This window comes from Gouania willdenowi, chromosome 6 (assembly GCF_900634775.1).
Source record: "Gouania willdenowi chromosome 6, fGouWil2.1, whole genome shotgun sequence".
Taxonomy (NCBI): domain Eukaryota; kingdom Metazoa; phylum Chordata; class Actinopteri; order Blenniiformes; family Gobiesocidae; genus Gouania; species Gouania willdenowi.
Window position 1 is genome coordinate 51138699 of NC_041049.1, and position 144179 is coordinate 51282877.

Consider the following 144179-nt stretch of genomic DNA (forward strand, 5'->3'; position numbering starts at 1 on the left):
TTGTCACTTTTTTCATGCCTTACTGCATTTTCACCCCAGTTTTAGTGTGCACAATATGTTTGCACTAGTTTTTAGGGTCTTGTATAGTTGTAAGAAAGTAAATAATTTATTTATAAAGTGCTTTTTGCAGATAAAATCACAAAGTGCTCAACAGAGCAGTAGAGAAATTAATACAACAGGTGCAAAATCATAAAAGAATAATAAAACATGGGTTCATTTACATCATAGGAGCAACATCATCAATGGATAATAAAAGATAAAATAAAATAGCCTAATCTTAGAGAAAAAAAAATCCGATGTTTATGCCTGACCTAATTTTCCACTTTTTTCTCATTTTCATGCCATACTGCATTTTTACCCCAGTTTAAGTGTGCACATCATATTTGCACTAGTTTTTAGGGTCTTGTGATAGCCTTATTTCAGAATTTTTTCCCCCAAAGTTTTTCTGTTTTTATGCCTTACTATATATAGCGTAACCTCTGATTTTGGGTGTTTGTCACTTTTTTCTCATTCCTCCATCCCTCCCGTCATGTTATTATGTGTCTGGCACTTGTGAACAGTGACCTAATACCACCACAGACTTCTCCACTACACCATTAGTACTTGACTTACTAAGATCGGTGCTCTTGGCATATTTGACTTTTACTTTTAGAGTATTTGACTTGAGAAATGTTACTGATTTAAAACGTTCACGTGTGTTGTTGATAATGGTAAGAATGGGATTTGAACCCCTGCGCTGCTGTGCCAGAGTCACAGTTTGATGCACAGCGCTACAGCTCCTCTTACTGCTAACACTTCTCATAGCGTATTTTACTTTTAATTTAGAGCATGAAACCCTAAAACTGTGTCTAAATGTTTGTTGCTGAGTGAGCCATCAGGAATTGAACCACAATCCTTCCTGATGAATGAATATTGTTGCTACTGCTTATAATAATAATAATAATACATTTCATTTAAAGGTGCCTTTCAGGGTACCCAAGGTGGTTAAAAAACAGTAGAGAACAGCAAAAAATACAAAGACAACAGTGGAATCATGTCGATCAGAGGGAGAAGGCACGTTTAAACAAATGAGATTTGAAAGTGGTGAGTGAAACTGTGTTTCGGAGGGAGCGACTTCCAGAACCACTGAAAGCTCTGCTCCCCATGGTGATGAGGCGCACACAAGGGACACTGAGGTAGATGGAAGAGGGAGATCTGAGGGAGCTTATCCACCACACTAAGTCCTCACACTACCTTCATATGACTAGTGGGGTATTTGACTTTAGCAAACACATCATCTGTTTCCACAGCAAGTACTGAACCCATGTTTTGTTAGTCACATGGCAGTGTTGCGCGTCTGGTCCTTGCTCAATGGAAACGTTCTACAAAAACAGAATCGGGTCCTGATGGTGGAGCCGAGCCAAGTAGAGCCGATACCGCCAGTGGAAACACGCCATTAGGCGCAGTTCTCACGGGGTGAACAAAACTCTGCTGCACTCTCTGATCACAATGATTCATGGTTATGATTCAAAAATAGTTTTCTGGAGTCCAGGTTGAGAAAGACAGGGCCAGACATGGCCAGCTGACTCAGTGTTCACACGTTTATTTAGAAAAGAGAATTTTCACATTCTTCCTTTTTTTTTTGCCTTACTGCAGCGTTATCTCCGATTTGAGGGGTTTGTCTGATTTTCATCAATTTTATAAACCTTAATACAGTCTTTAACCCATTTAAGTGTGTTTGTCCTATTTGCACTGGTTTTTAGGTTCCTTTAATAGCCATTTCTAAAAAAAAAGTTTAAACTTTTATGCTTTTATACAATTTTTCTCATTTTTCATGCCTTACTGCATTTTCACCCCAGTTTAGAAAAAACTAGTGCACATCAGATTTGCACTAGTTTTTAGAATCTTGTGATAGCCTTATCTCAGAAAAAGAATTACAGTGTTTCAGTTTTTATACCTTACTTCTGATTTGGGGTGTTTGTCACTTTAATAACATCAACTGCTACATTACAATAATAAACAATAAAACAAAGTCCAGTTAATGTCTCTGATTGGTGGATTGCTTTCACATGTCTGTGCAGCTTGTTTATGGAGCCTGTGTGATATGAAAGGGAACTGTCCATGACGATAAAATGTGTCCAAACTTTGCTTGGTTTTCTGTTACTCATTTCCCTCACCACCTGGTGTCTTTCTCCCTCCTCCGTGTGCATCGCTTTGGGTCTGTAGCCCCGCCTTCCTTTCTCCAAGACACAGGTGACTGAAAAACTAAAAACAAATTGGCTCCCAAATAGTTGCCAACTCCTGTTGTTGACTTCGTTTAGTCCCAGAATCGTATCTGTGCAAATGGGCTTTACAGTGTTTGATTAAGTGTGCATTGGTTGTTTTAGTCACACATATCTGGGCACTGCTTACTGTATGTGCTCCCAGAGTTTTTTGTTTCTATCTGTTACTCAGGAAAGCATTGATGTGTAGCTTGAATCTTAGGCATCATTAAAGCTGATATCCAGAGTTTCTGAGAAACGTCTCAATGTCCCGCCCTCAACAGCTCTACTTCCTCCCACTGCCTCTGCCAATCTACCAGAAGCCACGCCTCTACTTTTCTGCACGTGCATCACGGAACATAACAAGGTTGCATCTGATCATATTGATATAGGTCTATGGGTCAGGTAAGAGCCAAAATCATATTTACCTGTTTGCTGTTGTGACGCGCGGCCTTGTTTCCGTGCACAGTTTCACATTGACTTTGATTGACAGTCTCAAAAACAGGAAGTCGATGCCTATTGGCAATTAGTATAGGAATCTATGGGACAAAGGAGGGACTTATTTACATTAAAGGGGACATATCATGCTAAATCCACTTTTTTAGCCCTTAAATGCATTTTTTTTTGTATATTTAGAGTGTTTAGTACAGAAAAGTTTAGTACAGAAAAGTTCAAAGTTCAAAGTTGTTGGATGTAGTAACCCACACGCTTCATTACACCGTCTCCCAGCATCAGAACCTTTTCAAAGTGCCTGGTTGAGTTTTATTTTTCACAGAAATGTACCCACATCTGTGGGTAAGGTCATTTTTGTGCGCGCGAAGCACTTCAGTGATGACTGCTTCTGCAACCTCTGCCAGTATAAAGAAGGATTTGCTGAAAGACTTTGTCTGTAAATAATGCTAAAAAGTGTGATGATAAGATGTCCCTGTCATTGTTTTGTTAGCATTAGCAGTTGCACCGTCTTCAGACTTCATATGTTAGCGCTGTGTGCTCGTTTTAGATCCTTGATGATATGGCCTACGTGATTTCATTTAAGTCTAAAGTTTTCATTAGTCATTTCATTTTGCCGTTTTTGTCTTTGAAAAGACTGTATTGAAATGCATTTCGTGACGTTAGCTTGGCGCTAGCGTTAGCTCGGTGCTTGTGTTAGCTCACTTGTTAGGGTTCTGCAGGTTCATCATCTTCATTTTCATCTCGCTCCGCTGGGTCAGACTCTGGCTTTAACATGTAAGGCTGGATGGACAAGTCTTCTGTTGTTGACATTTTGTAAATAACGTGTGAATAAAAAGTTTATGCGCCGCTACATAGCCGTATCTCTTCTATCAAACTACAAAAATGGCCAAACAGGTGGAGTTGAACCGAGTGTCACCTTTGCAACCTGGAGAAGGGGCGGAGTATGAAAGTGTCTTATTTGCATTTAAAGAGACCGCACCAAAACGAGTTGCTCTCAGAAGCACATCAGAAAAGGGGTAGAAAAGGGGTGGAGCTATAATAATGAGGAATTCAGACCCAAGCATTGCAGTTCAGCTTTATATAAACCACAACTGTATGATTTATATGTAAAAAGGAAGGATTTAAAAGCATGATATGTCTCCTTTAATGTATATGAATGACCACCCACAATAGACCATAGTAAAAGACTAGTAAGGTGTTTTTTCACATTTCAAAAGAATGATACATAAAGATAGATTTCTCAGAAACTCCAGATATCAGCTTTAACTGGTCATTTCTGACATCACTTACTGTAATGAGCAGGAAAAGCTTTGTCATTTGTCATTAGGGCCAACTTTATTATTTATTTTTTCCTGATTTGACTTTTTGTTATAAAGCAACAGAGTAACATGAGATTGGATCAATTGATCCCTGACAGATGAACCTTGTTTGGGTTGATTGAAGCACAGCTGAAGAAGGAGATTCAAGAGGAAATGGTTTTCTTGACCTGATCATGTTGTACAATGTTATGATGCTGGTTGGGTAAATTGAAGGTTGCAGTGACAGCTGCACGTCTTCAACAGCCACAAAATAGACATTGATTCTTCACAATGACATGAGAAATAAAAAAAAAAGGTGTCTGTGTGTGTGTGTGTGTGTGTGTGTGTGTCTGGATTAAATCCATGTTTACTTGTGTCAGATATTTAGATATTAAGTCTTGAAAATTTTAATTCTGGACTAAGTTATTGGCTAGTATATATTTAATGTTTGGAGATCTTCCCACTGTTGAGTTTGACATCTTTATTTGTCTCATAGCTATAATGAGAGTAAAATGTGCATAGTTGATGCAGAAACTAGCAAATGTTACTGTTTATATGAATGGAGTCTTTTGGATTAGGTTTCATGACAAAGTGAACTTTAGTTATTGTGTATTATTTAGTTGTTGATGTTTTATTTTCTAGCATTTTGAGACTCCTGTGTGTTTGGAATGAAGCATAAACCAGAGGATGGGTTTAAAGGGTGTTCCTGAAAAGTAACACGAGTGAGTCATTGTTACGTCTTGGGCTACGAGCATGCTGTCAATAAAGTTCAACACATCAAAAAAAAAAAAACCACTTTCAGCGTGACGACAAAGATCTCCTGTGTGATTTGTTTCATTTATTGAGTGAGAGGAGGGATATGTCTGGAAGGACAACTCGTGTCTATTTCAACACAACCGTCTGTCTGATTACAGCACCCACAGCATGTGGGACTTCCAGGTTAGGCAGAGCATCAACATGTCTGTGATATCAGCCCTGGTTTACAGGTGACTGAAACTAGATTTCAAGCTTTCATTGGCCACAGTTACATGATGTTTTTGACTTCGGAATTAGTTATTCTGAATTAAATAATTCTGAATGAAAGTGCTCTTTTTCGTGTTTACATGGAAATAGTAACTCAGAACTGAGGTTTACATGAAAAACCGGTTTATTCGGCTTCATTCAATTCCACTTTAGGTCTGGGGGTTGGGAAGGCTCTGATTGGACAGGGGGTGAACGTGACGTATCACGTCTATCAGGAAAAACACACGGTTAGGGTTAGTTAGTCCGTAATGTAGTTTAGGGTCAGGGTTAGTTAGTCCATAACGTAGTTTAGGGGTTAGGGTTAGTTAGTCCGTAACGTAGTTTAGGATTTGGGTTAGTTAGTCCATAAACGTAGTTTAGGGTTAGGGTTAGTTTGTCCGTAATGTAGTTTAAGATTAGGGTTAGTTAGTCCGTAACGTAATTTAGGGTTAGTTAGTCCATAAACGTAGTTTAGGGTTAGTTAGTCCATAAACGTAGTTTAGGGTTAGTTAGTCCATAAACGTAGTTTAGGGTTAGGGTTAGTTAGTCCATAAACGTAGTTTAGGGTTAGGGTTAGTTAGTCCATAAACATAGTTTAGGGTTAGTTAGTCCATAAACGTAGTTTAGGGTTAGGGTTAGTTAGTCCATAAACGTAGTTTAGGGTTAGGGTTAGTTAGTCCATAAACGTAGTTTAGGGTTAGGGTTAGTTAGTCCATAAACATAGTTTAGGGTTAGTTAGTCCATAAACGTAGTTTAGGGTTAGGGTTAGTTAGTCCATAAACATAGTTTAGGGTTAGGGTTAGTTAGTCCATAAACATAGTTTAGGGTTAGTTAGTCCATAAACGTAGTTTAGGGTTAGGGTTAGTTAGTCCATAAACATAGTTTCGGGTTAGTTAGTCCATAAACGTAGTTTAGGGTTTGGGTTTGTTAGTCCATAAAAATAGTTTAGGGTTAGGGTTAGTTAGTCCATAAACATAGTTTAGGGTTAGTTAGTCCATAAACATAGTTTAGGGTTAGTTAGTCCATAAACGTAGTTTAGGGTTAGTTAGTCCATAAACGTAGTTTAGGGTTAGTTAGTCCGTAACGTAGTTTAGGGTTAGGGTTAGTTAGTCCATGAACATAGTTTAGGGTTAGTTAGTCCATAAACATAGTTTAGGGTTAGTTAGTCCATAAACATAGTTTAGGGTTAGTTAGTCCATAAACATAGTCTAGGGTTAGTTAGTCCATAAACATAGTTTAGGGTTAGGGTTAGTTAGTCCATAAACATAGTTTCGGGTTAGTTAGTCCATAAACGTAGTTTAGGGTTTGGGTTTGTTAGTCCATAAAAATAGTTTAGGGTTAGGGTTAGTTAGTCCATAAACATAGTTTAGGGTTAGTTAGTCCATAAACATAGTTTAGGCTTAGTTAGTCCATAAACATAGTTTAGGGTTAGTTAGTCCATAAACATAGTTTAGGGTTAGTTAGTCCATAAACATAGTTTAGGGTTAGGGTTAGTTAGTCCATAAACGTAGTTTAGGGGTTAGGGTTAGTTAGTCCATAAACGTAGTTTAGGGTTAGGGTTAGTTAGTCCGTAACGTAGTTTAGGGTTAGGGTTAGTTAGTCCGTAATGTAGTTTAGGGTCAGGGTTACGGTTAGGGTTAGTTTGTACGTAACAGAGTTTAGGGTTAGGATTAGTTAGTCCGTAACGTAGTTTCGGGTTACGGTTAGGGTTAGTTAGTTCGTGACGTAGTTTAGGGTTAGAGTTAGTTTGTCCATAACAGAGTTTATGGTTACGGTCAGGGTTAGGGTTAGTTAGTCCGTAACGTAGTTTAGGAATCTATATTAATAGCAAACAGAAGTACAAGTACGTAGCTTCTTAATCACGTGACCTAAACTGGCCAATGAGGGGTGTTATGTACAGATAAAATGTAGGTATATTGATAAGGGCTTACGTGAGGATAGCTACTGCTAATAAAATAAGAACAAACACTCATCCTGGCCAAGACCAAACAATAATCATCGTGGAGCCGTTTGGTACTGAGGTTGTGGACACAGCCACTCACAAAAAAGTAATATTCCTCCATACTTTTATAGGGTTAGGGTCTGCTGTTTGGTGTAGTAGGATATCTGAAGAACCAGATAGTTTTTATCGTACAGCGGTGGGGATGAATGACCTGTGGTAGTGCTCAATCCTGCTCTGTGGGTGTTTCAGTCTGCCACTGAAGGAGCTGCTCAGAGCCTGGTCAAATCTCTAGATTCTGTCAAAAACTGACTCATCTTCATGAGATACGGGTCAAGCCCAACATATTTGTTAATCAATTGTTTGTATCTTTGTCTTGAAACTGGATCTAAATCAGTACAATACAGACTCTCTGCACCGGTTTCCTCCATAGACGTATTCTCCGTCTTCCCCTCTCCCATCATCAGAATCACGTGACTGACCCCACATAACTCAGTCAAATTTAATAAAGATCCATCAATTACAAACTGAGATGTGAATTTCTGAAATGTTACCAGTTATAAGAAATTGAGAGGTATTTTAGATCTTTGAAACTGATCCAGAATCAGTGGCCTATATTGATTTGGATCCCCTCCGAAATTTTATGGAATCTTCAAAGCTGTAAGGCAGGGGTCTTCAACCTTTCTGAAACTGTGAGCTACTCCATAGGTACTGAATACTCTGATGGGCTACCAGTTAGAAAAGCACTTTTTAAATCCTAAATGTTTACGGTTTCACTTTATTTAGAGGCTACGATAAAAAAGTTAGACTAGTAATAACTTAAAAAGGTAGGCTGGAATCCTGTTCTTCTTCCCATCTGACCACCTCCTACCCAAGTGCCTTGTCTCGTGTTCTTTGACTGTGTCCTGCTTAAATTTATGTTTGCGGAGGCGTTTTTTTCCCTGGTTTTACACTGCCTTCTCTGTTTAGGGAAATCAGTCTCATTGGACGTTTTTCCCCTCTCCTCTCCTCCCGTTGTTTATCCCATTTTCACCTAAATATGTGGGCGCTGGTGTGTTGTGTGTATCTTTCGCTACAACTACCAAGTCAAATTCCTAGTATCGTTCTAAACTGTACCTGGCCAATTAAGCTGATTCTGATTCTGAAACACTTTATTTCTCCTCATTTACGCAATTGTTTCATTATCAATGCATTTACTAGACAATTATCATCTTCCTATTTTACGAGCTACTAACAAACAACTTTTAACTGTAAAACATGTGACAAGTTTAAACAATTTAACAATTTTATAATTTTTAACAAAAAACAACTTTGCGGTTATTGTATTTAAAAAACAAAAAAACAAAGAACAACACATTTGATCACACCAACACCAAATCTACAACATCTTAAAAATCATTTCTGCAATCGCTGAACATTTTTGACTAAATGTTGTATTTACTAACCAAAGAATTTGGACAAGACAGCAGTATTTAACTCTACTGAGTCTCTGACTCCATCTGCCATATGTATTTATCTTTGGGAGTTTGAATCCTAGAAAGTAAATCAGATTTTAGACGTAGAGATAATTGGTGACTGGAGCTCCTGAGCGTACCTCATATGGTCCATGCGGGCTACCTGGTGCCCATGGGAACCGTGTTGGTGACCCCTGACGTAAGGTCTATCTTTGGTTAAAACTTTGTGAAAATATGTTAACAGACAAACAAATAGTGAACATATTAACTGCTTGGTGGCAGTAATAAATATTCATCAAATAGATAAAACAATAAAATAACACGCTTCAGTAATCAAGGGAAAGATATCTATGTTTAATTCTGTTCACTTTATTTCAGTACATGTTACTCATACAAAATAATCTGTACAAAGGCTAAAATAGGTCATATTTTTTGCATAGAAGGAACAGTGATGTAAAACCAAAAGCCAGGGTGGAATGGCACAATAAAGTCCATTCACTGTCACACACAGATCAAAAGTGGATCAAACGCCATACAAAAATATTGTGCTGCTCACTCCGCACTGTAGTCGCACAAGACAAATTGGCGATGGTTTCCACTTTCATCATCTCCCTTTTGTTCTTGAGGAAATAACTCTGGGCTCGACTGGCTGACTACTATTAGCTCATCCCAGCCTCTTTCAGGAAACAGTCCCTCAGGTTTTATTATATTTTCTAAAGAAAAAATAAATAAAATGAAGAAGGCCGTTTTAGAGCACACTTTTTTTTCCATTGAACTCACCGTGGGAGCTGCTGTGACACCACTTTCCTTTGCTCTTCACGCCAAGTCTTTCAATCCCCCCACAAAAGAAAAATGCATCCAAATCAAACACTGCCTAAATGCTGCCAGTGTAATTGACAGCAACATTAAAAGAGAACAGGAGAATCAAGTCATTAAACATGAAAGGCAATGAGTGCACGATACGGTGGAATTTTTGTGACACTGTTTCCAATGTAAAAAAAAAAAAGGGAATAATAATGATATTCAGAGTGCTCTAACATGATGCAAAAAAATCTCCAAAGGAAACGCTGGCAGGTTTCAGATCAGAAAAAACACAACATCAAAAGCACTGATACGTGCATTGCTCAGATATTCAGCGTTAGCAACGTGGGAACGATTAGTAGGCGATAACACAGATGATAATGCAACATCTTAGCCAAATAAAACAAATAGGAGGATTTCAAAACACTGTTTAGGTTGAAACTACCTACCAAGAGACAAAGCCCAATTACTGCAGTTGCATTTGTTTTTTATCTCTGTGGCTCACTGGGGACACTTCAGTAGATGTAAGGGAATATTTTATGTTTCCAAAAATAAAAAAATAAAAAACTCTTTGGGGGAGGTGGGGGACGTGTTTTACTATCAGATTAAAAAACCTGAAAGTTAAACAGACAAATACACAAATTTACATTACGTTTACATTGGCTTTGCACTTAAAAGGGGTAAAGCTGGCGTTAAAAAAAAACAAAAAAACAAACCACAAATAAGAAAATCAAACAAGAGATAAATAAAAAGAAATGATGTGTAAATGTTTAAAATGTGTGTGCGACAGTTTACCAGTCGTCACATCTGAGATGAAATGCGTATATTTGCATCGACGAGTGGAACTGATGTGGGCTTTGTTGTGCAGTTTGTCTCACTGGTTCGTGCTTTACAAACATAATGGGCTTCGCGTTCACACTTAAACTAGAATTAAATATGAGGCATGTAGCACCTACTTAATGGGCTTCACTAGATGCTGCATACTTCATTTTTCTGCCTTGATCATTACTTGACATAATAGCTTTCACAGCCTGTAGCAGTTTGAGGACAGAAAGGCATTTTCTGCAAGTTGTAGAAAACAGCAAAAAATAATCATCTTAGAAACAAATGCGGCTCTGATGTTCTCACAATGGGCAATGATGAGTTTTCCGTCATTACCACGATACAAAAAAAAAAAAAAAGCCCCTATAATATAAACACCCTAACAAATATCTTGTATAAAAAACAAACACTGAAACTGTAACAACCGAATGTACAAAAATAACATCATTAGATTGTTTTGTTGAAATGGCATTCATCCCTGCACACTTAAAAGACGAAGGAGTCGTGTTACTCTGATAAAACCATTAAAGATTCAGCGATGGTTGCAGAGTGGAAAGTGGGTTCATATGTAGAAGAAAACATCAGAAAACCAACAGAGTCAGATCAGTCTGAGGGCAAGGAAGAGCCAAACCATCTGTAAGGATGGGTTCTGGAAAAACACGTCAAATGTAAACCAACACAATCTGAACTTTTCTGCATTCCGAATGACATTTAAAGACTTCTGCACTCACTGTGACAGAATACAATGCCATATTTCAGTGAGTACACGTAGAGTGGCTTTTTTTCCTCCATTACCTCTCCAGTGTGCAGAATCTGCCTTACAGATGCTTTGATGTGTGTGTATATCTACAGTGGTGACGGCTGTACGTGTGGTGCCGAGCGAGGCTGTAAATTAGGGATGTGTCGAAGGTTTGGGGATGCAGCCAAGCAGCGGAGATGTGACCACTCGTGCCCGTGCTGTGTGTCAGCAGCTGTCATGTCCCCCCACGGACACAAGAACAAGATTCAGAACATCTGTGGCCATGAAGTGCATCACAGCCTGCAGGGTCGCTGCAAATCAGTCTGAACTGTTCCTACTGCAACACAAACACCAACACAATCTGACTTTCACACACGACCCGGAGATAGAATAATCCTTTAAGGCAAACGGCCAAAAAATCAGCAAACATTTGCTGATTATCTTTCTTCTCTTTCCATTTCTGAAGGCTCATATTTTCAAAATAAAATGCACGAGTTCCAAAGCTTCTCTTCTTCGTGTTTATGAAAACGCTGCCATGTCAAAAGGCTTGTGAAGTTTTTATCGGCAGTTGTCAACTCGTGATGCTAAAATTTCAAAACTGTTTTTGCACAGTATGGCAGTATATGGTCATCTGATGTCAGATACAGTATGTGTGAGCCTTTTTAGTGCTTTGTACAATCACTGTTTCAAATGGGATTTGTTTAAAATCTTAGAATAATAATGAAAATATTTGAAGACGCTAAAACAAAGTAAAAAGATCGAATACAATTTTTGCATTAACTTTGCAAAGGTTTGTTAAAAAAACCAAAACAAATAAAAACAAACAAAATAAGAATGATGCACAGTCTAAAGCAGCAATTCTCAACTGGTGGGTTGACACCCAAAAGTGGGCCGTGGACAGCTGGTCCAAATTAAATAAATACTTAATGTCTCTCATGTTGGACTTTTCTTTTGAAAGGCATGCTGTGAAATGCATGTTTTCACAGTATAATATGTAGATTTATGTTTACATTTTTTTTTAATAAATGTGTGTTTTCAACAGCTTATTTGAAAAACTAAATTTGGGTTGAGTTCTAAAAAAAAAAAAAAAAAGTGGATCGCGATTTAATGACATTGGCAAAATGTGGTTCCCAGGGTGAGACCAGTTGAGAACCCCTGGACTAAAGCAGGGGTGTCAAACTATTTTGGTTCAGGGGCCAAATATGGAGCCGTTTGATCTCAAGTGGACCGCGGACAATATCCAATATCTGCATTTTTTCTTTGATTTTGTGATCCACTTTTTGTGATCCACTAGCATGATTTTTGAATGTAGCTTCCCCGACGGCTCCGCCTTAATTAACGTTCATTCTCCTGTGGGCAAAATTGGATGCTCCTAAGGGCCGGATTTGGCCCCCGAGCCTTGTGTTCGACTCCTGTAGGCTAAAGTAATGAATCCGAGCTGGTTGAAACAGCACAAGCAGACAGGCAAAGCAGTGGAAAAAAAATAGAGGTTGGAGCTTGTTTCACGTCAATACTAATGGACCTTCTTTAAGATTGACTGTCAGTTTGACACGACCCTCTGGTACTCTGTGTTAGACCTGTCTCATACACTCACTGTTGAAACAAAGCTCAATGTATGCAATGGTTTGCCAAATTATGCTTTTTTAAAAAAAAATAAAAAATTCACACCTCCATACTGCAGCCTTGTCTCATGTTGTTGCAGCAAATGAACAGTCAGTCTTCAGTTTTTTAATAGAAGGCTTTAGCTCGGCCTCCTGTTGTCCATAAAAAAGCACAAACAGACGGGCCTATCAGACTCTTTGCCATACCTCTCTTTCTCAGCTTTGATCTGCCTACACTCTCACCTCCTCTTTTCTGTCTGTCTGCAAAAAAAGAAGAAATATATGTGAATTTTGAGTTGAGTTGTGTATGTGTGACGAGCACAAACCAGTGCCAACGTTCTGCACGTATAGACCTGGATTCGGAGCCCATTGCCTTCTGACATGGAGGAAGAAAATTGGGGTGAAAACAGACAGATGGGGGTAAGATGGAGCTGACAGCTACAGAGAGAACAAATGAGAAGTCCAGAGAAAATGGATGATATCTCCAGGATAGAGAGAGAGAGAGACAGAGAGAGTGGGAAGGCTGCAGCCTCTTCTTATATCGATAGTCAACATGTGTGTGATGTTTGTGCCCCCGTTGCCCTTGGTATCTGTGTTTCAACGTGTCCTGTTGTTTTCTCACTCTTGCAGCTTGTGCTGTGTGATAAATCGGCACAGCTGAGATACACAAACACACAATTTGGTGTGTATTCTCCAAGGGAAAACTTTATCACCCAGATCTCCTCAGCTGACAGTGCTGGTGGAGTCCTAATAAACAGTCATTTTAAACCATTAGTGTTGTCTCAGCCTAGGGAATGGGAATACTGCTGTCGGTGGCAGCACAAATATGTGTGTGTGTGTGTGTGTGTGGGTGTGCGTGTGCACGTTCACAAGCATATCTGCACATTACAATTTATTATTCAGAAGAGACTGCAGAATATTGTCGTAAAATAAATCCAAACACGATTCCGTGTGCTAACGCAAGCTTCCTTCATCACGCGCAGTTAACCAGCGCTCATCAGGAAAAATAAAAATGCCGCTTAAGGATTACATTAAGAACCCCCTTGACACGTCTGTGCCCTTCCACAGCAACCTCACGTCACAGCCAAAGCCAAAGCCCAGACATGCGCGCTTTCATATGTAAGAGCTCATTGCACTGATCTGTTCAACACATTCCACAAGAGTGTTGACGACTTACTGGAAAAAAATAAAATAAAACAAAACAAAGTTCAAACCAAATGGCAACATTTGACATTTCAACGACAAAGGTGAATCAGTAAAGTAGAAAACTAGCATGCCATGAGGGGCTTTTTTTTTCCATTTACAAGATAAAGACGGTTAAGCTTTAATCAAAATAGGAAAATCTCCACAAAAAGTGGAGGGAATATGTCAGTTACTGAGGGACTGTTTGCTTTCCTTATGGTCATTGATAAAGTCTTCATTGTCTCTGCAGTCATTCATCTTTCCAGCAAAAATGTTAAAAATATATCACCTAATGAAAAAATAAAACCCAAAATATAAATGAAGTGTACTCGAGGGGAGTGGCATCCATTGGGCTTCTCTTCTTTGCCAAAGTAGGAGTTCCTTATATTCCAGTTGTGTTTCTCTTTGGCAAAGGCGAATAGTGATGGGAGAGAGTAGAGCAAGAGCACAGCTTCAGTCTGTACAAAAAGTTCAGGGAAGGAGAGCAAGAAATACTTTGTAGAGTGAGAGAGAAGCAGAGATGCTTGAGTCTTATCCCATTGGCTCCTCTGCACTGCGTGACTCCGCCCACGGGTTAAGCATCGTATTTCTTCCCCGTTCTGTGGATGTGGTGGAACAGCGTCATGGAGAAGGCCATGCCCAGGAGCTGCAGAGGGAACGAGAAGCATGAAGTGAATCTGTGTTTGAATGTATCATAAGTACCTACAGTACATTATATTATCATCACTTGCTGCATCATTTTTATCTGATAAAGACAAAGTATAGACCTCATAGATCAGTAAACACTTAATTTATTAAAGTATCGGAAAAGTATGTGCATGTCATTGTGGGATATGGAGTCCCATAGATGGATTAATAGAAGTGTTTTTATTTTATTATTACTGTGATTTCTCTTTCCAAAACATTTCTGGTGTTTTCACTGAAAGATGCAGCAAAACAATGGCAAATTTTGATTTTGGGGCTTACACGGAAACATCTGAATTCCAACATTCAGGGCCTGTACTACGAGGCTGGAAAAGTATAAGGATATCTCTCCGTTAGCGGGCTTCATTCTCTGTCAGAGAGCAGCTGTACTACGAAGCAGGTTATCAACACGTTCACCTAAGACAGGTGATTTGAGCCTGACTATGTGTGCGCACCAGTGGAAGGGAAAGAGATTGCAGCATAAAACCAATCACAGAGAAACTGTGCAGACTTATGTCACAATTGAGGAATAACTGTTTAAAAATATGAAAAATAAAAATCAATAATTCAGATAAAAAACAACACTAATGCTGCAGTAAAACCAGCAGAAATGAATGCAGGAATTAAAATGAGTTTTAATGCTTAATTTAGTGAGATTATACAATATTCATCGGTAAAAATAGACACTGATCAGTTTCACTTTACTAAAGCACAGACCTCGTCTCTGGCTCTGATGCAGTGTTTTTACAGCTTACATCATAAGGTGGTATTTTATATAGTCTGTATTATTATTATCACAGGACTGAGGCTCTCTACATCGCCATAAAATACATGAATTAATAAATGTATTGGTCTGAAAGCGGCCGACACACGCAGGCTTTATCATCTGACTAATGCAGGTCAGTCCATCAGATATAAATCTATATATTTCATATAGGAACTAATCGGGAAAATGAAAGGATTGCATCGATGCCTAAATATTCTCTCTCTCTGTCAGCATCACATCAGATCCACACAGCGACGTGTTCACAGATTGATCAACCTTTTAATGGGCAGGTCGTTTTCCAAGAGAACTGATTGGTCAGGAGGCGGGACTTCATAACCTGGTCCCGGCCAGATTAGGTGTTCAGCATACGTTACCATGGTGATTTAGGCCAGTAAGAAGTTAGCCAGCCTCATAATACAGGACACACAGAATAAATCCTGGGAAGTTTAGCGCGATAAGAGGAAATCCAGCTTTGTAGTACAGGCCCAGAATGTCTGGCGGTGTGATGTGATATACCGGGAACAAAGATGAGCTAAAATGGTGTCAAGTGAATCACTGCCCTCCTTGTCTGGCAAAGAAACACAAAATATAAGTAAAAAGACTTATTTGCATCCGTCTGTGTGACTCCACATCCCACAATGCAATGTGTGAAACTACATCAATAAGAGAAAGTTTACACTAAAAATTAAAACAAACTTTTGAGTGTCAATTTCATCCTTCTACATCTGATCAAATAATCTTCATTTATTGATCGATGAGGCCGTTTCTAAGTCTAGTAAACAATTATCGTCTCCAGCAGCTTTTAGTGTTTTTCCTCTTTCTATTATTCATACTGTTGAACACACTGTACTGTGACACGTTTCTCATCAGGATCAGTTTCAACTTCTCCAACAACTGGAGCTAAAGTAGATTATCTGTGGAATTGAAGCAAACAAGCCAGGCTTCATCTCCAAAATGCATCAGTCTGCGTTAGCCACTTTGATGAATATTGACCACTGAGGACTCGGATAATAACACACATATCTCCCTGCTGTTTATTTGACACTGATGCCTTTAGCCTGGTATGGGTTTGTTATTTATTAAGTATTGTGCTGAAGCAAAGCCATACTCTAAAAGCTCTCCAAATGTGAGTTAGAGGAACATTGTAATGGACAAGTAACACACTGTGTTCACCAGCATTAAATCAATGATGTAAAATGCGAGGCCACTAAATTGAAGTAGCCAGCTCTCTCTTTGAAGTTTCCATTACTTCTAACATCAAACACAGTCACAAGGCTGATGTTACAGCCATTATCCTGCAAAGTTTGAATATCATGAAAAAAGCCAGAAAAGAATAGCAGGATGCACGGTTAAAAAAAGAAGAAGCATTGTTGACCCCACAGGGATTCCAAATGCTGATTCTCTTTTAGTCTTTTGTCAAATCCTGATTCATGAGCTATTTCAGAAAACATGCCACCTTAAGCTGCTGTCAATCAAAACCTGAAGTGCAGTTTGAGGTGAACATCAAATCAAAAGAGGGATTTAGGACCTCTGAAAAAACTGCCTTAGAACCAACCTAATTATTTACTTGCTTCTCATCTGGCAGGATATAAAAAAGTTTTTGTTTTCTGAGTGAATATATACAACAGTTGCTTCTTTAAGATTTGGGAAGGTTTGATTATTCCTTCCTGTCCTGGAATATGTAAATATTGTTGCGATTTTGGGGCCAATTGAAGTTGAAGATATGCCTGTGGGTTAATTGTTGATCAAATATATTATCGATACAAAGCCGACTTGTTGGTCATTATCTCATCTTTAAATATAAGACCTTATGACGCCGTTTTTCATGTTGATGCTAAATGCAAGACCACACCCTAATTAGTGCGTCCACAAAATATTTAATAATACTGTGTTCCACGTTAAACATTTGATTTTATTGTTGCTTTTTGTGTGTTTCCGTCTGCTCACACTGACGACACATACGGAGTAAGGCAGTATCATCTTTGTTATCATTACACAAACTAGATGCTTTGACGCTGTACAGCAGCTTGTTGTAAGAAGACAGAGTTTCCTTATTTAAAACAGGGCTAGAGACTACGACGGTAGTCTTAGATTGGTGTTTTCATGATTTCTGTGGCCCAAAAATTATGATTTTAACTGGCCACGTTCACTCGTGGACAAAGTCGGCTCCAAGCACTAAAGCCGGAGCTTTTACTAACTTTAATATAAATTAAAGTTATGCTTTTTGACGGAAGTGAAAATTACGTTTAATAAAAAATTACAGACAAACCGAGCAGCCTAAAACATAATTCATAAACACATTCCTTGTTTAAATAAGAGTAAAAGTATTTATACATATACATAAAGGGATATAGGGGTCTATTTTCTCGTCTGGACTTAAGCACTTTTTTTGTGTGCCTGCAGTTACGCACTTCTCTCCTACGCGTATTCAGGCTCCTGACACGCCCACCGTGTGTAAGGAGCCAAAAAGAACGTAGTCTGTGAATGAAGGCGGGTTGAAATGTCTAGAAATCACGGAACATGGAGTTTCCCCAACACTTGAAAACCGTGAAAATGATAAAGTTCACTTTTAATTTGAAACGCCTTTGTTGATAAACAATGTAACAGGTTGATTTGACCAGATCATTGATCAGATTACTGCACTGTGAGGATCACAGACACACACACACACACACACACACACACACACACACACACACACACACACACACACACACACACACACACACACACACACACACACACACACACACACACACACACACACACACACACACACACACACACACACACACACAGCTGATAATGAGTAAAATATAATTAAATGTAACACATTTTGTCCCATCTACCGTAGAACTGGTAAATGTGAACATATTAGTAACACTGATGGTCAATTGTTTGGCATGCTTGTATGACTCCTCCCACCACCCCTGTAACAGCGTGTCAGTGTCGCTTTGGATCGATTCTTTTTGGGAGTCTCTTCTGCATTATTATGAGTCCGTGTGGCTTAAAATGTAACTAAGTCCATACTTCGAGTGCAATAATGTTTCACCTTATCGGGGGGCTGCACTTATTCCAGGGTTAGAGGAGTATACGAGGAAAAAGGACTTACCCACACCGGAGAATGCGCGTAATGCTAGATTTGAATGGGAACACCCACATTTCAAGGCTGCTCCACCCACAGTGTGTAACTGGGATGAAGGCGCACAGAGGGAGAATAGCACACGCAGCCAAAAACAGCACTGCTGCATGGCTTTTTGGACTTGTGCACATGGGAGAATAGAGCCAATAATGCACAGCTAATGCATAGATAATTATTCTATATTGCAGACAGAAATTATTTTCAAATTCACAGTTAACCGATAAGACATTTCATTGAGAAGTAAATTAGCTTTGAAAAAAATGTGAGTGTTTAAGGTTTTAGTAGACAGCACTCAAGGTGAGCTGATAAAATAAAACAAAGTGTACCACGAGAGAAGAGAAGCACTAGCAGTATTCGTTGTGAGAGTTGACCTGAGAACTGTGAGCGGCTCTTGGACACAGGTAGTGTGGTGAATTTAAACAAGTTGGAGAGTGTGAAACATGCATTTCTGAAGTCACACAATAAGGCAGACAGCCCTGGCCTTGGGTGACAGAGCTGCAATGGATTTACAATTATCCATTTATCCATCATCTGATCCATAAATTAAGGCAGGAAATGGCAGGGCAAAGGCAAAGTAATACACACAGCTACGGCTCATTTTGGGTTGCTTTATTAATGTCTTCAAAAGAAGAAGAAGAAAATCCTTGTCCCATTATCCTAACACTGACTGCTGTTCAGTGAAATAAAAACAAGTAAGAATTTCTTATAGCTTTATTATCTTTGGACGCACAGGAAGGTCACTGACACATTGCACATTGGTCCTGTGAAGCCTGAGCTGTTCTTCTGTGTGTTTCACTGCCTGCTGAACACAGATAACCCAATGAATGGACACTTTGTATATGTGTTAGCTGTGAGGAAACGAAGGTTTTGGAGGGAGAAATGAGACCCTGCTGAGTGCTTAGATCAGTCAGTGTCACACCACAGCAGCACAGACAGTCACTCTGTTGGGCTGTGATCAACTACAGTGCCAGCACCAAGCCCATCAGGTTGGCTCGTCTAAAACTGTCCAATTATACTCTGGGAACACTGGGTACACACAGCTTTTCTTGTACTGGCGTATTGGGGCAAACATGGTCATTATAGATCAGCCATGCAGACAGCAGTGCGCTCTGTGAGTGAATTTTTTCTAGCTAGGCACCACATGTGTCCAGTGAAATGGCTGTCGGTGGCAGAACTGCGTACTGAGCGGAAATTGCGATTGACTGCAGATGACATATATCTATCTATTGGTTTTCATTCAATATTCCTAAAACACGGTGAACGGTTAAATAATAACCAAATAACCGGTATTAAATTGAAGTTTTTGGACCGGGGAGGGGAGCGAGCTCTTAAGAGGGTAAATTTAAAGGCGCAATAAGGTTTGAAATGTAAGATATCTCCAATTTGTAAGAGTAGGAAATAAATGGTATAAAGTTGGTAAATCTCCACATTAGGTTTATCAGGAGTGATCGTTCCCTCTGAAGATGTTCTTTGGGTGGTAAAAAAAGTTTTTCTAATTCATGACTGCTGATCTGAGTCAATCAGAACACCAAGGTTTCAGACTTGGTCTTTAGCTTTTAAAGATCGAGACTCAAGGTACTCGCTGACAGCAGTCCTCTTTGACCTGTTAACAAAGACAATCACCTCCATCTTGTCATGATTTAGTTGAAGGAAGTTTTAACTCATCCAGCAGTTTACTTTTTCTAAGCCGTCACACAACACCTCAATAGGACCAAAGTCATCTGGGTTCAGTGATATAGTTGTGTGTCATCTGCGTAGCTCTGATAATCAACATTACAGTTCTATAAAATTTGTCCTAAAGGAAGCATATAAAGGCTAAACAGAAGAGGTCCAAGAACAGAGCCCTGAGGAACCCCACAGGACATTGGTAATCTGTCAGATTCAAAGTTTCCAATGCTTACAAAATAGCTTCGCTCCTTCAAGTAGGACTTAAACCATTGCATTACTTTTCCATTTAGTCCAACCCATGTTTGCAATCTGTGCAACAAAATTGTATGATCTACAGTGTCAAATGCAGCACTTAGATCCAACAGAATGAGAACAGATACTTTTCCTGAATCAGTGTTCAACCGTATGTCATTGATCACTTTGATAAGAGCAGTTTCAGTGCTGTGATGAGAATGAAAGAATGACTGAAATTTATGAAATATTTTGTTGAAGGTTAAGAATTAACTTAGTTGGTTGAAGACCACCTTCTCAATGATCTTTGCTATGAATGGAAGGTTGCTGATTGGTCTATAGTTAGCCAGTATAGAGGCATCCAGTGTTCTCTTTTTTAACAGAGGTTTTACAGCAGCTACTTTCAGGGATTTTGGTACGGTGCCTGATTGGAATGAGCAGTTAATTATCTGACACAAATCAGTGACAATTGACTTTCATCAAGACAGCAAGTTGATGGATTCAGCTGCTGAACAGTCTCCTCTATTGTTTTTGGGTTCACTGTAATAAACTCTAACATTGTAGTCGACTCATCCCTCAGTGGTTGAAGCTGTTCAAGCTTTTTGTTATTTTGCTGATTTGTTCTAATGTTTGACCTTCTTGATTGTATTTTTTCATTGAAAGATATAGCAAATTCATTGCATTTATCAGTTGACAGTATTTCAGGAGATATCTTTTCAATAACAGAAAAACTATGTGTGAGGGCCACTAAATTGGACCTTTGTTCTTTCCTGTATTGATGCTCAGATTGGTCATTATTCTGAATAATAATGTGTCCCTCAGATCAGACAATCACATTTTGTAGCTCTGCTGTGATAATGCCCACCCCCGATACAGATGATCCATCTGTCATATTCATTCATGCACAATACAAGTGTAATGTTTTCATTTATTCATTCTCAAGCTGCTGAAAAAGGCAGCTTTTGCCTCAGAGGCAAACCCTGCGAAATGCAGGCACGACTCCAACAGGGCAGAGAAATAAATGTAAGAAGTTTAGAACCACTACAGGAATATCTATCACTGATCCCTGCAGAGGTTTTAATCTGCAACCGGCTCCTTTTCTTTCTCTATCTCTTGTTTCCAATCTTCTGATGGTTTCTCATTCAAGAATACAGTCTTCTTGGCACAGGCAATGGCTTTGATTCTACTCGACCGTGTCCAAGTGCATGAGACAAGGACTTCAATATTTATGTGGATATAGAGTATGTGGGTGCCTTGACACCCACTAAACAAACCTGAAGAGTGTCTCAGTATATTCTGATGGCATCAGGGCTGTGTGGCTATAGCAGGAAATCAGAAACAAGCAGAAAAACAAGACAAGGACACTAAAATATTTCAAATAAAGCCACTAACCTGTACTACCAATATCACCATACCAATGGTTCCCAGCAGATGTTTGTTGTCATCCAACCACTCTTCGACCTTCTCATAGCACCCCTGGAATAGAACAAAAGCTCATAACTGAAAAGTGCATTTTACTTTAGCGTCAACTTTTTCTCACCTACTTCGCACTTTATCTTCAAATTTGTAAAGTTTCCATAACTTAGAATGGGTGAGTCATAGGTGTGATGTTAAAAGAAGAAGTGAAATACTCATGAGAGATGGCTCATGTATATAAACTGGGAGCATATTAAAAATATATATATGTTTCAGGTGGGTTCATCTGGAGGCTATTCACTCGCAAAGCAAAAAGGTGAAAAAGTCAATGGTGTTTTCAGTTCTAAAGTGGTAGCTCAACTACATACTGTGGTGTGTGTGTGTGTGTGTGTGTGTGTGTGTGTGTGTGTGTGTGTGTGTGGCAGTATCCTTTGGTCAGGATTACACACACGTGCTCAGTGATGAGCTTCCCCAATGCACCAGCTCAATGTCTGACTCCTTTCATTTTGGCAGCTTTTTAATCTGTTCCTAACAAAATCCACGCCAGACCAAAAGCAGATTAGAGTTGTAATGGGGCGTAAGACTGGTGAGCATTATGCTGCAAGGCTGAGAGAAAAAAATGAAGCTGTTGTGTAAAACATAAACAAATAAGAGAAGCCTCATCGTGACCAAAAGTGAGCATTCTTTGCTGATTAAAATTCCTATAAAGGGTCGTAAAAGAATCCGTCAAACAGATGGACGGAAGATGTGAAATGTAGAACGGATGAGAATGACTGACACATACGGGTTAGGATGAATCAAAGCAACATAATTACAATTTAAAGCCTTGTATGTTTAAGCACTTCAAAGGGCTGCATGAAACAACACACGACTGTGACTGATAATGGCTGATAAACCCACAAACCCACAGACAGATTATGGGATAATGAGCACAACATATTAATGGAGTTACTTTTTACGTTGTCAGGATTGACACACACACTGAAAACACAATAGTTGCTCTTTTTTATTCTGGATTTGTATCTATACTGGTCCTGGCACTTTCAATTTTGTTGTAAATGTTTTACAATGACAGTAAAGATGTTCCATTCTATTGCATTTTATTCTATGTCCCTTTTTTGCTTTCACCTGAGCCCTATTTTGCCTGCTTTAAAGTGTAAATAAACTCAGAGGTTTTGGCTGAAGTGAAATATTGATTATGCGCAGGGCTCCTGCAGCAGTGTTATGCTTTCCTAACTATCTACTCAATACTCACTCTACCTCTATATTCACAATTCTTTCAATCCAACCTACACTCCACAGTTTGCAGAGTCCACAGGTAACAGTTTTTATAGAAGGGGCGGGGCAAAAACAGGTGGTTCGTGACGTAAGAAGCAACAAACATGTCACAAACCCCCATTAATTCTCAGCCAATAGCAAAATCTGATTGCAATAGCCTGCTTTCAACCCATAGAGGGCAGTCACTCTTACATTTTTACCATAAAATATGGCAAATCAAAATTCTTTGAATAAAATGTCAAGAACTGGACAAGAATCTAACAAAAACACTATTTCATAACCAAATACATTTGTTTTCAGCAGTTTTGGAGATTAGTTACTCTTTCTCTGTTCGGATAGTTGTGAAAGTGCCCTCTAATTCTTTAAAGTTGACTTTTCCTGTTCAATTGAACAAGGTCGACTTGCAAATAAACTAAAGAGTGTTTTAAGCAATCAAGAAATCATCCAGAGAGTGTTTTTAGTAACCTTGTAAGACATTTTTTCCCCTTCAACATTCTCAACAACTATGTTACATTTAGAGTTTTTTTTTTTTTTTTAAAAAAAGTAGAATTATCATCTACTTAAAATCCATTGTGTACAGTTTGAATTATGTAAGATTGTATCTACAATGAATGTTGACTCACCCGGTTCCAGAACATGTTGGTGGAGTTTCGCCCACAGTTCTGGTAATGCTCCTGACAGCAGCGATCAGGGACTACCTTCTCCTTCAAGGCCTCGTGCCAATCTGTGTATGCTATCACACCGCAGCACTTCCACTGGGAACACACACACACACACACACACTTTAATACCACTTCTCAGTCCTAGGAGACTCAGAACAGCCTTTATTGTATAAAGTGGTATATTTAGTTCCTTTGCCTTAGAGTCTGAGTGTCTGTGATGTATTGTGAGGTGTTCATACCTCAGCCTGGATGATGTTCCAGGCGTTTCGCAGGCCTATGTTGTTTTCTGAGTTGTAGAGAGCAAGCCCATCCTTGAGATCCTTCTTAGCGTTCTCACTCACCTACAGACACACAAAGAAAGAGTTGGCACAGGAACAATATTCTTCCAAATGATTTTGACAATCTTCCTTCAGTCTTTGTGTCGGAGTAGATTTTTATTATTATTGCTTTTTTATGGAAAGGTAATGTTGTTACAATATAGAAAACTACAGAAAAACAGAGGTAAGTAAAATAATGAAATATATGCAGAATGCTCACATGATAAAATGAAAATAATAAAGTGATAAATAGTTAATAATCTTCCATTGAAAATTATTTGTGCTTTAATATAATACAAAATCCCTTTCCCCACCTTTTAAAGTAATTAGACAAACAACAAAAAGACAATCAATTTATGTAAAACACATTGTACTAGGGCTGGGCAATCGATTTATCAAATTTGTAGATACAAACTATTTTTTATTTTGCAAATTAGAGTTAAACATTTTTTTTCCCACCACAGTTTTTTTTGGACTTTTTCGCATTCCGTACTTGTGGGTTACCGTAGCGTGATGTGAGCCCGCCCTCCCCATGTGTTTACCCTTTGAGTAGACTATATGTGTGCCACAGGCATGTTTAATATTTTTTCACACTATGCAGAGATGCTAAGGGAAAAGTATATTATTTTTTTAATTGTAATGTTTTGTCATAAAATATGTAGTTATTTGATTTCTTAATCATAAAATTGAAGCTACTGTGAAGTAGCTGTTACACTTTTGCTTAAACCTGGGTTAAAGCTTGAAATTGTTGAATGACAGAACCTCATTTACTTTTTATTTTGGGATTGTTTTATGTATTTTAACTAATGAGGACAATCACAGCAATAAAGTTGAACTTTTGACAATATATCTGATGTCTGCAGTCAATTTTAAGTGCATTGAAAAAAAATTCAAAAATCAAATTGAAACTCAAATTTTTCTTTAAAAAATCTGAGATTTTTTTTTTTTTTAGGCAAAATCGCCCAGCCCTACATTGTACACATTATAATATACTATAAACTCTATTACAAAAAACCTACTAAGAATATTGCTGATGTTCCAGGTCATGAGGAGACTTTATAACACTATAAGCTATAATTTACCATTTTAGATCTGTTTGAGTCGTGGGTAATAATACAATAAATCAGCTTTTTAAAAGATATTAGGATAAGTAGTTATGTTATCATTTAAAGGAAGAATATCATGTTGAAGCTTGGTGCCCCCCGCTGGAACGTATGCTTCTGGTCACATTTAATGAGTGCGATGTCTACCAATCGGGCATAATGTGCGTTGCTTTTCTTGACACACTTTGAACCGCAACATGCCTGTTGACGGTGCTAGCGTATCATTTTCTTCCTGAATGCACCAAAACGATGCGCTCAAGGTTGTGCCATATCTGATGGAGATTAATATTGTACTGGATGTGTTAATGAGATACAAAAGCCAAGCTTATGCTCTCCTGCAGCTTGCTGAGCCTGTGGGAATTTGCTAACTGCCAGGACAGATTGAGGAGCACTTCAGATTTGAGGTAATTATGACTGGAAAAATGATGTGCCGACCAGAGTCAGGCGGTACATCGTCAAAGGGAGTGAATCACCATGAAAGGACTGGAAGCTACTTCTGATAATAGATAAGGCTCGAGGCCTTTAGCAATACAGAGGGATAATAATAATAATAATAATGCCTTGAGTCCTTGAACTTTCTGACAAAGTGCTTTCAGCGATTCTTCACTGTTTTTACATGCCAACAAAATAACCCCAACAGAAAATATAATTGATCTCTTTTGTCTTCTAACAGCACAGACAATGGTGTCAGGTGGTGCCAGACTTTTCTTTTTTCTCTTTTATTTGACTGCCACTTGATAAAAAACATGTACAGCTCAGCAACTTCTCCCTCCACTAAACAAAATGAGAGAGAATAATATAAAACCATCTTTAACCACATATACACTCGGGCTGCAAATTAAGTGTTTCAGCAGTTTATTGGGAGAAAAAAAAGCATCTAATCCTTGTTTTCACTGCTGCAAGGCTTTTTAAATCTATTTGCTGAATTAGACATCAAAGTCAAACTAAATTTTCACCGAGTAATTAAGTTTCACTGGTAATAAAACGCTTTAGTAATCATTAATCAGGCAAAAACCCATTTAAAGCATCCTTTAAAACCTTAAAAACAAGCCTATTATGAAGGAGAACACTTTGCAGAGGAGAGTCCGTGTATTACACCTCATGCTGGTTTCATCGGATCTCATGCAGGCAAATGAGATAAAGAAGCATCATCATCCATCTCTGCCTGCTACATTGTTTCAAAGCTCAACTCTTCCATCTCGGCTGCACGTGGCGTTCACTCATTACTGACTCCTCATTCTAAGACAGTCACTAGAGAGCAGCAACCCCCAAGCCTAAACCTCCCACCCCCCCACACAATAAAAACCATCATCTGAATCTCCAATAAGTCTCTGCACATTTCTGTTTCATGTGAGGAAGTCTTTGTTACAGCCTGAAATGAAACTTAATGATCCTGATTTACTGCTAACGAGAGGCAGACAAACGAGTTCAGAACAAACAGGAATGTGATCATCATGCAACACGCTGACCTATTTTTTTTCTTGCAAAAGAAGCAGATATAAAAAAAAAAAAAAACAGCACGTCTTTGTTGCTTTAGACTATTTTATTACCAGATAAATAAAACTAACGTTTTGACTGTAGCTGTAGTTGTGCCACTACAGCAGAGTGCTCGCAGATAACAAGCCACCCACTGATCACACCTGACTCCTGTCACCAAGCATCAATGCAATATTTCATGTGTGACTGTGTGACAAAGCCTTGACAAGCACCTCATATTTTCTGCTACAAAGGAAAGCTTGAGGTTTCCTCTGGGCAGATAAACATCCATCTTCAGCAACACCGAGCAACACATTCATCACAGAAATCTAAAGGGTTCAGCTTGGCCAGTGGAGAAAAACTTTCAAAGAGACAAAACAGGAGGCCGATGACAGGCGGAGGAAAATGTGGGCTTTCAATCCAAACTGGATTTGTCTTCTGACACTAGCCACAAAAAGCGCTCGTCAATTCCACAGACTCGAAGGATACAAAATGCACATTACAAATGTACAAAATCATTAAAGCTGTCAAAAAACATAGAGTCCTTTTGTTAAAACTGTACCAGGCACATCCCAGCCGTGGGACTGCACACTCATAGTGTACATATAGGGCAAGAACGCCCACCGTCTAAAGTGAGCCTCAGATGCAGCAGCCTCTTAGAGAGCAGGTACACTGAGCTTTGACTGTAAGCAGCTTTGAGCACAAGCAATATATGCAGCTGTAGCAGCGCACACTGCTCCAATTTCAGTGAACACTGTGAATGTTGAAAAGGCTTTGAAGCGTTCAAAAAACAAAGGTCACCTCTTCTGTGTAGGTGACAAATTCTTCACGTCGTGTTCTTGAGGACAACTGGTTAACAGCTGGTGTCTCAGAAAGAGAACGGATGAAGGATGTCTGTGACCATCTAACGCTGACAAGCTGCACACCATCCTACCAGTATTACATACTTTACATCAGATACATATCATTAGCTTTTCTGACAAAACAACTTAAGAAGAAAAAAAACAAAACACATGCAGGCTGTTTTTGACAATGGTTGTCTTGCAGTTGGTTTTTCTACTTACTCATCTTACTTAAATATAAATTTGAACCATCTGCAAAAGGGTCTCACAGATGGTTTATGGATGTATGTATGAGGAGGTTTTTAATTGTCTGGATGATTCCAAGCACTTCAGCCTCTGGATTCAAATCTGTGTGGGAAATTCTTCCTGGGACTTTTCTATGTGGAGTTTGCATGTTCTCTTTGTCTCAGGCTACTCCAGTTTCCTTCTAAAATCCCCACAAACCTCACATGCTACTTAGAGACTCTACATTGCCTAAAGGAAAGTGAAAATGTGTGTGAATGTTTTTTTGTCTCCATGTCAGCCTGTGACAGACCGGTCTGTCGCAGACTGACAGGGTGTCAGTCACGTCTTGTACAGACTGTTTGTCGTCTTGTGATTAATGTGAGCAGAAGACAGGCACAGGCAGACCTCACGATCCTAAGTGCAGGAATTAGCAGGTGTAAAAGATGGATGAATCGATAGATTTAATAGCTAAGGAAAAGGCAAAATGTGCTACGGGTGTGTGCGTGTGTGTGATTCTGGGAATTCTGACCTTTAATTTCATTTTGCTCTACAAAACCAGAAGTTGGCAATATTATTAGCACACAGATATTATCGGCCGATATTTTCCATAAAATGTAATATCAGGGGACATCGGTATATATCGATATATGTGTTGCTCTGCCCCAAGCTTTGTGCTACTGCATTTATTGTGGAGTGTTTCAGTGCTAACTTGTGGTAGAAAATAAAATTGTCTGTCTTTCCCGACCTGATCTTTCAATACAGGAAATTTTTTGTCAAATCCGGCAGTACCCAAAAACGTATTCCTGTGATACACTCATACCTTTCAGAAATGGCTCGTTAACTGCCATTCTGTAAGCTGAAGTAATGTGTTTTTTCAGTTGGTAGACTTATGATGTTTTATGATGTGTTTCAGTCATTTTACGTGGTAAAATAGATAGTTGTTCCCATTTTGTACATGTTTAACTATCTCACTGGCACTGATGATCTAATGCTAACTCATTAGCTATGTTCATCTACTTGTGCCACATTTGGCCAAAAAAATGTTTAAAAATGTGATGGGTTATTTCAATAGAGATACATATAATGTGACTTCAAATGAGACCAGGGGGCTGTGTACATATCTGCTACAATAATCTACTGTGGTAGTCAGTGACGTGCAGTCATGGTAGGCAAGGAAGGCAGTGCCTACCCAAGGGTGAATTGATATTTTGATTATTTGTTTTAATTACAATATAATTATAAATTATTTATTTTTCCATTTCCAATAGCCTACAGTACCTATAAGTGTGAGCTATTTCCTGGTACGGCATAGACGCTGGACATGCTGTGAGGCAGGAGGAGGAGCCAGGAGGAGGCCACACTCTCTTCCAAAAGCACATTGCTACTCTGCCTCTGTTCCCATAGTGTGTTTTTATGTGTTTGCTCATGCACAGTCAGTTTCCCAAGATGAAAACCATTTACGTCCAAAGGCAGCTCTCTACGCTCTCTTTGGACGTAACCGTGCTATGCTAAATGCTATACGTACCTTCACAGTGCATTAGTGAATTGATACAGGGTGGCTGCTGCTACGTTCTCTAGCTAGTGGGCGGGGATTATAACACTACAGGCAGGATGACAGCGCTAGAGACGATAAAGAAAGTTTCTTTTCAGGAAAAACGACAGCTTTTAGAAGATGGGAGACAACACCTAAGTTACCCAACCTTCAGCAAAGTTAAGGTCAGAAAATTGTTTGTATTTTCCACAGTGAATGGTACAAAAGGAAGGATTAGCTTTGTGGATGCGCCTCACTGAGGCTGTTCCGAGTTGTTGTTGTTGTTGTTATTTTCTCTGTGTTTCTGTGTTTCCTACACAAACAACGGATGTGCTGCCGTGTCATGAGATATATCTTGTTGGGAGAGTATGGAGGCTATATAAATAATTGTTTGTTTCTTTAATGGTGTTTTACATTGTTGATTTTGTTAGATTAACACTTGCCAGCAGAAACATATGAAATTGTCATTGGTGTTGATATTGGTGGTCTCAATTTTCTACGCCCTGCCTACCCAACCCTAGTGCTCACAGCACGTCACTGGTGGTAGTACCTTTTTTTTCTATCAGTGAGATTTTAACATTGGTCTGCATGCAGAAAAACACAGCCCTGCCAGGTTCATCTGAGGCGATGTATTCGGAAAATATGTTTTGGTTGATTCCCTTTGTTATTCACCGTGGATGTTTGACTCCCATAGACAAAATATATTATTTGCTTGGAAAGAGGTGTCAAAATACAGCTGGATCTAGTTGACACTTTGCCTGTGACTGAGGAAAACTGTGATCATAGCTGCATACCTGTGCCAAAAAATGCCAAAAACAAAACCAAAAAAAATGTACCAAACAAAAATGAGGGCTGCTTCTCATCATGTGAATTTCTTTGAACTAAACCAGTCTCTATCACTATGTAAGATTAAAGTTATTTATAGACACCAGCCATGACAGGTAGTAAGTATGAAAAGTCAAATCATTCTATGATGCTTAATTTAAACCTCTTGGACAATGAGTCATTCATAACTGCATGAATAAGAACAAATCTGTTCTTGTTTCTGTGAATGACGTAAAGCCTCTCCTTCCTGTGCTGTCAGACCATTGCTGGTGTGGCTTCAGTCAGATGATGAAATGTTGCCTCATAGGTAAACACCCATCAGAAAGTTACACATTTAGTCATATGCTGCGCACGCCTCGAGGTGTCTCATCTACGTTTGCATGACGGCTATTTGATTATATATGATCAGGGCAACTTGGCTTTAAGAGTTGAATCTGTGGACTCCTGGGAAACGATCAAACAAACAACATACTGCTCACATGGCACGTGGGTTTTTATTTATATAGAATGATGTGCAGACATGCAGTAGAAAGGGAGATTCGCAATAGCCCATCATTAAACATCTCTTAGTCTGCTAAGGTTAGCCGCAGGCTGGGTCATTGTACAGAGCCAGGGGATGAGCCCACTATAATTGGTCTGAATAAAAATAATTCATGTGAAGGGATTGAACATTTTCCTGCCTTCATATGAATGCAAGACATGGAAAAAATGTGCCTTCCAGGGCATGAACTGGGATGTGGTAAATATTAATCTATGACACGCTACTCTATTAATCATTCTCCGTCAATGGCATAGTGTTGCCCTCAGGCAACAAACCATTATTGTGGCCCCCACACAGCCTCTTTGATTTTTTAAAAGTAAAACATCACTTTGAAAGTTAGATGAGTCTATGACCAAATTGAATGAAATTTGATGTGGGTGTGTGGGATTGATCTTTCCATGGGGGGGTGAAACAGTCGTTTTTGAACTAATGACTACTGTTACTTGAAGGTAACATTCACTTTTAAGGTGTTTAAATGTATACCTTTGTTTACATAATATCTGTGATGTGCATAAACATGCGGAAAGATTGAGTTGATTGATTAAGGACATTATTTGTCTATATATCTATGTTAAAATTGTACGTGTCCATTCTTCCACATTGTGCAGGTCGGCCAATTTTGTTCGAACAATAACATACTTCTTGATGCAAATGTAGATGTGCAGAGATACATAATTATTGGCTTTTTTTCTATCTATTTATTTTCTGTACCATCTACTGTTACTCAGAGATTTTACGATTCATGTATACAACTCCACGCTCCCAAAAACTAGGGTGAAATATTTAAATTTTTAAATTCTTCTACCATAGAGGGTTGACTCATTTTGACAAGGCATATTTCCCCTTTACTTCCCTATAGCATTATTGCTCATCATCAGCTTTTAAATTACTGTTGTGACACTCTGTCTCACTTTTGGATTTTTCCCCATCTCAAATTCTCACTTTACAAAAGTTTTTTGGGCAGCCCAGAACCCAACATAACAACCAACCTTTTCTTTTCCTTTCACTTCTTTCCAGCAATTGTCCTCTACCTATACGCTCCTTCCTGTATTTTCCTTCTCATTCTTATTCGAATGCTGTAGAGCTTTCTCTCTTTGCCCACGATTTTCTTCTTCCTCATTCGCAGCTAATAAACCTCCATTGGAGTACGGTTCAGTGTGTTGGGTTGACAATAAGGTCAGAGAGTTAAAGACGGATGGATGTAATCTGGTTTGTGGCCCAGCCATCTGCTGTAGTCAGCTGGTTGCTAACTGCTGGGCGAGCCTTTATTATACTACGGCCTCTACATGGCATTTAATCAGGGAGCTTTTACGCCACTGGGCTCTGGAAGGAAAAAGGAAGTCCCCACTCATAAGCCCTACCTGAAGGCAGAAGTGTTTGGCTACAGAAGACGAGAAAGATATTTTCCATTAAGTAGAAAGTACACAAGCATTTCAGTAGGATTAAACTAGTGGAAATACAGAGTAAAATGTGAGGAACAGGACAGCTAAAAGGGAACAGGAAAAATATCTGCCCTGCTGAAATCTTCTGTTCACATCTTCTTCATATCGTGCAAACAGCACGTTCATCTGCAAGAAGGATTGCAGTTCACACGAGGTATGAGCTATGACTTAAAGATGACCTGTTTGAAAGGGTAAAATATCTAGTTTGTGGGCCACATTTAAAAAGCCGCCACCGTATGTCTTCCAGACTTGTTAATAAATGCCTTGTGATTAGAAGATCAAATGGGAGAAGTGAATTAGTGATTCCTCTGATCACAGGCTCGAGCAGAGCATGGGGAGCCCCTCGCAGAGCGTACTCAATCTCAACGGACAGATAGAGGCTGCAAGGAGAGAAATAACACAAACACCGAAAAGCAACATCATTGCGTGACAAATGATGAATGGCCATCATCACATTTGTCAAACTTCAACAGATAATAAGAAAAGCCAGTAGCAAACAGATTTTCTAGACACCAAAAGCTGCTTGTTTGGAGGCACTTTTAAAGAACGCAGTTTTCAATAGTGTGATCTTTTTTTAACTACAGGAGGAAAATTGTTTCCATTGTTAAGACATGTTTGAGCCTTGCTTAAAGTGCACTGTATTTCCGAAAAACCACATAAAGATGACAGTGTACTGAATCTTTAGTGAATTACTTTCCCTAATAGCAGACTCACTGGCTCTAACTCTGAGAGAGAGGAGATTGCCCAAATAGTCCTCCTGCCAGCCTTTCCTACTACCTTTCCTTTCGGACTCCAAAGATGTTGTGAGACTGGCAAAGTTATTTACTTCCTCCAATCTTTGGAGTCAGGTCATGGGGTAACCTCATCAGATACCAAGCCTCCTCAACTGACTCTTCTTGATGTATCTTTACTGAGTTCCAGAAATCCAGTTGACTGAGCCCAAGATTCCGTGTATAAAACCTAGCCATTTATATTTTGCTCTTTTCATCATTACCACAAAATCCTGACCACAGGTGAAGGTTGGAACGCAAATCGACATCGAGCTTTATTCCCTGGCTTCACTTCTCTCAACCACAACAGACAAGTTAAGCATACACAGGACAAATACTCCCCCGACTTTTCCCCAAACCTAAATAGGAGCCCAACAATTGAACTGATTCATTTGACTCATTTCAAGAACTCATTTGCTTTCTCATTTGGTGGTTTTGTTTCTTTTCCCCTTCATGTGTGATGTAGAGGGCACATTTGGTGCTTAAAATACAAGCAAAATGAACAAGGTTTCAAAAATTCCTTTTGCAAACACATTTAAGCTGGTAATAGATTAAGATAAAGCCACCAATGAAGTTACTTGAAGTGTACTGCTTAGAGCTGCTCTGTATCGGATCAGTATCTCTGATAGAAAATGAAATGTTTGACAGATAAATACATTTCTTTATCTTGGAAAGAAAATGTGAGTAATATCCCCGCAACAAATGGGATGCATTCTCAAAGGTCCTTGTGGTTGTGAGGCAAAGAGTATGTGTGTGACAACGTATGACATTCATTCGTCAACGTAGTGACTTTAAAAATAGACACTCGAGGTGCTTGTCCTGGAAAACGTCCTCATCAACTTAAGGTGAAACATTTGTTGTGTGATGAAAGACATACAGCAAAGAATGTTGTTAACTCATAGAGGTCAATAATATGTGGAGCTTTACATAATGTCATCAGTTGTCGCACCGTAGAAAATCACCTGGTCTGACCTCAGGCCCAGGTCATGGGAAATGTGCTGGGAGTATTAACAGAGAGCCAACTGGTCGGATTGGGCTACAATTCTTGGCCTAACCTTTGACTGGGGTGTTAACGGTAGAACATAGACATTCCAGCTTCTGAGAAAAAACAAGTGTGTCGCCTTGGGCATCTGATGTATGAATACGTTCATCACAGCAATACTGCGTTATTGCTTTCTGTGTTGCTGCCTGAGTGTTGGCTTTATTGCTTTAAGATGTTAACTTTCCAGGCATGTAAGATGTCAATCAGTCAAGACATGTGTGAGTAAGTTGGGGGAAGGGTTGGATATCTCTCTAATAAATTAAGGAAGTGGAGCGAATTTCTCAACGATGCTGTGTCTGTTTGACCAAACACTTTCTGAACAGCTTGCACATGGCCCCATGGTGTGCATCCATTATTTTGGACTTATTTGGTGTTGCAAAATGTTTTAATTTGAACGCGTATTAGCCCAAACTTCACAGTCATGTTTACTACAAGAATAACCGATTCATCTTTTGACCTCAGTGTGAAGGGGCACTAGCGCCCCAATCTGTTCATTTACAACCTCTAATAATCAGTATAAGAAGGCCCTCCTCTAGCCCATAGACCAGGTACATTTTTCAGCATCTTCAGACAATCAACATGTGTGGACGTACAAAGCCGTGTGTGTGTGTGTGTGTGTGTCTTGCAAGCACGAAGTGCACGGGCTATATGCTTTCTAACCAGCATAGTGGTAATGCATGTACTCTACATGTGCAGTCACTTTCCAGTTGAGTGATCATCTCCTCTGCATTATTCTGTACATCTTTTCACACACACATGCACACGCACACACACAAGATAAGCACCCCTGCACTAAGAAATGTTAAAAGCTAAATAAATAGTTTTCTTTGTACAAATGTATGTGTCTTTTATCAGATTCTACCTAAACCGCTGCATTGGTGCAAACTTTATTTATCAATTTATAATGCGCATGTTCCATAGAATTAAACCAAGGAAATTGCACACGTTATTTTACTTTGCACCCACAAATATACCCCTTTATAACACTACAGAGTATGTACACAACTTTGTACATCCAACCTTCAAACACATACTCATTTGGCCATAATTGTCAACTCTACTTAAGCCCCCACATGAATACATACTTCTGACGGACACTGTACTAGTCATTAAAACAAAACAACTTACCTTATCCGTGTACACAAAGAAGAGGATGAGCAATATCAGCTCTGCCAGGAGAATTATCAGCAGGACAATGAAGAACTGTGTGGGGAAAAAGAGAGTCTGGATTAATTATTTCAAATGTCACTTTATGATGTATAGCATACTTGTGATTTATATTTATTTGTCTCACATACAGATAAAATGTTTGAACAAAGCTTCCATTACGTTTTTATTAGTTTGACAGCCAAACAAGATGAAATCAACAACAAAAATGAAATCATTAAATCAATTACTCCTAAATTAGAATGATTAATGTCAATTGTGCACCCAAATCATAGTTGCATTTGTGGATTTTGTTTCTGTGGACACGAATATGACACAATAAATGACTGTCAAAACTGTCACAAGATCACAGGCATTATGTGTCGATTAAAGAACTGCAATGCAAACACTGCATTTCCAGATTCAACCATGGGTGGCGGTAATGCATCAAAATGCTGGAGGCACATCCCCGTTTAACACAAAGAAGATGAAGAGGAACAAAACATGTCAATTCACTTCTGTGTAAACTTTTGTACAAAAAGCATGTCACAACAAAGTAAAGAGATGATCTTTACATCGTTTTATTCGCTTGCCACATTATTTTACATTTTGGCAAATGTCCCAATTCTTCTTCTACATCTTGTGTTAAACACCGATTTGGCACATCGCATTTTGATCCATTACCACCACCACTGGTAGAAACTTGAAATGCAGGATTTGCATTGCAGCTTTTAATCAACACATAATGCCTGTAACCTTGTGATGTACTTTTGACAGTAATCTATTGTATCAGATTTGTGGCACAAAGAATGAGATTTGTATCCACAGGAATAAAAATGAATTTTATGTGTGTGCACCCAAAATGTTTGACAGTAACCTTACCCAATAGCAAGCCTCTTTGTTATCTTCATTTGTTATTTTTAATTAAAGATAAAGTTAATTACAATGCGAATGTACCAGTTCAAAGGAGGATTTGTTTACTTTATTTACTATGCATAAGTATAGGCTTTAGACCTAAATATAACCCTCCAGGTATTTCAAAGATCCAAAATCCTCTTCACAGTATGTAGTTCCAAATTAGTGTCATTTTGGGAGCCATTGCTGTTTTCTTTATGAAGACTATTTGGGGAGTGCTAGAAAGCAAACAGCTTTCACCAATTTAAACCAGAAAACAGTGGGTAGGAGTTATTTTTCTCTCTGTCTAAATATAACAGCATACATTTTTCTGTATCAGCACCTTATGAGACTCATTAATAAATGAATAGTAGGCTGATGGTTATTGCTGTACAAACACAGACATATTATCATTGGTAAAAGCCACTCGTAGATCTACAGTGGTAGTTACTACAAAACGGACAAATAAAGGATATTGATCTTCACAGGTAACTTAGTGCAAAAAAAAAAAAAAAAAAAGAAAAGAAAAAAAGATATATATTGAGGTAGCAGAAGAGACAATTAGATAAACATAAAAAAATAAAGCACGGCATATGGTTGAGGAAAGATAGAGAAAAATGAAGGTAGTAACAGGGGAAAGGATGGGAAATGTTCGTGCTGGAGGTTTTGTGAATGAATGGGAAGAAGGTTTATTATTATAAGATTAATTTCCAAAAACAGCCTTGAACCTCATCAGGTATTCCACTCTCCCTACTTGACTCTGCTCCAGCTCCTTGTTTACCAACTCTTCTTGCCCAGCATGAGAAGAGCCTAGATTTCTGAAAACCCCATTAATTCCTAATTCCTCCTCAATGGCTGTGCATTTGAAAGAAATATTATTTATGTCTAGGCCCACAAGAGGTAGTTCTGACAGACTGTGTATCTGAACTGTCAATAGAGTGAGTGTTCTGCAAACAGCTTAGATCTAAAATAGAAGTTCCTAATAGGTGATTCAGTTGTTTTTGGAAGGCTATCTATATTGACATGCATTCTCTGCTTTGTGGGCATAAAATATAATTAGACGGCGATCCCCACCTTAAAGTTTTATTCTTTATTTTGATCAGTTGTTTTCTTATGCCCGTTTTTGTCTTGTAAACAATTTTTGGCAGAAAAAGATGTGCATGGAGCAACTTCAAAGATTGTATACCAAGGTAAATGCTGAACTGTGTTTATTGTGAGACACTTGAATCTCTAATGTTTTCATATCCACCTGTAATGTGGACAAACTGTAATAGTAGGCAACAAAAAGCCTCAAACAGAATGGTTGCCAGATTTGAAACGACAGCATACAAAATAGATTCATTCATCTAAAAAAAGACTTAGCTCCAACTTTTTTAATTTTCATTGAATTTTAATTTTTTTTTGTTATTATATTCTTGTCTCCATTTATTCTTCTTCACTTTGCAGTTGTTGCACCAGTGAAGGGGAAACAAAGTCTAACAGTGAGGATTTGACTGATGCAAGCTCTCAAAAGGGATTAAACTGCTTGCATTAGTCAAGTTTTCTGAACTTTAACTCTTTTAACATGTTTTTATTTTCTTTATTGACCTTTCTGTTCTGCATCCTGATCGGCTAAGGGAGAAGCCGTGCATTGTGTTGGCTGCTGCGTTCACATGTTTATGAGAGGAGAAAAAGGAGCACAGCTCCTCGCTTCAGCAGGCAGTGAAACTCACCGAGTTGGATGTGTCGCTGGTGGGCGGGGCTTTGCTTCAAACTCGCATATGAAGCAAATAAGGAAATTTTTTGATCCTGCGGACTATGAAGTGCTGTATGTTTGCAAGTTTTTTCCCCGACAAAACCCACAATGTCGATGTCTGTCTGAGCAAAGTGAATAAAGTGTGTGGTGAGGGGTTTTACAGCCTTAAAACATGTATAATAAATGTCAAACATAAAGGTGACTACTTTGTGGATTTTACCTCTTATGAATCAGCTTTTAGCACATGTACAGTTAAAAATACACATTCCCCACTAAAGTTGTCCTGAGTGACAGTATTTCCACTGGGCTTTGACCAAAGCCATAAAAGAGACATGTGTTCATCGCTGTTAATTTGCAGTAAGAGAGAGAGAGAGAGCTCTCATCACTCAGCTCTAATTTTTCTTCCGGAGCCCCAGAGACTTGATAAAACACAGGCTGATCTCCTTCCGTCAGTCATCAACCTCCTCGGAGGGTCAGGCCAAATGCAAAAACAAACATGCTGCTAAGCCCTTGCTAGGCTATGCACATATACTTCCAGTTGTATGTAAATATTTGGGCACATCTGGGCATCAAACTGATTCTTTTTTTTTTTTTCTTTTGGTGGATTTTTAAAATCTGAATAAACAAACAATGCCTGTGCAAAGTGATGTTAAAATGAAATTTTCTCATATGATGGAGGTGTGACAATGGTTTTCCTGAGGTGAAATATTCTACGTGCATCACAAAGAGCCTGTGTGGACACCTCCAGTAGAATAACAAAAATAGTCAGTTCTGCAAAGTTTTGTCAATTGGTCGTATGTGGGAAAGTCTGGATGCCTGTGGATGTTTTATGCGGAACATGCAAGAAGAGAAGACAAATGACCAAGTTATATCATATATCTCTGTCTATTCAGGGTCACAGGGCTCTGGAGCTTATAATATGAAGGTAAACAAATTAAAATGACCAGAATCTCTAACCAGTTTCTAAGGTCACAGACTTTTGTCTGAAAAGTCTGAAAAATAAACTTATTTTCATCGGCTATTTTGGTCCTCCTGTTTTTTAATGCATTTCTGTATTTCTGCAAATCATTTCAGCCTCATAATGCATCCATAGCACAGAGAAATCATTATGTACAGTTTCCAAATGATTAAACTCAACCAAACACAGCGGGAGGTTTGAGATTTTCAGAAACATCTATCTACAAGAGAAATCTTTTTTCAAGGGTTTTTTAATAACTCTTCAGAGTGAGTATAAGGTCTAGTTAATTAGCGGAGTAAAAAGTTATCCATAATAAATGGTCGGCCATCAGATTGTGAAGAAATGTTCTGAAATGAAAGATTTTGACTACCTGAGCTTTATTTATTCCCAGGACCATTGCAGTGACCATATTGTCTATCTGTTGTTGTTGTGTCAATTCAATTTGAAATGGAGAATGTTCCTAACTTTTGCTTCCTGAAAAGCTAGTCCTTTGCAGGACTGACATAATGTAATGGGAGGTATATGGACGCCTATTTATCTACACGTGTAAGTGATGGATGACAGACATACTGTAACGCATATTCAACTCACACTTAGAAGCAGGCACTTGTTCTCCTTGATGGCACCAAGGCAGCCCAGAAAGCCTGTTACCATGACGATGGCGCCAATGGCGATGACCATGTTGGCAGCTGACAGAGAAGGGAATGAGGGCGAGAAGGTGGCAAAACTGCCCTGAGACACAGAGAGCCAGATGCCTACGCCGAGCAGCCCACACCCACATAACTGCAAGGTAGAGAATAAGACAGAAAACACAGTTAGGAATCAAACTCCATAGAAGTTTCAATTGTTCTAGGCACAGCTGCAGTAAATAAAACTAACTGCAGTCATTTCCTTAAACCATGTTGAGAGCGTCAGAGTGAAACAGTATTCTAAAAAACAAAACATGTTTTGCTCAAAAGGCTGCAGTGCAACAGTCTTAACATTTCTTTGGATGCCTGTTGTGTTGCCCACACAATCACGTTCACTAAATACTCTCTGGAAAAGCAAGACAGTTTATACTAATTACAACGATGACAAACCAAAAACAGCTCTACGAGATATTAGATGAGACATTACACTGGAATCAGGCTTGTTGAGCACATTCAGGATTACATTTAATCCCAAACAAACACTACTGCCAACCACTTATGATAAAAACCGTTAAACCACTTGCAGCAGACATCAACTTCCCTGCTCTCACCCTGTCAACTTGCCAAGTCGGCATGTAGATGTGTGTGAGGTGTGCACAGAGTCCAACATCCCTACAAGGCTTTGATTAGTGGACTGAAGTCTCCAATCTGCTGATGTGTTTGGTCGATTCATCAGAGATAAGACGCATACAACGTCCCACTACATGGTGAACTATGATACAGAAGCTTAACTGGGCCATTTTTTTGTGCCAAACTTTAATATAATAAATACAACCTAGGGCTATTTTCAGTAGGAAAAAAGGTTTAATGAGGTCAAATATGAAAGGGACAATGGGAAATTATCACCCTACCACCATCTCTTTTTATAGAGCACTCTGCCCACCTTTTCTCATCTTTGCACAGCAGCAAAAGCCTAATGCCAGTCAGCAATCTGCACAACAGACCTGCTGTGCATGTGAAGAAACACACAGCAAAGCAAAGATTCATAAGTAAAGTCTATATACAGTCATTGTCGGGCTAAGATTTTAGCTGAATAAGAATCAGCTTCAAACTGTTCTGTTTTTTTGTTATCATACCAAAGTAATTACTCAAACATCTTTGGCCCTAATTTTCAGCTGAGCGGTCCGGATTGACACAAGTTCAGCAGAGAATCAATATGACTGATGAAGCCCAATCAGCCCCTTTTGTTTACTTTATACATTTAATAAGTGTAGCTTCAGGCAGACTAATGGAACGAGTCGCTTCACGGGCCACGGCACAAACAGAAAGAGCTATTTACTGAAATTAAAGTGTTTGTAACTGATGTTAGGTTATAACATGGGCCATGAAGGTGAACTGCAGGCCACATGTGGTGGTGACAGGTGTCTGGGCTTTAATAGTTCAATAGAATGACATGTAGCTTTCTCTCAAGCACCAGATGGGTTCAATATTACTGTTGTTAACCTGTGAGCTTAGATCTGAGAGATTTGACTTTGAGCTTTGACCTAACAGGATGAGAGAACGTCATAATATATTGCTCCTGTTTAGGCAGTCCTCGAGAATGCCAAATATATAAGCAATATAAGACAGAGCAAAAAACAAACATTGGCTGAAAATGAAGGTCAGATAAACCTCTGGATGTTCTCGTTAACTTACTGATTAACTCAAAGGACTGGGGGTGAGCGCTCTTTATGCTGTCAAGGTTAGAATCAAGACACAAGCAGTAAACATCCGCCACACATCAGCTATTGAGAGAAGGATACCAAGTAGGTCGCTTATGTAACACAGTAAATTCTCATTGGAGTTCTCACTACCTTTTTCTGATAGCCTGAGACCAGTCCTCAGACACAGTGATGTACAGTGGCCCTCAACACACTTTCAATTATTGATGAAATAAATAATTCAAAAGCTAATACATGCATTGGGAGTTGCACTCTGGCACTTTATGCTTCCTTGATTAAAAAGACACAATGACAAATTCAATTGAAAATGGAGATAAAGGTCACGTATACATGTAAATGTCTAGTATTACAGGGAACCACGCCTGACACAATTGAGGAGGCCAGATTACAATGACAGCGAGGGAGCGGGGGGGGGGGCTCGTGAAAGCAAGGGACCAACAGTAGGTCGAAGCAGCCAAGGAGATCAAGTGGATTTACAACTTGCCAGGAGCTTTAATGGTCCAGGTGGAGAGGGATTCAATGCCTTCTCTTAATTGTGCATTATACTAGCTGAAGGGAACCTCTTCCAAGTGTGTCACTCACTTAAGTGAGTGGGAAACCTCCCAACCCCCAACTCAATCTGTCCAATCTGAGCCTGCAGAGAAGGTTTTAATCTTTGCCCCATTTCCACCAATGCTGTTACCAACATCACCAACTGCAAGTACTACTATTACTTCTCCATGCAGTCATTAGCCCTTTGTGTCTGTACTCCAGGATATATCTCTGAGCTTGTTGGTTTGCTAGACTTTGCTGTAAACGCCTGAGCTTGACCTCAAGTTCCTTTGTTGATCCTCTTATCGTCTTTTAATTGTGGGACAATCGTGTTTTGATATCCCATCTGCAGGGAAGGATCAAGGAAAGCCCAAGTACTAAAGAGGCTTGTGAATGGTTAGAGAATGCCGTAGCGTCATTCCCAATGCTTTGCAGCTTACAAAACTAGCCCCTTTCTCTACAGTCAAACAGGAATTAGTCATGATTTAGGTTATGTGATCAATCATAGATGTATGGTGTTAGATAGGTAGAATTGGTGCCTCACAGCAAGAAGTTTGTTGAGCGAATCGTTTAGGTTGATCACAGTCTCTACATTCCTTTGATCTATTTATTCAGTAGAATATGATTTTTCAGGAAATCAAACAAAAACACTATTAGTTGGTATGATTCCTGTCTGCCAAAAGCATGAAATGTCATACTGACATACTAATTGGTAGATTTCTTCTCGATCAAATAAACAATAAAGCACAAATACTGTATATCACAAAGGTACAAAGAGCACCACATGACTGTATTACACTGCATCGTGTGTGTTTTTTTTTTTTTACCTCACACACACCTCTCTTCTTGTTAAGGTATAAAAAATTAGTATTCTAGAAATCAAGATGCTCTTTAGTACAGTACTTGTCAGTTTAAAGGTTACAGATATTTAATGATGGGAGCTGATCTTCCAACTGTGATAGTGAAAGATTTCTTCGCAGTGTGGAATAGAAACGATAAGTTAACAGCACCTCTGTGTCAGAGGAGAGAAATACAGGCTGATGTAATACAAAACTTTTTCTTAAAAAAAAAAAATAAAAAAAAAAAACTTACAAGAGGGGTCATGGAGTGTGCCAACATTTTCATATAAGAAATATTTTTGAAGAAACCTCCATGAGAAGCTGGTCTGTAAATAGCATTTGTTGAAGAAGTGTGGAAAGAGCCCAGCAGAGAGGAGTAGAACATTAACTTTCTCCCACAGGAAATTGGAAGACATCATATGTGACTCCGCCTGGCAGGATGAAAGCAGTTTCCAACTGTTAGACGTTCTGTAACAAGCTCATGGTGAAAATAATTGCAATAACACTGTGTGAAGCGACTTTCAACACTCAAAGAAGATGTGAAAGAGGTCAACCATGTGAAACACGAATGGCATATTAGTGCCAGAGAAATTGGTCACACAGGTGAGATGTATGTTTGAGAAAGAGAAGGAGCTTTAGATGAGAAGAGGAGGATAAAATCCAGGCTGACCCATCATGCCAGTAAGCGACGCGGTAAATTATCTGCTGCAGCGGCAAACTGGCTCACTGACACTTAGTCAGTAGACACTGGAACTGGACTCCGTCTCCTGCTAAGGACGGCGGTCTGAGTGTGGTTGTGCGTGATGCTGCTGAACTCTTCAGTCACTGCCCACTCTAAGGGGTTTAGTTGTCACAAAGAATGAAAGCTTTTGTCAAATTACTGTTTCCCTATGACTGCCCTTATCTCAAGAGTGCAGCGACCCAGTGCATGAGTTTATACAAACTTACTTCATTTCACTTTGCTAACAGAAGTGAATATATAGTTAAAAAGGGGTGTGCTGTACAAAAACACAGTAATTGATAAACCTTCTGTTTTTGCTCAATTTGTAGCTTCTGTACAGTAAGAACCATCTCATGAAAAATGCCAATAACTACCGGTACATGGGAAAATAACCACTGAACAATTCCCACCAATTTTAATGAATCTTTAATTCTAAAAAGACAAAAACAAAGTCATCTGAGATGATCTCTGAGTGCGTGGCCTAAAGCACTCTTTTGTTAATGTTCTGTTCATTCTCTGTTTATTTGTATCTGTGTAGCTCTAATGGACCTACTTAACATATTTGTGGTTTTGCCTGGCCACCTGCTCATACGTTCAATCAAAGAGGGCTTTTATGCAATAGTAGGTAAGATAATCTAAGTCATGTAAAATACAAATATTGTAGACAAGACTGAGGTCATTGTACTGGGCCCACGACACCTTAGAGAAACCTATGCTAGCCTAACTGCCCTAGATGGCATTACTCTGGCACGAAGCACAACTGTTAGAAACCTTGGGGTTCTATTTGATCAGGATTTATCCTTCAACTCTCACATAAAACAAACTTCAAGAACTGCCTTCTTTCATCTCCGTAACATTGCTAAAATCAGATCTATCCTGTCTCAGGGCGACGCCGAAAAACTAGTCCATGCTTTTGTTACCTCTAGACTGGATTATTGTAATTCTCTTTTAGCAGGCTGCCCAAGCAAGTCGCTTAAGACACTTCAGCTGGTTCAAAATGCTGCAGCACGTGTACTGACTAAAACTAGGAGAAGAGATCACATTACTCCTGTATTAGCCTCTCTGCATTGGCTTCCCATAAAATATAGAATAGAATACAAGATTCTTCTTCTCACTTATAAAGCCCTAAATGGACAGGCACCAGTCTATCTCAAGGAGCTTGTAGTGCCATACAATCCCCCCAGAACACTACGCTCTCAAAATGCTGGACTACTCATTGTTCCATTTGTCTCTAAAAGTAGTATAGGAGGAAGAGCTTTCAGTTATCAGGCCCCACTTCTCTGGAACCATCTACCAACCACGGTTCGGGGGGCAGACACCCTCTCTACCTTTAAGGTTAGGCTCAAAACATTTCTCTTTGGTAAAGCTTTTAGCTAGGAACCAGCTCATAGCTCATAATTAAGATGCAATAGGCATAGACTGCCGGGGGGGGGGGGGGGGGGGGGGGGGGGGGTCTGCCATGCTCGGTTGGAGAGAGGTTGGAGAGGGCGTTAAGAGAGAGGTCATTTAGGCTAGAGAGGGACCGGAGAGGGTCCCATTCCTCTCTCAAACACTCCCTCTATGTCTGCTTCTTCCCTTGTGTGTTTGCTCCTGTACTCCTTCTGGCTTTTGTCTTGCAGGTCCGTGGGATCTTCAGTGTGGAGTTACAGAGACTCAGCGGCTCTGTCTCCACCCTTTTCTCTGCACACACCCAACACAGCATAACGTGGATGGCTGTTCATCATAGGAATGGGATCCACACAAGGTTCCTGCTGCTTAACAGAAGGTTTTCCTTGCCGCCATGATGAATTCATGTTGGGTGTGGGATACATATGTATGTGTATATACGTATATATGCATATGTGTGTATCCATAAAATGAAGAGTCCGTCCTTAAGACTGCTCTACTGTAAAGTGCCTTGAGATACCATTGGTTATGATTTGGCGCTATACAAATAAAGATTGATTGATTGATTGATTGATACATGCACGTGCATATGTACAATGAAATCCTTGAAAAAGCTTGACTTTCTTGAAAATGCTTGATTTCCAACTGCACAAACACGGATGAATGGAACGCACAACTACTCGACTTATCCGTGCTGTAATGAAGTGAAAACCACTGATCAGAGCCATGTCCGTTTATTGTCTGATAAACTGAGCATTAACAGTCAGCAATTTCCTGCCAGCATTTCATCCTGGCTTCTGCTGCTGGTCCGGTACTGCTTTTGGCCAATTCTGTTCCTCCAAGGTGAAGTACGCTTGTGATAGATCAGATGCTGCAAGCTCCACCCCTTTTTTGATCCAGATTGGCAACCCCTGGTTAAATTTAACGTGTTGATAACCAGCTTCGTAGTACAGCTGCTCTGCAATTGCGAATGTTTGCTTAGGACAGGTCAGGCCTGCTAACAGAGCGATAGCCCACATATGTTTTACCAACTTTGTAGTCGAGGCCAGACTATTTGCTGGTTCATTATTATTGTCTTCCTTGCTCGTGTGCTGCGGCATCTTTCCACCTCTAGGACAAGTAAAGTCTGGTTTTATGAGCGCTACTACTACCTGCTGCCTCCTCTCTGTTCATCTGGGTCCTCTGACACCTCACCACCAGACACACTGTCTGTGTATTCACAATTTTTCTTGCAACAAAACAATTACAATAGATGTTTGATGCTGTCAAACCAAATATTTTTCAGTTTTCGCCATGTTATTTGTAAAAAATGGGATTTATAATCCGATGGCTGTCAGCGAGGAGAATGAGACGCAGAACCACAAAACAACAAATGTAATATTGCAACTTCAAACACAATCTAAGAATATAAATATCCTGACAATAAGTTTTAGCTAAAGAACGCTGGGAACAAAAAGTGTTAGGAAGAAGACAACTTTTAAGATGAATGTTCTGAATCTGCCTGTTGTTGTTCTTTATTTTTTTTATATTAGCATTTCTTCGGTGACTGCAACTTGTGGAGTTATCATTCCTGCTCGGCACACATAACGAAAGAAACAAATTCAATGTGACATCATATTATATTACATCATCATTCACATTATATCATTTGGTTTTAACTATTCATCTTAGCTGAGCTATTGCTTTTCAGGGAACTTATCAGTCTTAAAAAAGAGTTGAAGTTTTAGTGCAAAGCCGATAATAAGCTTTATTAATACAAATTGAACCATAGACCCATGTCCTTTATATTAGACGTTAGAAATCTGATTTAATGAAGCCACACTACTTCCGATAATCCCCTTGACAAAATACCCAATTAAATATTATTAAAAAAAACATAAAACTGTAACAAATTGTTTTTTTTAAAGCATCGTATTTCTGTTTAAATTGAGAAAAAAGCTTTTTAGGGTAAACAAAGGGCGACGCGTGCATGAGATGGATTGTTTTCAAGGTTGAATAGAATATAGAATAAAACAAATTAGGCATGTACAGCACATAAATACATAGTAGATAAGTTAACTGTGAACGTGTGAATGTTATGGAGTTTTCATAAATAATAACTTACAGTATGTACTGATATACAAATATGCAATATTATGAATATATATTTCCAGAAACATAAACACTAACATATGCCTTTCCCATTCTCAGCAGCTAGTGACATTTAAAAATCTACACAGCCCTGACTTTATGTATTATGTATCCAATGTTGTAATTTAATATCGTATCTAAAATATTCATTTTTTTATTCAGCATTCAGAGAATACAGTGATAGCTCGGGGCAGTTAATCAGCTCATCTTAGTCTTAATTCAATTACAAACTGGTTTTTGATGTTGCTGATTATTGATCTTTTATTTAAAAGCTGCTGAATAGTTTGACTTCTCTTTTAGTTAACACTTCACAGCACCTTCAACAATGTATAGTGTAAATAAAAGATCCAAATTGGGAAGAATAATCTGTTTTTATTACAATTTGAAAATTGTAATAATCAAATTTTCAAAATAACCAATTCATAAGCGTCAATGATGAAATCACGATTTATCGATTATAGATTGTTTTTTAACCACCCAAGACTTTTGTGACCCTCCCCTGAGAGGAAGAAAAAAATATAGAAAAATAGATGCATAGCAAATGACAAGGACCATATATTTAACACTTTACAGATTTATGGTTATTCTCTGCATGGTAGATCAGTTAAAATACAGCCCATATCAGGCTTTTTTAGGAATCTCATTCTCTTCCTGTGTCCTAGAGCTTCAAGGGGCATCTTACACATTCCCCTGTGAATTATGTACAGCCAATGTGACTCGTATCATATTTAAATTATTCAAAGGGTCTGTGACAATGGCTGAGGTGCTTTCAGGCTCAGAAAAGACAAACCACATGAAACCCAAAGGCACCAGACTGATGCAGAGTGTAAGATTAAAAAGCTCTATCAGCTTGGTTAAAGTTTTATTCACCCAGTGGAGTCTGGGCAGATTCACAAAGCGTGAGAGGTTGACTAGGAAATAATGGGGCAATTCATACTGACTTAGAGAACAGCACGCAGCTTTGTTTTGAAACACTATTATCATTCTGCATTTGATCTTTTATGCAGGTCAAGCACATAAACATGCACAGGAGTCAACTGACTCTCTGTCTCTATCTGACCGCTGATGATACTAAACGTACGTTCACACCGAACGCGACTTCATCGACTATAGTTGCTTACATAGCCTGTGATGAGTCGCTTGAACTTAGTCGTGCTTTTTGTTCACTTCATCATCTACCCTGCAAACTTCACAATTTTCACATAAAACATGGCTGATCCTACCACGATTGCGGCACTGTACTTATTGTACAAAATCCAGAAATGGCGGAAGGCTCAACGTCATCGTCTTTTGGTTCATGGGGAGAAACTCAATGTAAACCTAATGTAAAAAAAAAATACATATGTAATAATTTGTTTTCTGAATGTGTGGAAAAGGTTAGGGCTGGGTGATATGGACCAAAACTCATATCTCAATATTTTTTCTCAAAATGGCAATATATACGATATACACTAAACAAATGCAACACTTTTGTTTTTGCTCCCATTTTTCATGAGCTGAACTCAAAGATCTAAAACATTTTCTATTTACACAAAAGATCTATTTCTGTGTAAAACTGTGTTAGTGAGCACTTCTCCTTTGAAGAGATAATCCATCCCACCTCACAGGTGTGACATATCAAGATGCTGATTAGATAGCATGATTATTGCACAGGTGTGCCTTAGACTGGCCACAATAAAAGGCCACTCTAAAAATGTTCAGTTTAATCACACAGCACAATGCCACAGATGTCGAAAGTTTCGAGGGAGCGTGTGCAATTAGCATGTTGACTGCAGGAATGTCCACCAGCTCTGTTGCCCGTGAATTTAATGTTCATATCTCAACCATAAGTCGCCTCCAAAGGTGTTTCAGAGAATTTGGCAGTACATCCAACCGGTCTCACAACCGCAGACCACGTGTAACCACACCAGCCCAGGACCTCCACATCCAGTATGTTCATCTCCATGATCGTCTGAGACCAGCCTCACGGACAGCTGCAGCAACAATCGGTTTGAATAACAAACTCTCAGAAACCATCTCAGAGAAGCTCATCTGCATGCTTCTCGTCCTCATCGGAGTCTCAACCTAACTGCAGTTCGTTGTTGTAACCGACTTGAGTGGGCAAATGCTCACATTCAATGGCGTCTGACACGTTGGAGAGGTGTTCTCTTCATGGTTTTCACTGTTCAGGGCAGATGGCAGACAGCACGTGTGGTGTTGTGTGGGTGAGCGGTTTGCTGATGTCAACATTGTGGATGGAGTGGCCCATGGTGGCGGTGGGGTTATGGTATGGACAACGAACACAGGTGATGGCTTTTTGAATGCACAGAGATACCGTGATGAGATCCTGAGGCCCATTGTTGTGCCATTCATCTGTGACCATCACCTCATGTTGCAGCATGATAATGCACGGCCCCATGTTGCAAGGATCGTTGCACGATTCCTGGACGCTGAAAATATCCCAGTTCTTGAATGGCCAGCATACTCACCAGACATGTCACCCATTGAGCATGTTTGGGATGCTCTGGATCAGCATGTATGACAGCGTGTTCCAGTTCCTGCCAATATCCAGCAACTTCACACAGCCATCAACAACCTGATCAACTCTATGAGAAAGAGATGTGTTGCACTGTGTGAGGCAAATGGTGGTCACACCAGATACTGATACCCCCCCCCCCCCCCCCAGACCCCCAATAAAGCAAAACTGCATATTTCAGGGAGGCCTTTTATTGTGGCCACCCTGAGACACACCTGTGCATTAATCATGTTGTCTAATCAGCATGTTGATATGCCACACCTGTGAGGTGGGATGGATTATCTGAAAATGGATTATGTGCACAGATTTAGACAGATTTGTGAACAATATTTGACATAAGGTTGAACACTGATTCAGGAAAAGTATCTGTTCTCATTCTATTGGATCTAAGTGCTGCATTTGACACTGTAGATCATACAATTTTGTTGCACAGATTGCAAACATGGGTTGGACTAAATGGAAAAGTAATGCAATGGTTTAAATCATACTTGGAGGAGCGAAGTTATTTTGTAAGCATTGGAAACTTTGAATCTGACAGATTACCAATGTCCTGTGGGGTTCCTCAGGGCTCTGTTCTTGGACCTCTTCTGTTTAGCCTTTACATGCTTCCTTTAGGACAAATTTTCCAGAACTGTAATGTTGATTATCAGAGCTACGCAGATGACACACAACTATATCTATCACTGAACCCAGATGACTATGGTCCCATTGAGGTGTTGTGTGACTGCTTAGAAAAAGTAAACTGCTGGATCAGTTAAAACTTCCTTCAACTAAATCTTGACAAGATGGAGGTGATTGTCTGTAACAAGGAAAAGAGGACTGCTGTCAGCAAGTATCTTGAGTCTCGATTTTTAAAAGCTAAAGACCAAGTCAAAAACCTTGGTGTTCTGACTCAGATCTTACATTCAGCAGTCAGATCAAATCTATCACAAAAACAGCTTCTACCACCTAAAGAACATCTCCTTAGTGAAAGGTTTAATGACTCAGAAAGATCAGGAGAAACTGGTCCATGCTTTTATCTCCAGCAGACTGGACTATTGTAATGGTCTTCTGACAGGAATCCCCCAAAAGAGCATCAAACAGCTACAGCTGGTTCAGAACGCTGCAGCTCGGGTCTTAACCAGAACAAAGAGGTCAGAGCACATTAGTCCAGTTTTAAAGTCTTTACACAGAATAGCCTTTAAAGTTCTGCTGCTGGTGTATAAATGTGTGATGGGTTTGGTCCAGAATCCATCAGTGAGATGTTAGTCAGGTATGAACCCAGCAGGTCTCTCAGATCTATGGACACAGGTCAGATAGTGGAGCCCAGAGCTCACAGTAAACATGGTGATGCTGCATTTAGTTGTTATGCTGCAAAGAAGTGGAAGAAACTGCAGCAGAGCTGAAGTCAGCATCTAATGTGAACATTTTTAAATCAAAGTTAAAGGCACTTTTATTCTCTACTGCGTATGATTGAGAGGGAGATTTTTGGTCATGTTGTTGATGTAGTGTGTTTGTTGGTGATTTTAATTGATTTTACTGATGATTTTAAATGTTCTTATTGATTTTAAACAATTGAACGTTTTATCATGTAAAGCCCATTGAGTTGCTTTGTGTATGAAATGCGCTATACAAATAAATTTGCCTTGCCTTGCCTAAAACAAGTATTTTAAAATGAAACAAGCAATAAAAAAATACATTTATCGATATATCGATGACTTAGCGTCCGTCAGTAAGGGAGAGCTGCCATGTCTTCCTTTCACCATCTCCATTTGTCCTCCTCCCAAGAAGCACCCAAAAGCCTTTTCACCACAGAGTGACTCCAAATCAATTGTGTCAGGAAGGATTAAAGACAGACGAGCCTTTTTCTGCAGGTCATTGCTGTCTGCACTGACACATCCCCACCATTTACATCTGACAACCGCTTGTACCTTTAGAGGTTAAGTCGCAAAAACGAAGGAAAGCCACGACAGTGGCAGAATAAATGCCATTAAGTATCCCCAACTAATTCATCAGTTTTTTATCTACGATCGCAACAAGACTCTTCAATCTGTGTAGGAACCCACAGGCATTTACATTATGCATTAAGTACATGCAGTAGAAGAGCAGGAAGAGGAAAGTCATCCTATGATTGAATTCACAAAGTGAACTGTTAGAGAGAGTAGGACGGAGGCTCAGAGACACACGAGTCCTGCAAGCTAAGTGCAGACTACAAAGCACAGAGCCAGAGACCGATGCCCAGCTCTAAAAACCCCATAAACACAGCCACATAAAAGTGAAACTTCTTTACTCCTCAACCTTACACATACACAAAGCAACAGCAACTCTGACTTTGAAAACCAATACAAACATTGATATGATAACCTATATGAAGATGTTCCTCACATCAGTTTATAATTAATAGTCAATTTGTCCTGTTTTCTGGTCATTTCAAAACTACTCGCTTTGTGAACAAATGAGGTGCAAAATTAAAGATGTGTTTGAAAAAAAACATTTATTTTATGAAGGCTGTAAAATGTAATGAGTTACTAAATGAACTGCTGTGCCTGTAGTGGACAGAAAAAATAGGCTGGTATAAACGTCTCTCTCAGGTCTTCCAGTGCAGCCACGGTAAAAATTTGGGCAAAGTGTGGAACAATTGGACAGTCTCCCATTTACTTTCACTAGTTGAAAGCTTAATGAATGTGCTGGCTCAGCAGTTGTCGAGTGGCCAGAGGCAAATGCATTAGACAGGTTCAACACTCAACCTTCTCCTTCTCTGCTGCTCGGAGCACAGGACCAAAAGGCTCAAGGAGATCGGAAATCCCTAATGCACAGCCCGGCGGATATAGTGTGCTCTAAGTGAAATAAAAAGCAGAAGGGATGCTATCAGCAATATTACTGATCTTTTCTCAACTCTTTTAGATGAAGTGAATACGAGGCTCAATGTCAAGGTGCAGGGTAACAGCCCTTGTCAGTGCACTACCATGGGGAAGCTCGCTTCAATCAGTTCGCCAACTCATGAGTCTACAGAGTACCTTTATACACACACTTTAATGTCTTACTAGAATACGTATAAAACGTAAGGCCTGGGGGCCAAATGTGGCACTTTGGAGCATCCAATTTGGCCCACAGGAGAAAGTAAAAATGACAGAGAAATTACAATTACAACATGACTTCAGATGCAGTGATCTCAGTCCCTCCAATTTTACAAATTCAACAAAACTCCACAATATTTGAAGGGCTCACAATTTTCTTATGCTTGTATCAAATGATGGCCATATTTTGAATCACAAGATTGTCAAAAAAAAAAAAAAACATGTTTTTCTAAAATCCTAAAATATTCCACAAGCAATCCCACAACATTCTACTAAATTACATAAAAACAAGTCACACAATTAAGAATTGTGAGGAGAATATCCTGCAGGGATTGATATCAGTCATTTATTGCTTGAATATTGTTGGTGCCTTACATGCTGTGTTTCACTTATATGTGGAAATGCTAACTAGGGCATAATAACATTAAAATTAGCATTTTTTTCCACACCTAAAATGAGATTCAACTTTGCTGTATTTGACCCTGAATGACAATGAGTTTGACACCCCTGCATTTGAATCACAAAGCAATAACAAGAAGAAGGAGCCTGAACATCCATACGTTCTTTGGAGGGAACACAGTGGTTTGGGCTAAGAATTTGTCACTGAATGTTGCCAGGTGAGTAAAATCATTGTTAGAAAGCTATTTTAAAGTCTGAAGGTATAAGAACTACTTTGGGGATTTCTCTCTGAAAAGTAGTGAAGGAAAGTCAGTCTGTCTAACTTTGACTGAAAATCCAGCCAAGGTTTGCTGTAGCTGTGGGAAAGCTGAGGACAAAATGCATATGTTATAGAGCATATGTGTGTATTATTCAGTTTTACTGCACAGAGTGGGCGAGTGGCCTTGCTGCAGGCTCCGTCTGTGACTCTGCACAGATCTGAGGGGCTGCTGTCAGGAACACATTAAAAACAATGACAAAGGCACATGGCTGGCAACATCTCAGCACAAAATGAGGAAGATTTAGCCACTCGGAGCGAATGTTACATACCAAAGCACGTGGGTGTTTGCACACTGAAAAAAAATATTGTGGAAAACTCAACAAGACTGCATCTGTTTATTACGTGTTCTTTTAGATGATTTACAGAGAGGTAAAACACATTTCTTCAACACATTCTTGTGAATAAAACTGTGAACATCCAAGCATATGTTTGTTCCCGAAGCAGTGTGGCTGTGAATGGAAACACTTCTATTATGTAATACGAGACATTATGCATCCCTGGAGGGACAGAGGGAAGACACAGGCACAGAATATGCACATCCGCTTAAGTGAAAACTTAAATCACGCTAGCGGTTGCCATGAGAGAGCATTGAAAGACATATAATCAATAGTTACTTCACAACCTCTTTCACCTGATAAGTGATATTTTCATGCACTTACTCCTTGCAGGAGAAATAATTTTTTTTTTCTGCTTAAGAAAGGGACAAAGAATACTATGGTGAGAATGGGTAGATAATGGTGTCCTATAGTGTCCTACCCATAAATAATTCAGTTTTCTCCTGGGTGGGCTATGTTTAAATAATGTCTGTTTTTGTGCTGTCTTCATGATTTTGGCAATTTGCATCCTTTTTGTTTTTAATCTTTATAATGTTTTATGTATTTTAATGTATAGCACTTTGTAATGCACTTGTTTGTAGGAAAGGTGCGAGACAACTAAAGTTTGATTTGATTTAAAAAGAGGCACAATGAGACGTAGCGATGAATTTCATCAGTTCTATCGCTTTAAGTCTGTATTTGCACAGTAGTGACGGCTTTAATCCTATAACGTCTTGAACTGTTACACTTTGCAGCGCTGTAATTCATCCTGTTCTCTGACAAAACCGAATAAAGACTCTGAATATAAGAAAAATAACGCCCGCCATCGAATTTGTTTTAAGTTCCTAAGTCGATATTCGGTGATTGTGTGCCACAGCTGACTTCATTTGGTGGTGATAAAACTAGAAGGTGGGAGAGCAAACAAGGCATTCCATTAAGCAGCGCAGGGAGGTGATCTGTATTCATAGAGGTGCAGTGTGTCTGCGGGTGCTCTATGAATGTTGATTATATCCTGTCTGCATCTACCCAGCATTCACAGAGGAAACGGGTACAGGAGATTTTACTTTACTTTTAGCACAGCAAGTACAGTTCTGTTAATATGTGTTTTTATGGAAAGGAGCCAATTATACACTATCTGTAGAAGTATAATAAACAAAACAATCATTCAATGCTTTCTTTGGAAAAAGGTGCATCTGTAACTTTATTGTGCCTTCCCTTTTGATCTGTTGCCATCTGGTGAATCCCTGAGCAGCGTTCCCTGGAGCTGCTGCACAAGCTTCCTCACTTTATACCTTAACACATAGGAATCCTATTACTGCCTTTTATTTATTTCAAAACCCCGCTTGGGAGAGAGGCTGGTTGGGTATTACAAATTGGTGTGAGCCGTGGCTCGACATCTGAAGAAACCGATTTTTATGGCTCCCAAAAGAAATGACCTTGAGATGCCAGTTTTTATTAATTAAGTTCCTTTGATTGGAGCCACTGCAAGTGCCTTGGATTAGTTAAAGAACTGCGTGTTGGGCTATGACTCAACCATGACACATAAAACAAACACTTCTGATAAGATCGCGGCTGAATTCTTGATTAATGTAAGTGGAATTTTTAGTCGGGGTTGGATGCAATAAGCAGAGTTGCTTGGACTGATTGACTCGGTCCTGGTTCTCTAATCCACCCGTAAATGCCTCACTGCAACTTCCTCTACACTTGACATGTCAATTAGTGTAGGAGAGAAATGGACTGTGTAACTACTTGTTTCTGGTCAGCTGACTCTCGGTTTCCAGTGGCTCGTTCATCTACGTTCACTGAACTGTACAAAAAGGCGAATCACTAAATAATAATGCAGTTTATATGCTGTGATATAATCAGAGCTATATAATTCACCATAATCCAACACAGGCAGTAGAAGAAGGAAAATAACGGATGGAGGACAAAAACGAAACACTAAACAACAGGGAAAGTGTTTGTGTCTTTTTTTTAAGGCTGCAACACAACTGCACCAGTGACCTCCTCTAAGCAATTTGAAATAACTCTAGCAGCCCTACTTTCCACTCGGAGTAAAGGAAAGATATGTAATTGAATGCATCAATAAGATAAGGATGAAAAGATAGTGTTTTTATTGTACAGGAACAGCACTTGTCAGAGTACGGCCCATTTAAAGGAAGACTCGAAGTGAAAAGCTTCAACACTGAAGTCAGTCAGAGTACAAATGAGCGCCTCCTGCCATAAGCTCGTCATACTAATCACTTTAATGTCACACAAGTGATTCCCCATTAAAGACATAAAAGATTAATGGGGTAATTCAAAATGGAGTGATCGAGGGGGTCTTTATAATTTCTGTCAAGGTAACAGCTACACTATAATCAAATTTTTAGCCAGTGCAAGTACAAACGCAACCTATTCAACAACACTTAATCTCTGCATAAAACGTGTCAATCATTTCAACTAAAACCCTAATGATGTAGTTTTGTCTGTTAGATGATGGGAATAAAAGATTGAAAACGGTTTGCATCAAATATACCTTTGGTTCAAGATTGTCCTTTATATATACAGTATATATATATATATACAGTATATATATATATAAGACTTTAAAGTCACTGACAGGGTTTTTTTTTTACAAAAAGGCTTTTTTCTCAGCTTTTTCCTCTGAAACTGAAGATTTGCGTAAAACTTGCTCTATTCAACGGCTGATTACAAAAGAACGAAATGAGCCAGAAACAGTTTCTATTTCTATTGATGAAAGTAGAGGCTTCAATCTTTCAGAATCTTTCAGGTGTCAGATTTCAGATAGTCATAGTAGAAAATATTCTATGGGTCTTTAAAATCAGTCAAAATGCTGAAAAACGACTGGCACTGAGGGGGGTAGAAAATCTGAAAATGGCTGGCACTGAATGAGTTAATATGGGTGTCCCGATCTGATATCGATACCAGATATCGGTCCGATATCAGCCAGAAAACGAATATCGGATTTTATCAGACTGCATTTAAAATCTCCAATATACATAATTTTATATTTATTCAATCGTAGAATATTGTAGATAATATGTTGAATGTCCTGTACCGAAACGGTTCAATACAAATACATGTATTGTTAAACCCTTAGTAAGCATGTATTATTACAGACAATGAGTCAGGAACAACTGCTCAAGCACTCATTTTACTTTCAATTTGCCATCAATGCCCCTTGTCAAACCTTGAAGGGTTCGATGTGTGTACTGTGTTAAAGGACAGTGAGACATCACAGTCCAGATTAAAATCAAAGGTAACATGATTTGCTTTGAAGGTATTATTGTGTGTGTAGGTTCTGGACAAGATTGATACTCTGAAAGTTTGTTTAGTCTTGAGCCAAAAAAACACAGGTCACAACCATGAGAGAGTTGCACTATGTGAGGGAACCATAAAATATGAAATGCAGTCATTTCGAAAGACTTTTAACCTTTGCTGTTTCTCGATCTGTGTACCATCCTCAAAAAAATATTCTCATCAGAGTGTGACTCCAAGCACAGCCATCTCAACTCAAAGCAGCAAAAAAGCTCAAAGCAAGGACACACACACACAAAAAGTGGAATGGGACCAAGCCTTTTAAACATTACACTCATAAAATATGCAAGAATTTCAATCAACTACAAAACCTTTAATCCTGATTCCACTGGCCAAGTTAACTTTCTTTCCCCCTCCGGTGTAGACAGCTGAAATTGTTCCAAAAATCATTAACTCAATTACTTCTTATGCTATCCAAGAGAATTATTTAAAGCTAACATGTCCTAGAGAGTACAAGATTTTCACTAAAAATGTTGTTACGCATTTGAGTAAAAAAGAACTGAGCAGCTCCAAATAGCAGCAAACGTTGTCTTTACAAACAGGGCATTCACTACTAAAGCTATGATGGCAGGGGGACATGACAGCATACACACTCTAGTTATTCCAGCATCTTTTGTCTTGTCTTTGCTTGATGAATAAATATTATAACATTTACTGATTCATATGACGTAAGACCTTCCATTATATTAATAATGTATTCACAACACTGTGCTTTGCTTCATGTAAGACATCTTAAAGTTCTATATTTCCCATTGTCCCTCAGGCTATACTTTCCTCACACTTCTGTCATGTGTCCAACGAGCTGCATTTAAAACAGCATGGCAGCTGATCTTTGCCTTTCTTTGGCATTCAACCCCCCCACCCCACACACACCTTTGTGTACATATGTATGTCTAAACAATGGAAAAATCTCTTTTTGCCTCTCCTGTTTCCTATTATAAAGAGGTTTACGTGATGGGTTACATGACACCGTTGATGATTTCAGAGTCCCTGTGGGAACTCAGTTGCCCCTGGCTAATGCAGAGAACTGTCAAACATGTATGTGGTCCAGGTCAGCTTTGGAGCTACGTTAGGTCAGGGCTTAATGAGGTAAAAGGTAAAGGCAAGGCAAATTTATTTGCATAGCGCATTTCATACATATGGCAATTCAATGTGCTTTAAATGATCAAAAGTGCAACAGAAAACATTAAACAGGGTTTGAAGATCAACAATAACGTGAATAAAAATCTCCAACTCAGTCATAAGCAGAAGAGAAAATGAGATTTTTCCCCATTGAATGCTGACTTTAGCTGTGCAGGCAGTTTATTCCACTTATTTGCAGCATAACAACTAAAAGCTGTCACCATGTTTGCGGTGAATCCTGGGCTCCATTATTTGATCCTTCACAACAGTGGTTTTCAAATTTTTTTTATCTCAAGTACCCCCTTGCTCTTTTTTCTGAATCCAAGTACCCCCTTTGTCGGAATACAACATTTGTTTCTCAGAATACAGTGAAAAACAACTATAGAGCATAATGATGGAATTAATGTGTTAACACATGTTTTAAAGAATCTAATTTTGTTAATGACTGAAATGAAACAGTATTTAATAACTCCAGAATAGATATATTTTTATAGTTTTTATCATTTCCGGTGTGGGACCAAGACTGACCGTTCTATTTTCAGTTCATGTTCTAATAATAATAATTTCCATAATTAATATTATGATTATCATTTTTAACTAAAAATAAACATTATTAAACCCCATATTTTGAATACTTTCATTTGTTAATTTTCCACTCTCTCTCTCTCTCTCTCTCTCTCTCAAGTACCCCCTGTAGTGCCATCGTGTACCACTAGGGATACACGTACCCCCATTTGAGAAACACTGTTTTACTACAAATCTATGGACTGTTTCCATAGATCTGTGAAACCTGCTGTAGTTATTGACATTATTCCCTCAGATATCAAGACTTTTTAGTTGCAAATTGAATCAACGTACACAATAGACTTTATAATTTTGTTTACACTCACTTAAACCTCCATTTAAGGAGGTTTAAGGGAGTAATAAGTAAGGTTTAAGGAAGTATGTCATTGTGTGTAAATATTGGGACATTACAGAATTGAAAAAAAAACTCCAAGAAATGTGGACATAAATGATCGTGACTGCTGGTAGAGTTAGGGAACATATACGTTTGCCAAAGTAATTCAGGCTACTTTTTGAAAGTTTCAAGGACAGTTTGGCCCTTGTGGGAAGATTTATATTTCAAGATTTCCCAACAACTAAATCTGTCACTGTCAAGGCCGTGTGGCAAGGACAGAGCCATCTAAAAAAAAGGGCAATAAAGCAGTAACAGATAATCAGAAAGGAAGTTGTTTTTTACTACTTTGTTATTTGTTCTTTTCTGCACTCCTAGACGTCTGTTCTACTTACATATAGTTTAATAAATCAAGTATTAACACTTTTTAGTTCTTTGGCTAGGAGACGTAGTAATGACAAATGGCAACGTCCATCAAAAACTTAGAGGTGACATTGTTCTCCAATACTGTATATTCTCCTAAAAACTTCAAAGGCCAAGCCTAATATTAAATGTTAAAGGATGGCATGAAGAAAAGGCTAAACACATAAACTCTTTCTGAAGTCTACAGAGTGATAAGTTTTCTAAAGTCTAAATAAGACTATGTTCACACTGCAGGCAAATGTGGCCCAAATCTGATTTTTGGGACTCAAGTGACCAGATTTAGGCCACTTTCATAGGTGGTCCTGAATCAGATACAGATCGGATCTTTTTCAATGTGACCTCAGTGTGAATGGCCAAGGCGGATTTGATGTGCGTTTGATCCATTGACGTCACTTTATAGTAACAGCTGTAGGAGTGAGCGCTACGCTGCAGGCTGTGTTGTCCTCTGCTGACCATGGAGCAGAGAGGGACAGATACAGAACTGAAGCATCCACTGTTGAATCAATCTTTTTTCTGCACAAGAACATGGATGATCCTTATATTTGAGACATGCGCCTGTGTTTGACGTGCGCTTGTTACCCCGTGGGCTGATTTGATGTTGACATTAACTGTTGTCTGTTAATATAAGCAGGTTTATCACTAAAACAAGCGTAAATATGTCATCTGTATGAGGAAAAAAATAGTTTTTAACTGTCGGTTTTGGGTCGGGCAAGGCTATAAATATCTAATGTCTGTCGGACCTGTAGGTTTCAGTTTTGCTCCGTTCGGTTTTGGATCAAAGCTTCAAGATTGACATCATAAATGGTCTGTGTTTAAAAGCAAATCAGCACCATAAAAACTCTTTTTCTTGCACCTGCTCACTCGTTCTCTGGCTCTTCAGCACAAAAATTTTTAAACAAACGCAACAATGTGCATATGGGTCAGTTTGGAGCCGCAAACCGTTCACAATTAAGTCTGATGCAGTTTAAATGGTAATGTGAATGGACAAACAAAAAATCAGATCTGAGAAAAAAATCGGAATTGAGCATTAAGGCTTGCAGTGTGAATGTAGCCTAATACCAGTCTATCATTCTTTGGTCACATGCTTTGGTGTTCACATGACGACCCCAGTGGCCTGTGAATGTTGAGGGCATTCGGTTTACATGCCGGGTCAGTAAAGCCATGAGTCCCTGTGGCTGGTAACGTGCAGTCAGGTCAGCTGAACTCCAACCATCCGCTGGGCTGATTGAGGTAGTTATATATAGACAGCACTGGCAGGCTCCGTCGTACAGGGAAACCGGGCTGGGGCTCAGTCACACGGCTTGTGATGATTCAGTGCAGGATCTTTAATCTAAAATCAACCAATGCAGATAAGGAGCTACGTCCCTTTTCCATGACACCAAACAGAACAAGATTCCCCCCCTGGGTTGAGCAAATGCTGTGAATCAATTATAAACAAATGAAGAATGAAAAAACATTAATTATGGTCATGACACTAAGGGTTAAAGAGCCCGATTGGAAAATGGGGTCAGTAGGGGACATGAGGACGAACTATTTACCTCAGTGACTGGAGAGGAAAGTGTCTGTGGGATTTAGAGCGCAGGATCTGAATAGCCCAGTATTTTGGATGATGGAAAGATAAGCAAGGCTATAAAGTGAAAGGGGGACTTCTGTGGACCGCGGCAGCGTGACCATCGATGTGATATATAAAGAAGTGATCACATCTTCAATGGCCCCAATCGTTCCTAAAATAACAAACATCTTCAAAGGGTTTAGTAAATCATACAACAACAAAAACGCACAGGTAAAAAGCTTGTCTAAAGTTGCCTGACTGGGTACCATCTTTCTCTTGGATAGATCAGACCAGTAAAGGCTGCAAAAACAAATCCTCTGACATACCGAGGAGCGTAAGGCTGCAATCTATTATTAATAAACTCAGTTTTTTTTTTTTTTTGCTGGAGTTATGTGCTCCGAATATGACATTTTAAGCAGCCGTGCAAATGCATAAAAAAGTGTAGAGGAAGACATGATCAGAAAAGTTCTTGCAGAGTCTTGTTTGCAAAGTTCCTAGGACCTTGTAGAGCTGATTCATAAACACATCAGGGCTGCAAGAAAACAACCAAATGAAAAGACAATGATGTTTATGCTGTTCCCTGGATTCACTCACTGGCTGTGCTACATATTCACATTTCAAGGTTACGGGTAACTCTAGATACAGCTGATACATTAGCTATTTGACTACAAGAGCCTCAGACCTGGAGTGGTTTAAAGCCTTCTTGGATATATAGCTAAACCTAGCTGAGCACAGCAGGAAAGAGGCAACAAAGAAAACAAGTGCCTTTAAGCACACATGCAAGATGGAGTAAACTGCAAATTACCATTGACATATCTTTGTTTCTTTGCAATCTTATATAAAAGTAAGTATACATTTTTGGCACATAAAACAAAACTATCTTCAGTAGGGAAACAGCAGACCTCTACACTATTAATATAAGCTGTAATATGTGAAAACAAAGTCTTTTGGAAATGCACTTAAGCAGTGGTGGGTAGAGTAAACAACAACGATACTCAAGTAAAAGTACTGTTACATCACAATATAATTATTTAAGCAGAAGTAAAAGTACTCTATAAAACTAAGTACTTGAGTAAGAGTAATAAAGTACTGTGTGAAAAAAACTACTCAATTAGTGAGTCACTTCTAATGCAATTTATTTCTTCCAAAACAAACCATCACACCTGTAATATTAATTAAAAAAACATGGAATTAATGTAATAAAGTGTGTATATCAGTGGTTCCCATGATCCCATTTTTATATCACAAATTTCTGGCAACCACAGAGACTTTCTTTTCTCTAAAATTTGTTTTTTTGTTTTGTTTTACTGTTACAAATACAGAGTAGTAAGGATTAGTGTACAAAGTAACAATATACTGCACTTTCAATTAAAATATTTTTATATTAGAGAAAATGAAATAAAATACAATTCTTTAGGATTGTGTGTGGTGTTTTAATTTGAAAAAGAATAATAAGTATTTAAGCTCTTTGAGCTTTCTGCCGCTTCCTGTACTGTATGTCGATTTCTGTGATATTATGTATTGTTTTTTTAGTTGCACAAAATAGATAAATAAAAGTAAATACATAACAACTATTTTTTTTTTAATTTATATTAAATATATAATTTTAATCAGTAATTCATTTCATTTTATTATTACTAGACGCTTCAGGCGATCCCATTTTATTTCCAGGTGACCCCACATTTGTTCACGACTCCAAGGTTTTAGACATCAAGAGACACGGTAATTTAGCCCAACTTTGGAGCGATACTTCATCCCCTTGCTGATAAGCTAGCATGATATGTTTATTCCTTAGGTTCTCTAGTTTCACATGATAAATTTATCCCCTACATTGCATTAAAACTGGGCCCGCTACACCCGCTAAAAGGCGGTTTATAGTTATTCCGGTGACAGGCAGTAGGCTACTAACAGAGGTGGGTTGTGCAGCAGTACTCATAGTGTTAATGTGTTGTATATATATTGTAATTCAGTCCATTTTAGATGGTTAGCTTTGCTATCATGAGTAACGTTTCAGCCTGCTTACCATCACGTTTTCTCAAATTTGAAGTGGAATTCTTAAAGGCACACTGTGTAACTTTTGGCCACTAGGGGCGCTAGACCTGTAGCTTTCACGTCAAGCGCCCCTAGTGGCCACAAATGCCACAGCACTGTCGCAAAAATCAACAAACAGTCAGTAAGTCGGGCCAGCCTCCCTTGTCTTTTGATAGTGTATGCAGAGAATAGTTGACCTGTAACTTCGGGATAAGTCTCCTCATTAGCAGTTTTAGATTTTTGTTTGCCTCGGCCATGACCAGGAGTCAAAAAATACTAGCAAAAGCCTTCGCCTGATTGAGCACATCCGAGCCTGTGGTCATGTGACTGCCGTAAAGTGATATGTTCTCCAAAAACGGTCCGTCTCCTTTTCAAGAGGGCAGCCTCGCTCGGAGCATTGATACTGTCAAGTGCTGTATATTGGCCTGAGGAATCATTTAAAATAACTCATATGGGTCAACTCTTTAGGTCAAAAAGTCCGTGGTGTGCCTTTAAAAGTCGGGGTTTTCACCGTTTTGGGCTGACAAAGTTGAAAGTGCATTACATGATGTTTGAAAGGCAAACAGGGTGTAAGTGCACATTTTATGGAAGAGACCCCAGTGTTTCTTAAACTACAGTGAGGTGAAGGGAGGCCATGGAGGGGTGGGGCCACAGCTTTGTCCAGCTGTGATGATTGGTTAATAATGTCTCTGACAGAGAGCTGTAGAGCTGCATCTGAGTTTGTCTGAATTTATTTATAGACAAGTAAAAGTACATATATTTTCTCATAAATTTACTTAAGTAAAAGTAAAGGTATTCTGCAAAACAGCTACTCCTAAAAGTTAAATTAATAAATACTCAAGTATATGGAATGGAGTAAATGTAACGAGTTACTGCCCACCAATGTATTTAAGTCATTCAGTCTTTCCAATTTCACACATCACACATATTTGATCAATTTTATTTCAAGATAATAATAAAAACAATCCATAAGGTTTTAACTTCCCAATCTGGACAAAGAAGACAAAATGATAGCATCCAGTTGTTTTTGTATGTGTGTTAGTGTTGTAAAGAGACATAAGAAGAGAAGCCAACTACATTTATTACCATTCAGCGCGCACAGGAAGGACTGAGTAAATGATGACCTTGGCAGAAGCAAGGCAATAGATTCAACCTGATTGGAGTGTTAAAAAGTCATTTGTGAATGAAAATCCTGTCAACTTAAACCACACATTCTACCACTGAACTACGATGGAAACCACACAAAGTCAATCATTCATAATTTGAATAGAGATTAACTTGTTTGCTGCCTTGAATTTTAATTCAATGCTTCATTGTGGACAGAGGGACCTGTCTCAACTGTTAAAGCCATTGTCCTTCTCACGGAACCTATTTTTGAAACATTTCATCTCATCTCGTCATCTATACCTGTTTATCCTGTACAGGGTTGCAAGGGATGCTGGAGCCTATCCCAGCAGACATAGAGGGTAAGGCAGCATGACCCCCCCCAGATGGAACGCTAGTCTATCACAAGCCTTGACAGAGACACAGACCACGGACCCTGAGAAGCTGCAATGCTGAAAACTTTGGTTATACATTGTGGACTTTTAATCTCAATATTTAAATTAGTAAATTGGTTCCACACTATTAATTTTTGTTATGATGTCCAAAGCAAGATTTAAATCAACTTAAAGTTTGTTAGTCAAGCTCTTTGTGTGGGATTTCCCACCTCTTGGTTGAACTGTTCATGGTTCAGCATGGTAACCACCATCTCTAAGCTATGTGATTAGACGCCTGTAACACTAATAACCAACAACCAGTAATAGAGGACAAATAAATGGCTCCACGCTGCTTATTCCATTAAAATCCCATAGTGTACATTTCCCTCTCGAGTCACACCTCCAAAGACAATAATCACTTTATGTCACAGAGCTCTCCATTGTGATCGTCCTTGAAAGGTTTTGCTTCATCCTCAGCATCACCTCATGAGACTGCCACTGTAGAGAAGCAGGTCTTTATAAATGATCTAATTGTCCCTTCATGTGGTCAATCCCGTGTAATCTAGCCTGAACTCAACACTGGTAGCAATGCTTTTAAGAAAGTTTTCTAAGGTACCTGCTGAAGTGTAGAGGGCTGCTGAACGACTAAAACGAGAGAATTTCAGAAAAAAAGAATGTAAAACAACATGTCCTAAAAGTAATTCCACAAAGGGATTTTAATAAATAGGATAGATATGATGTTGGGCACAAAACTGCTCAGCACTCTCACCTCTGTCGCTGATTACAATGAGTGGAGTGTGTGAGCATGGCTGCTGTTGGAAAAACAACAAAAAACAATTAGTCTTATAGCTACTCCAACATAATCAGTCAACCATGACCTTTGCTAATTGAAATTAATCACACGCGGTAATGGAACCTCATCAACCTCAGTCATCCACATCAACAGCAATACTGACACTGCATCCACAGTCACCGGCTTTTCACTATTGAGACATAGATTTCCTCAGATTTTGTTGCTAAGCTCTATTAACAAAGGGCATGGAGGCTAATTTGGAAAAGTAGGGAAAACAAGGACAAAGGGACACCAAATTACCTCCCCCCCAGTTCAAAATTCTGGTGACAACATAAAGGAAGTGTCAAAAATGTGCTGGTCCATGTGCACTTTAATAAAGTTTATTCTGCACATAAGCTGCAAAAATCCAAACCTATTAAAAGTTTTATTTGTGGGGTGCAAGTGCCAAAGGTCGGATAAGGGATTACATGGAAAAAAGTACTAAATATGTAAGATTAGAGAGGAAATGTGCAATATTGTGACATCACCTGTGCACATGATTAAGATTACCACGACAGGCAAGCTGGCAGGAAGTGGCGTTATATGAGGTGATTTCTGGTTGAACAAGATAGTTTTGAGTGTACACCATCCTATCAGCCATGTATACAGAAAGCACCTGAGGGGATGAGGCATTGTCAAGATGTGAATTTGTAATGTCCTCTGGGTTTCACCTTGTCCGATGTTAGCGGATGTTATATCAGCTCACCCACTTTAAGAACACAATGGAGGACAATATCCAAATCTTCAAACCTCAAAATCAGATAGAAATGAAAGCAATTTGAAGCTATTGTGTGTCAACATGGGCGTACGGTCGCTTAGTGGTTACCACATTTGCATCACAGCAAGAAAGTCCTGGGTTCAAGTCCTGGGGTGGACACTTTGGTGCTTTCTGTGTGGAGTTTGCATGTTCTCCCCGTGCTGCGTGGGTTTCCGCCAGGTACAACCCAGTCTCACTCCCAACTCGTCACATATCAACGTTCTGGAATTACCCTTGGGTCTGTAAGCTTTTTTACACTGCAACCTTTCAAAATAAGACTTCTTAACCTAACCCTAACCATAATGACACCCCACTATACTGATACAACTTCACAAAACCTTTTAATGAGTGACACAAGGAAGGGAGGAACACGAATGACAGGAAGGAACGCGTCTGCCCGTGCCTGCCTTTAATTCCCTATCTAACGGGAAGAGTCCCTGAACTCCCCCGGAGATTCTTATCAAGAAAACACATTCCCCTACCCAACTATAAATTATGGGTAAATTTCTCACAAGAAATGTCATAAAAACAATTGTTTCCACGGGCCGACCCTTAGCGTCACATAGTGATGCCAAAAGTACCCTCCCGAATGTTGATATGTGACGAGTTGGGAGTGAGAATGTGTTGCCGGGTACTCCAAAAACATGACTGTTGGGTGGATTGGAGTCTCTAATTTGCCCGTAGGAGTGAATGGGAGTGTGAGTTGTTGTGTGTCTCTCTGTACGTTGCCCTGCGACAAACTGGTACCCTGCTCAGGGTGAACCCCTGCCTAACTCCCATTGAGAGTTGAAGATTGGCACCAGCAAAACCACGCGACCCCGAAAACAGGAATAAGTGAGTCAGAAAATAGTTGGATGGATCAAGATAGTCGGCCTGTTCCCAATTTGCCCCCTTCCTGACCAAGGAAGGAAAATACCAGATTTTCTGTTTGATTGAAAAAATATCTAATTAGATTACCCTGTAGTCTGTGGTATGTTAAGAGTGAATTTGTCCCGTTAATTGGCTCTGACACGGGTCACGGCCGACAATCGTGAATATTCAACCTGTTCAATATTTACAACGAAATTTCATCGTGTGTGGGGAAAGCCGACGACTCACGACTCATGAACCAAATGTTTGTGATGTGGAATGGAATGTAGCCAATCAAAAAGTGAGCTGACTGAAAAAAAGGTAATGCTGCGCTCAAGGCAACTCGGAACTCGGCAATTCCAAGTTTAAAGTTTCAATCACCAAGTTCAGCGACAGCACAGATACACTGAATTTACCAAGTTGGAGTTCTGACTTCAGGTGGCGTTCCAAGTCACTTTTTCAAGTAGGAGGCCGGAAAGTCCTGTGTTGCTCGGAATGCAGCATTAGTCATTTGGTAGATCTTGTTTGATCACGCAAGATTTCTGGTTTGGAGAAAGATTGGTGGTAGGACAGAATGTGTTATCGAGATTATTGAAGCACACACACACACACAAAATATGATCAAAACGGTTCTATGCCAGATTTTTATCTTCATGTTTGGGGTCTGTAACAGGTAAAAAAATCTCTTCAGATTAACAAAATCCTTCTGTGTGTACGCCGCTTTAAACTGAGCTCTTAGCAGTGATTATAGTGTGACATTCATTACCTGTGCCACATAAATGTGAATGAATTCACTTCTTAGAGTAAATCCCACTGTGATATTTTCCTTGAAAGCAATAAAAAACAAAGTGCCATTGTGTAGTTGTGTATAAGTCCCTGCAGGGAGACAAACGTATGGCATTTGATCTGCATGAGGACACATACTCCATTACTCCTTTTCACATCAGGTTAATTGCTCTGACCTGGGTGTCAATTCTTGAAGCAAGCAGCGTTGAGGGGGGAAATAGGTTACCAGAGAAAGGCAGAGAAACATGTTTTTCTGACAAGTGGCAAGTGATTAAAATATGCACCTCACGGAAATGCGTTTGACATCACTAAATACTGGTTTTTGGAGGAGCAATCGCTGATTAGAAGTCCCAGATGCAGCCGTTTTGTGCTGTGGGTAAACTGGCCGGTGGTGGCAGAGGAATGATGAAGGGCAGGTTCTCCCAATGTGAGGCCCAATCTATTAGGAGAATCGGTAGCTCCTGTGATTGACGAGTTGCTCTCCCTCATCTATCAGTCCTGACTCTCTGAGGCCTGACACTGCTGTATCCCTCCCATGTGACTAGGAATGGCTACAACCCTGAGCTATATTTGCTAGTTGACATTAATGCCTTGCTCTTCGCTGACTATCTAATCTTCCTCACCCTCTCTCTCTATCACTCTTCCCTATTCCATGACATTGCAGATCTATGGTTATCCAATAGTGTGCTACTTCATTATAGCCTCTTCTACAGCGCAGCATCCGATGACATAGCAAATTCCAAAAAAGAACAACAATTTAAAGCCTTGAAGCTGTACTTCTCAACATGCCAAAGGGTTCACAGGTGTCACCTTTCATCTAGTTTTATTACATGCGCAGAACATCACTATAAACAAGAACATTTACCATTTGCAGGAAATTAAATGATTAAAATGCCCCTCGGTCTCATGATAATTTAGACTTCTTATACAAATCATATTAAATTCCATATGTGGCCTGGGGGTGGGAACCTCTGGGTACCTCACGATACGCGATACAAAACTCACAATAACGATTATCTCACAATATGACGATACTGCGATTATCGATATATTGGTCAGAAATCAATCTAAGATAATCTATGACATAACAAGAAGAAAAAAAAAGATTAAGTGAAAAAATACAATTTTTATTTTATATCTCTGAAAGACAATAAATTGAAAAAGTGTCCTATGAACAGTGACACTATTTTAGTGCAACATTTCTGTAACTAAGTCTCAACAATGTAAATGAATAAGTATCTCCAATAGTGCTTTCTGTAAACAAAAAATAGGGTCTTTCTTACCAGTGACACCATTAAAGTGCAATATTCCAGTAAACAATATATTGGTTCCTTCAACAAACAGTGACAACATTTATGTGACGATTTACCTGCACATTTTAGTGAAAAAGCAGAAAAGGTTTTGAAAAAAAAAAAAAAAAAATTATACTTAGCGCGAGCATATTGATAATCGATTGTGCGAAAAAATATTGCGATATATCGGCGTATCGAGATATCGTCACACTATGTGGCCATGCATATTCATACTGTAAAAAAAGATGATGGTATATGTTTGAGTGTTTGCCCTGAGCATTAAAACTGATGTTTGAATCCTTTATTTTTCCACTACTTTTCACAACCTGATTTGCTTAAAAGAGAAAAGCAAAAAATGTAATATATATAGATAAAAAAAAAAATCATACAGATATTTAATAGCCAAAGGGAAATTATAAGGTTATACAACTTAAAGTCCCAATTCAACAATTAAAAGCTGTCTTTCTGTTTTTTTCTTTTTCCTATCTTCATTTCAGTTCACTATACTGGGATGTAGAACCGTGGTGTCATTTTAATTAAACCCCATATTAAGGAAGGGGCAAAAGCAGCTGTGTAAGTGAGAGATTACCCTTACTTTTTAATAAGGATTCAAGAGAGGCAAAAGACCTTCTTCACAGCAGGGAGTCATGAATACTGTAACAAAAAAAGCTTATGCTGCTCTACATTCAGGTCAGGGATGGGGAAAAAAAACCCTACTACACTCTGAGCTCACCTTGAACCTGTAGTTACATAACGACAAAGTAACCCAAAATCCACTGAGCTAAGAACATCCAGCTCCATTTTAAACTTTATAAATACATGTCCACAGCTGTACAGTAGCTACAGCTGGATGCACAAATAACACAGACAAATCCAATGTAGTGGATTCAAATACAACCGTAAAGTAAGCATATTATGAAGCGGACTGAGTGCTGGGCTTCAAGGTCTTAAGTGATGTTGTACGGATTGGCATTAGGAACCAGACAGCTGTAAACCAAGCTTAGACATGCTCATACTTTGCATATTTAGTAAAGCTCCCACTAAAAGCTCTGTGAGGGACAGGAATAAGGACCACTGCACGGACCTTTGCACAAAAAACAAGAATACAGTTTAACTTGAATTTATTGTGTATCTCCTCTAGCGGTGCAATTAATGAGCACAACTTTGCTTTGGCTAATTGAAAATCCGCAGAGTCAGTACACCAATGGGAAGAGGGAGAGTAAGAAGGAAAATAGGAGGAAGAAAGACTGAAATTCTGCATATCTTTACCCACAAATAAACTATGCAGCACACACACAAACTAATCTCTGCAAGTTTGTCCCCAAACAGGACAAAAATATTCAACGTGGTTTTTTGGAAATGACATTGTTGATGTTATCGGCTGTGTTGGATCGAGGTTTCAAGGTCACAGCTCACAAACTGATAAGGAACAATTATTGTTCTCAAGAACAGTGAATGACGAGATAAGATTAATCACATTAGTTTGGAGATAACACACGGAATATTGTGTGACATTGTAACTTCTGTCAGGGAAGTTCCTCGAATGTCCACATCAGCTCCTGTTCCCATTCACTCTCTTTGCCTCTTTCCAATTCACCTTCCCAGTGACAGTTAAACTAGGAATGTGGAGAATGAATAATGAAAGCTTCCTGTTATGCAGGTGTAAAAAGTAGGCCATGAAAACCCTTTCTGAATGAGGGCAAACCACTGTTTCTCTATTGCAAACAATTACTCTGCGTAGTCTAGCAGGGAGGATAATTTGATCTTAAGCTTTTGACTATATTAATGTAAAATTATATAAAGGTTGCAACATATGCACATGTCTTTTTTAAAAGATGTTATCGCCTTGCTGCACCACAGATAGCTGATGTTTTAAGACAATGTGCGTATGTTCTCCCTGACAGGTTTTCCACCACAGGCTAAAAACATCCATTAGTTTTATTGCACTAGAAATGAATGTCTGTGTATCTTCAGTTGGCTATTTGTGTAATTGCCCAGTTGTAAACTGGATTTATATCCAATATAGGTGAGCCATAGTGTATGATTTGTTATTGATCCAATAGCAGAGCAATACAAGACCAATATCACTGATACAGATCCCAATGCTTTTCCATATCTGAGGTGGTTTTGCGATTGTTTCGTTAAAACCTTGAACAGAACTTTGGCAAAGATTACAGGTGACTTTGAAATACTTAATTATCACAATAAATCAAATAGAACATACGCAAAAAAAAAAGAAGAAATTCCCAAACTTAAATAAACAAAGTGCAAACAAATGTTTTTTCCCTCTGTCTGTCACATCTCCACAAATGTCTTATTTGTAATATTATGTACATATTCATTGGTATTTAATTGTTTTAATCTGTTAACACTGGTGTCATCCATTTCCAATACCATCGTAGGTATTGATGATATCGACATGTTGGATTGATCTGCCCACAACTAATTGACACATCTCCTTGCTGCTCCACTGATAGGTGATCTTTTATAGGCAGTGTGTGCATGTTCTCCCTGACAGGTTTTCCTCTCACAGTCCAAAAACATCCAGGATTGGTTGGTTGGAGTTTCTACATTGGACTAGAAGTGAATGTGTGTGTATCTTCACGTGGCTATGTCTGTGTTTGCCCAACTGGATTTCTATCCTGACTCAAACGCAATGTGACCCTGAACAGGATTAGCAAGTATAAAAAAGCTTGGATTGCATGAAGTCATACCTGAAAAAACTCCCCCTCATACTAACTCAACAAAGAGTATTAAAGAAAAAATCCTACTCGGGGGTGACGAGATTATTGAAACACATTAGAAATACTTGCGTGTCCATTAGCCACATGCCCCGTCATTGCATCTTGACTTATATAGCCATCGCAATGAAAAACACTCCATTTAGCATTGTTGTGCACAATTAATTTCCCCCTTGATTGAGTCTGCCTATTAATGCCTGTTAGCCTGAGATGGAAAACTGTTAAACCAAATGCACAAAAAAACCACAAGGTCACATCGATGAGGCAGACAAGCCTGTGGGGCTTAAGTATAAGCTTCATCTTTCTACTACTGCTTCTGCTTTACTTCATAATACCACATTTAAACTCATCCTGATGAACATGTTTAGATTTCTTAGTAAAAAAAACAAACAAACCTATAAATAAACTACCCTAGAAATTGCAATTGGTCTGACTGCAGCGTTGGATGTTGTAGGAGACGTTTAGATCTATGGACATTAGGATACCACTAAACAACAGAAGGGTGCAGTTGACAGAACAGTTTGTTTGTCTAAGTACGAAGCAGTAATCAGAGCGAGAGGACGTGGCACGATGTACCAAAAACACTCTCCACTTACTTCAACCCAAGGATTCACAACTGATACTCACAAAAAACACTTTCTACATCTTTTCTCTTTCCTGCTTTACAAGCTTCACTGCGAGGTAAAAACACAAACAAATCCATTTATAGCCTTTTTTCTGTGAATAGCCACCCATGCTGTTGTTTCTTGTGTGTTTAGTATTCTAGCATAGGGCGATAATGCTTAAATCCCTTTATCGGAGAGCAACGATCCAAGATAAGGAAGCTAAATACGGCTGTGGGAAAGAGAGGAGTATGGATAAGAGGTTCTAAAGATTTAACAGTTTCCTTTGGTGAAAATATATTTCATTCAAAGGTACGACTGAAGGGTGTGGGTGTGAGCTTCCATCATGGTTACTGTGGTAGTTGCCCTTTGTTGTCATTAGTTTCGAACACTGAGTATATTAGTTATTATATACCTTTGGGACAAATAGAATTCTATGCTTGGACAAATCGTGGAGAGCAAAAACGAAAATTTGAGCTGAAGTATCAACAGGCCACCCATGTTCTCTCTGTGTATTTGTTCAGCCTAATTAAAATGAAAACACACAAACTCCCTGAGGTGTTCTGCTGCCAACCTGGACATGTGCCCCTGTAACCCTTCTTGGCTTTTCTATTGCACTACCAAGTGAAAGTCCAATAGAAATGGACGAACACACAAACTCATTAGACTAATAATAGTTGCATATGAAAGAACAGAAAGACAATTCCTGTCAATATGTCAAGACCTCTCCTGAGTGTGGCATCTCCATCACAGCTGCACAGTGCAGATAATTGGGTTGTAATTAGATGAGAACACACTGTAGGAGGCCGTGCAGCTGGAAATATGGGCTGTTAGAAAGAGAGCCACACTGGCCACGTTTACATGGGAGCTTTCATTCCTCTTTCAAGTGGAATAAAAGTGAATTCTTCTTTAACCTGAAATTGTAAACACTTCATTCCTAATGCTAATTGAATTCCGAATTAAACTTAAATCCGAATTAAGTGGCTGGTTGTTTTGCGCTTCCGCGACTTGCGGCGATGACGCGCTGGTGACGACATAATCTAAGATGGCGGCGGCCCGGACTCCAGCCGAGACTATTTAATAAGAGCCTTAAAAGACATAAACATAATAAAAAGAGTGGATGGACTGAGGCATAAACATGCAGACTTTCATACTGACTTATTAAACACACAGACCTTGGTAAACGGAACAGGCTTCACTGGACGGCTGGCACTAGGACCCGGAGACGGAGTAAATGCGTCCTCGTACTGCATTCACAGGCTGTAATATCACCAGTTTATCATTTTACCAGTTGTTAGAGCTACTATCTTTACCAGGGAGCAACTATGTACTCCTGGTGATTGTTTTCCAGAGTATTACTGGGCTTTATTTACCAGTGATTAGTTCCTATCTCTCTTCCGCTCTGCGGTCCAAACTGAAGCCGTGTGTTATTGTCGAGCTGCTGCTTCAAAACTACAATCAAAATAAAAGTAAAATCAGTTCTCGTGTGGTGTTCTGTGTTATAGCCGACAATAAAAGGTTTGTTGTGTGTTTCTCCTGATCGACGTGATACGTCATGTTCTCCCCGTCCAATCAGAGCCTTCCCAACCCCCAGACCTAAAGCAGAATTATCTAAAGACAAATAAACTGGTTTTCCATGTAAACCTCAGTTTGGGAATTACAATTACCATGTAAACACGAAGCAGAACACTTTCATTCCGAATGATTTAATTCAGAATAACTAATTCCGAATAAAAAAAAAAAAACATCATGTAACCGTGGCCACTGAAGCTGTTCTGCATGTTTGCCTATCAGGATAAGGAAAATGTACAAAGACGTATGAATGCACACAGTCCGAACAAATTTGTGTGTTAGTGGGCCTCTACAGAAATGTACTTTGACACGTCGCTGTGATTAATTTCCACAATCTGCCCCCGAGGAGGCCCCACCTCCACAAGGCAACACACTTCTGAATCATTAGGTCTTGAACCTGGTGTGCTTTGCAAATTTAGCAAAGTTCTGCAAATACGGAAAAAAGAAGAGAAAGTCCTCTATCACTCTGTTCTTTTTCTCCGTCTCCAAGTTCCTCCTCTTTCATTCGTGGGCCAAAATGATCGCACACACATCGTTATTGAATGTAAACCAAATAAATAATGCTGCCACTTCACATCATCCTGCCTCGTGAGGAAGTTATCAAAAAATGATGAGACTTTCCATATACTGTGAAGGATGATACACTGTGTAATCAGCTGGAGGTCCCAGGCTCTTTCATTTAAATCAGTGAGGGCTTTCAGGCCGTTAACCTTATGAAATAGATGTTTTATTAAAGGGAAAAAGGTCGTTATTAGCAAACTGTCTGTTCTGAGAAAAAAAAAAAAAGACAAGCCATTATCGGAAGGTGTAAAAAGCTTCAGTTTTATTAGTGCCTGCATGATGACAAGTTCCTACTGTCTCTTCTTTTCTAGTCTTTGCTCATACAACACACAGCTGGACATGTCCTATTACTTGCTCATTTCATTTATTGTGTTAACATTCCCGGTAACATCAACGTCATTATCATACCTGTCAAGTATCCCGTTTTGGCCAGGAAACTCCCGTATTTTACCCTTCTTTCCCGTTACCTTCCCGTATTAGTATTTTCCCGTAACTATCCCCTACTTAAATGTAATAATAATTAAAAGAAGACTTACTAAACTGAACGCCGTCACTAGCCTCGCGAGAACTGCCACCTGAAATGGCCTGAGTGGCAGTTCTCGTGAGATTAGTGTCGACAGCGGCAACAAACCCGGAAACAACTCAGAACGGAGATGATGTATGTAGACGTTCCGTCAAAAAAAACAATGTGGCATGAAAAACAGTCGTGAGGCAGAAAGTGAAGTCTGGTTGGGTAGGTCACAACATGTGCGAAACTCTGTTAAATCTCATTTTAAACGTTAGGGTAAAATGTACTTAATTATTTCAGAAATTAAACAGGCAACTGACAACTGAAAATATAAAGTGAGTGAGAGTATAATGTTACCGTTTTTATTTCATGATGTATTTTAATGTGTGCAATCAAACCTCAAGTCCATCTGCTAGAAAAAGTAAGAAAATAAACAGCAGCAGAAGGTAACATAAGGTAGATACAGAAAAAACAAAGCAACTCCTGCCTATCTTGCGGCTTCTAGCTTGTCCGTGATAATAGTTTCTCATTGTTATTGCAGCTGGAGCGATAAAGCTCACGTCAGGATAGTTGATATCTCCTGGTGTTGTTTATTCGCCAGATGATGGTACATAAAGGGAGTTTATATTCTGGACAATAAGGAAAAGCTTCTTAGCTGCTCTCACTGAGAGATAACCTGCTTCTAAAAGTCAAGAGCATTCGTCTCGGAGCAAAAAATGTGGGCGCCTGGGAAACTCTGTGATTTGTGAAGATCCTCTCACGAGGAGACTGATCAATACACCCCCATCTAACTATTCTCTCCCTTAAGCTAAAAGAAAATCACTAACCGCTACACAAGCAGGGAGGAGGTGTAAAGTGAGCATAGATGCGGAGTGGGCGGTGAAGGTGGTCGGTTTAATTATCCACTGTCAGATCCCATTTTCTCATCGAGAAAACCTGAAAATACTAAGGATATAGTAGCCACAGACACATTGTGGGTTACGAATTACAGAAGACAATATTATAATGAGAAAAAAAAACAATTTTAAATAATTAATGATTAAAAGTGCCACTTAAGGTCTTTTTTAAATCTAAAAAATTAATAAATTTACTGATAACATCCTATTTTCAAAGGTCCCAAATCATGCTATTTTTCACCCATCTCCATTTGTTCTAAGAACCCCAAAAGTTTTAGCCCCTGAAAAGTTACTTTCTGAGCAACTCTACACAAACAGGCTGATTTGTGGCCTACTTATGCAAAGTCATGAGTGGGCGTGTCTATAGACGGAACACTGACTTCCTCCTCACTGCACGGTGACGTAGGGCCGGAGGACGGCCCGCCCTCCTCCCACCCACTCCATAGCAGAGCTCATGCTGCTTTATAAACACCAGACAGAGCGTGGGGGCGGGGCGTTTACCGGTACATACATAGACTGTAGAAAATACATACATAGCACTGCACGAAGGATGCTGAGGTACTCACCTTCGTGGGCGTGTCTGTTTACATGTCAATCACAGCAGAGAGCTTCCTGGAGGCGTGGCTTCTCCAGCTCATTGCTGCGTCAAATTCGTCATCAAATCGTGAACGCGTCATCAAATTAGAGTGCGGTGTTTGTGCTCACCCTGCAGTAAGAAAGGAGCAAATCACCCTCTAACTAACCATTGAGGGAATCAAGGAAAAAACACTTTGGGCATGTGTATGAAGCCCTAATAGCACTAATTAAAGTGACGGTGAGGTGTCTGTCAAGGATTATCTTTAATCTGCTGATTGCTATAATAAGTGAGTTATGTCTGCTTCACACTACCACATTTACACAATCATGACCAGGTTTTTAACCAACATGCTTTGATAGCAAAAGACCGGTGGAAAAATGCGTAAGGATAAATAAGTTAATGTTAATAAACATTTACAGGGAACTATATGTATATATATATTTTTTGTAATAGTTTTTGAGCCTGTAGAAATATGTTATTTTTTTAAATTTTTTTTTTTTTACATCCATTAGCTTTTACTATATTTGAAGAGCTTTTGAAAATACAGGTTAGTGTGTGTACAAAACCCTACATTACATTTTTCAAAGCAAATAGACAGCTTCAGTCTTTTGCTTTCATTCCAGTTATCTCCTAATTTTCCCAAATGCATCTTTTGAAGAAGCTTTGACCTATGGACATCCACATACTGTAGGCTAAAAGTCAGAGCTTGAAGTGACAGAAGTCAGCCAACCATTTTGTTTCTTAACTACATTAACAGACTCTGCTGGTGTAATAAGATTTTTTGAATTTTTAGTCACTTAATAATCACTGGCTGACATTGGGTGAATGGTGCACTGCACCTGAACAGGCACAGGGCTAACACACACACCTCCATTCTGATTAGTCACTAATTTAAGGATCTTAATCAACATAATAAACACATTTTTGGACTTTGGGAAGAAAAAAGGTCAAACTTAACAGAAAAATTTCATGTTAAACAGATCAAAGGACAATCCAGGGCCTTCTTGCATCGAGGTAGAAATGTGACTATTAATATGTAAATACAGAGAGTCCATTATAACATTTACATTTATTTGCACATGTGAAACCATGTTTTAGCATTCAGGAATCACCTCTGTGACACTGCTGCTGCTTGTGGGTGGAATCTGTTAGCTTTGTGTAATGGCTAATCTATTATCTATATACGTAGTGATGTGCTTGTCACATAAACTACCAGTCAAAGGTTTTAGAAAACCACACTTTTTTTCCCACTTTTTTACTGACAATGATTCAGTTTATTGTGTCACTGCACTCTGAAATGAAAGCATAGAACAAATAAGCAATTTGAGTTGAAAATCCATGAACAATATTGTTCACCTGATGCTTATGAGGGTCTGGTACCACAGTGTGTTCCAACACTGCTTTTATACAGACAGAGGGGGTTGGAAGGAACTAAGAAAAGTTGGAACACCTGTAGGAATTAATAGCACCAGCTTTCAAGGCTGATTCAACCTTCATTGCTGCAGAACAGCTTTAAATTGTTAACCCACTTCATGTTCCCTTAAAAAGGCCTATTTGTATCATTCTGAAATGTACATTATTTTTCAGTTTTAGGTAACCAAACCTTTTTTATAACCTCCAGCTGTTCAGTACTTACCTTTGTACCATTTCAAGCTACTCATTGGACTTGCATGACTTGAATTGCAATACATAACTGGAAACATTAGGGTGTTCTACACCTTTTGACCGGTAAAAATCAGTGACAAAAAGTTATACAGGGTGATATGGTGTAATATAATTTTTCAATCATGCATTTCTAAATATAAATTGCATTCCAGAGATGAAAAGAAGCCGTAACAAGTGCTGAACCTAATTTATTTTGAAAATTAACAACAAAAAACAATTATAATAAAAAAAACAAACCAACATTGAATCGTAAACAAATATTCCAATACTGTATGGAACAACAAAGAAGATAAGAACAAGGAAGAGTCATAGGGATTTAAAAGTATTAGGCAGTCCAGTTAAAGAATAATCTATGAAAAACTGCTTGAGTGTTAAAAAGTTTTTTCCTCACTTGCAAAAATTAACTTCAGGACAAATCTTTGTCAACAGCTGGCCATTGGCAGCAGCCTGAGCGCAAAATAAGAAAGTTTTGTGTGATTACTCAGCTAGAACTCTGACTGCAAAAAGTCACCCAAAGGTGAAGAGAACAATAAATATAACAAATATGATGATGATGTTCGTCAAACTAATTCAGTCCAGCTTCTCTGTAATCATCTGTCAGGGGAGGACTGCATAGTCTAACCAATACTGCAGCACGTATAAATGGATGTGAATATACAGAGCAGAAAGTCAGATAGACAACATTATTCCATGGCCACTCATTGAACCTATTTCCTTTTCTTTGACGTTAGCGTCTACAGCTGCCAGTACTTCAGCACGCACCTCTGTCCACCCGCTGCACACAGGGACAGCTCATCATTCAGTGCAGGCAGCTTCACCACCACAGACATTCATTCTGGATACATCTCATATCCTATTGAGACAAAGACCTAATGTTTCTACTAGGGTGAGTATTGGCGATACTTGGGTCACGATACGATATTGTCGCAATATATCACAATATTCTACACAGTTATCAAAATTAAACGTAGAGATGAAAAATCAATTTGCTCTATATGCTCATCAGAAGATATTGATCATTCAGAGGAGAAAATGAGTCAAAACTATTTGCTTCAAAACATCCTATTTATTATTTATTATTTTTGCACATTTTCACTAAAAAAATAAAGTGCAACACGTTTCTTTTCACTGAAACCACTGTGTAGAAATCTAAAAGTAACCATGACAACATAATGATGGCATTGTAACAACTGTAAGTGAGAACATTAAGGATAAATCACCCTGAGTTACTGATAATGCACAAAAATAATAAGAAACATTATTTTCTCCTATTATATCAGTTTAAACACTGATCTGAACAGATGATATGAAAATAAAATGTCTGTGCATACATAACTATTGCAGACATTACACACTGTCATCATAAAATCAAGTGCATCAAATAACCATTGCAACACATTGAAAGCATTGTAACCACCACTGAAATATTGCACAATTACACAAAAATATTGATTAAATATAAAAATTTAAAATTACAAAAAAAAAAATCGATTTTCTAAATTAAAAAATCGATTTAAAATCACACGCTTAGTTTCTACTCAGGGTAAAGAATATCTGATATCCTGAATAAATCTCTAATCCAAAGCAGGAAAATACTAAAGGAATGAGAATGGTGTCTTTTTTAAATCATTATTCGGTTACTTAAAGCTGTATGGGACAACCTTATTTTGTTTATCAGATAAAGACATAGTGAAGGCCTCATAGATCTTAAATAGAAGATCATTAGCTTGGAAAAAAGATGTCAAATGTTGAAATTGCTCATTGAAAGTTTGTTTTGTTCTCCAGTGTAAACACTCTTATCTATATAGATGGACACGTTTTGAGCATTTTATTTTGGGATGGAGAAGTCCCGTAGATTAATGCATAGAAGTGTTTTTACTTCATTCTTACCATGATTTCTAGTGTTTGACCCCAAAACTCTGCCAAAGGGACTTACCAACACATTCCTCATGGTTTCACAGACTGAACGTTGTGGCAAAAAAATGACTGTCTCGCTGAGTGATGTAATATCACGGGGAATAAACACAACAAACCAGAGGAAAAATAATGTCAAGCAAATCACAATCCTTCTTGTCTGGTGAAGAAATACAAGAAATCCCAGTAAGAATGAAGTAAAAAGAAGTCTCGTCTACTATGTATGCTCCACATCCTGCAATGCCCAAAACCTTTCCAACAATGTCAGTAAGAGAATAAAAATCACAACAACATATCGAGTGGCAAATTCAACCTTTTACATCTTTTGAACAAATGATCTTTGATTTGTTGATATATAAGGCTACACTTCGTCTTTATTTGATGAAAAAAAAAATGTCTCCAGCAGCTTTAAATTATTTGCTGCTTTTTATGATTAATCGCACTAGTCAGGCGTCACCAACCAGGAGATTATACATTAAACAAAACAAGAGTTTTTGTGAGCATAAGCATAAGCATTCTTTCTTTGAGGTAAACCCATATTTAGAAATATATTAAGTAAAGTTCTGGTAGTGATGGGGCTTGACTTGCATCTGCAAAACTGAAATAAACTGGTTTGTTTTCACAAAAATGACTTTGATGTGAGGAGTTGGACAGCACAAAGATAAGGAGGTTTACAGTTGCCACAAGGCAAGACTCACAAAAAGTGAACCCAGCTTTACCTTTGGTCCCATGTGCAGATTGGATTTTGTGCTTTTCCTCACGGACATCTTTAAATTTGAAGAAGTTGCATTTTACTACGACAAACGTCAATTCAGACCCTTATTCCCAGAAATCTGGAGCAAACATGTTTTCTCCTCATAAATATTCAAGTGGAAATATGATTACAGCCAGATTAAAACATGCAGCTACATTTCAATTACAGGACAGATGTTTCAATATAGATTCTAACATCCATTGCAGTGCGATATTTATGTGTTGTCTGAGCAGTCATGCTAACTTCTTTTTTATTTATTTATTTTTTATTGTAAGTCAAACAATAAAAGTAGAAACACAAAACCAAAACAACAACAAAAAACAGACAAAGTACAGGACGAAAGCAGTTATACAATATACAGTAAATATATATATATATATATATTTACTGTCGCCACTACTACCCCACCAGCCCACCAACAGCGCCGGCCCGAAAGGATCACACCCCCCACCCCGGGGCACAAGCACCGTCGCTCCAAACAAACCCCCACAAAGAACCACCAAAAAACAAACCCGGCTGGCGCCCCCCACCACCAACTAACAGCCCCCCGCCCTGGGATCAAAGTGCAGCCCGCCGAGGAAAACACTGACCCCACCGAAACCCCCAATGAAAAAAGTTAATTTATTTATTTTCTATTTATTTATTTTTGTGATTATTTTTATTTGGTTCTTATAAACACTGGTATTTTTGAACAGACTGTCCCGCTAACCCTGGGGAGTGAGACAGTTTGTCCTGAACCAGTGTGGTCCATTTTCAATAGTTGAATTAATTTATAAATCTACGTTGGTTTAATTTACTATCTGAGTTGTGTTTGGAATTGTGTTTTCACTGGCAAAGCACAACCAGAACGAGAGACGGGGAGTCACCCGCCACCAGCAGGGGACAGTCACATGACCCATCCCAAATGATCCCCCACAAACAACACCACGCAAGGGAGAACACCAGAACCAGGGAATGAGGGGACACAACCCCCGGACAGACACTGTCACCAAGCCAATAGGGCGGCAGCAGCAACACCAACTAATAGGAAACAATATATACACACATATATATATATATATATACAGTATATGCTGTATATATGCTGTTTGACAGTGAAAAATAGGTAAATAAAAATAGTAACAATAATAACAATCGGAAATGAATTCAGTAATTAATTCTAACAACAATAATAATGAATAACAACACAAGTAAGTAACAATAATATCAATCATAATCATCATCATAATTGTAATTAATGAGAGTTATAACGGTAATAATCAGACATAATATATAATGGGAGGTCACAAAATAAACAATATCCATTATATGAGTAAAACAACAACAAACAATGATAACTAAAACAGAAACGGCAGAGGTGATAACAACATACGTGTTGTGTAACCAATAATTATCTCAGTAATAATTACAATAAAAGTGAACATAGCAGTAAACATAATATTGATTGCAAATTATTTAAAAAGGGGTACGCAGGGAAACAAAAAAAACCACACACACACTAGAGTGGTGATATTTCGGTAAGTCATGCTAACTTCTACCGATGATAATAACACACACCCGAGCAATGAAGCTGATGGGACTATAATTTCATTTAGAGGTGAATGGCAATAAACGCTTTGTGGTGCTCAATAAAACATTGAAGAACCCTGAAATAACTGTAATTTACCTTTCAGGAAGTGTGACTGCCTGCAGTAAATTAGGTGGCAGTCTTTTGGGGAAAAAAAACTAAAAACTAAATCAGCTCTGCAGCTTAATTTTCTTTTTTGTCTCCTTCTGTTGAATAGATAGCTAAATCCCTTATACTAAACTCAAGAATCCTCACCGTGACTTTTTGCTGGATTAATTATACATCTGTAATATATTTTTGGGATGACTGATGAAAAAGTCAATATAGAGCTGACACATTGTTGTCAGGTAAAAATTAGCATTTAGATGGATCTCCTCCAAACAGGTGCATTAAAAATCAACCTCTGCTAAATCCTTCTACATTCTATAAAAACAATAAAGATGCTACTTTGTTTGGGCTTTAAGCTGTCAGTATGTGTGCATACAACATATGCACATGCTTACGAGTACTTCAGTCAGATTATACCTTGGCACCAGAGTTAAAAGCCACCTAACATAACTTACAGAGCAAACAACTACACACAGAAACCTATAAAAGTATTGTCATGGCAAAGAAGCTGCTCAGTTAACAAGAAAAGTAAAAAAGTATTTAACATCTAAACTTCTATTTTCTGTAGGTCAGGTTATTCTGATACTAGTCATTTTAAGAGCTGATAAAACGTGTCGCGTAAAGGAGGGGGCGTTTCAACGAAGCGCTTGTCCAGGCTTGAGTCATAAAGGGGAGGAGCCAAAAATTATGATGAGTGACGCGTCACCGCTCGGCTGTACCAGGTGACTGCTTCGGGAAGTGGTTCAGAGTTTTTGGCGAGGTTTGACAGCAAAATAAACCCCTCAGGCACCATTCAAAAGTTGGGACTTTATTGTTGTCTTTAGTTCAGAAATTGAATAGAAAGTTGATAGTTTAGATGTAGTTTAATATAGAGGGGGGAGGGGAAAGAGTTTGATGATTTTGGAGAGTGAGGAGAGAACATGAGTATGGGTGTGTTCATGAAACGGGAGAGTACTTGAAGGTATGTCTCACAATTCAGCACTGTTATTTCAGAATAAAATACCCTTATGTACATCATGGTCCAAGTTACACATACATGTCCAGTGACCTCTTCCTGGACCAACAAGCACTTTGAAATTGCAATTTTCCTGAAATTTAAAACAACATTACATGACCTATCATACAGTATAAGGGGAACAGTGGTCTAGCGGACGAGGACTGGAGGGGCTGGGTTTAAATCCTGCAGGAACTACTGCTGAGGTTACTACTATTGTGGCCAAGACATTTCACAGTACTGAAAAAAAAGCAAGCAACCTGTGATAAAACATGTTGTCATTAAACTAAGGAATAATAACTCTTTGGAATATGATCTATGTTTTCCTTCAGAAGTATTTCACATTATTGCAAAGTTTTAGAAAGAAGCATGATGTGAAAGACTTCGTTACATGACTTTAGATCAAAAGACTACTAAGGAGTTTGATACATTATGTCTTGATTATACCCAGACTTGGTTGAAACGGAGCATCAAGGTTTTTCATTTTAAGATAAGGACTGAACTAGACCACACACCATCCAAGCATCCACCAGGTTGTCTCACTCACTACCACCCCTCCCTTTTCCATTTTCCTGACTTGTCTTGTAAATGAGTGCCTCTTGATTACAACTGAATGAAAGCCAGAGCTTCACAGGGCTTCGTTCAAGTAGGCCAGCTTGGGTGATACATATCAGATGAACTTTTAGCGAGAACGCTGCTTTGGAAAGTAAATGCCATCGACACTTTGCTCCGTCTGAAGTGTTCTTCTATCTGTTAGTTCAAGTGACAAGAAGCTGTCTCCAAACCTGTCAAACTACAAAAACAGCACTTACGGTGTTGGTCCAAATTATTTCCTGCGTGACTCGCTGCTGGTTTGACAGCTTCCCCCCATCATTACCATATTCCAACTGCTTTGTCATCTAATTGCCCACTGTCCTCAGTTTGGATCGGATAATGATACTGTGACAAGTCTGCAACACACTGCGCGCACATCACAGGTGATGTTTCTCCAGAGGCTGCTGTATTGTCAGTGTGTCACCATGGGACAGCCGCCAAGAGATAGCAGGCCTATCTCGCTTGGACAGAAACAAATGAGGCAGAAGATAGCTCTAAAGCTGATCCATGCCATCACGACTTATCGCTTTGTTCACTGGACATTTCCTCTGTTAATGTTGTATACAAATTACCAGGACGGGCAGCACTGTGATGTAATGGTTAGCACATCTACCTCACAGCTAGAAGGTCCTGGGTTTAAGCCCTGTGGACGGTACACACTTTCTGTGTGGAGTTTGCATGTTCTCCCTGTGCTTGTGTAGATTTCCTATAATAATAATAATGCATTGGATTTTATTTAGCGCTTTATCATAGAATGAAGGCATTATTCTTTCACACCACACTTAGTGGTGGTAAGCTACTGTTGTAGCCACAGCTGCCCTTCGGCAAACTGACGGAGGCGAGGCTGCCATAGTGCGCCATCGGCTCCTCCGACCACCACCAATACTCACTCACACACTACATTCATACTAGGCAATGTGGGTAAAATGTCTTGCCCAAGGACACAATGATAATACCACAGTGACTGTCACCCACTGTGGCACCTGGAATTTTCACTTGACTTCACAGCTTCCAGTTTATTCTGACATATTTCAAAGAATTACTTGTTTTCCGGTGATCGAGCTGGAACTAGGCTGATAATGCACAAAAATGAGAAAAAATAATGTATCCTATTGTATCAGTTTAAACACTGATCTGACCAGATTATATGAAAATAAAATGTCAATAAATGCATACATAAATATTACAGGCCAAATATAGAAAAAAACACACAAAAAATCCCAATATATTGTGAAATCAATTTTTTTTCACACCCCTACAGACCAGTGTAAAGCTGGAACCAGGTCTTTATATGGAAGCAAATATCAACACAATGGGAAACATTTATTGTGACATGCTGTAAAACATATTACTTCATAAGTTGTAAAAGACTTCATTTAAAAAGTTACTGAACATTACAAAAACAAGGAAAAGCTGCTTTTTTAATTTCAAATATTGCCACACTGAAGCGTTAACAACATGATAGACGTCAAAGACGCTCTGCTATTTTTCCTGAATGGTGTTAATTAATGGCAAATACTTCACTTTTGATGACATAATCTTTAGGATCGTTTAACATTTTAATCTGCATTCATATTGATTCTATACAGCAAAATAAGCTAATATAGTGATTTTTTTTAACTATGATTTATGTTTACCAATTTTCAATAAGAATAGCGTCAACCAGCATTTTCTTAAATCACTGAAAAAACATTAACTAAGAAATTCATTATGGCCTAAAGTGCAAAAGCAGATGCAGCATTTAAATGTAAAAGTTTTCAAATATATGGTTATAAATAAACATAAGATTTACTTTTCTGACCCTGGCATTTTTTTTTAGTACATTAACGCCAACAAAGATGCATAATGCAAAAACATAAAAATGATGACTGCCTACTGCAGTAAGTATGATGCTAAGACTCTATAGTAACAATCCTTGCTAGCAATAGCTCAGTGGTTCTCTGTGGGCTCAGCATTCTGCACCATATAGAGTCTGATATAACGAGCGCCAGGTTCCGTGCAGCGGCACCCACCGTCTTTTTGAGTATTGACACAGTGTGAGATGGTTTTTGGAGTACATTGATGTTTGGTTTTGTTATTTTTGTCTCAAAGAGATGACATCCAAACTCTCGGTGCAATTAAGGCCACTACATCATTCATACAAAACACAAAAAGTAGCAACCATTACTAAGCTACAATGAACTGAAAGGCTAAACCCCGTTAATAAACCAATCTGAGTTAGACCGGCGTGAATGAGAATCCATTTTATCTGGTTTCTAAGGATGATTATGTACCCAATGCACCGGTGATTCACCCATATTCATAAAAAAAGTGAACTTGAGAAGTAATTTGAAAAATTCAAATGATTTCTATTAACCCCCTTGATTATGCATTCTCTATTTATCTTCTCCCAGTCACAGCTACAGATTACAGTACCTCGAAAAAGGACACACAAGCATGCGCACACACGTATACACGCACAAAACATGCTGCAGGATATTACTTTTCTCTTCACATCAACTCTTTTTTCCATAATAAGTACCTCACTGTAAGATGAACTGCAAATGAGTTAAGGTTTGATCACCGACAAATCATTTCCATCTGAGGTGAACCTCGATGTTCCTTCCTGGGCCAATAATTAGGCTCTCAATAATATTGACAGAGAGCAGCAAACAGACCTGTCAGCCTTCACATGTGTAATTACTCACACCTTTCGTGTCCTTTTAATAACAACTATAATTATGCAACATGAAGATCTGCTTTTACTGCTTTGTTAAAGCCCTGATGAGGTCGGAAATCACATCTAATTTCCCCTGATCTAATAGAATGCAAGTGGAGGTAATGCCGCAGAGCTATAATTCATAATATTACTACATAAAAGATGGATAGAGCATAACTTTAAGCAAGTCAGTCTATTGGACACTTTTCTGAGTACTCAAGGGTAAAAGCATTTAATGCATACACATAGCAGGGTGCATTAATGTGTGTGTGTGTGTGTGTGTGGGAGAGAGTCGACGTCCTTTATGATAGACTACTTTTTCTCTTATAGTGCAGCTTGGTGTTGCAAAATTCTAAAACCATTGAGTCTATGAATAATGTGGAAGAGCTCAAATCGATTTTAAGTGTTGCGCACGGCTTTTTAGAGTGTTTGAACCTGTCAGAGAAAAGAAATAATTCATTTATTCCAACTCTCAGAATGATGCTCTCGAGATACACCTGAATTCAATTTTCATCTGATGCATCTCTCTCAGTTCTCTGGTAACCTGAATCATTCTCATTATTACTGCTGTTGAGTAATAGAGCCGCAGGGCATTTGACAACAACTCTTGTGTAATACACAGCATGTTAGGAGACTAATCATATTTTTGTTCATAGTTTTTCTTGGCTACATTAACTAACCTAACTGTATTTAGACTAAAATTACATGCAAACAAAGCCAGGCTGACTTTAGGAGAACTTCAATTTTAGGTAAGGCAGGTTTTATTTGTGTAGTGCATTTCATACACAGGGCAATTCAATGTACTTTACATGATTCAAAAGTTTTTTTTAATTTCAACAATAAACACATTAAATTTACAATAATAATCTCCCTCTCATTTATAGGCAGTAGAGAACGTTTTAGTCAAACCGTAACCAGAGTAGAAGTGACGGAATAAGGCTAAGACATAAACTACAACACAATTTACAGCCAAAAATCAGTAACATAATGAGCAAGGTATACACCATGCAATGTGTTTATTGCATGGAAAAAAGTTGAAACATAAGACTGAAAATCAACTGAATGTGACAAAACAAATCCATCCATCTTCATACCCGCTTATTCCCGTTTATCAAGGTCGCGGGGGTCTGCCGGTGCCAATCTCCGGCTCTCATAGGGCGCTGGGCGGGGGTACACCCTGGACAGGACACCAGTCCATCACAGGGCAACACAGACAGACAACCACTCACTCATTCACTCCTATGGGCAATTTAGAGACTCCAATGAACCTTACAGACCGGAGGAAACCCACGCAGCACGGGGAGAACATGCAAACTCCACACAGAAAGGACACAAGTGTCCACCCCAGGGCTTGAACCCAAGACCTTCTTGCTGTGAGGTGGACTAAGCCACCGTGCACCCTACAAAACAAAGCAAATGGGATTACCTTTATTGATTACCTAGATTTTAGCCAAGTTGGTTAATCGGTCGGGCTTTGATATGTAGCTGATGTATTCATTTTTTTGCTGCGTGGAAACCCTGTGGCTCTGTGCGTCCTGCATTAATATAAACTGCCACTTTTGAATCAGCAGTAAATATTTCTAAATGACAAGACTGGCAATAATTCATTGTTTACAGCCTTTTTAAATTTGTCCACATTTACTGTTTAGCAACTTTATTTTTTAATATTTATTTACACTGTATTCTGGAAATACAATTTGCACAAGTTTGGCCTTATTTATCAGCTGCTTTATAGTCCTTATGGTGACAGTGTTATTAAATAAAGTTCCTTATTTTAATTTAGTAATGTTCTGTTTCTTTGCCTTGAATCCTATTTGGGGTAATATAAGAATTTGTGTTCATGTAAAGTATATATCCTGTGTATATACATGTTTTTCATTCATAAATTGGACAATACATCAGATATTGGTTTTTGAAACCCCCAATTTCAGGCTCCAATAAAAAACCTAATTCTTGTATTATTTAGAATCCTGTGTCATTGCCATGGATTACTAATAATTAATGATAAATAATTCCTTTGATTGTATCAAAATCGTGAGAACGTTTGCCGTGCGAGGAAAACCCAGACGACACAAAAATCTACACTGTCATGAAATATTGATTGATTACTGAAAGTGTGTCAGCATTTTCACCAAAATAGATCAAATGATGTCTGGTGAAGTGCCCCTACGAGAAAAATGAAAATGACATGATGTGTATGCAGTGGAAAGAGGAAGTAGGATCTGAGAGTGAGAATGCATCATCTCTTGAGAAGCTGTCAAAAAAAAAAATCAATGTGTTCACCTCTTATGCTCTTTGAAAGCTGTACCCACCCTTCCTTCATGCTTCATTTCATCCCTACTATGACAAGAGTGGCATTTGGGGTCTGCCAGTCTGTCCTCACAGCAGGGGACGCTGCAGGAAATCTGGACAATCCCATCTGGCCAAGCCTAATATTGCTCAAAGAGCACTATTAACAGAGTCTGGGGAAAGCTAAAAGGATGGAAATTTAAAATTTGCTACAAGCAAACCTTAAAACAGGAGAAGAGTGTACGGAAATGGAGAAGGGCAGTAATGGGCTGGCCCTAAACATGGCACTATGTCCTCAGCTGAGATTATCACTGATAAAACCCTGCAAATAGGATTGGTCTCACTACACTGCACCGATGAATGGATACACAGCGAAAAAAAGACCCCAGTTAAAAATCACTAGTACTTTGGCTCCTTGTAAATGAAAACAACCTTTTACTGAGAGTGGAAATGACCCCATTATAAACTTCTAAAAATGCCTTTACATTATGCAAACACAAAAGTCTACTACCCCTCACTATTTTCCATTCAAACTACATCCACAACTATTTCTAACATTCACTGGGGGTTTCCACTGGATACGTTTCCGCTGTGCCACGGCACGATCCGGTTTTGCCCTGCTGTCCGCCGTCCGGTAATCTGCACCAGCTGCGTTTTAAGTGAGCCACGGTGCACTCCGGTTGGACAACTGTGGCGTCATGAGACAGAGGAGTTCTCACGATATTTATTTAATTGTGCGAATAAACAGATAAACAGGTCAGTGTTCCGAAAAAAGGAGAACAAGAAGGTTGGACTCTGGATTTGTCATAGCCACATTTTTTTAGCAACAGCCAAAAGAGAAGAGATAAAACTGCACCATTAAAACATGAACTTAATCAAAGTGCAGTGCAAACTGCAGTTTACAGTGCAGTTACAGTATGAGAGGAAACAATACTGGGGGTTATACTTATTTAGACAGTTACTATTACTAATCACATAAATCACATTTTTTAAACTGTGCCTGTGTTTCAGCCAAAAGGTGTTCTCTTCCAATACTGATGCCAGTGTAACAAAAAAAAACAACACTATCAAAGTGACATTTCAGGCGATTGAGAACCAAAACAAAACAATCGTGGGTGTTGATTTGTGGCTTCCAGAGAAAAATAAAAAGATTGCAGAAACGGGAGTGACCGCAAATCCTTGGAACATGATAAACAAAGACGGCACACTGGCAAACAAACACAATAAATCACAGTAAAAATGAAGTAAAAACACACATTTTTCTCCAGGACTACAAATCCCTTAATGCATGGCTCAAATTTCAAAGTTTAAGTCACATGACCATTTGTTATCAACCTTTATGATAAAGGTGGAGTCAAAAATGAACTTTCAAGCAGCAATTCCATTTTTTGAGTAAATCCCTAACAGAGGATTTATCAGAACAACTTTTGGATGACATACAGTAGATATGGTAGGGTATATATGACACAGATACGGTTTTAAAAATGTGAGTTATGTAGTTAAACAGCTTGAAATTATTCTTAATAGGCCTCAAAATATATTTTCATGTTATTTTGCACAATCACATCTTTACAGGGATTTTGCTCATCTATCCTAAAACAGAGATGCTTTCTCTTTAAAAAAAAAAAAAGTTTGATGTGTCACAACCCGCTGTGCCTTAGACAAAATGTTTCCTTCTTATGTAAGACTTAACACGCTGTAGGCAACCAAACTTCTTCCGAACCAAAAGCAAAAAGGATGTACCGGTAATTACTTTCCATGTTCAATAGGTTAAAAATAAAACGCAGTTAACTATGGTCAACAGCTCAGATTAGAAGGAGTAAATATCTGCATTTATTAAGAATGTCCATAGTATGCAAGCTGTCAGACACTGAGGGGTTCTTGGTACTGTAGCTGTGATGGATCAAAAGGTTATTGCATTTCTGTCTTCAGGGAAAATATCAGAGCCTGTTGTGAGCACACCTTCTTATGCACATCAAATAAGAGTCAACCTCAAATTGGATCAGACGTAACGAGAACACTGCAATGGTCTGCTCTGATGAGGATCTGGGTTTCCCCTTAGGCATGCATTCAAAAACACAACCAACACTATCACAATGGTGGTAGTTTGAGTTTTACATGATATGCATTTTAATGTGGCATACGCATACGCCACATTAAAATGCTCCAATTAAGAAAAACATTATGTCAAGCGCTCTCTGAAGATCATCCAATCACAGGATGCAGAAATGAATCACCAGCTGGAGAGCTACAATATGTTGCATTTTACAGCTGAGTAATAATATAGCAGTAATCTGCAGCGATTACGCACACAAAACAACAAAATCAATAAAGCACAAATGTCAGGACATAAATCTGCTGCGTATTTGTCACCACTAACAATGCAGGCAAGTGGCTCCCTTTGGTGCTTGCCAGAGTGCGTTTGTCACACAACCTTGGCCGAGGCCAATGTTATATGCTAGAGGCCAAATTCGGACCAAGATTTAGGATGACGCTTTTAAAAAAAACCACACGCTTTATATCACATTTAAAAAAACACACGGTTTAGTTATTTATAATTGCAATTTAGTGAAAGTTTAAGTCACTCAACTGCTTTATTACCTGAATCTTTCAATTGAACTTTCACACTTCTGTCCTTGAAATGTAGTTGCACAAGAACAGAAAAAAGAAGAGAGGGAGTATAGCCTTTAATGATGTGTTGTGGTTGGTATGTGAAAAGCTAAACCTTATTAAAATGAAATATCTTCAATTACTTTTTGCCTAATATGACATTTCTTCTCACCAGTTATTTTACTTCAAGATACAGTATTTTACTTTACTAAAAATCATGGCTAAGCCCAAATTTTCCTGTTCTCCTGGCAGAGATTTTTTTTTTTATCATTTGGGATACAATACCTAAAATAAGTAAAATTATGTGCCAACAGAAAAGGAAAAAGCTTATCAAGATGTTTTGAAACAAGTGAAAAAAAAGTCTATATTGCCTTATTTTAAAGGTGCAATATGTAGAATTTTCAACTTAAAAAAAAAAAAAATTAGTGTTAAGAAACATGTCAGCTGTCATGCTATATGTGATTTTTTTTGTGAGACTACATAGTTATATATACATTTACGTTGCCTATTTACAGTAGAGCAGTCCCTGAACTAGGTCATCTCTGGAAACAAACATCGATCAAACAGATAAACGGTGCGCTACCCGTGAGGTTTACAACTAACAAACATTTGCGGGATGTAGCAGAAAATATTGTAACCTGTACATTCAGTGGTCAGGACAGTGGTCATATGTCGGAAATGTTGGTTTTACTCAGTAATATGCCACCTGGTGGTGGCAGAAACTGCTTGCGAATACCACATATTGCACCTTTAAGACAAATCAGTTCATTAAGATTTCACTTTTTGCTGCTAATATATTAGCAGGTGTTATTGAGAAAGAATCAGACTACTATCAATCTACTCAGGTGCTGACCCTGGGAAAATGCTTGAGTCAGTCCTTAATGCACCACATGATCATCTCTATGGGGTGGACATAAAACACTTTTCCTTTTTCTGATGAGTGAAGAAGCTACTGCATTGATTGAATTCAAAATCTCTGAGGAAAGGGCACAAAAACCCACATTACTGTTATATTCAGTGAAATACATCCAATGGAAACACAGCCTTTGGTTAAGCAGTGAATTAAACATCAGCAGAAGATTTCACTCTGAAGTTCAACTATGTAATATTTTCAACGCCTTTCTACGCCTTCAGACCAGATCTGGAAAACACAGATTTTACTGAAATTTGCCTAAAGCAGTAAGGAAAAAAAGCAGAGTTGGTAAACTTGCAAGCTGTTCAAACATGTTACATTAATTCACTGCTAAGATGCATAAATGCACTGATTGGTCTTTCTTGGGTTTGGAGACAAAGTGGGAACAGACTTTACATCTGCTTCTGCAGAACAAATACAGTATATAGCACAACACAGGGAAACATCTTTCAATAAAAGCATTGTTTGTGTGATCACCAGCAAGGCGCTGTGCCAGTAAGAAATGAATATTGAATGATTGTGTTTTGCAGACAACAAACTGAATTAAATGGGCCATTTTTGCAGCTTTGAATCCGCTTGACTAACCATTAGCGTTTGTGGAATGGATATATCTCTTCATTTTTGCAGCTGCCACAAACTGCTTCGACAAACAACCAATTAACCAATTGACCACTCACACTTTTCCAGAATAACTTTAACCTTTAATGCACCAAAACTGTGATTTTGATTTTATGTTTTAACCAAAATAGTTAAACAATGAAAAGATGCCTTAAATGCTCTTTTCAAACATAAAAACCTCAAAAGAATGTATTAAGCCTTTATTAATTCACTCAGTGCCATTGGCGTAATATTACGTCATATGATGCTGCGTTCACACCGAATGCGTCTTCTGCGGCACCGGATACATCTATTGTACGAAACATTCTGCATGTGTTGCAGGATCAAAAAATGTCCCCATTCGCTTCATATGCGCGTCTGAAGCGAAGCCCCGCCCACCAGCAAAACATCCAACTCGGTGAGTTTCACTGCCTGCTGAAGTGAGCAGCTGCGCTCCTTTTTCTCCTCTCACCAACATAAACCACCAGTGAAAAAAGTCGGTATGATTAGCAGCTATACTAGCTCAGTGCTACAGAGAGAACTTTTACCTGCTACCTCTTCGCTGATTCTCCTCCATGCCAAATCCTTCCTAATCCAGTCCCGGTTATAAAGGCCGTGTCATACAGCTCCAGGTGGTCACACACAGCTTCTACTACATGGTTAAATGGGTGAACAGACCATCATCAACAAAGACTTTGTCATGCGAAACAGTCACAGGAGTTCAGTATTTTCAACTCTTGCAAATGTGCGTAAAATCAGGAGCGCGCTCGCTCGGCCAACGCTCTTGACGTGCGGATCGGACCACATCGCCACACATCAAAGATTTCGCATCTGGGACGCATCTATCTATTGACTTTGTATGAAATCTGGATGTACGAACATTTCGTGATGCATCCAATGTGAACGCAGCATAAGGCTTCTCTGGTGCCCTAAAAGTGGCAGCAACGCACCTTTGGATGGTAGATTAGCCACTGATGCTACCATTAGCTAAGGAGGGAGAAGCAGGGACGAGGGAGATTATGGCGCTATGAAGTGATATTGTGAAGTATCCAGCAGCTCACAGCTCCACATACTAACACAAAACATGTGTGGACCTGAGTGGATTATTGATAATGTCACAGTCGTGAGATAAAACCATCAACTAACCAGGCTAAACAGGTCATCTCTGCGTGTTGGGAGGAAGAGAAAGTTACGTCTGTGTGATCGACGTGGGGAGCAGACACAAAATACAGTAAGCAAAACATTCAATTGTGAGCCAGATAGCAAAATAAAAACAATTTTGCCATCAAAAGCCTTTTTTTTTTTAAGAAGGAAACCAATGTTCAAATGTTATAGTTTTCAACAAAGCAAAAAAAAAGAAAATTGCTTCAAAGTCACTGAAAATCCTGTTTTCTCAGCTTTTTGCTCTGAAACTGAAGATTTGTGTAAAACTTGCTCTATTCAACGGCTGATTACAGAAGAACGAAACAAGCCAGAAACAAATTCTTTTTCTGGTGAAAGTAGAGACGGTAATCTTTCGGAATCTGGTGTCAGATTTCAGATTGTCATAGTACAAAATATTCTGTGGGTCTTTAAAAATCAGTCAAAATGCTCTAAGACCGCTGGCACTAAGGGGGGTAGAAATTCTGAAAAGGGCTGGCACTAAATGAGTTAATGATGTTTTCATTTTTGTATTTCTTTTAAATATAGTTCAGTTGTATAAACAACATTATTGACTACACAACATGGATGTAGTATTTTTTACATCGCCAATAAGGCATGATTTTGTCAACAATCAGGATTGCAAATGCTGAACCAATAAAACTAATTCCTTTGCTTTCTCACCTCTGCGTTTTTGTTTTGAGAACAGAAAATACATATTTTGAATGCAAAGTTATGCTAAATGTATTTGAGGTACTGAACATATTCACTATGATGATCGTAGTGAGTTCTTTTGATCTCTTTGCAGCTCTGATATTCAAACTGATGGATACTTCTCCCTAATGTGAATACATTAGAAGAAGGTTAGTGAAAGCTGAATGAAAAGTATCAACAACTGCCATAATTAATATATTCTAATTCCTCTCCCTTGAAGCTGCAGTTTCATCATTCAGGAATGAGATGTGCAGCTGTCACTTCAAGTCAGGACCACATATTCAAGAGAATAGCAACAAGACGGGACTCAACACACTGTGGTGTGTTAATATGTGCAGGCAATCATCAAACTTAAATTTCAGGCTCTAAAAAGTGATACTATGACCTACAGTGCATACGGAAAGTATTCACAGCGCTTTGCTTTTCCCACATTTCATCATGTTACAGCCTTATTCCAAAAGGGATTAAATTCACTTTTTTCCTGATAATTCTACACATAATACCCCATAATGACAACTTAAAAATGTTTGTTTGAGATTTTTGGCAAATTTATTAAAAATAAAAAACGATGAAATCACTTGTACATAAGTATTCACAGCCTTTGAGATCAAGCTCAAAATTGAGCTGAGGTGCATTGTTTCCACTGATCATCCTTGAGATGTTTCTACAGCCTAATTGGAGTCCACCTGTGTTAAATTCAGTTGATTGGACATGATTTGGAAAGGCACACACCTGTCTATATAAGGTCCCACAGTTAACAATGTCAGACCACAAAACAAGCATAAAATCGAAGGAATTGTCTGTAGACCTCCGAGACAGGATAGTCTCAACACACACGTCTGGGGAAGGGTTCAGAAAAATTTCTGCTGCTTTAAAGGTCCCAATGAGCACAGTGGCCTCCATCATCTGTAAATGGAAGAAGTTTGGAACCACCAGGACTCTTCCTAGAGCTGGCCGTCCCTCTAAACTGAGTGATCGGGGAAGAAGGGCTTTTGTGAGGGAGGTGACTAACTCCCCGATGGTCACTCTGACAGAGCTCCAGGGTTCCTCTGTGGAGAGAGGAGAACCTTCCAGCAGGACGACCATCGCTACAGCACTCCACCAATCAGGTCTGTATGGTAGAGTGGCCAGACGGAAGCCACTCCTTAGTAAAAGGCACATGGCTGCCCGCCTGGAGTTTGCCAAAAGGCACCTGAAAGACTCTCAGACCATGAGAAACAAAATTATCTGGTCTGATGAGACAAAGATTGAACTCTGGCGTGAATGCCAAGCGTTATGTTTGGAGGACACCAGGCACCGCTCATCACCTGGCCAATACCATCCCTACAGTGAAGCATGGTGGTGGCAGCATCATGCTGTGGGGATTTTTTTCAGCAGCAGGAACCGATAGACTAGTCAAGATTGAGGGAAAAATTCATGCAGTAATGTATAGAAACATCCTGGAAGACAACCTGGTCCAGAGTGCTCTTGAGCTTTGACTGGGGCGACGGTTTATATTTCAACAGGACAGTGACTCCTAAGCACACAGCCAAGGTATCGAAGTAGTGGCTTCAGGACAACTCTGTGAATGTCCTAGAGTGGCCCAGCCAGAGCCCAGACTTGAATCCCATTGAACATTTCTGGAGGGATCTGAAAATGGCTGTGCACTGACGCTCCCCATCCAACCTGATGAAGCTCAAGAGGTTCTGTAAAGAGGAATGGACCAAAGTGGCCACAGATAGATGTGCCAAGCTTGTGGCTTCATATTCCAAAAGACTTGATGCCGTAATTGCTGCCAAAGGTGCCACAACAAAGTACTGAGCAAAGGCTGTGAATACTTATGTACATGTTATATTTTCATTCTTTATTTCTAATAAATTTGCAAACATTTAAAAAAAAATGTTTTTCATGTTGTCATTATGAGGTATTGTAGGTAGAATTTTGAGGAAAAAAATGAATTGAATCCCTTTTGGAATAAGGCTGTAACATGATGAAATGTGGGAAAAGCGAAGCACTGTGAATACTTTCCGTATGCACTGTATAATGAGCACACACCTATAAATTATATTATGAGGTTGTTTTTTATCTTCTCTCGTTCATTTTGCCTTGTAGAATGTCAAGTCTGATAGGCCACTCACTCTAGTAGTAATAAGTGGTGGTTTAGGGAACCTAAAGCCTTCTTCCAAATGACCTCCCTCCTGTTTCCAAGCATAAAATGCACCACCAATTCTCCTCTTCAATTGCCTAAGCCCCCCTGAAGTGTAAACCCGCAGCTCCATATCCCAGCTGATCTGCAACACGAGCTAATGAGCTCAGAGGCACAGCACAACACGGCCGGGAAATCGAAGCAGCCCAAGAGAGATGTGTAAATTACGGTGGGCCCCCTCAACAATCCGCTGGACAAAGGCAATACTATGAGATATTTACAATGCAGGACGACCAGTCTGAATCAAGATCCAGCAATCTATTAGGAGTGTTGTTAAGAATGTCAATTTAGAAATAGGGTTATTCAGACTTTCTCAATAAGAGTGGTTGATAACATAGAACAAAACATCATGTATGCCACATATGTCAAACTCAAGGCCCAGGGGCCAAAACCGGCCCGTTAGAGCATCAAATTTGGCCCGCTCCAGGAAGTAAAAATGACAGAAAAAAGATGAAACATTTTGTAAATTACCAACTAATTCAGTTGTTAACATCTCAACATTCAAATAAAATCCACAATGTTTGCAGAGCTCAGTTTTTCAGTTCTTATATCACATGATGACATTCATTATTAATCTTAAATTGTGGAAAGAACTCTTAATTTTTCCAAAATTTGGCAGATTTTCCTCAAATTATTCAACAAAATTTCCCCAAATTTTTAAAATAAGGTAAATTTAAGCGAAGATCCTGCAGGGACTGATATTTTCACATTAATGTTGAATTTGCTCTTTTTTCCAACCTAAGATCTGTGGCCCACTTGAGCTCAAACTGGTCCGTATTTGGGCCGTGAACTAAAATGAGTTTGACACCCCTGACCTGTGCACTCTGAGGATATACTTTTATACATTCTTCTCTTTTTCCGTGCAAGGCTAGTTTGATGTGCCACATGTTTTCCAATGATTATTCTATTATTTGTGTGAAAAGTGCACATGTGTGCACACCCATCTCCACTGTCCACTCCAACTCAGTCATAGCCAAAAGTAGAAGTTTGGCCAAGATTGATTCAAGTGCCACCACTACACTGGACATTGATGGTATTAAATGGATTTGACAGCAGAGCATGTAGAGTTTGTTTCATCATCATCCGGTGTACGCTTAAGACTCTTCAATTTCCTTGTTCCCAAATCCGTGTTTCACCTGGCAGTGACTGATAGAGCTCAGAAAGAGAAAAGGGAGGGTAGGGAAAGGGAAAGGTTTGCAGTGTGTGTTTTCTTGAGCCATGAAAGACTGAGTTGCCTTAAATGTACAGCCTGTGGAAATCCTAGGCTCAAGGAAAAGCAAGGGACAGCATTTGGTGGAGCTTTTTTCACTGAATTTCTGAAGTCAAATGCAGACACACACACCAAAATGTCAAATTCATTGGGGATAAACATCAAATTCTTCCATGCCTCCTATAGGATGTATGAAGTAATACAATAATTTGTTTATGAAACACATCAAATAAATGTCCGTGGAGCTTTAATTTTAGCTTTTAATGATTAGGCTTTTGTTGACACACATCTCATTTAGGGCTAGGATAAACTATTACTTTCTAAACGATTAATTTAGCGTTAATATTTTTGATGCATTGATTAATTTAACGATTCATTTTTTAAGTTCGATTAGATTACATTATTGATTATCTCCCCATAAAATGACTAACATCAATTTCTACAAGTTGACTTACATATTTGAAATGAAACAAACAAACAAACAAAAAACATGAATTCCTTAATATTGCAACATATGTTTATTGCTCTTCAACTCAAAATTCCAAAGTAAAATTCAAGCAAGAATATAAAAGTACAAAATAATGCATACAGGATGAGAGGTAACATTAAATAAAAATTAAAAGGCAGTGGGAGCCAGCAGCATGTCATGGTGTCCTTCCTGAAGCAACAGAATTTAAGATTTATGTTGAAAACACCTAGGCCTAGCTTACTGAAAAAAACTATAATGCATTGGATTGTATATAGTGCTTTATCATAGACACTCAAATCGCTTAAACTTATAGTAATACACTCCCACTCACCTTTTTCTTAAACTCAAAATCCCAAAATAAAATTCAAATAAGAGTGTACAAGTGCTAAATAATACATTCTGATGTCTAGCATTCAACAGACAAATTAAAAGGTCACCCGAAATACTTTCTTAGAGCTATTGAAAGAATACAGTAAATAATGTAAACTTGAGGGCTTTAAGCTAATACAGAAAGTGTTTTTCCAACAAAAAAGAAAAAATGAAGATAAATAAACATTCATAATTTAACATTTATGTCGAACATAGGTCTAGCTTACTGAAAAAGTGCATCTTCTTTCACATGCAAATAACCACTTACACTCTGCCACTTTCCTTTCACCTTAAGAATACTGTGTGTGTGTTTTTAAAAGTGACTGCTGCTGCTGTTGATGAGGCTCGTCATGGCGGGTGTTTCCTCCTTGTCCCGTTGACACGCTGTTCCGGTCACACCCGGTATAAAGGATGAGGGTTACGGGGAACAGCTACCTTTGACGAACATGTGCGTGCCTTCACTGCCTTGTACTTTTGCAGTCGCGTTACAGCTATTCTCCGGCGCCGCCATCTTTGTTTTGGTCTGACGACGCATCGGCACGAATATTTTGCATGAACATATTTTTTGCGTTGATGTCATCGTTGACGCGTCGTCCCAGCCCTAATCTCCTTACAATAGGGTGACATCTGAAGGGTGCAGGCTACTGCTTTCCAGGGTTGAACATTTGCTTTATCATATACTCCGATACGACCCACTTGTTCATCAAGTGTTTACATACAGTAGATTTAAAAGGTTTAAGCTCTTCTTCTTCTTCTTCTTTTTTCTAACATTTGAAAAGTTTTCAGGGTCTTATACCAAATAAAAGCAGCAGAAGTAGAAATACTGTAGTTGGAAAAGGAGTTCTTCAAAGTGAAGGCTCTTCAGAGAACTCTCATTAGGATACGCTCTCAAGGCTGACAGCAACAGGATTTAACATCAATCACCCAATCACAGAAGTTAAGCAGGCATTGAGAGTGTGTGTGAGAGAGAGAGTTGGCCCAAGGAATCTACTTTTAAACCCCACCACACACTTTGTCACACAGTGTCACACCACAATTGCTGTTTGCTTTGATGGTGTTTTCTTTATCAGTAAGTCGTCCGAAGGAGCATTGCTCTCAATCCTCAACCGCACAACCCTACACTGCTCTAATCTGCCCGAAACTCCCCTTCAGCTCAGACTTTTCTAATCCCTTATAAGAAAGAGAAGCCAGATGGTCATGAACAACTGCTGAGGGGTTGAGGATGAGCGCATGCATGGAGATGCCTTAAGTGCCTGTGACTGTTTACCTTGTGCTTCAAGTTACCACTGTAAGCCCTGTGCACTGGATAGTGTGTGGGCGGCAAGCGTGCTCCCATGGATTGCTGCTATGTATGTGTATGCATGAGTCTACACTCCTGCATCCGTGCAGAAAGCAGAGATCCCCGCTGTACCTGGTGTCGGGTATCTGCACAGCACCATTCCCTCCTCAGGCCTGAGATGATATAGCTGAACTTAAGAGGCAAACCTCCACACCAGCTGGAGTAACCTTGTGATTCCTGGAGTGTCAGAGGTAGATCACTACAGTCCCAGGGGTGTCAAACTACAACATAGCTTTAACCCTCCGTCCACAATCCCTCATTTCTCAAACACATCATCACGGCTCCTCCTTGACCAGTAATTCCTTTATTCCCTGCTCTACTAACTTTCATATAAAAGTGTCGGGGCCCCAGAATTCAGAGTGCCCCAAAGTCCCCAATGAGCTCAAAGCTGTCACATGCTGATAGTCGGCGGCTTTTCGCCACACGCTGCATCCTACACCCTCCATAGCCCTCTTCGTTTTCCTCTCATGAGATACTGATTTACGAGTCATTAAAATGATCTGGTGGTGGGAAGAATACAAAAGTATCACTCTGCAGGATTAGAAAGGAATATACATGGTGGGGCTCCATTAGGTGAACATTACCAGAATAAAAATTCAATTACTGCACAGCAGGGAATGGGCTGCACTGGGAAGAGTGTGTACTACTTAAGTTTCCAAGGGCCACACACACACGCACACGCAGACATGCCTACCTCAATAATGGTGTGCAATAATTAGTTATTACAACAAGGCTTAGAGAGAACTTGGGATATGAATGGCCTCTTATAAGTATAAGTATATCCTCTAACTGACCCTTAAGAATCTAGTGGATAATGACTTCATGACTCCTGCTAAAGGTTGGCCTATTCAATGGTGCAAGGGCATCTCCTAAGTTACTTTGTCAAAAAACTGAATCTTTTCATTCACCATGTATCACTATGTATCTGGCTAATGTGTGTATATTTTCAGAGGAATGCACTGAGTATTTTTCTATCTTTCTCACCAGGCATGACCATGCCAGTGCAGCAAACACTGATATATGACATAATTACACAAGTATTCGCCTCATATTTGGATGAACCAAAATAGGCTGTTGTCACTTCAACCTGCACTGATGTGAAGCATTTATTGGCTAATTTAAGTTGAAGTCTGCAATCAGTGAAACATCTGGAATTGTCATTCTTTAAGTATTTACAGTACATCATTAGGGCACACTGACAAGGCTGTGAGCCATTCATGTGTCTTAGCCAGTTAAACTACATCTGCTTCTGTGGACTAGCCTTTAAAATGAAAAAAGGCTAGAGATGTTTCTTCTAAGCAGTGGCAGAAGTTCACATCCACGAGTGGTGAAGTGTGTTTTTAATATCTGTGACAAACAATGTGATGCTTTTACACCAGTTCATACAAATGGTGTGTAAGTATGTGGTTTTAATTGCCGGCTTGTTCACAGCTGGGGCTCACTAATGCCCACTCTGATGACTCCTATGTGCCCCAGTTACCAGGGCTCAACATCATTGACTTGTTGGGCCTAGGTTGGATATAATTCCCAGCATTGGGTTGTTTTTATGCTTCACGCTTCACTGCATCCATACAAAAGACTTGGCCTGGTAACCCATAAGCCCTTAATCCATTCTGTAAACATTTAGGGGATGCCCACTTTTACTATAAATGTCCATGCATTGGCCAGCTTTCCCTTAAAAAAAAAGCATTCTATCGACACAATGGGCATTAGTTGCAAGGGCTATTACTCTCTCCTTGTACTGCAATCAAAGCACAGATGTGTAACTAATGTGATGTGCAACTAATAATCCACTAATTGTATTGAAATTGTTGTAGTAGGGATAATTACCAATAGTTTTACTCTTGGGTTGTTGGTCATAGTTTGTTCAATATATTGCTGATGGACATCTCAGGTCTGCATATTTATCAGCTAATCAATTTCACTCTTTTGCAGAGGGATGCACATACACTTCACCTGTACACTAGAGATTATTCCAATTAATTCTGTGTTCAATTTGAATCAAACTGAATGTGTCACTAATAGACCGTCCCCTAATTACCATCCTCGTGCCAAATACAAAAACAGACCTGCAATGCAACATCCAGGAATAGCAACATGCACCGAGGGAAACAGGCATGAAGCGTGATGGAATCAGGATGACAATATCCCCCTCACAGCCTGTTCTTTCCAGTTATCACCAAAAAAGAGAGAGAGAAAAAAACTTCTAGCACAATAAACCATCACATCAACTGAATGTACGGAATCCCAGAAGCCAAATGTGCACAGTCGTTTTGTGAGTCAATATAAAGTATTATATAAAAAGTACAAAAATGCATGCATGAAAATGTTAAGCCACTTACCCAAAAGATGAGATTAAAGATGAACATCATATACTTCAAGCAGCAGAGGCAGCCTCTTGCCATGTTACACTTCTTGAATTCTAGAAGGAACACAAACGATAGATCCAGGTAAAAGACTACGTATTTGCTGCCTTTGGGTGAGCTGTACTTGTTGTTGGTCTTGTCTCCTGCACTGGCGTCAGCTGCTGCACCAGTCTGTCCCTGCTGTGCGTTTTTGCGTGGCCCTGTAGAGCCGTAGAAAGCCCCAGCAGTGAAGCCTCGGCTGCCAACTGGGCGGCCAGACGTGGATGCTTGGGCAAAATCAGAGTCGCAGGTTTCTACTGAAGGGCTACGGTGAATGGCTGACTCCTCACTGCTGGACTTCTCCATGCTCCAAGGCTGCAGCTGCTGATGAGGGGCTCTTTGATGCACAGTCTATCATAGTCTCATAGATAAGAGGACAGAACTATTTGCCCTCCAAACCTCCACACAAGGAAACAACCAAGACCAACAAAACTAGATCCACACTTGAAAGTGTCCTTGATAGAAGTGAGTCAAAATTAACTGCTCGGGCACCTCCAGCAGCTTTCAAAGTCCCCTGCTTGCTGGTACAATCCTAAAGTGGCAGTGCAGAAAGGTCCTGTGGGGTGCATTACCCTTGTTTTGTGACAGGTATGTCTCTCTAGAAACAAGTTGCAATACTCCTCTTATCTTATCTCCTGCCCTAGCGTAGTATCACTTCTTTCTGCTGCACGCTGCTCTTTCACTGAGACTGCAACTCCAAGTGAGTCTTAGCTGCTCCACTTCCACCTTCTTGCTGATCTGGTAACTTTTACCCGCTCTCCTTTTTCCACAGACCCACTCTCTCCCAATCTCTTCCTTTGGTTTATCTTTCGTTGTGCCTCTTTGTCTCAGGCTGTTATCCTGTCTTCTTTAATGTACCATTCTGCGCTCAGCTGCTCAGTCTCCTGCACTGCACTGCCTGTGCTCTTCTCTCCTAAATGCAATGCACCGGCTGATGTGCTATTATCGGCAGACGCAACTGACAGGCTTTCCCTATCCTCCAACTGCCCTGCTCGCCTCACTCTAGTGCTCTCTCTCTCTTTCTCTCTATTCCTCCACTTCTCTCCCCCATGCTCCCTCTCCCAATCAGTCCCTCCCCTTTGCTGATAACGGAGCCAATGCAGCAGCTGCGACTCAGAATGGAGCTCCTCCTTCTCAACTCCCTGTGTCTTTATAAAGCTCATCGCAGCGTCTTTTTCTCACCTAAACAGGTTCAACAATCGCATCTCTTAAGATTACATTTATACAAAAAAATCCAACAATTTGCCAATGATAGATTTGAGGGAGATTAATTCAGTGCCTTCAGCTTCACACATACTAGAATAGCTTCTCTCATTCTCTCCCTAAAGATTTTGACACAGTTGACAGGTTTCATTCAGAATGTTGTTGTGGCTGCTGTAAACAGGGAGGAACTTCCTGTATTTGTGTGTTTTCAATGAAGCTCTTCCATTATTTGTAATATTCCATTATTTACATTCCCTATTATTACACCTAATCTCGAGATAATATAGTCATTCTTTCCTGTGGCCATCAAACATCACAACTCCTCAATTTAACCCATACGCCCATCCCTAATTACAAGTGCAATAATTCGGCTAATTACAGCTTTCTTAATTGTACATTGTAGAATGTAGATCACACTCAATGTATCGACTGGTATACATATACTTCTAAGTATATTTGTACACATTTAATTTATTGTGTTATTATAGTTATTGTTATTTGACTTCACGTTTCCATTTTAATCATGTACTGTATGTATCTTCATAATCTCGTGTTTCTTGTTTCACCTTCACTATCATATTTCCACTTTGGGAGCCATTGTAACAAAAGTAATTTCCCTGATTCTGATGTTGTTGGTGTCTTGCAAAAGTTGACTGCTGACAGAGTGGTCAATAATAGGCATGAACAAAACAACATTAGTGGATAGAAAAAAACTTTCGCAGCACAGAATCTATGCATTGGTCAGCTCTGTTGGTGCTGATCGATGATGTAATTTAAAAGTTATGAAAAAAAAAAACCTGACTGATGCAAGAGTGGTTCCGGTGCTTAACACTACAAAGCTAACTGTGGTTAGCTTTGGTAATGCTCCTACTCTGTGATGTTCTCAGCCAAAATCCATGTATTAGTATCCAGATTAACTGTCAGCATCAAGGCATAAGAATTACCCCACCATCTAAAGCCTGGCCAGAGATGATTGAATTTAGGACAAGTGCAAACTTATGGGGAAAGCTGAAAAGCTTTGCTAATTCTTTCAGTACCTTTCCATAGTCTTGCAGCACTCAAGCTTTTAAATTAGCACACAGGGGCCTATTTTCACCCTAAAAAAGCTTGGAAACAGGTTTAAAAGTCTGAACCAGGCTGAATATTTTTAAGTTTAGGAAAAGCTCCTTTTTAGCAGAGTGCACTGCCTACAGGCAGATGGAAGGAGAGATTTAACTGAGTGGCATAGAAGGTGTCCAGAAATACTCAATAAGCAATGACAATGTACTTCAATTTCGATTTGGTTAACATTGTGGGATAAAAACTGTCTTAGTATTGTTAGTAATGTGTTTATTTTGGGAGTCAATGCTGCCATTTATCAGACCTAGACTTTTAAATATTCCGGAAACAAACATTCATTCATAAACATAGAAGACTGTCTTACAAACAAACAAATCACATAGGTAAATAAGTTAAAAAGGTTACAATAAAGTTTAAAAATTACATTTGTTAAATGCAATTAAAAGGTAAAAAAATAATAAAGCCTGATCAGAGTGCACCGTTCAAAGACACAGCTTGTGGAAAAAAGCTTTTGCCGGTGTGACATTTACCACATTTGGTGGCACGATAGCACCTCCCAGAAGAGAGAAGTTCAAACAGGTCCTTAGCAAGATGCAGTGGGTCCTCAATGGCCTCGGTTACATGATGTTTTTTTTTAATTCAGAATTATTTAATCCAGTTTAAATCATTCACAATTAAAGTGGTCTGCTTCGTGCTTACATGGTAATAGTAATTCCCGAACAAGGTTTACATGGAAAACTGGTTTGTTCGGCTTTTGTTAATTCCACTTTAGGTGTGAGGGTTGGGAAGGCTCTGATTGGACAGGGGGAGAACGTGACGTATCACGTCTATCAGGAAAAACACACAACAAACCTTGTATTGTCGGTTATAACACCTTTATTTTGATTGTAGTTTTGAAGCAGCAGCTGGACAATAACACACGGTTTCAGTTTGGACCGTGGAGTAGAAGAGAGATAGGAACTAATCACCGGTAAGAAGCCCAGTAAAGGTCTGGAAAACAATCACCAAGAATAAATATTTGCTCCCTGGTAAAGATAGTAGTTCTAACAACTGGTAAAATGATAAACTTGGTGATATTACAGCCTGTACATGCAGTACGAGAACGCATTTACTTCGCCTCCGGGTCCTAGTGCCTGCCCGCCGGTGAAGCCTGTTCCGTTTACCAAGCTCCATGTGTGTTTAATAACTCTGTGTGAGTCAGTGTGAAAGTCTGCATGTTTATGCCTCTGTCCATCCACTCTTTTCATTATACCCATGTCTTTAAAGGTTCTTACTAAATAGTCTACGCTGGAGTCCGGGCCGTCGCCATCTTGGATTATGTAATCATCAGCGCGTCATCGCCGCAAGTCGCGCTTGTGCAAAACGATGCGAATTAACTTAAAGCAGCTTTAACCAAGTTAAGTGTTTATAAGAAAGAGGAATTATTTAATTCGTAATTAAAAACGGAATAAACCAGTCACTAAATTTGGAATTAACTTAGCATTAGGAATTATGTGTTTACAAGGTCAGGTTAAAGAGGAATTAACATTTATTCCACTTTAAAGAGGAATAAAAGCTCCCATGGAAACGTGGCCAATGATGGCTACTGCCCGAGACAGAAGTCTTTGTTTATAAATGTCCTCAACAACAGATAGCTCAAACGCTCAGTAATATTTCATTTTCATAAAACAAACAAACACAATCAGACTTATAAATAAACATTTCCAATACATGTTTTACTTATTCCAGATCATTTGAGATTTATTACATGTTTGACAACATAAAATAAAGTGTGAACTTAATGAAGACAGCTAAACCAAAAAGGACTTACATTGTTTGTTTTTGGGATGGGAAGATGGCCACTGATTGGTTTTTGAATTGTTTGGTTCATGTAGCAAATTCCTCTAAGAACTCACCAATAAATCATTGTAGCGTTTCAATAAAGCTGTTTTTCATGAAAAATGAAGTGTGCACCTAAAACACAGAGCTTAAGCAGGATGATTATCCTGTCAAGAGAGCTGAGCACCTTGATTAATTAGATTAAGAGTCTGAAACGACATTCACGCCCTCCATCTATAAAACTTGTTCTCGGTGTCCTCCCATGATTTTGTGATGAAGAGACACAATTGATCTCAAAACAAAACATCTCTTGCAAATCATGACAACATTGCTTGTGACACTACCGGTAGTAGCGTGTGAACAAGTGACATAGTGTTCATTTAGTTAGATTATCAAAAGCTAGCAGTATTATTCAGCCTGGGAATGCTGTGGGATTCCTAACAAATAACTTGGGGAAGTAACTGGGAAAAAGACTGCTTGGGCTTAAAATTGATGAGTTAACAAAAAATATGCTGGAACCAGTTTGACTATGACCTTTAATCAAGGTCAAGATTTTGGCTATAACAAAATAACCTTTTTAAAGTTGTACAATGAAGGTAAAGATAGAAGCTCCACTGTGATGACCTAAATTCTGCATGAATTCAAAAAGCAAAGCATCATAAAAAAAATCAGTAATAGATTACGTCAGCTTTTTATAGTGTAAAATCAATATCTTGCACATCTGTGCTTTTACTCTCTGTTATAGCCATTTTGTATGACCGACTTCTAAATTTGCCTCAAAGAAACATCAATGCCTACATGGATCTAAATCATCCACTAATTGAAAACAACAGGAATCTGCTACAGTGAGTTAAGTAGAGCTGGATGAGAGAGGAGACACACACACTAAACAATACTTTAAAGAACTGGAAATAGTAGGACGACAGAGTGAGGTTGAGTTTTGGAAAGGATAAAGTAAGAGGTGTGAATAAATTAATGAAGGAGCATCTGGGCAGACTAAAGCAGAGTCCAGGCTTAGGTTGATGGGCTGAGTGAAAAGAGATTGAGTTTAAAGACTCTCTGATTGAAGCAGGCGGCACATTAAACATGCATGTGTGTTTCAACAGAAGAGATTAGAATCAAAACTAAACTTTCCTATAGTTCTGGAGACAAAGCTTCATGTAAAAATAACGAATGAACACATTAACTGGCACATGTACGTGTAATTTGGGGGTTTGCTTAAAATCGGATCCGACCAGATAAGTGTACAAGATGATGTCATGATACCAAAATGAATAACCACGATACTATACCAGACAAAGTATCACAGTATATATCGCAATACTGAAGCCTTTTTTTTTTAATTAGGATTATTTTTATGAACTGCAATGTATTTGTACAAGTTAGAAATACTTATTAATTACTTATAGTGTTGTTTGGTGCATGATAAAAGTACATGAACAAAAGCAAATAAGCAATAACATAAACTAATAAATGAAGTTAAAATTTATATGGTTAAAATCACAAAATAATCATTCAGTTTCCTTTGCACATCAATCTATGTTTAACTAATATAAATCAACTTAGGATAACATATTCACTATCTTTTAAAAAAAAAAAAATCTCTTTGACAATAATGCTTCTTCTCCAACATAATAAACCATAGAGGATAAAATACAATAAACAGGAACTGAATCCCTGTGAAAACTATATTTGTATGCATTTTCTGGGTGACATCATTGGTGTTTTATGAGGTAGGATGTGTTCCCTCTTTTGGCTCCTATGGAACTTTTGGAGTTTTTTTGAGCAAAATTAGTGATGCCACGGACGACGCCGATGCCTCCACGGCAGACTCGCTGCTCGGGCCTGGTGCTTCTGCCATGTGTTGTCTTGTGTTTGTGACTGTGAGCTGTGCACGCGTCCAGGCGAGACAGAACTTTAGCTTGTTGTTTGTTTTGAAGCAAATTTCTGTCGAAGCGGAGCTGTCTTTATTGAGCTCGTTCTTGCTGGCAGACACACACAAACAGCCAATCAGCTAACCGACGGGCGGAGCCAGTGTGCTAAAACATCGTATCATATCTCCGGATGTCACCAGCAACAGGTAAACAACCAATCATTCAGCACCTGTAGAGTTGGGTTGCAGTAGTTGCCATGTTGGTTTGTTTTCAAGTGAGTAGCGTGCATTGAGTTTAGACTGTGCAGTGAAAAGCCAGGAGGAGAGTAGATGCGGCCTCTATGTAGCGGAAACTGGCACCGGTAGTATCGTAATCCACGGCAGTACCGTCATGTAGAATTTCTAGGAACCATTACAATTTGGCACCACGGGGTACCGTGGGTATCATGCAACTATACTTGTAACACATGCAGCTCTTCGGCCTTTCTTCCGTATCTTTGATTTAAGAACCTTTGGTTTAACTCCAAATCTCAGTGGCTTATCTGCTCTAATAGTTAATATCCCAGCTGATTCATTTATGATTTTTATTCCACTATTGTTATGGTATTGCAAAGTAATTTAGTGTTTTTAAAGCTTGTGAGAGTAATGTCTAATATTGGAAACATAGGCTACGGAAAATAACATTTTATATCCAGTGGTTGTTATTATGTTATACTATTAGATTAAATAATACTGACTAATTTTAAAGGAACTCTTTTTTTATATTTAGCCTTTATGACTGAGGGGTTGCTATCAGTATGCGTGTGTTATTGTTTGACTTTGTGTCTGCACCCTTAACTGGCTAATACTGGCTAAAGAGTTATGTGATCAAAGGATGAATAGAATGAAGGTTTAGATAAATGGATGAATGAAATGTCTGATGATCAAATTCAGATTTGTCAAAAACCCTTAATTTCATTTCACCTTTCAGAACTCCGAAACTTGTTTACAACAAGGACTCGTGCCTTCAATCAATACGCAGGCCAAAAGCTTTCTCAGATGCCTCCGGGGAAAAAAGTTCAAATTTAGACCTGCTATTTTTAGGTAAACAAATAAAAGACTGAAATGTCTGTGATCAACATGTTTCTATCTCTGTTACCTAGCCCCTAAACAATTTACCTAATGGAATGGAATCCAACCACAGTCACAGGTTTGTCTCACCCATGACAGCTTTCTTAAAATAAAAGAGAGAATTCACTCAAATGGCAACAGGAAGGACTGTAAAAATGTAGAGAATGATAGTAAACTTGGGGAAGTAGAAAGGTCCCTTATTTCAGACAGGAGGACTTTAAACAGTCAAAGATTAAAATGCCTACACCGTAAATACTTGCTAATTTTTCTTTGCTTACACTATGCAGAGACTCGACGCTGAATAATTTTGATCCTTCAACAAGACATCAAAGCAGACCTGCGGCCCCACGCTAAATGACATGTAACAGCACTTGATCCTGGTGTGAGGACATGATCAAGGCCTGAGCATAAGGGGAGGATTAAAACGACAAAGGACTTCCCCCAGTCTGTCACTGGTCCAATGATCCTCTGTAGGCAAGGCCGTTGCTCTGGATGCAAACAGACAACAGACACAAAGGCACGTCCTACAAAAACATCAATAAACTCAAATATTTGCTTCCCCAACTATAGGACTCTTGAAAAAAACCATGAAGAAGTTGCTGTGTTCTGAGATGTTTACAGATTTCAAAAGTGTGATTTTAATGTTTTCCAATGATGTCCTACACATGGAAATCAAGGAATATTTGAAGAAGTTATGGTAATAGTCTACAAAAGTGCATTAGAGAGAAAAGCTCTCTCAAAGTTAAGGTTTCTCACATACCTGAGCAGCCAGCTGGGGGGCAGTAACAAAAGCTGTGTATTTGCACTACTTTGTATTAACCCAACCCCCCCAGCAATAGTTGTCAATAGTTGTTTTAACTGTTAATGAGATTCATATCTACAATTAATACCTTTGCCTTTAGTAGTGTTTGATCAAAGTGCAGGTGAATCATCCATTCAAAAACAGTTTTATTTTTAGGACCTGGACTCCACTCTGATTGCCTCAATGGGATGAGCTAATGTGAGCTCGTCTTGTTTAAGTCAATGCACCATTGTGGTTGGGGAGCAATGGTTTACAGCTGAAATGGAGTAATTCTGTGGTCTGAAAAGAAGTGAGGAGGAGAAGAAAGTGATTTATGTGTCTGCAGCAAGCAACTCAGGTGAGTATTTGAATCAGCTGACTGTAGTAAATACGCTGCCGCTGCTTCTGCTAAAATAAAAACACACACGTGATCTCAACTTATAATCAGAATAGATGCTTGAGTAGCCATGTGTTTTACTTCAAAATGCAGTTTATAGGACATTAATGACAAAAGAGTGGAAATAGCCAAAGGAAGACAGCATGAATTGCTCTCCTCAAGACAAAGTTTTGTCATTTTATACCACCTGATACTGATATTTGAAGCATAGAGTGCTTTCTTTATGACTTCAACAAGCATACAGTATTTAGCAAAAATGAAAATAATCAATTTCTCAGAAAATAAAGGTTTTAGTGCTTTTTCTCTGTTTTCCTCATGCCGATGTTCCTGGATTTGACATGGTGTGCCACAAATGGCCAAATGACAATGCATGATTGATGAAATATGCTACAATAATGTAGAAAAGTACAACTGAAAAGCTTTTTAGTCTAATGCATGTCTTGCCAGCTAAATGACTTCCAAATCAGGCATCAATCGGTTCTTTCATATCTTTATCTTGCTATTTTATGACTTTCCAAACGAGACCCTCTTAGAAGAGGCTGCTTAGACATTTGTGCCATTCTCCAGTCATTCTTGAGTGCTTTGGAACCAAGATGCCAATAAAGGTGTCTGGACAACATGGTAATTAGAAATTTATAGTATTCTGCTGCTGTGGACATCAAACTGCAATGACAGGAGTGATTTCCTGACAATGACACAAGCTTGAAAGGTTCAAGCAACTGTCAGTTAAGGTCATATACTTCAAAAGCTGGCCGCCGCAGTGTCGAGCTGGTGTTATTTACCAAGTACATAGATACTGTTTGGTCATCCATAATTCATAACTTTTCTCATTATATTAAAGCGTGGTTTTCTAATTGTTTGTCCCACGGGGAGGAAGAAATGCTGACCATAGACACTTTGAGGATAAGATGGAAAGTGCTACAAAAAGTCAGAAATACAAGGTAGAGTCTATTGTCAAGACCTTGAGAGAAAGGGCTGGTGGCTGTGACATATCTATAGACATTGCCTCACTCACTCATGCCAAAATACACACAAAACCAGAAGCCCCAGGAGCTTGTCCTACAGCCAAGCCCCAATCTAAACTAAATTCCTGCCAACAAATCCATCAGAGAGCTAGAAGATAAGGCAGGACGCAAGAGACAGGGCAGGATTTCATAAATAAAGTGAGTATACCTCGATTACAGGATACTACATTAGCATTTAGAAGACAAAGTGTCTCTCTCTATTGGAATGCAATGTAGCATCACGGTGCAGTAAAGTCCTGTTCAATAAAGACTATAAGATAGAGGTCAATTGCCTTTGATGTCTGAAGTAGGACGATGCATGAATCTCAATGTGTCTCATCACATACTAAGAGTGACAGTCTTTTGATGATCTGATCAAAGAAACAGAACAAATTATGTTCACTGCATGTCCTGCAGTCTTTGCTAATATAATCCTAACCATGTCAAGACAAAATGATACTGTCATACTGGCTAGTTTGCTAAGATTATGTTTAGGTAAAATACCAAGAAATAATTAAAGCATTTTTTTTATTCATGTGAATTTGGGTGGTTGCGTGGTTATAACACAATTTCTGTAGTTTAAATTTTTTAATTTCTTGTTAAAAAAATAATAATTTTTTTTTTAATTACTTATTTATAGTATCAAGAAGCTAAAGTAGCCATATGATATAGTGGTCTTTCTGAATATTTAAGAAATATGAAGTTTCACTGGACAAATTGCCTTTCAAAGTTAAAAAAAACATGAGCACCAACCTCCAAGTGCCAAATATCCTCTTTGCCAGTTACCGTGTTTGGTTCAGTGATCATGGCACCATGATTAAGCACACTTTAAAGGTTTGAGCAAACAACCTGACATAACAGATTCAAATTTCATAAAGGTCGGTCAGACAAAGATTCGCGTTTTTGAAATTTCTCCAATGATAAGAGATTTTTGAATTTGTGAAACGGATCCAGAACCACGATATTGATCGAGATCCTCTCCAAAATGTAATGGAATCTTCCTTTGATGTAAACTTGCTATCAGACAAACAAATATATCACCACCAGTGAAAATACGACCTCCTTGGCGGAAGTAATAAAATCAACAGTCACTTGTTTCAGTTAAATGTATACATTAGGTTTTATTATTGGGAAGAGCAGAAGTAGAACTTGAGCCTTGTGGATCTGACGCATCTCAGCTGTCTAATGTGGCTTCTGGGCAACATGCCAATCCATCGAAGGCCAAACTCACACAGGGAATATCTGTGCGTAACCCTCGCTGTGAGCAGACATCTTCAATGTACAGAAAAAGCCAGATCTGAGTAAAAGGAAGAAGACTTTACTCAAAAATAATCTGATTTCATTGGCAGGTCAAAAGCGGGACATTTTTCAATCAAGGAACAAATGACAACTCATAACTCATGTATTTTCATATTATAAAAATTTAAATTGGAATTTGAAGAACATAAATATAAGAATAAAATAAAAAAATAAAGTGAAATGAAAAATATAAAAATAGTTACACATAGAGTCTCTAACAATAAACCTAAACAACTAATCACAAAAAAGGATAGTATGCTAATATTTCATCTACATCTATATATAGTTCCTCCATTGTATGGCGTGGATTTGTGGTAGAGCCCCCAAAGGAGAAAGGGAAGCAGGTGATGGGTACTTTGTGTACCCCAGGACGCCTAAAGGATGTTGTTATCACTGCGATTTGAAGCCACAAGGAAAAAAAAAAACCACAACGGAAGCAATGCCACCCACAGCTCAAGTTTCCATACCTTGCAAATACTATTGGCACAACATTGAAACTATTTAGGGAGGTGAAGGCAAACATGATATATCACAGTCCAATCCTTCATTCATCTGCTCCCTGGAGCCAAGAGGATGAATTGTGCTCATGTGGCGCCTGAAAAGCAAGCTTACATACATACTCAGGGCTCAGGTTAAAGGGCACACCGGAGGTCTTTAAGGTAAAAATCTCCTCTGGAGACTTGTGGTGATGAGCAGGGAATCTGAGAGGAGTATGACAGAAAAAAACAGAGTGGGAAACAAAGTAACCTCCAATCTGAGAAATCCAAGCAGCATATGGTATTTTCTCTACTTGTGGATGTCCCCGAGCTGCACTTGTGCAGACTTCAGCGTTGTGCTGTTGTTGCAATTGATACAACTACATGTTGTTTTAACAAAGCCGTCTTTGTTCAAAGCACTGTATGATCTCCATCTATCAATAGGGCAGGATTAAAAGGTCACTCAGGGCAGGGAGAAATGTTCAACTCTTGGATTCATCTCTGATTTCTAATCAACGGGAGGCAGAAAAGCAGCTGCCATAACACACACACACACACACACACCACTCACACTGCACATGTCTGCATCATGTGAAGTGCGTCAAACAAGAGCTCTGGTCAATAAGCAGATGAGCACGTTGCATCGCGGAAGGCTTGCTCAAGGATGTGCTGACGCAGCGATGATGGTCACATGGGGTTTATCAATATTTTAGATGGCTGTTGCTGAGGGTGAGAAAGTGGACTGCGCTGCTGAGATGTAGTGGTGTAAAGCACAATGGAGGTGAGGAGCCAAACACACAGGAGGAACGAAAGACTATCATTAAGCGTCACACTCTGCTATTTCTGCTACTCTGTGTGATGGCTCCAGCCTTGAGGATTCAAAGACAAGAATGCCTGTGGAGTTCTGCCATTGTGTGTCCTACAGAGGCATCTCACCTCCATGCTGACATACGGATAGAGTTTGTACTTCCTGCTTATTGATTATTATCATTTCAGCCAGCCTATGACATAAGCTGCGTCTCCATTACCCTTGGAAATGTGCAAAATTAAAAAAGACAATAAAAACTGGTAATGGAAACACCTGAATTTTGAAAAAACACTCAAATATCACTAAAAAGTTTTTACGCGTTCATGAGGTTTTTCAGATGTTTCGATATTGAAATGTGTCGCAAAAGCTCCACAGAAACACTTTGTCCCGCAAATACACATCACAAAGCATGACGTACCTGGTCACATGACCACTTCTCTCTGAGAAAACATGACGCGGTACATGTAAATAGAAGAGGAGAACAGGACATTTCTTAGCGTTATACTTGAGATTTCACGGGAGTTATGAGGCTTCTGCCCAAAACAACGTTCAATGGAAGCACATTGAATTATACTTTATCGACATTTAGAAATATCGCTTTTATTTTGCGAAAATCTGTAATGGAAATCCAGCTGGTGTTGTAGCATTAACATAATCCCATTTTAATATGACACTAACACTGAGAAAAGACAAAATGTATACTGTAAAAAAATGAAAGAAATATAGAGTGGAAACCTGTGGCAAAGTGAAGAAGATACAAACCAACAACATGGCCATGGCAAGCTGTGTGTGTGTGTGTGTGTGTGTGTGTGTGTGTGTGTGCGTTTCCTGGCAAAGACACTGCTAATGTGCCTGTGGTCATTCATGAGCTGCTCCGTCACTGCCACCCTGACAGAACAGCGGAGGCATGATGAAGGCAGCCAACTGCGGCAAAAGGCCCCAGGTCTCTATTTTGTATTAGTCTGCCTCCAAACAAATCACTAACATGTCATTCTACATGTCAGGCAGTTCTTAAAAAAATTATACAAGGAACATGTCACAATAAATCACAACACCTCTCGTGAATGGCTGAACACCATGGCTACACACCTGCTCTAATTCAAACAACAGAGCGCCATCATTGGAGATCCAAGCAACAATACACAATAATACAACAGGGCAATGTAGTGCTTAATGAAACGAATCTCCTGCTTAGATGCCAAATATTCTTAATTAAAGTCTGCACTCTCAGATTGTCTCCAGAGTCTGAGCTGAAATTGATGCTGGCTATGTTCCTGATTTCACCTACTTACATACTTTGTGCTGAGGGCTTAGAAATTTACTCTTTCCTGCAAGGTGTCTTGATTGCAAATAACTACATTTTTTCTGCATTCTGTATAATGCTTTTTTATAACACAGCACTGGAAGAAATGGTTTGCAGATTAAAAATGAATTAATCAAAAATACAAAATACAGTGTCAATTACCTTTTATGGGGGCTTTAAGGAGTTAAACATTGACTATATGGTGTGTTTGATTGTTTATTTTTGGCGTGTTACTACGACCTCCATTAAAGCCTGTAAAAGTGTGATAACGGCTCGAGTCACATCATTAGTGAGTGTGTGAGCACCCCTCTCTCTATGTGAGGCAAAGCGCTACTAATCTACCGGCAGCAATATGTTATAATAATAAAATTATAATGTACGTCGGGTTTGCTTCGGGCTCGGGCCTACAATTTAAGTTAATGGGTCGGGCCGGGCTTTATGCCCGCGGGGCCAGGTCGGTCGGGCTGGATTTTTTGGACCTGATCTAACCTCTAGCGGTCTGCCATCGAAAGAGGACGGTCTGCCTCCGGGAGGGGCGCTTGTCCATTCTCTCCCTCAGGGGCGAGAGATGGGTAGCACTCGCAGCCCCACCTTGTTACACCTCTGTTACACAGAGGAGCGGTTTCTATCATTCCTCCCGCGCTGTCAGAGCAGTTTTTACACCAGGAAGTTTCTGGGTAACGGCATTCACCCTGTCCTGGATTTACGTGCTCTAAACAGATGTCTCAGGAAATACAGGTTGAGGATGCTCACGCATGCCTCCCTGCTGGGTCTGCTGCAACAGGGCGACTGGTTAACATCTGTCGACCTCAGAGACGCGTTTCCATATTCTGATATATCCTCCTCACAGAAAGTATCTGAGGTTTGTTACGATTACTGTGTGCAGTGCACAATGTTTTACTCCCTGCGCAGCATGGATGCTCCCCTCACGTGCTTCTTTACGCATTCCCCCCATTGGCTCTGATACCCCCGCTCTGTCCAGGGTGTAGTAACACGACCATGTACTGATCCCGGTGGCTCTTCATTGGCCTGCCATGCACTGGCTGGCGGAGATTTATCAGTTGCTGTGCGCTCGTTCCTGTCGCAGGCGAGGGGCTCGATTTTCCACCTGCACCCGGAGCGCCTGGCGCTCTGGGAAAATGGCCCGAGCGGCTCAATCTGTCAGCCGTGGTCCCCTCACAGAGTGTGATTTCCACTATAAAGAGTGCTCGAGCCCCCTCCACTAGATCTCTTTATGATTGCAAGTGGAGGGTATTTGAGTGTTGGTGTCTCCAGAGGAGACACATCTGCTTTCAGTGCCCGGTGGGAGTGATTGTGTCATTCCTGCAGGAGAGATATGAGATATGAGTGAGATGTCTCGCCAGACAATCCTTCCTGCTTGGGCGAATGAGAAGAGCTGCTTTTTTTGAATGATGTGTGCCCGTCCGCCTCCTCCTCTTATAGGAGGTGGGAGTGTCCCTGGCGGATGGACATGTTTCACCAGCCAATCAGGATTGGCAGATTGAGAAAAAGGCTTCTGAGGACTGCAGATGGAGTGTGCATCCCAAATCTCACTCATATAACCGGGGTTATGTAAATAACCTAAAGTTTATGCCAGAGGTGTCAATGTCATTTTAGTTGAGGGGCCAAATACGGAGCAATTTTGATCTCAAATGGACCACTGATTTTAGGCGGGAAAATTAGTAATTTCAACATTATTGTGCCATAGTTTGCACTTCTACGTAAACATAAAATACTAAATATGTAATATGTAAAGTGAAAATTTCCTAGATTTTGTGACCAATTTCCATTTAATTAAGGGAAATATTATGTCATAATTTGAGAAAAATGAAGGATTTTGTTAGAATTTTTTTTGATTGTTTAACATTAAAAATAACTGCAATCATGAGACATAAACACAGGGAAAACTGTGAGCCCCGACAAGTATTGTTGAGTTTCATTTACACAATGATTTTTTTTTTTTACTTTCTCCTGCAGGCCAAATTGGATGCTCCAAAGGGCCAGATTTGGCCCACGGACCATGAGTTTGACACAGGTGGTTTATACTATTCACCCCATTCAAAAGGATTGATCTATAATCTACATGCATTAATCAAGTGACAAATATTTCCTGTAAAAGAAAACTTTTTTTTTTTTTGCAAAGAAAGTTGCTTGCTCAACTGCACACATCACATTTTCTACTGCTGCAAATATGAAATTATTGCTCAAACATCAAATATTATTGTACTGCAGACTCCAGCAGGTAGGAACCAAAAAGCTACAGCTGACACAACCGCTGCACGCACACACACACACAAAAGTCATGTCTCAAAGCGGTAAATAAGACATAAGTCTACAGCACAGTATGCCTTCCCTTACAATGCATAATAACTTTACATTATATGCAGTAACTCAGTCCCTCTTAGTCCCACACAATTCTCTGTCATTCCCAATTCATACATTGACCTTCAGCCAAGTGAAAAAACTGTCACTTTACTGATTCAGTTTTGAATAAAATGGAAGAAAATAGTGAGAAAGACTACTGGATTTACTGCACATTCCCTGCACACTCACAAAGATATGAAATCAGATTTCACAGCATTGTGTGTGGACAAAATAACTAAAATGATGACTAATATTAAGATTTCACCAAATAATTATCTCTAAATTAGTAGGACCATAGCACACCAATAATACAGAAGACCATCTACACAAAACAGTCAAAGTTCACACAGTCTTTGACCATGTGTGGTCCCATCTCTGGTTTTCAAGTTTTAGTGCCAGCAAAAAAACATGGAAACCGGTCGACCTGGGTCAGCCGCTCCCAACTCAGTTTGACCACAGTTATATTTCTTGTTTGGAGAAGACTCGGCTCCAGTCTGTCTCCCCTGTGGTATTCCTGACACATCACAGGTGGACCAACTGCACACCACAGAGAATGTTAAAACAGAAGGAAGGCATTAAGACAAAAGGAACTGTCCTGCGTTTTTTACTTGCCTTCAGCCCAATGTAAAAGAAAAACCAAACAGAAGGCAGGAAGTATAAGGTAATTCTTTTATTGGGCGAGACATTCTTGATAGAGAAATGTAAACACAGTAATTTAGCATTGAACAGAGAAATGATATAAATGAAAAAAACAAAAAAAACAAACAAAACTCCTCTATTGCTTGTTTAAAAAAGTGCATTTGTTGTCATGTATGCAAGGCACACAAATACCTTTCTTCAAAATTTGCACTTTACTTCTTCCTTTGAGCACACAACAGCATCCACATTAAAATTTCATATTATCTGCTCATTTCACTCTGTAATTCATTTTACAGATTAGCTTTATTACTGTACATAGGCCGTTGAAGGAACTACACAAACATGAAAATGTTTGCACCACAGTACTTTCAAACCTTTTTCTTAAGCGGAGAGACATGTGAAATTCATTCTTCTCAAATAGGTCTCACTACCACAAATAAGACTCCATATTATGGAGTTTCAAATTATGCACAAATTAAGAAAAATACACATTTAAAGCCACTCAGAATCGTGTTTTACTTCATTATCTTTAATTAGTATTTGTCTACCATTAGCTTTCCAACAACCAGCCCTGGAGCAGAAAACAAATGGAATAAACATCCACAATAAAAGAGAAACATCTTGCAGGTCAACGTAGGAAGTACAACTTTCATCATGCTGGAAGGGAAGCACTGCAATAGCTGGAGAGCATAACCCATCTCAGCAGTATAATCAATAAACAATGCAGGACAGATGGTGAGATGTAAAATTTTGCCCTGGAAATGTGAGCAGCTTTCCTGCTGCTACAAAATGCTTGTATCTCCATAATACTGAACAAAAACCTCAGAATAAAGATCTTCAAGACTGTTGATGAGCATGCCTGAAACTGGACAGAGTGAACATTGTTGCAGGTGAAAAAAAAAAATACACACATCGACTGTGAGAAATGTTCTTTCAGTGTTGTGTTTAGTTTCGTGAAAGGCTCTAAATTTAATTCAGTCTTCTGGGCTTACTTTTGTGTATTAATCAATCCTTGGGTTATGATGATTTGGTCTGTTTGTTGAGTTTGCTCTGTCTCCTTCTTTAGTTTAGATTTGAGAGTCTTCATTTAATTTGGTTTTGTTGTTCTCTGTTGGAAACTAAGTCAATTTCATAAAGGAAATGTATTTGCCTCAGTGGCACAGTGTTATGCCTTACAACTTAAGGAACAGTGTGGTAGTAAGATCAAGCTCAGATTGGATCACTTTATGTCCCCTGCTTTTCATGGTTGATTGCTGTCGATTTATTCAGTCATGAGTTAGTTGGTTTTTGGTTAGAATGTTCCTTTATGATTAAATCCCTGCACTTTTTAAAGGGCTGCTTTAACATTGGATGCTCATTCATTGTCTTGCGATGTCTTTCTCACTCGGTCAGTCGCCGTGCTGCTACCTTTTAGTCAATTTTGGTTTTGCTTGATTTCGGTTGCAAGTACAATTCTACAATTTAATTTAGCAGACACGTTTGTCCATAGCAACATACAACACAAGCAAGAATTTAGACTGGATGTAAAACCCTCAGTAAGTAATTCAAGTTTGATTGGCCGCAGGTGCTGCCATCTAGTACTAGAAGCAGTACCTTAATTTTTATTTTATTTTTGAACAATTTACCAACACTACCAATCATAATTCAACAACACTCAACAATGTCAGTGCTAAATACTTAGTAAGAGCCTGTCTTGGACAATATTACTCTTTCTACCCCTAAGGACAACGAGCAGAAGGGTCAGATCAAGTGCTTAAGAGTTGAGTCTTCAAACGTCTCTCTTTTTTTTTTTTTTACGTCTCTTGATAGTAGAAAGGAATTCTGCAGACCAAATGATGTTGGGTAATTAATTCCACCATTTGGGAACAACATAAGAGAAGCATGTTGGGCTGGGAGCACCAGTCTTTTTTCACAGGTAGAGATGATATGCTAGTTGAGATTGTTGTGTCATCAGGTGGAAAAGACAGGAAAAGCTGAGAATCGTCATCAAAGCAGTGGTAGGAAAAGCCATTGGAGCGGATCACTGCACCAAATGAGGTGGTGTATAAGGCAAAGAGTAGGGGACCAAGCACTGACCCCTGAGGTACCCCTGTCTATAAGCAATGTGATTCAGACACTTTCTTCCCCATGACACTCGGAAGGATCCACCTGTGAGGTAGGACTAGAACCAAAACAAGACAGATCCTGAGATTTTGTGACTGACAGGAGTGGAGTCTCTGTGGAATTGTCACACATCTCATTATTGTTTTTCAGATGTTTGGGAAGTTGATTAAAGACTGTGCACTCAAGTATAATAAACAGGAATGGCAGAAGTGAGACCGGCCCGTAATTTTCAACCTGAATGGGGTTGAGATTTGGCCTTTTGAGCAGCGGGGTGACCCAAGCTTGCTTCAAAGTTTCCAAGGAGGAATTGACAATGTGTGTTACTGCAGGTTTAACTGTGGGCAAGATGAGCAGAAGTCTCAAACTCAAAACCTACAACCTGTACTCTTGGTTCCAGAATACACTATACTTCCTGACTCCACCCTATACATCTATTGAGGCTTGAGGCCAGCACAAGGAGGACACTGGCTTGTGCCCCGTTAAGGCTGCAATTCTTGCAAGCAGTTAGGAAGAGACATTAGTGATGCACCATAGTGAGGCTCAAACCAACAACACTCTGGTTACAAACTTGCTTCTTGAACCATTAGGCAACCACATTCATACTTTTTTGACTTCTTTATAAAAATGTAATATACTTTTTCTACAACACCCCTTCTGTCCATCTGCCTGCTTCTCGGTCTCTGCATTTTTATTGTTCATCCTCTCTCCTTTCTCCTTAAACCAACACATATGAAATCTAAAAAAGTAGCTCAAGAGTGATCTTGATCCACTAAAATGACCCCCCACCTGGAACCCTTAAAGTACGATGTAAAGAGTAAAAAGCATTTGAAACTGCAAAGAAGATCAGCTGGACCAATGAACAGTTAAATATACTGGCTCAGGACTAGCTCGGCTGGAAGGCTCGTTGACGCCTGGGGTCCCTGTGGGATTGCAGTCATTGATGATAATAGTGATGAGTTGGTTCAATGATTGGTGCTATTTTTACCTTAATTTTCCACGATTTTCCACAGGCTTCTCTTCTTTTCTGTTTAATCCCAGTGTTACAGTTTCAGATTCCTCATGATCAAAAAGGCTGCCCCCATGAGCAAGAATGTTCTTCACAAATCACAGTAAAGCTGACATATCCAGATCAGGAACTAAAATTGACATGATACACATTATTAAACAAGCCTCTGGGGTTGTATCCATAAAGCTCATAGGAACAGCATTAAAAGGAGCTGATCTGAAAAAAATATCTGGCTCACATTACCACTAGTGTAAGATATTGAATGCATTCTTAATGTGCGCCTAGATATACGTCCCCACTAAGCTCCAGGCAGAATGACTTGTCATTGTGGTTTAAATGTTAACACAACAATGACAAGCTGAGTTGGCAGTGTGTCATCAAGCGTGACCGCCTGGAAATCAGGGTCAGAGGTCTCCAGCATCTTATTCTCGACTGCGTAAAACTCTGCTCTACTCCACAATTCACTCCTACCATCCCTCCTATTATCATCGTTCTAGCTTTTTCTGCCTACAATGTTTATCTTCCTGTCTACATTATCACGACTTCCATCATTTATTGAAGGTGAATGTAGTAAAGTGTACTTGGAACACGGCAAACCAGGCAAAGCAAAATGAAGTTTAAACTGTGTTGACAATCCCTTGTGGAATTGATGCTTCTTTGCAAATAAATAAATTCCACTTAATAGTCACAAATGTATGTGTGCATACATGCCGTGGGACTGGACAGCCACAGTGTTGAATATTTAGGGTTAACAGCCTTGTTGAAGGGTCCACAGTGATGGTGAGTCTTTAACCATTTGGCCACCACTGCTCTAAATAAATATTCAAATACTATTTAATATTTTATCAAAGAATGACAAGTGAAATAATTGTGAGTGCCTTGGGAGTCCTTAACAAAGTAAGATGGGCAATTACAATTACTGTAAGAAGCATTCTTCACTTATACAATATAGTTGTAAAACCTGTAGTTTAGTGAAACAAATGCTCTGCTCATAAAATTTCACACAGATTTCATACAACTAATATGAGAAAGTATATGTAAATACAAACAAATGTATTATATGATGTATATTACAATGGTTGGGAACGCACTGCATAAAAAATGTAAAAGTGCGAACTCAGAAAGCGCTTTGTTTTCCTGAACTCGCATCCTTCTACAAGAGAAAAAGCTTACAATTATCCAAAAGCAGGACATTGCTCAAGCTAAGGTAAATTCAATTCTTTGGGACTTTAATTGTCCTTCGGGGAGGAAAAAGCTCTCTAATACTTAATTTGAAAAAAAACAAAAAAAAAACTGAGCAAACGTTGTTTGCAATTACACTTTGTCGTTAAATTTAACTTTGTTGAAAGTTCACTTTTAGCTTTAGCCTTGCCATGCTGACATGATTTATTTATCTTCTGTACTTGCTTTAACCTTTACAGTAATGCTGAACGATTAACCGTAATCGCATCGATATTGCGGTTTTCACGACTGCGATAACCTAACCTCAGATGGTGAGGTTTTTTCTCCATCATTTGAGTGATACGTATATATGTTCATTAATCAGAAGAACCGCCTTCCTGAGCTGCTGGCCAATCAGAGATGGTTAAAGGACACTTTGTTCTTCTTGTTGTTGTGTACACTAGTTCAAATCTCTACTCCTCTGTTATTCGTGAACGGATTGGGCTGAAATTTGGTAGGTATAATCTATGGATGTGTACGCATTGACGCTGAAAGCCCAATATTTGATTTGGGGCCCCAAATGGGAAAAAAAAAACAAAAGTTGATTTCTCATTGATTTGAGAGTCAGATATTACGGTGGTACCAAATCATTGGCACATACAAATATATAAATGGGGCCCATTACCCTATCATTGTCACGGGGGCGCTAGGGGGATCCCGGGGGCCCCATTTTTCAAATGACTACTCCTCCGTTAGTTCTTGTTAGATCGGAATGCAGTTTGGTATGAATACTCTATGAATGAATATGAAATAGGGTAGGGGGCCCAGCGGCCCACCCCCTATTTCAGGTAATTTCCAAATTTATGGGAACATAGTTGTGTGTTATATCATTTCAAAGATAATTCAATGTAGATTCCGATTATGTCTCACACTGTTTGACCCACCCCCCCTTTTTAGGCAACTTCCATTAAAGTTGTTTTCTCATTTATTTGTGAGTAAAATATTGGGACAGTTGGTGGTACAGAATCATTGACACATACCAATATTCAAATGGGGCCCATTACTCCATATGTGCCGCAGGGGCATCAGGGGCCCCACGGGCCCCCTTTTCCGGTAATTTCTAAATTTATGGAAACAGTCGTGTGATATGTCGTTTCAAAGGCAATTCAACGTAGATTGCGGTTTGACGTCGCACAATTTCATTTGTTTTACTTGGTGGAACTGAGTCATTTCACGGAATTCTCTGAAACGTGGTACGTGCTATTCGGCACGGAGACACTCCGCGGGCCCGGCCGTTGTTTATCGGAACTTGTTTCTATTAAATTGACCACCCTAAAATGCTTATTTTCACTGAAACGTGTGTTTAAGTGTCACAGATAGGATTTAGTTAAAGATGCTGCTAATTTGGTGTTTGAAATGTGATATCTGTTTTTTAAAAATATGCAAAAGTGGATTTAAAATAGAAATACTTCTTATGAAATGTGGTGAAAATGAAACAAATGGATAAGTTAAGACAAATAAAGTGTTGCATGTTGAAACTTAAACTTTTCCTACCTTTTTAAGTTACTGCAAGTCTTCCATCAATATTTTTTTACCAACTTATTAAGCCCTTTGTATTATTCAGTACAGAAGTAGTGAAGTAGCTCACTGTTTCACAAAGGTTGGTGAACCCTGAGTTAGAGGCTACCATAAACCTAAAGTAGGCCTACATGTTGGCACTACATTTAGATGAGTTTAATATTTCAAACTGAATAATTTCTCAGTCTCATAAATTGTAGTTTTGCATTTGCTTTCATAAGAGGATTGTGGTCTATTAGTCCAAGCTTTGACATCAGTACAGGACAGTGTTAAAAGGTACATATCTAAATCCGCCTGTAGCCAGAGCGATTACAGCAAACTAAGGGGGAACACAGTGTACAAGTGCCATCTCTGGAGATTGAATGCTAACCCACACGATAGGATTAAAGCTTGGGTTTGAGATGGTTGCCCTGTGGACGATGCCTTTCCATGATATGAGAAATCTAAGCTTAGCACGTTGTGTATGCTGGGCCAAACAGAGTTAAGAGTGATTACATTATGGACCAATGTTGTCTGCCAGGACCTTCATTTAGCTGGTCCTTTGCGTGCGCATTCATGTGTAATAGTGCACCGAGCGCAGGCTCTGGCTCAGGACTGGACCCGAGGGACTCTCATAACAAGGTTGGCTCACAGATCCCTGTCCTACAAGGAATTCATGTTATTGACAACTTCAGCACTGCAAATGGACTGAACACCACTGAAAGTTTACTCACAAAAAAAGTATGTAGGTGTGATGTGAATGAGAAAGCACATCACCGGGCCATTGTAAACAACACAGCAGAAAAAACAATATTTTACGGCAAAAGGTTTCTGGAATATCAGATGTGTTGTGTACTTATTGTTCTTCTTCCAAAGTCCACACAGACAAAATGATTATTGTAGGACTTGTAGAGACTGACTTGCTGTTAACCTCCTAAATCCTCATTTAATGGTTATGCTCCTTTAATATACGAGGCACATCGTATACAGCAGCTGTGGCTCGATTTTAAATGAGAGTTCTCCACTTGCCTAATAAGAGTGTTTGTGTGTACACAGATGACTTATGGGTTAAAGACAGCAATGAGTCAGCAAGTTGGACAAGCGATTTACTTTAAGCTGCAGCTCTATTGTCTTTTAAAATTTAGTCAAAAGCGATTAGCTTTTTAAGACCTCAACTGGCTCAGCAATTTCTACATTTTTACAAAGCCTTAGCCCACAGTAGTCACATCTTTTAACTATTTCTTACCAAAAGTTGTGTGTTTCTGTATCATGCTATTTTCTTATTGGTTGAAATTAGGAAACACACATTTTAACAAACACATTTTGAATAGAATAAAACAGCTGGAGGGGGAAAATGGAATATTGACCAACAGCAATGAAAAAAAGTGGTTGCTTACGATTAACTAGCGCTCCAAAAATACAATGTATATGTTTACATAACCCCCTCACAGACTGTTCAAAAGGAGGGGAAAAAAAGAATAAAAAATAAATGCTAGCCACATCTAAATAATCAATAGGAATATTCGTTGTTGCTAGAATGCAAATTCAGTGAGATGAGCTGAGTTCAAACCCTCTCTTGCTTCTCAGAGCAGAAAATCCTGCATTGACAAGAATGGGTCATGAGTTAAGTGGCCAACTGTGACACAGCTTTTTAGAGTGACTCAATAGTTCAGATCAAGCTGCTTCACTCTGTCACTTACCCTTTCCATCTTCCTAAAGTCTCCAATTCCCTCAGCCTCCCTCTCAATAAGAAAGAATCATACTAGTGGCCGAAATAGACAACAGCCCTTCAATATAATGTCACAGTAATATTGTGACCTCTTTTGGCATTACCAAAGGCTTTCTGCAATGGGACCATTTTGACTCACTTTTCAACTCAACAATTTGCAGAAATAATCTTAAGAAAGGGGTGACTGGAGCTAGCTCTTTACTTTAGAACAAATGACGTTAGCTTCATCATGTAACTATAATAAACTTTAGTGATCATCATGCTGAAGGCTGTATGATGAGATCACATCAGGGTCCAGATTGCTATTTACAGCCGACAGCGACTGCTGTGTGCATTTGGAGTTGGAAGGAGGTAATGAGGTACTCGTTTGGAAGCAAAGAATCTACAGATCATGTACATTTACAAAACAAAACTAAGAGAGCTACACCTTTAAATAGTAAGGAAGTATATTAAGCAAGAGAGATAATAGCAGTTTTCTGGATCAGTGATTCTGATCATGGTACCAGGGTCATTCACACTTTAAAATTTTGGAAGAAATTCTATCCACATTAATAACGATACAGTAGGTCCAAATGTATTAGTACCCCCATTTTTTCAAAGAATTGCATAAAATGTGCAATCTGAATCTGATTTGGATGAAACGGCAAACCTAGCACAACATACAGTAACTACGGTAAACCAAATGTGGTGAAGATTGGTCAATTACAAACAGATATGATATTTTGAAATTTGGTAATGATGAGAGAATGATTTTTAGAAATTTGAAACCTTTCCAGAATCAGTGTATATTGATTCAGATTCCCTCCAAAATGGGATTTTCCACGGTGTAAGGTTTATCTTTGGTTTACATTTTGTCAAAAGGCATTAAGTACTTTTGACGTAATCCTGGTAACAAACAAACAAAGAAATGTAGCTAAAAATAATACCTCCTTGGCGGAAGTAAACACTTACAGCAAAAAGTTGAAAGATTCAGTGATGATACCGGTCGGTCAGACCAGATATCAATACCTACTATAAAAACAGAAGCTATACACCCATGTGAGATTGGGTGTTACCAGTAGTATGACGGAATATGCTGTTACTAGCGTATTTACTTAGAAGTAGTAGTAGTAACTAGTAATGTAACAGGGTACCCTCTGCTTTTAAATATATGCATGACAATTATCGATGAAATGCTCTGTGAAAATGCTGTAAATTAAAAAAGAAAAAAAAAATTTCAAGAATTATTTTGTAACATTGTTAGAAATCGTTAATGTAACACTGGTATACAAAGCCTTATTTAAAAAAAGCCTGTTAATAAAAAAACAATCATAAACAAATACATTGAAAGTGATAAATAGACAATAAGTAATAATAATAAAGGGTTAAAAAATCATAAAAATGATCAGCAAAGCAATAAATCATGATATACTATTTCATTTGGTTTAAAAGACACGTTAAAAGGAAAAAAAAAAACATGTACATTAATGTTATTTTTGCTTTATTTAAAATTAGATTAAGAAAGAAATGTTGTTTAGGCTCTTATTTTGAAGAGTCACTTTGCAGCATGACCACAGCCAATCAGATTGTGTTGCCTTTAGGGAAGTATATTGATAAGGATTTAGCGATTCCGATGCTTTATCAATTCTTTCTTATCAATCCGTTTTTTTATCGATTCCCAAATAGGCTGAAAAACAAGTAGTACATGAGTACAGAAAAGAATACAAAGTGGTTTATTAGAATAAATATCAGGTTTATTAATACAAAAATAAACTATACTCAAATGAGTAAAATGACTCCACAAGTCAAGTCGCTATTGGCTTAGGATAATAAATAAACCTCATTTTTATCATTATCACACAATGTTAGTAAGTACATTTTATTTATATAACACCTTTCATAGATTAGTAGTAGTACTTAACAGTAAAAACACAGCGCTTCACAAAACAAAACCAACAGTGATTTACAAAGATACAATACAAGACTGTCCTTCAAAATAAAGAAAAAAGAAAATACAATGTAAACACTGAGTTGACAAAAGAGGTTAATTAAAAGCTTGTCTGAATAAAAGTGTCTTTAGCTGCATTTTAAAGGAGTCAATGGAGTTAGTGCAGTGTAGAGCCAGCGGCAGAGAGTTGTTTAATTTTACCTGCTGAGCTAGTGATAGCACTGGTGCTGCTCAGTGCTTCAAAGACACAGCATTGCTTGAGTATAATGCCGTGTTGTGTTTGTATGGCCAAATGTTTGGACATATTAGTTGTGTTACTGCCTTTGGCACACAGATCCCTCTTGCAGGAATTACAGGTGACGATCCTTGAGGTGTCGTCCTTTTTTTTTTAGATACATCCAGACATGAGGACATTTCTCCACAGCGCATCGATTTGCATGTAGCTGCTCAGCTCACCTCTGCTCTAGTCTGCAGCAGCTTGTGTGTGTGACGTCACATCATCACAAATTTGAGAGTGGCGTACGTTTGTTTACAGTGACGGCGTAGCCCGGGAAGAATCTCTAGCAAAATCGTAAATGGTTTTTGTTAGCGATTCCAAAGAATCGTTTGACTAAGAACGGTTCCCAAATGAAACCGGTTAACAATGCTCGTCCCTAGTTGCCTCTTCCTGCTTCTGCACGAGGTCTATTGCGTGGACATTCTGCACAGACCTGCTGCTGAGAGCGGAGCTGCTGTTAAAAGAGGAGGAAACAGAAAAGAAACTGAGTAAAGAGTCTATGCAAAGTTATTTTTATACTATTTCGTTTTCCAACATGTCCTTGCTGGCTGAAGTTGAACAGGACTTAGTCATTAAGGTTGGGATCAAAAATCCAGAGCTAAGATCAAAGTTGGATTCCACGTGTGAGACACAAGATGGCGAGCCACCCAGTGAACACTTGAGCTGTGCATCACGTAAGAGTAACACGTCCTCTGCTGGACGTTCCGCTGTGCATCACGCCCTTTGCTAGATGTTCTGCTGTGCAGTGCAACGTGCCCTCTGCTGGACCTTCTACTGTTCAGGAACAGAGACATTTAATAGTGATAAAGAGTTTGTTCAGTCTTTTGCTGACTTAATTTAAGTTTTGTGCATTCTATTATTATTATTTATTTTTTTGTCAACCATTCTGTACATGTTAATGCTATAATTGTGTTATTTGAAATGTAAATGTTTGGTGGGTTCCAACAACAAACAAAAACAGGTTGAACTTAAAGAGAAACTGGAACTAAATGTTGAAACTAAAGAACTGGATTTTATTCAGAATAATACTGAGTGAACTCAAGTAGGATAAAACTTGAAACTATTACAACGATAACCTAGAACATATTCAATAGTCTGTGGTCATTAATGTATTCTACAACTATCACTGCTCCAGTAGTCGAACTTAGCACTGACCTTCGTACACTGTAACTATTCCAGAGGAGTTACAGGAATGATAGTTTCATAGTTAATGTCACACCAGAGGAAAGGGTTGTCCGCTACTTTCAAGTCAGAAACAATGAGTGACATCCATAGTTAATGGGATCTGAGGAACACTGCCATTTGTACTGCTGGGAATGCCCATTATTTGTAATGGTACGACATGGTGTTTGTTTGAGTAAGACCGTATTGTGACACCAAAGCACAGCAGGGACAAGAAGCAAGACAAAATCTGTCAAAAGTTTTCAAGAAACTAGAGCTGACCTACAACTTAATGAACAAGTGTGCATGGAAGCATTCTTGAGCTTGCCGATGGTGGACGAGACGAAAGATGCAAGTAGCGTAGCACACCTATTAATATTTGAGCTGCAGTAGCTAAAAACAGAACTGAATGTGATGTATTAAAATGACAGATTTTGAAGGGAAGAGTCCTAATCTTCTAATAAATAATTTTGTAACAGCCCTGATTCTTTAATGAAGAATAATCAGAGAGAGCAATAAGCTACTCTTTAAGTATAAATGGCTATTATCATCCAATTGTCATCTTTTTCTGGCAAGCAGACAGGTTGATATGAGGTTAATATTAACTCACTCAGTGCCATTGATGAGATCATTTGGCATTTCAAATCCAAACGCTCAGTGCCATTGACGAGAAAACTCGTCAATTGCGTTTTATCACGGAGATTACTAGAATACACCCTGGCGGAGGTCCCTCATTAATATCTAAGCTGTAATGTGATGTAATGACCAACTGGAATACAGAAAGCAAAACATTCAACTGTGAGCCAGAGAGCAAAATAATAGGTGACATGTAGATGGTAGGAGCGCACCTTTGAATGAGAGATCACCCATGATAGGCAGAGCTCAGAGGAAGTTTACGAGACAGAAAATGACACTACGAGAGTTGATGCTGAAGTTTCCACCAGCTCAACTGTGTGGACTATTGAGAGTGTTGCGATGGTGAGATAAAACCAGCAACTAACCGGGTCATTTCTGCATGTCGGGAAGAAGAGGAAGTTACGTCTGTAACATTCAAAACATTCAACTGTGAGCCAGATAGCAAAATAATAATCTTGCCATCAAAAGCGTTTTTTTTTTTTGTTTTTTTTTAAGAAGGAAACCAGTGTTCAGATGTTTTCAATAAAGCAAAAAAAAAAAAATTGCTTCAAAGTCAACAAGCTACTGTTTTTTTGTTTAAATTAAAGATTTTAATCTTTCAGAATCTGGGGTCAAATTTCAGATTGTCATAGTACAAAATATTCTGTGGGTCTTTAAAAATCAGACAAAATGCTCTATAACAGCTGGCACTGAGGGGGTAGAAATTCTGAAAATGGCTGGCACTGAATGAGTTAACAGTTCTCTAGCTGTAATCATTTTCACTGCTAAATATTGATGGTATTTGGGATAACATAATGATGATATTAGTAATGGAATAATTTAAGGTTTGGCCTGCCACTTAGAACTACAACTTCCATTTCTTGAATAGTAAGAAGTCACATTGTGTTAGATTAGGCACTGCTATTCTGTTGATTAGACACTTTTTCTTGAGCTGATTGAAGGACGGTGGCTGTGACTTTGTGCTTTGAAAGAAGTTAAGTGGATAGCTTCACCGAAGCCAACACAGCAGCCACCTCCACTCCCATTCAGTGAATACACAGGAGGACAAGCAAATCATTGCTTCACAGCCACATCTGCAACCATTCTGGCATGTTTGACTTCTTTCTTAAATCCCTCAGTGCTCTCTTGAGTGTTCTGATAATCTTTCCCTCCATCCCATTACCTTCTTTTTTGTATCGCCAAATTTCCTGACCGGATACTTTTCCCAGTCAGTTTCTTTTCTCCTCGGCTCGAGTAAGATCTCTTTCGCTTCAAACGTTCCTTTTGATATCTCGCCCTTCCTATTCAGCTAGCTTCATTGTTGTCTTTCCTATTTTGAGATAAAACACAGGGCACTGTTGCCTGACAGCTTGTAATGGGCTGATAAAGTAAGATATGAAAGCACATCACTAGAATTCGGTTCTATCCTTTCATTCCTTATATCAATTTGTTCCATTCAATTAAGTTATTATTGAATTAAATTATTTAAATATGGTCCTGCACAATGAGAGTCTGTTAATGTAATTGATACTAGGGCTAAACAAAAATTTATACCACGGTATTTTTCTAAATTCTGACGGTTTCACGATATATGACGGTATTTTTATTTTTCATGCATAATCAGGTGTTCACAGCATTTTCCACTGGTTGAGAATCAGAATCAGAATGGTTTATTTTGCCGAATACAGTTTAAAAAAAAAAACAGCACATAAAATTTGACTTGGTAGTCGGTGCGCGGAACAAAAAAACAAAAACACAAGCCAGCAGCAATAATAATAATAATAATTATAATGATAAATATATGGATAAGGGATAAATAAAGGATAGAGGATAAAGAAAAATAAAGGATGATTTACTGCAGTAGATTGACTTAGGATGGTCTATTTTAATGTCATGATGACTGAATATTGTAGTATAATTCCACGCTAGTAGTAATACATGTTTGCAACAGCAGCCCAATGGCTCTTTTTCTAGCTTAGCTTTAGCAGTAGCTTGATTGCTAGCTTTAAATGCTTCATACTCAGTGGTGTGGTTGTTTCTTATGGTGAATAAGGTAGCGTTTTGTTTGCAACTCTGCATTATAGGAATTACAAATTGCGATCCTTCGCTCTCTTTTTTTGTGTATTACTGATGAACTGCTGACATGCTAAGCTAACCGTGCCTTCCTGTCTGCATATTTTCACATGCAACTACAGAGTTTTCAATTATGTTTTTCTCATTCATTTACACGTATCATTTACACCGCAACTAACGCCAGAGCGCTGCTGTTTACCTTCCTATTTAGAAGTGCAACTTTGAAAAGGGTCCGGTCTGAAACACGGCGCAGCGTAGCGTTCAGAAAGCTGTGTAATCAAATACAGTGGTACGTTGGTATATTAAAAATTCATATCATGACAAAATATATACCGGTATTCGGTATGAACCGGGTATACCGCCCAACCCTAATTGATACTATCAATATAGTTATAGTTGATCTTTGTACAATTGAAAAAGTAAAATAATTTAAAGTATAGATGTAACCGTTAAAAAATATTTAGAATATCCTAAGAACCGTAATCTATTAGTTATTGATCTTATTTTTTGTTTATTCATCATTTTCTGAAGCCATGAATATGGTTGTGTAGCCAATTTCAATATATCAGGCAGAAGATGAGGGGCATCATGGACAGTTGCAGGGCAGATAATGACTTTACTTTTTGAAGGCAACATAGAGATGCTAATTTAACTGAGAATGTTTTGAATATTACAAAGAAAGCATACAAATTTTAAAGAAAGGACCTTTGTTCAAGTACAAGGCTCTTATGCTGTGAGGCAGAAGTGCTAGCCATAACACTGCCCCTGTTTCTGTTGTTTATTTTCAGGCCTCAGAAGGTCAAATATTAAGATGAGTAAAATATGGATTTATTTGTTTGGGTTTTGAAAGAGAAAAGCTAAGTACAGGAAATGACAGCACGCAAGAAGTTGTGCCGACATTTTTCTTTACTCCAATGTTGAATCAGTGTTCATGGATTAGCTTGTGCATTCATGCAGACTTTTCCTTATTTTGACTTTGCCTGGAAGGTCCAGGAGTGTCACATTTAGAAGTCCCTCTTTGCCTGTCTCCTGTACACTCATGCATCTCTCTTTACTACAGTCAGTCATGCATGTTTTCTGCCTTATCTGCACACAGAGAAGCTACAACAAAAACATCTGCTTCAATTGAGGAATCAACTGAAAATTTCAAAACAAGGACGTACACACCTACACAAAATTCCCAAGGAACAGAATTGCCTGATAGAGGTGTGTGTGTGTGTGTGTGTGGGGGGGGTATCTTTGGGTTTGCTTTGTAACAAAAATCGCAACAGCAAAAAAAGTGTTAAAAAGAAGTGACCTTTTTTGAAAAAAAAATAATCATAATAATGAAAATTTGGACTAATTTAAGAAAAATAACTTAAAATTTGCCATCACATATTTTAGAACAGTAATAAAGCGCTTTGTTAATAAAGTGCAAATAAAAAACATTTTCTACTTTTCATGCCCCCAATTCCCCATGTCATGACATCATGTCCCCCTCAGTTTGGGAACCACTGCAGTAAGGTATTGTTGAAGATTTTTTTCACACCTAAAGCTACAACACCAAATATTTTTTTATTAAATAAAAACATAGTGTATTCCTCAGAGATTAATGTATCAGACATCATTTATTCAAAAAAGAAAAGAAAAAGGTGAAAATTGGCACTTAAGTGTGTTTTCATCTCTACCTTTTCCGCTCCATTTGTGGAAATTTTCACACATTGCATTGTGGGATGTAGAGTCCTCAGAGGTGCTTTTACTTCATACTGATATCATAGAGAATACTGGGAACAAACTAGGACAATCATGGTGTCAATAGAATCACTGTCCTCCTCTGGTGAAATAAAACAAGAAATCACAGTAAGAATGAAGTGGAAACGCTTCTGTGCATCTGTCGACGGGACTCCAGATCCCACAATGCAACACCTGCTCAGTCATCTGCAGCTTGTATCTATTAAACATGTTTGGTCGTGGCTGCTCATCACTTCAGTGAATGCAGAGAATTATTAAAGCAACACATGCCTGCGAGGCCGTCTCTTTTCTGACAAAACGTCTTTTAAAACCAATTGCATGTCAGCATCCTCTCACATTAATAACCATTTTGTTAATGTGTTTTGAGCATTTGTCCATTATGTCTAATATCTGTTATATTAGCTGTATTTCCCTGTCAAGTGATCTCCCAGGGTAAACTGATACAGGGAAATAGCTTGTGGTTGTATCACTTTTCCATTTCACTGCACACACAGTAACTATTTATTGTAGTCTCCTTCCGCTTCCTCTCTGTTTTATTATAATAGCAGTGATCAAATGCATTACCAAACAGCAAGCTCTCTACGCTTAGGTTTGTGTGCGTGTGTGTGTGTGTGTGCGTATGTGTGTGTCCAGACAGCCCTCAACAGTCACAGACACTCGTCTGACAAGAATTCAAAAAGCACCATTGGCTAACCACACAATTGCATTACATGAGCATCTGATAGTTAAGTTTTAGTCTGAGTTCTCCCATTAAGTCGTCGACGTTAAACTCTGACCCTTTGATTCATCTTATTCTTAGAGTATCTCTGGTTTCTTGTCTCAAAATGGCACCGGTGAGAAAACATTCAACATCAAACCCAAATGGCTGTTCCATGTGACCCTGTGTGGAATTCTGCACTGTTGCAGCTAAACTTTACAGAATCCATCACATGTAACACCATAAAAGCAGCCATGGATCAATAAAGCAGAAAGCTGTTATGTTCTTATTTAAACTGATAAATTAGAAGTGACAGTTATCGTCAGGCTTCACGTAACACCGCGCTAAGAACTAAAGGGATTGAATATGATGCAGCATATCGTTGGCAGTGCGTATCAGCTGGAAAGGTTACCTGAGTCTATCTTCATTTGACAACTCGTAAGGAAACGTGCACATTCATTCAAGATTCTGCTCTCATTCAAACAGACACATGTGCATACACATATTAGGCTCTTTCCAGTGAAGACTTGATTTTCCTTCACAAGGTGAAAGAGCAGGCACATTCATTTATCCCCCGGGCGAAGACAGTTTTACATAACATAACCACTTGTGACATAAGAGGCTGTGCGATTGTGACACTTCTCGGGAAGGCCTGGTGGCACTGTGGTACTCAGATTTCCTGTGTCATCTCAGGACAGGCGCTGATCCACTTCATCGGGTTGGCACAATCACAAAGTAAGAATGTTGGTAGACCACCATGGGATGAGGCATTTTGTGATGTTTCCATCATTTAAGGGAGCTACTACTAGCCAGTGTGTGCTAGGTGGAAGGATGGAAGCACTACTTCTATGTATTTGTGTTGAATCTCCTCTATTAATTATTTACTCTAAATATGAGCTCTACAAAGGTAACGTTCACCAATATTACCGTCTTTTAGGAGGTGATATAGATAATGCATTTTTATTGAAATTACATATTCTACAAAACTTGAGGAGAATAAGGTCAGTGAAAAATAAATAAACCATGACCCAGTTGTGAAAGTAAGGAGGTTTATTGTTTTTGTGAGTTGTTTTACAGTGAGCTACAGAATCCTGAACTTCTTTAAATCTGAGAACAATCAGACTGATTTAACAGAGCTTTTAGGAAGCAGAGCAAATACAATATACAGTGGGAACAAATGGATAATGTTTTTCTTAAAAGCATGAGAAAAAAAAAAAAAAAAAGATTTAAAAGCGCACACATCAAAATGGCTTTTATTGCCCCCGAAACAAATAACACAAATACTTTCACATTATCCTGTGCTCTCTGCTTATGCAACTAATTACTACTTCAAAACATTTCAGTAAATTAAGAAGATTGAATTGCTCTTCAAGGCAGCTAGGGTGAGTGGGAATAAAATAGGAGGAACTTAAGGTAAACCGAAAACGGTTTTTGCCTTGAAACTTTTGCCATTCCTTTAGCTATTAATTGAATGGCACAATATAGCAAATACTTTCAAATATTGGTTATCACTATTACGGGTAATTACTTTTTGAAGTATCTGAGTTCTTGTAAAGTAAAAGTATAGTATCAAATAAAATTACGTCTAACAGAATGCTCCAGTGTATAAAACTCTCCTTCCCCTGGATCAGATACAGGTTATATGGACATGAACATCAGATTTGGGTCGCATTTGCCTGTTGTCTGAACCTAGCCTTAGATAGTCTCTCAGCTTCATAACCGATTAGTTATTACTTATGGTATATGCCCTTTTTGTTGTTTCCTTTCTGAATGCAGAATGGATCTAGCCAATCCACAATGAAAGCTTCATTGCCAACGTTGCTGTGAGTCTTCTGGCAGAAATGATGACGCCTGTACGAATTCTTTGGTTTCCCTAAACATCGCACCCTGTCTGTACGAGGCTCTCACCATCTTCAATTAAGTCAGCACCTAAAGATTCAATAAGAGGTAAGCAGGAGTATTGTTCAGTTTAGCAAAAGATGGACAGAAAACGCGGATCTTAATCAGTCTAGCTCAGATTCATTGTCCAGGTGAGTAGTTTCATCCAATGAAGGAAACTGACACTATAAAATGATAAGTCTTATCACCGTCACATTGAGTCATTAACTTCAAGTTCTATGATAAATCAATGGGAAACTTACTGTCACAAATAATGACTGTAATTAGGGCTGTGTTGTGTATGTATCATGTTTACATAAATAGATTTAAGAACTGCAAACTTACTACTTAAATAATTTATCAGTGGACCAGTTTTTGACAACAGGTTTTGTTCATTACTGTACATTTTGCTCAAGCACTGATCAAACTTTTGAAACATTGTGTCTATGTTTTTCTGCAGAGGAGATCCTGCCAGTCCATAGTGAACTCCTGATGGACATCTCAGTACTCCAGCAGAACTTGTATCTTCAACACCATGTGCATTAGAAACTTCACTACACGTTTGAGTGCTTTCTTTAACCAAGGCAGGACCCAGTGACTCATTACTCTTGATCGGTCGGTTATGTTTATTCATTCCATCATGGATTACCAGCCATATATATATGGACACATGCTGTATACTCAACATCTATACTGCTTTGTGAGTATAGAAACAAAACACATGATCTGTACAGTCTGTTTTATAGATGGTATGTCAAATTTCTTATTGTTTATCAGTAATATTCACTACATTGGTTATATATGAGAATCTTTAGATTGTTCTAGATTTAGTGGTTGCTCATGTAAAATGTACGGTAAACCAATTATGGTCCTCATGTATTATACTGTATTTTTAACGGTAAAATACTGGCAGCTGTGGTTGCCAGGAATTTACCATAAAATGTATCTAGTCAAAATAAATTGTAATTTGATATGCAATTTCATCGTGTTTTTTACTGTCAAAGGTTTACCATATTTATGTTATTTTTAGTTATTTACCAAAATAGTAATTCTATTACTGTTAAATTAACAACAAATTACTGTAAAAACTATTATATTATAACTGTTGTTTTAACAGCAACTAACTGTAAAAAGCTGTGGAAAGTTGCATTTTTTACAACAAATTACAGTATAATAAACTACAATATTTCTTTTTTTCTACCATGATTTCAGTAAAAAAAACATGTGATCTACTGTAAAATTTAGGGTTGCAAAACCAGTATACCGTTTTGTTTTGTACAGATTCCCCATTTTTTTCACGGTACATTCCTGGCTACCACAGCTGCCGGTATTTTACCGTAAATTTGACAATTTTCTTTTCACAGTGTACTCGTGTGGATACCCGTGAAGCAGAGTCCCTAGGAGTACAAAGACTATAAAGAAGTGCTAAGAATCATGGGACATGTACGATTTTAATGGAAACTACTACACAATGGTGCATCCAAGTATATAAGCTCTGAGGAGAGCGGACAGTTCGAGCTGAGTATGCTGTGCACGGGGTCTGCCTAGGTATGTTTGAGCCTATATCAGACATTGGCAACTGGTGACCCGAGGGCCACTTGTGGCCCTCGCTCTGATTTTGAGCGGCCCGTGAAGTAAATGCACAAAATGACTAACAAAATTACAGAAATATACACTAGACAACATAAATACATGAAATGACTCCAAAAACAGACACCGGTATCAACAACAACCAAAAAAAAAAAACATCAAATGAGAAAAAAATTATAAAATTACAAAACGACAACAAAAACACAGAAAAAATAAAATAAAAATATTCCCCTTTATTATTATGAATTTTATATTTTGATAGCATATAAATAAAGATTGATTTAATGATTCATTAATTGATTGATTTATTGAAAAAATGTCTCCAAAATCACAAAAAAATAACAAAAATACACAAATATGCTCACAACACACAAAACAACAAAAAACAAACAAAATGAGAGGAAAATACAATCAATGACTTCAAAAACACGTAAAACGACACAAAAAACAGAATAGATACAAATAGAGAAAGAAATTACAAAAACACATGAAATGACAACACATTATTGTTCTTCCCTGTATTAATGCTCGGTCATTATTCTAAATGCTGACATGAATATTGATAGAGTGGCCCTCAGATCAGAAAATCACCTTTTTGTGGCCCCGCTATGTTAAAAGTTGCCCACCTCTGGCCTATATAGTTTCCATGCTTACGTGCCATTTCAAAGACTTCACCACACCTTCCTGGACCAAAAGCAGACTAAGGTAACCAGGGGTCTTTTCTAGTGAAAAACCTCCCAGAAAAAAGTACCAACCTTCCCCCACAAATCATTTAAAACAACTATGCTGGTATCACAAAATGGACACAACTGTTTACATGCGTGTGCAAAACACAATTTGTTACCGGCTGCTTTTGCTCTACCCTGGTTATTTCATCTAGGCACCCTGCCTTTATGTGCACAACACTCAGGACAAACAGGCAATGGCTGTGTTGACTTCGATGCATTTGTTTTTCCTACAAAGGTCTGAATAGCCACAGTCATGGTCTGTGTAACACTCAGTGAAGCTCTCTGCTTCCTGTTAGCCTGCTGCCAGTAGCTCTTAGTGATTCCTGCCCATCCGAGGGACCTTACACAGTTTAAAACACTTTCTCCAGCAACAATTAGAAAGAAGCTGTAGACCAGCTTTCTAGGAGCTTTAGCACCTTTTAACCTTATTATTAAGCCTCACTGCTGACTCCATCCCATTTGCACTACTGTGATTCAACAGAGATCAGGAACCTTCATCTTGAGCTCTGCATATCTAATATGTAAATGTGATGACCCTTTCATCTCTGCTCCAAGATCACTAACACTGACCCACAATGTTGTTATTGCCTTTAAATAGCTATCCAGGTCAGCTGCGGTCACATTTTAGGCTATATAATAACCCATGCCATTTGGTTGTTAACAAAAAAAAGCTGTGACCTGATTGTTGAAATGTCAAGAAAGCATTTAGGCATAGCAGGGTTATTTTTCCCTGAGTGAAGAAGAATACTAAAATACGTTTTTAAAAAAAGTACTGCCCTGAATCTTAATTTACAGTAAAACACAGTTTATTAACAATAAAGGAATAAAAATAACTGCTATAAGAACAAGAATACACTTTAGTTATACTTCACCTTTGTCTGTTCAAGTTTTCACTATCTTCTTCTTTTAGCATTTTCCCCATTAGTGGTTGCCACAGTGAATCACCTTCCTTCAAAGCCCTTTGTCTCATATGTCCTCCTTGCTCACACTAATGGTCTGCATGTCCTCTCTCACTGTAGCATTAAAACCTCCTCCCTGGCACTTCCTCTCTTACCTGACAAATCCATTTATAGAACATTTTTCCCTACCATCTGTGGCCACCATCACTTCTGCATACATGACCAAACTATTATATCTGATCTTTATCTTGTATAGCTAGCAGTGATGTTTCTGTTGGAGATCGTCTCCATCCAGTCCATCTTGAAAGTTCTCTCTGCTTTACCTCTCTATTGCTCATTCCATATTCATCTTTCATTTTTGTATTTATTTACCTGATTTTGGTGCTTTACACCTTGGGCTCGGGCGCTGCGTGGTAAATGAGCGGTCAGGTGCTGCATTCCAATAAGCGCAAGAAAGATGCACAAATGGATGATGAGGAGGTGCATCAAAGTAAATGTATTGAAAACAGTTATGTGTGCACAGATTTGAATAGTGTCTGGCTGTAATGGGTTTGGGTTTAAAAAGAATCGGCTTTGTTCAGGTTCGGGCTCAGTCAATGTCGTTTCTAAATTTTAAAACCTGATTACAACTCTAGTGTCTGAAGCTGTTTTTGCGACTTGTGATGTGGATCGAAGCAGCCAAAGCCTGTGGTCAGGAGAAAGACCAGACATCCCGAAAGAAGAGACAGAGAAGATATTTTAGTGATTTTCAGAAGAAAAATTCCAGCAGAGATGTGCACAAACACAAATTAAAAACAACGATGAGGCATCCTTACTTGCAAATTTATTTGTATAGCACATTTTATACACAAGGCAACTCAATGAGAAGGTAAGATGGCACTGACCATGCTGACGAACTGAGCCTAATGATGTACTTTTTTCTTCCAGAGGATTTCCATTTGTCTGCAAGACCAAGATTAGTGCAAAGAGCTGCAGGTTGCTGACGTCTGCCCAGAACTTGTTTCCTCTGCTCCTCAATGAAGGTGGTCGCATTTTTCTCTGCTCCCTCTTTTCCCACCCGTATCTTTCCTTGGCTGCTGCTTTGTTTTGTCTGGTCTTGTGAATCTAATAGGAGCCTCTCTTTGCATCTTATCCAAAACTAGAATGCTGGAACTAATCAGTTGATCTCGCAATGCAATCGGCCAAATTTTTTTGACAAAAAGATCGGGCAGTGGTGAGCCAGCCTGTCCAAGCAATACGTTTGCAACTGCATATGTGCTCGACTTTTGAAACAAGTTGGGAGTTGCGTGACATCTACATAATTGAAATTATGGTAGCAGGCAGGCTGCTGATTGGAGCTGGCAGCTTTCTGACCGATCGCAAAGTCTGTATTATGTTGGCAGCTGTTTTGGGAAAGCTGCCAGTCTTTTCTGAAGGATGTGACAGGGCACTCAACAATCAGACTCATGTGGTGAATTATCTCAAAGGCAAACAGGAGGCTTACCCAAAATTGAATCCAACTTGGAGAACTTGAATGCTCAGCTTGCTAGTTGAAAAGGAAAAAATAAACATCGCTCCAAAAAACATACATTACAGAAAAATACACCAAACAAAAATATCTTGCGCATGTTTCATAGAATTAAACCAGGGAAATCGCACATGCTATTTTACTTTGCACCCGCAAATATACCCCTTTATAACACCACAGAGTATAGAGTATGTACACCTCTTTATACATCCAACCTTCAAACACATACTCATTTGGCCAAAATTGACAACTCTACTTAAGCTCCCACTATATGAATACATACTTCCAACGGGCACTGTACTAGTGATTCTAAAACAAATATTCTTTGTCCTTTCTCTTTCTAAAATAAACACCTCGCTTGAACCTTAAGAGCTGTATCCATCAAAACCATTGTAATAGTTCTTTCAAAATGCAACTCCGAATGGGATTTAGTGAAGCTGTGTACTTTGCTCAACTTTCTTGCTCTTTATACTTTTCTTTTAGTTGGTCAGGTATGAACCCAGCAGTTCTCTCAGATTTATTGACACAGGTCAGATAGTGGAGCCCAGAGTTCACTGCAAACAAGGGGAAGCAGCTTTTAGTTGTTATGCGGAGTGGAACAAAACTGCCAGCAGAGCTGAAGTCAGCATATAATGGAAACTTTTTTAAATCCAAGTGAAATGCTCTCCTTTTGTCTACTGCTTATGACTGAGGGAGAATTGTAATCAATTTATTGTTGATTTAATATTTTTACATTAGATTTCAAACTCTGCTTCATGGTTTAATGTTTTTATTGATCTTTAAACTCTGTTTAATGTTTTCCGTTGCACTACTTTATAACTATGTAAAGCCCATTGAATAGCCTTGTGTATAAAGGCAGTATACAAAGACATTATTTTGCATTGCCACTTTCTAAATTAGGTGTTCAAAATGGCAGAATCCACCCCATCTGTTCTTCTTAAAATCCTCTGCTTAAATCCGTACGGTTCTCCATGACACTCATCATTTCCATTCTTTAAAATATCAATGAAGGTTTGCTCCAACTATCACTTTCTGTTCACGCATGCAAACAAATTTTAAACTGTCAATAGGGAGCATTTAATGAGACTTAAGGCTGGGATACACTGTGCGATTTTTTTCAATCGTTGCACTCAGCTCCAGCTCAAACTGTGCGACTCAGATGTAGAGCCCGAATGTTCAAACATGTTCGAAATCCTTAAGACCTACGATTGCTGATTGGAGCTGGTCGTGAGGTGTTAATCGCTTCTCGTGACCCCATGTATACTACACGATGCACGACACACGATCTAGCAGAGACTCGCACGATCCCACAAAATAGTCGCACGAGTCAAAAGTCGGCTCAAAATGGGCCAAAAAGTGTATGCCTGCCTTTATGCTCTCTTCACAATGAAACCTCCAATACAACATTGTTTATACTCTGTACAACAATTAACAATTGGGCCATAATATATTGCAAAGTAAACTAGCAGCAACACTGTGCAGAATCACAGGCTTTTGAGGCTAATTTTCCAAGTAGATCCACGAGTGGGGCTTAAGGAATCGGGTGATTAGGCAGTCCTTAATTAACTAATTTCATTACATAATTTGTCACATAACAGAATAACGTTATGAAACAGTCTGTCAGTCTGGAATTGTTTAACCAGGTTTGATATCGTGCTTTGTAAATTTCATTGATCTCATTGTTATTTATAACAAGTGAAATTAAAGGTCTAATGTCATGCTATTTCTCACCCATCTCCATTTGTTCTAAGAACCCCAAAAACATAATATTCGAGGTTGATTTTCCAAAACTCGCCTGTTTTCCAGAGTTTTAGCCTCTGAAAAGTCACTTTCTGAGCAACTCTACACAAACAGGCTGATTTGCAGCCTACTTATGCATATTCATGAGTGGGCGTGTCCATAGACGGGACACTGACTTCCTCCTCCCCGCATGGTGACGTAGGGTCAGAGGATGGCCCACCCTCCTCCCACCCACTCCGTAGCTGAGCTCATGCTGCTTTATAAACACGAGACAGAGCGTTGGGGCGGGGCCTTCACCGGTACATACCGTACATAGACTGTAGAAAATACATACATAGCACTGTGCGAAGAATGCTGAAATACTCACCTTCATGGGCGTGTCTGTTTACATGTCAATCACGGCAGAGAGCTTCCTGGAGGAGCGGCATCTCCAGCTCAGTGCCGCGTCAATATTCGTCATCAAAGTGGGAACGCGTCATCAAATTAGAGCGAGGTGTTTGTGCTCACCCTGCAGTAAGAAAGGAGCAAATCACCCTCTAACTAACCATTGAGGGAATCAATGAAAAAACACTTTGGGCATGTGTATGAAGCCCTAATAGCACTTTTATGATGTTTAAAGCCAAGAAAAGTTGATTTAGCGCATACCTGTCAAGTTTTGGATTTGAAAATAAGGGACATTTTCTGGCGCCCACTACGAGTCGTCCCACCCGCCCAACCAAGCTCCAGTATCCCTTATATTTTAAGATAGGTGAACAAGAAATCTAAAATACCCACTTGTCAACCACTCACTAAATACAATTATGTGAATAGAATCTGGTAGGTTGACCTTTATTAACATTGAAATGCTGTGAACATTCCTACTAGGGCTGGGCAACATGGACTAATATCTCATGATATTTTCTCAAAATGGTGATATACGATATAAATCTCGATAATTTTGTCAAATAAAGTCTGACCAGAAAGACAATTCTGGGTTCAATTTGCTGATGCAGCTGCACAATATGTGACACTCATTAATCCACTAACTGAGCTTTACATGTTGTTCTGTGAAGTAAAAGCAGCATCTCCTAAAACTAGTATTTTGATACATAATAAGATATCACCCAGCCCTAATTCATAAATTATAAAACAGCCTAAATAAAAACATAAATGTGTATATGTGTTTAATTAATATTCTTACAGTTCATATACAAGTCAACGCGTTGCATATTTACTGTTAATTTCACATTGCTTGTCTTTAAGTTAGACATTAACATTTTATTTGAATTATACATTTTCTTATAATTTCTCATGCTCACTCGTGGTTCACTAATGACTTATTAGACACATTTGTTGCAGACTTTACTTTTTGAAAGCAGTGTATATTTGTGATGCTTGTGATTGGTGGATTTTTCATGGTGACTTACGTCATTCCTTCCACTGTGGTAGACGCTATATTCTCAGTTACTAATCTAACAGAATGTGTAACTGTGTCCCATCTTCTGCTCTTTAAGAAGGTAAACTGTATTCCATTTTCCAAGGTATTTACACCAGTTCTTTGCTTTTTTTTACC

General features: G+C 38.9%; 1 protein-coding gene across 1 annotated transcript; it reads right to left on the minus strand.

Annotated features, from left to right (window-relative positions):
• Nucleotides 1-8739: 8739 nt before the first annotated feature.
• On the minus strand, nt 8740-103126 carry tspan9a (tetraspanin 9a). Its single transcript, XM_028449105.1, has 7 exons — nt 102052-103126; nt 38817-39008; nt 34621-34695; nt 23618-23719; nt 23340-23471; nt 21415-21498; nt 8740-14177 (listed from the first exon to the last, which is right to left on the minus strand). Exons 1-7 carry the CDS (start codon nt 102418-102420, stop codon nt 14106-14108), a joined length of 1026 nt encoding a protein of 341 aa, XP_028304906.1. The 5' UTR covers nt 102421-103126; the 3' UTR covers nt 8740-14105.
• Between the last annotated feature and the right edge of the window lie 41053 nt (nt 103127-144179).

What these genes read in the sequence shown, in the direction of transcription:
- tspan9a (XM_028449105.1), bottom strand. Translation starts at nt 102,420, where the DNA reads ATGGAGAAGTCCAGCAGTGAGGAGTCAGCCATTCACCGTAGCCCTTCA. An exon ending in ACAAGTGCCTGCTTCTAAGT is followed by an intron (nt 34,696 to 38,816) that starts GTGAGTTGAATA and finishes TTCCCCACACAG; the next exon opens with TTCTTCATTGTCCTGCTGAT. An exon ending in TCTTTGTGTACACGGATAAG is followed by an intron (nt 23,720 to 34,620) that starts GTAAGTTGTTTT and finishes GTGTGTCTGTAG; the next exon opens with GTGAGTGAGAACGCTAAGAA.